We start from the raw sequence: 144,179 nt of genomic DNA on the forward strand, positions 1-144,179 counted from the left end.
TAACGTTATTAAAGAGATATCTCTTTCAATTAGAGAGATATCTCTTTTTCACTTTTGGAGATATCTTTCCAAGTTAAAGAGATATCTCTTAAAGTTAAAAAGATATCTCTTTTAGTTTATCTTAAAAGATATATCTTAAAGTGAATGAGATATATCTCCCAAAAGTGTATAAAAGAGATATCTCTCAAGCAAAAGAGATATCTTTTTATTGCAAAGAGATGTCTCTCTTCATTATTTTTATTTAAATTCCATTTAAAATGACTTCTCCTTTACTGGAAGTAAACTTTGTATTGACGGAAGTACATTAAAGTATTTTTGATTTTCGACATATTCCTGATATTCTACAATATACAATTATGGACTGTTTAGAAGGGAGACATCACCAATTATCAGGTCTATGTAGGGTTGTCGCCCGAGGGTGACAACCAGGCGCGGATCCAGGATTTGAAGTTAGAGGGGGCACCAAAAGTAGGCGAGGGGTCTGGGGGCCACCTTGAGGCCCCCAGTGAGTCCAGGGCAAAGCCCTGGTGGGGGCCCAGGGGGCGAAGCCCCCGGAAGCTCCTGGATTCTAGAGATTTTGTAGGGTAAAATGAGGTCTACCAAGTAAACATATTTACATTTTCTAGACGGAACTGTGATTTACGTTAATTTTGACAATTTTAGGGGGAGGGGCGCGCGCCGGGTGGCCCCCCCCCCTTAAATCCGCCACTGACAACCCTACACAGAACTGATAATTGGTGATGTCTCCCTTCTAAACAGTCCATAATAGTTTTATTATCCTGAAGAATATACAATTATCAATTAGGTAGAGTAGAAAATAGTAATCAAACCTCTTGTTTTCTTCTATTCTGTTCCGATCCCATACTTTCAAAATATGTCAAGAGACAACTTTGACGTCATCGTTATTGGAATTTATTGTTTAAACCCCTTTCACACCAGGCCTGCGTCCTCACGGCGACTGCACGGCGTCCTCAAAAATGCAAAACGCCAAGGTGATCACAGTAGAGTCTCCTACAGCGCCGTGAAAACGCGGTGAGATATCCACTGAACGCCGTAGGGTCGCGTAGGGTCTCCTAGAACGCCAGAGGACGGCGATCACTTTGGGCATGCACAAAGTACAAGCCGTGTGATCGCGGTCTGATAAGAACGCAGTAGAAACGTAGTATGATTGCCGTAGCAGCGCGGTGAGATCTCCAACAACGTAGTGGGAGCTCCGTACGAACGCCGTGAAGACGCACATGATCGCGGCACGAACGCAGTGATAGAAGACTGCGCTTCCACGGAGACCTCACGGAGATGTCGCGGAGTCCTTGGAGATGTCACTGCGTTTCTATCGCGTTTTTACGGCGCTTCTAATGAGATTTATCGTCTTGTGATTTTTTCGACAGCGATTACACGGCGACAGCATGGAGTTGTCACTGCTATCGTTGCGCTCCCGTGGCGTTTCTACAGCGTCCGTTGGCGATCACAATGCGCTTTCACGGCGTTGTTAGAGCGTTGTTAGCCAGCTCAAAAAACAAGAGCAATGGGATCATAATTCCAACGTATTTGATTCACTAGAAGCATTTAAGTAAAACATGGAAGAGGAAATTACACCAGAACTTGTTCTGTTGTTTCACTTAAATTTTGTAGAAAACTTTTTAGTTTGTTTTGTTTACGTTCATAATAAAATCAAAGAAAATTTAACAACATATCTGAACCGATAAAATTGAGAAAAAGGAGTTTAATCATAAAAGTACATTGTGTTGTGAGGTGTGTTGTATTTGTATTGTTTCATCATGTATATTATTAGTAACATTAAGTTTCTTGAACATTCCAGAGTGGTCAACATGTTCGGTCATTTTTTCTAGAACATTCTTTAACTTTGTGTATGTCCAGAACTTTCCAATAATATCATGTACTTACAACTTCTAGAGTTTTCTAGATTTATAGTACTGTATAAATACCATGTCAATTCGATGCATATACAATAATTTGTCGTATAAGTAACATTGATGTACAGGTGTATAAAGAGACTGGGATATAATTACACTGGACATTGTGTGCAGCAACGGACACTCTGATGTATGTATTTTTAGATTCTTGCTAAGTTTGTACTTTATGATTTGTATATATTAATGTTAATAAATTATTGTTAAGTTTAAATTGTGTGATTGATCTTTGCTGGCATTTAGGGTTATTCTGACCCATAACAGAATTGGGGGCTCGTCCGGGATCAAGAATTTCTTGCACTTTTGCAGTTTATTGTCAGAATTTTGTTAATTGAATCGTTAAATTAAATTATAAGCCAGCAGAAATCAACATGGTGTTTTCGGTCACAGACTTTCTTAATTCACCAAGTGTTCAGGATTTTGATACGTTAAAAAAGGATGACTTGATCGCATTAGGTTTGCATCTTGGGTTAGATGTTAAATCCTCTCAGAAAAAGCAAGATATTAAAATAAAGGTTGCAAACAAATTAGTAGAAGAAAACATCTTTGAAAAATACGAACTTCCAGAATATACAGTTAAATCAGAGTTAGGCTCTTATAAAATGGCAGAATATCAGTTTCAAGTAGAGTTGGAGAAAATGCGATTTGAAAGAGAAAAATTAGAAAGAGAAGATCGAGAAAGGGAAAGAGAAGAGCAAGAAAGAGAAAGAGAAGAACGAGAGCGTGAACGAAAATTTGAATTAGACAAATTAGAAAGACAAGAGCGAGAAAGAGAGCGTGAAATGAACTTTGAATTAGAGAAATTAAAATTACAGCACCAACCAGAACCGTCAATTATCAAAACTGAATTTGACGCAGCAAAAAATATCAGATTAGTTCCAAAATTTCAAGAAAAATCTGTAGACAAATATTTCCCCCAATTCGAAAAGGTCGCAGAGAATCTTAAATGGCCACGGAATGTTTGGTCAACGATGTTACAAAGTGTACTGGTTGGAAAAGCGGCTGAGGTATACTCTGCATTAGGGGTAGTTGAGAGTTCAGACTATGAGAAGGTCAAAGCAGCAATATTGAAAGCATATGAATTAGTACCTGAAGCGAATAGACAAAAGTTCAGAAAGTATAGAAAGTTTGATAATCAAACATTTGTTGAATTTTCACGAGAGAAAGAAGATTTATTCGATCACTGGTTTAGATCTAAGAAACTTGATAAAACTTTTGCTAATTTGCGCCAAGTCATCCTGGTAGAAGAGTTTAAGGAATGTGTTCCTCAAGATTTGAAAACACATCTAGAAGATAAGAATGTGAAAACTCTTGAAGAGGCAGCAGTCATATCTGATACTTATGCTCTGTCTCATAAAAAGAATTTCGTTTCAAGATCTCAGTCTAGCAATAATTCTACAAATTCAGACACATATAAAAAGAGTGGTTCAGGGTCTCAGTCTTCCACAATTTCCCAGTCTCCATCCCAAGGTGGTTTTAAGTCCGGTTCAGGACGTTTTGAAGGATCATCTGGAATAGGGTCGCTTCCTACGTGTAGTTATTGTAAGAAAAAAGGTCATCTGATCAGTGAATGCTTTAAACTTAAGAGAAAAAATGATTTTGATAAAACTCAACCACACGCTAGTGCAGCAGTTAGAGGTGATAGAGAAGCCTTAGTTTCGATTTGTTCTGACACTCCTGATGTCCAGGGTTCACAGTCCAGTTCTATTGATTCTATGGAGGATTATAAGCCCTTTATGTCTCAGGGATTTGTTTCACTCGGTGACTCTAGCGAAATTAAACCTGTCCAGATTTTGAGAGATACTGGTGCTGCACAGACGTTATTGTTAGAGGGCGTGCTTCCTTTGTCTGAGCAGACTTCTACTGGTGGGTCAGTTTTATTACAGGGTGTGGAATTAGGCGTCATTGATGTTCCCCTGCATAGAATTTGTTTGAAGTCAGATTTAGTTACTGGACCTGTTATCGTAGGTGTTCGACCTACTCTTCCCGTTCCAGGCATTTCTTTGTTGTTAGGCAACGATTTAGCTGGTGGGAAGGTTGTACCTGATCCTATAGTTTGTGAGAAAATCACTTCCAATGTCATGTGCGATGATGAAGATGATGACATTTATCCAGCCTGTGCTGTTACTAGAGCGATGGCCAGAAGACGAGAAATGGAGGCAGACCATACTCAAGCCTTTGACGAGACGAACTCCTCTATTGAATTTGATTTGAATGACACTTTCCTATCTGACCTTGATGGCACTCAAACAAGTATGGAACCACACAATATCAAGAAGCCGGTGACGAATGAACTTTTATCAAAATTTAGTGGTGATGAAGATGAATCAAAGCTACCAGAAAGCCAAGACAAGGATATCCTAAGCCGAGAGTAGTTACTTTCAGAACAACATAAAGACCCAGATATCATCCAACTTAGTAAGAGGGCACTTCCACCAGAAGAGGCCACTAAAGTTGGAGAATGTTTCTATATGAAAGATGGCATCCTTATGCGAAAATGGCGACCACCTGACGCTTCTCCAGATGAAGTGTGGCATGTTGTTCACCAGATAGTGGTCCCAGCTGCTTATCGTCGAGATGTCATGAGTTTAGCTCACGATACACCTATGGCTGGTCATTTAGGTATCAATAAGACTTATAATAGGATTTTGAGTCATTTTTATTGGCCTAAGCTAAAAAAGGATGCTTCGAAGTTTTGCAAGTCATGTCATGTTTGTCAGATGGTAGGTAAACCGAATCAGAAGATACCATCCGCCCCTCTCCAACCAATTCCAGCTTTAGAAGAACCGTTTAGTCGAGTGTTGGTGGATTGTGTAGGACCTTTGCCTAGGACTAGATCTGGGAACCAGTATTTACTTACCATTATGTGTACATCCACTCGATTTCCTGAAGCCATACCTCTTAGGAATATAAAGACAAAGAGCATAGTTAAGGCCCTAACCAAGTTTTTCAGTTTTGTAGGAGCACCTAAGGCAATTCAGTCGGATCAAGGCTCAAATTTTATGCCGGGGTTGTTCCAGCAAGTCATGCATGAGTTGCGTATAAGGCAATATAGATCAACTGCTTATCATCCTGAGTCCCAGGGGGCGCTAGAACGTTTTCATCAAACCTAAAAACAATGCTGAAGACCTATTGTTACCAGTATGAGAAAGACTGGGATGAAGGGGTTCATTTTGTGCTATTTGCTGCACGAGAAGCAGTCCAGGAGTCTCTTGGGTTCAGTCCTTTTGAATTGGTGTTTGGTCATACAGTTAGAGGACCTTTGAAATTGTTGAAGGAAAAGTGGCTGACTGAGACTAGTGATCTTAATCTTTTAGATTATGTGTCTGATTTCAAAGAAAAACTTTACAATGCTTGTAAATTAGCACAAGAAAATTTGAAGAGTTCTCAGATGAAAATGAAAATGTGGTACGACAAAGATGCCAGAAATAGGGTGTTTAAGCCAGGTGATAAAGTTCTTGTATTTTTACCTATTCCTGGTCATCCTTTACAGGCCAAATTTTATGGCCCTTATGAAATTGAAAGCAAGATTAGTGATGTAAACTATGTAGTTAAGACACCAGGTCAACGTAAAGAAAAACGGGTTTGTCACATTAACATGTTGAAAGAGTATTTTGAAAGGTGTGACCGAAATTCTGTAAAACCAGTTTCCACTTTAGCCACTGCTAAGACTGTTCAAAATTGTATTGAAAGTGATACGAGTGTAGAAATGAATGAGAAAAATAGTAATCAGAGTGTCCTCTCGAAAAACTCAGAAATTTTGGCTGATTTTGATGCCAAACTTGGACATTTGAACATTCACCAAAAAGAACAAGTTAAAAACTTGATGAATGAGTATCATCAAATCTTTTCGGATGTTCCAAAGAAAACTAATGCAGCTTGTCATGATGTCATAGTTGGCGACGTTCTGCCTATCAAACAACATCCCTACCGTCTCAATCCAATAAAATTGCAGTACCTAAGAAGGGAAGTGCAGTACATGTTGGACAATGACATTGTTGAACCTAGTAAAAGTGATTGGAGCTCACCGTGTATTCTTGTACCAAAACAGGACGGTTCCTACCCATTATGTACGGACTTTAGAAAGGTGAATTCTGTTACCAAAACTGATTCATATCCAATACCTAGAATCGATGACTGTATTGACAACATTGGAAACGCGAAATTTGTCATTAAATTTGACCTGTTGAAAGGCTACTGGCAAGTGCCGTTAACAGAAAGAGCAAAAGAAATATCTGCTTTTGCTACACCAGATGGACTTTACCAGTATAAAGTAATGCCTTTTGGCATGAAAAATGCACCGGCTACATTCCAAAGGATGATTCACTCCCTTCTCCAAGACCTCGCGAGGGATGCGAGGCTTACATTGATGATGTCGTCATATACAGCGACACATGGGACGAACATTTCCGAATCATGCGTGCTTTATTTGACATTTTAGCTAAAGCAAACTTAATTGTGAACCTTGAGAAGAGCGAATTTTGTCATGCTTATGTAGAGTATTTAGGCCATAAAGTAGGTCAAGGTTATGTTACACCCATTATGGCTAAAGTGGAAGCTATTGCAAAGTTCCCGATTCCTACAAACAAGAAAGAGTTAATGAGGTTTTTGGGCATGGCTGGATTTTACAGAAAATTTTGTCCAATTTTTTCATCAGTAGTTAGTCCACTTACAAATCTTGTACAAAAGAGGGTTAACTTTGAATGGACAAAGGACTGTGAAAAATCCTTTCATAAAATCAAATCTGTCCTTATGAGCAATCCAGTTCTGTCGACTCCAGATTTTTCTAAGCAATTTAAGTTAACTGTTGATGCTAGTGATGTTGGAATCGGGGCAGCTTTGTTTCAAGAACATAGTGATAAGGTAGATAGAGTTGTTTCTTATTTTTCAAAGAAACTTACAAAATGTCAACAAAAGTATTCCACCATTGAAAAGGAATGCCTTGCTTTGTTGTTAGCCTTACAGCATTTTGATGTTTATCTAAATGTTACATTGCATCCAATTCTTGTATATACTGATCACAACCCCCTGATATTTTTGCATAAATTGTCAAACAAATCAAAGACTGACTAGATGGAGTTTGTTGTTACAAGAATACAACATAACAATTAAGCACGTCAAAGGCAAAGACAATGTTATTGCAGACGCCTTGTCCAGAGTATCATGAACAAATAAGATTTGTATTAATATACATATATTTTACTTTAACAATATAAGTTTTCATTGACATTCAAACTTTTTAAGGGGGGAGGTGTTGTGAGGTGTGTTGTATTTGTATTGTTTCATCATGTATATTATTAGTAACATTAAGTTTCTTGAACATTCCAGAGTGGTCAACATGTTCGGTCATTTTTTCTAGAACATTCTTGAACTTTGTGTATGTCCAGAACTTTCCAGTAATATCATGTACTTACAACTTCTAGAATTTTCTAGATTTATAGTACTGTATAAATACCATGTCAATTCGATGCATAAACAATAATTTGTCGTATAAGTGACATTGATGTACAGGTGTATAAAGAGACTGGGATATAATTACACTGGACATTGTGTGCAGCAACGGACACTCTGATGTATGTATTTTTAGATTCTAGCTAGGTTTGTACTTTATGATTTGTATATATTAATGTTAATAAATTATTGTTAAGTTTAAATTCTGTGATTGGTCTTTGCTGGCATTTAGGGTTATTCTGACCCATAACAATTGTATTAATAATTTAGTACTAAATTATTTAGATAGAACATTTTTAATTAATATTAAGAATTTTTCTTGGCATGATAAGAAATCTTTTCATCGTGTAACTTGAATCTTTAAACAAAAATGTTTTACATTCCTTCTGAATATATATCAATGAGTATAGAACGCATTGTGAACGTATTGTGAACGCAGCCAGCGCAGTGAGAACGCCGTGAACACGAGGTGAAAACTCCTAACGCGCCGTGAAAACTCCCCGGAAGCGCAGTCAATCACCGAGAGATCTCCGTGGGAACGCAGTAGAACGCCGTGAGATCGCCGTAGGATCGCGACCGTCGCCGTAGGAACGCCGTGACATCTTCACATTGTGAAAATTTTACAGAAATTTGTACAATTTCCCTGCGATTCCACGGCGATTTTAAAAATTTAACAACGCCGTAATGACTCCGTGTGAACGCAGTTCGGTGTGACAGGGCCTTTACCGATCCCGGATATTTAGCAATTGCAATTTTAAATAGGAGTTATCTCGCTTAAACCACTGTAGTTTCACTTAAAGGGCGACAACACAGTTGTAACCCGCATGCTCGCTTACGCTTTTTCACTGTCATCTGAAGGGAGATAACAGTTGTCTCCCTGTGCGTGAGGGAGACATCACGAGTTGTCTCCCTGCACGTGACCTGCTCTAAACCAATCAGATTGACTGTATAATTCTGAAGGATAATATTATAGCGTTACTAAACATGATAAGTAATTTAGTGTTGTCTAGATTTCATATTTGTAACAGTGGATTATTTCATAATCTGAGAAAATTCGGTCCATTGCATTTGAGATTATATAAATATTGTACAATTATTGCTGTGTTTTGAGGTCAATACAATGATTTAGCCATCTGAGGAGTACAATATTCACCGAGCCCGGAGGGCGAGGTGAATATTGTACTTCGAAGATGGCTAAATCATTGTATTGACTGAAAAAAAACAGCAATAATTGTTTTATTATATGATTCACTAATAAAAATGATAAAACCCATTACTTGTTTGCATTTAATTAAGTCCCATCCAAATACAATTTAGAGAAGCAGAATTAAAATGATAATCAACCTTACAGGTCTTATTTACTACAGTATTTATTTTTTTAAAAGTTTTTTTTATCAATTTTAGTTGCCATGAAAAAAATTATGTCAGTCTTTTTTCTAGGATAGATTTTTAAAGGAAGGATTGTTATCAGGGAAAACTGACGGCCAAAAAAGTAAAAATTGTTGTTCAGTTAAAGTGTTGGAGGGGTGTCTCTGCATCCCCTCTTACCACCCCCACCCGAAAATATATATTCGCTTATGTTTTGTTCACATGAAAAAAAGTCATAGTAGTTTAAATGGCTTTCCAAAACAATTTGTATCAATTTGGAATTTCCCGATCTATTTTTAGATCAATGTAGAGGAAATAAATCCTTGTATTGACCTGGAACGTCACGTGCAGGTCAATACAACGTAGTATTTCTCTAACATAGTTGGATCTCAGCCAATCAGAGAGGTGGAGATTATTCAATCATATAATAAACTAGCTTATTTTCGTTTTCCTTAATATTAAACTTTTAGCAGCTGATCAACGAAGGTGCGATTATTATTTGTTGTTTCAAACAAGGGATTTGTAGTATTTTTGTCTACATAACATCGTACATATTTATTTTTCTGGGTATTGCATGCTCAGTCTTTTTTTATAACAGCGAAACTATTCCAGAGACTTTAATTACTCCCTGTTTTGCTTTCGTTTTAAAGTGGATAATTTATTATTTCATTTCAAGTATCACTGGAAAAGAGATATCTCTTTAGCTCAGAAAGATATCCCTTTTTGAAAATCTAAAGAGATATCTCTCTAACTGAGAAAGGTATCTCTTTTAACCTTGTTAAAGAGATATCTCTCTAACTTTAAGAGATATCTCTCGCGTTTAAAGAGATATCTCTATAACTTGTAAAGATATCTCTCTAGTAGATGAGATATTTTTTCATTAAAAAAATCTCTTTTGTTTAAAGAGATATCTCTCTTGTTTAAAGAGATATCTCTCTAATGTATAAAGATATCTCTATTAGTCAAAGAGATATCCCTATAAACTAAAGAGATATCTCTCAATGCTAGAGAGATCTCTTATTGAAAGAAAATTTTTATTTTACGAATAAATAGTAAAAGGGCTTGCCCTAAAATTATTCGTCGGTCGTAAACTTTTGAACATTTTTAGCTTATAAACTAAAGAAATATCTCTCAATGCTAGAGAGATCTCTTATTGAAAGAACATTTTTATTTACGAATAAATAGTAAAAGGGCTTGCCCTAAAATTATTCGTCGGTCGTAAACTTTTGAACATTTTTAGCTTCTTCTCTAGAACAACTGAACCAGTTTCAACCAAATTTGGTATACAGCATTGGTTCTGCATCTATGGTTAAAGGAAACAAAAATTGTGAATTTCATAGTCCCTGCCTCCTTAGGGCCTGAGAAGTGGGGCTTAAACCACTAAAATTAATGCAATCTTTAAAAATCTTCTTCACTCCTGGACATTAATTATAAGCAGTCAAAATGTTAGCATGATTGCAATAAGCAGTGATTCCTCTACCAGAAATGTGAAAATCATGGCCCCAGGGTCAGGGGTAATAATGCTAGGGTAGGACTAAAGTGAAAATGCATTAATTATTTCTAAAAAAAAAATCACCTCCTCTGCTCCTGGGTATTGAACAAACTAACTAAGTACGTAGTTATGATGACCAAGAGTGCCTCTTTGAAAATTGTGAATTTCATGGGTCAGGGACTCAGCGGTGTGTGATAAGCGAATAAAATTTGTACTTACATGTGCTTATGATGAGGAAGGATACCTCTTCCAAAATTGTGACTTGCAATGAATTTCGTGGCTTTTGGTTTAAAAGTTAAAAGATGAACCAAATTCAATTGTTGGAAATTGTTACGTGATACTCAGGTGACCTATAAGGCCCGTGGGCCTCTTGTTTTTTTTTTTAAAGTCTCAATTTTATTGTCTTTGTTGAATAAATCCCAAACTAATCACCATTTGTCCGTCGGCCGTCCGTTAGTCTGTACATTTTTTTTCAACTTCTTAAGAATTTCTGGGCAAAATCAATAGACACATTATATTGCTCCCTTGGCTTGATCAATTCACAAGGAGAATTAAGAACATGAAAGGTGAAAGGTATGAATTTTTTAAAAGAAGCATTGAAAGTCAACGACTACCCGGGTAACCCCAACCCCCGCCACTCAATTTTTTTTTTACATTTGAAAAAGAATTAAGGTTTTTTTGTTTTGTCTTTTTTTTTTTTTTTTTTGGTTGTCAAGAAATTTCTGGGGTGATTTTATTTTCGATTAGGGTTGAGCCCCCCCCCTTTCGGAAAAAAATAATCCTGGATCCGCGCCTGCAACCTTATTTAGCATAGTGTTTCGGGAAACCCGTGTTTCGAGGGCAGGATCCGTAGAACACTTGTCATTTTATAAATAGAACTACTCTTTTTAACGTCTTCCTAACCCTCCCTGGTTTTCGGCCCATAATTCTTGCCTCAACGCGCCCTAAAACTTCTAGATCCCCCACTGACAGGCAACAGTCTCGTTATTAATATATTGATCTAGCTCGGTCATTCAAATTTTGTTTTCATAACACTACGACTCTGTATTCATTTTATTATTTTTATCTGTGAAGAGGGGGGGGGGGGTTATATTGACAAAGCCCTTGCGTGGTTGGGCGCGCCAAACTCAACCTTGTGAAACATTACAGTCACATGCACGAAAATGTAAACACGTGCAGACAGCGCCGTCAAACCTCGAGTGTTTCCGGGGAAATGTTGGACCTTTAACCTCACTAAATCGTTTTTGTGTCCTTTACCGACTTCCGAAATGAGTGCATGTTCGGGAATATCCGACGATCTGCGGAATCAGCCGAGGTAAACACGACTGCCATCCACCCGATCCACCCGTGTATGCTTAAATGTAAACACCGACAAGCCGATTTTATAAAACTCGAACGTTGATCAGTGTTGTTCGATCTTTTGACAGGAGGCACGATTCCGTGTTTGAGGTATGACTATATCATATTGGTTGTTATGTAAGCTTTGATCAATCATTACATGTAAGCTTCATGTATTTTATTCAAAATTGAAAGTGCGATGTGACTGATGCAACCAGGATTAGGCCTCTATTAAAATTGTCTGTAGACTGACTTATCCTTCATTTGAATGGTCATATGTTGTCGAATGACGATAAACTATCAGTCGAAGTTTGTTTATATATTTAAGAAAACTGCATGTATGGGGCCTAAATAAATTTTGATACAGTATAATGTGAGACTGAATTATAGGCCTAATGATTTTCCCATTTTTAAACACTGTTAAACCTTATGAAACTGGCATGGAATGTATACTTATTTAAATATATAAACTTTATAGGTCTGATTCCCTACATATTAATGATTTATGGCTTCTTTTAATTTTACTACCAACATAAATGTGCGAGTAATATATCAATAATGTTTAACTAATTAGAATAATCTAACTGTGTCTCGGTACAGGCCCTCACCACAGTTAGAATACGTCCCATATACTTGTAATGTAGCAAATCGGAGCGGATCCGCTCCGAAACGATTCCGTAGGACAATATCATTTTAACGATAGAACATTCTATCTAATGTTTAACATACAGGCTAGTAAGAAGCAATCTCAGGTTTGGGTGGTAGGGGCACTCAGCCGTTTACATTTTCAGTTGAGGGTACTTTGAACTAAAAAAAATTCCTGGACAAGCAAAAAAGGTCATTTACTGGGTATACATTGTAATTATTACTGATCAAGGGAGCACAAGTGCACATGGTAGCTTTGTTTTCCTAAGTGGTGTATATATTGGCAAAATTATGGGGGAGGGGGGGGGTCTCATGCTTCTGGTTGCTACGGCCATGAATTATTGGTATTTCAGATTCACATACCAAATTTAATTTTGTTAAAAATGAAGGTCATTATCAAGCTCAGGGACAATAAAATTTCAAATGAGCTCATGCACTTTGATCTTGATCTCACTTTAATTTACTAATCATGCTAATAGATTGCATAAGGGGAGGTAAGTCTGAGATTAAAAGTGACCTCAAGTCTTATGCTATGGCTCTGACTTTGAGCCATATGAGCTCATTTTTGCGTCTAATAAGTGATTTCCTTCATAACATCTTTAACATGCCAAAGTTACAGTGAGATCAAACTTTTATTGTAAAGTCTAATCAATGCATAATGCTTTGCCCCCTTTTGGCTTCTAAGTTATAAATACAAGACTTAGCTTTCTTCAGGACCAATACTGGGTTCTTGCTGTGGCACCTCAGACCCCATGCCATGCTCTGCAAACTCTTTACTTTCATTTTGCGTGTGGATCTGTTTATTTTCAAACTCGGTTTACTTGTCACTGTTTTTCCAGGTGTAAATGACACAGATCTAACAGAACAGGTCATGTCTACGAAAAAGGTAAATGGAGTGCACACAGTGGACTTCACCACTCAGTCCTCCATCATGGAGACGAGGGGATCGGTTATCAGTGGTCACAATGTGGTGTACTCTGTGGACGTGAGGAAGGGACCCTGCTGCTGTGGGCAGGTCACACAGAAACAAATCCTTAAGGGAGTAGAGTAAGTCATCCTCTAATCAGGTCACATTATCAGGTCACACAGAAACAGATCCTTAAGGAAGTGGAGTAAGTCATCCTCTAATCAGGTCACATAATCAGGTCACACAGAAACAAATCCTTAAGGGAGTAGAGTAAGTCATCCTCTAATCAGGTCACATAATTAGGTCACACAGAAACACATCCTTAAGGGAGTGGAGTAAGTCTTCCTCTAATCAGGTCACACAGAAACAGATCCTTAAGGGAGTGGAGTAAGTCTTCCTCTAATCACACAGAAACAGATCCTTAATGAAGTGGAGTAAGTCTTCCTCTAATCAGGTTCACATAATTAGCTCACACAGAAACAGATCCCAAAGGGAGTGGAGTAAGTCTTCCTCTAATTAGGTCACACAGGAACAGATCCTTAAGGGAGTGGAATAAGTCTTCCTCTAATCACACAGAAACAGATCCTTAAGGGAGTGGAGTAAGTCTTCCTCTAATCACACAGAAACAGATCCTTAATGGAGTGGAGTAAGTCTTCCTCCAATTAGGTCAAACAGAAACAGAGCCTTAAGGGAGTGGAGTAAGTCTTTCTCTAATCACACAGAAACAGATCCTTAATGGAGTAGAGTAAGACTTCCTCTAATCACACAGAAACAGATCCGTAATTGAGTGGAGTAAGACTTTTTCTAATCACACAGAAACAGATTCTTAAGGGAGTGGAGTAAGTCTTCCTCTAATCACACAGAAACAGATCCTTAATGGAGTGGAGTAAGTCTTCCTCCAATTAGGTCAAACAGAAACAGAGCCTTAAGGGAGTAGAATAAGACTTCCTCTAATCACACAGAAACAGATCCTTAATGGAGTGGAATAAGTCTTCCTCTAATCACACAGAAACAGATCCTTAAGGGAGTGGAGTAAGTCTTTCTCTAATCACACAGAAACAGATCCGTAATGGAGTGGAGTAAGTCTTCCTCTAATCACACAGAAACAGATCCTTAAGGGAGTGGAGTTAGTCTTCCTCTAATCACACAGAAACAGAGCCTTAAGGGAGTGGAGTAAGTCTTCCTCTAAGCAGGTCACATAATTAGGTCACACAGAAACACATCCTTAAGGGAATGGAGTAAGTCTTCCTCTAATCAGGTCACACAGAAACACATCCTTAAGGGAGGGGAGTAAGTCTTCCTCTAATTAGGTCACTTTGAAACAGTCTGATTCTTAGAGTTAGGGGTTATTAAGAAGATAATGTGTAAGAATTATTAACAAAATAGATAATTAACCAGCTCACCAGGCTAACCTAGCTGCTCTGTATGAAAAACTAGCATAATTATTTAAGGATAGACTCTAATTCTTGGCCAAATTATTTGATATAATCTGGTTTGGGTCAGTTTACGCTTTGTAATCTGCAAAGCGGATTATAAAAAAGCGTAAACTGACCCAGACCAGGTTATCATCGAATAATTTGGCCAAGAATTAGAATCATTCCTTATAATTTAATTTTAAAATAATTAAACAACTGTGGATGTAAAATTGTGCTGCTTTTTAGCTCACCTGAGCCGAAGGCTCAAGTGAGCTTTTCTGATCAAAATTTGTCCGTCGTCTGTCGTTGGCGTTGTCGTTGTCGTTGTCGTAAACTTTTCACATTTTCATCTTCTTCTCAAGAACCACTGGGCCAATTTCAACCAAACTTGGCACAAAGTATCCTTGGGTGAAGGGGATTCAAATTGTTCAAATGAAGGGCCACGCCCTCTTCCAAGGGGAGATAATCATGAATTAGTGAAAAATTAATAGCATTTAAAAAAAATCTTCTTCTGAAGAACCACTGGGCCAGGAAAGATGAAACTCATGTGGAATTATCCTCAGGTAGTGTAGATTCAAATTTGTTCAAATCATGACCCCCCGGGTTAGGGTGGGGCCAAAATGGCCGACCAAAGTTTTACAAAGGAATATATAGGAAAAATCTTTAAAAATCTTCTTAAGAACCACTGGGCCAGGAAAGATGAAACTCATGTGGAATCATCCTCAGGTAGTGTAGATTCAAGTTTGTTCAAATCATGACCCCTGGGGCTAGGGTGGGGCCAAAATGGCCGACCCAAGTTTTACATAGGAATATATAGGAAAAATCATTAAAAATCTTCTTCTCAAGAACCATTGGAATTGGAAATTCATCAAACTTATATGGAATCATCCTCAGGTTGTGTAGATTCATATTTGTTCACATCATGACCCCAGGGGCTAGGGTGGGGCCAAAATGGCCGACCAAAGTTACATAGAAATGCATAGAACAAATCTTTTAAAATCTTCTTCTTCTTCTTAAGAACCACTGGGCCAGGAAAGATAAGACTCATGTGGAATCATCCTCAGGTAGTGTGGATTCAAGTTTGTTCAAATCATGACCCCCGGGGCTAGGGTGGGGCCAAAATGGCCAACCAAAGTTTTACATAGATATATATAGGAAAAATCTTTTAAAAATCTTCTTCTTAAGAATCATTGAGAAAGGAAATATGAAACTTAAATGAAATTATCCTCAGGTAGTGTAGATTCAAGTTTGTTCAAATCATGACCCCCGGGGCTATGGTGGGGCCAAAATGGCTGACCAAAGTTTTACATAGGAATATATAGAAAAAATCTTTAAAAATCTTCTTCTCAAGAACCAATATGCCAGGAAAGATGAAACTCATGTGGAATCATCCTCAGGTATTGTAGATTCAAGTTTGTTTAAATCATGACCCCCGGGGCTAGGATAGAGCCAAAATGGCTGACCAAAGTTTTACATAGGAATATATAGGAAAAACTTTAAAAATCTTCTTCTCAAGAACCTTTGGGCCAGGAAAGACGAAATTTATGTGGAATCATCCTCAGTTAGTGAAAATTCAAGCTTGTTCAAATTATGACCTCTGGGGCTAGTTTTGGGCCCAAAATGGCTGACCAAAGTTGTACATAAGGATATATAGGGAAACCTTTTAAAATCTTCTTTTCAAGTACTTCAAAGCCATGATTAGTGATATTTTTCTATTTATATGGAATCATCTTCAGGTAGTGTAGATTGTACATTGTTCAAATCATGACACCCAGGAGGGTTAAAATTCAAGCCCCCCCCCCCCCCCCCCCAGTAAACTTTCAGTTTTGATCTAATATGTGCTTTTTCCTAGTCCTAGTAGATGTGCTCAGGTGAGCGATGTGGCCCTTGGGCCTCTTGTTATGAGTTCAAATTTGCCGCTCAATAATACAACCACAAAATTAAATTAATTTAAACTTTTGCTATAATCTCAGTTCAAGATGGCCTCCTTGGTCTTTCAGATTACGAAAATTTGAATTCCTATATTTAAGCAAATTAAATGTAAATTTTCTTAGACATTTTTGCTTGAAATAAATTCTTTTATTGCAAAAATAAATTTTTACTGATAAATTTTTATTCAAAATGTAACATTTAGTAGCTAAAGTATAGCTGTCTGTAAAATGTTTTACTGCTAGGTTGGTCACCAAAATCTGATATGCATCAAAGCACTTAATGCTTCCTGCAATAATTAGATTAGAAAATTATTGGATGAGCTATTGCTCTCTTTTTTCATTTCTTCATTTATCCCCATTTTATGCATACATCCAATTAGAAGAATGATTACAAACAGTGAAACTGCAACAAAAATTCTGGATATATTAAAACTTTTTAAGATAATAACTGTTCATTGAGCATTGGTGAAACATATTAACTTGTATTTTATTACTGCTGTTGTACATTGTAGTTGTATATTCAAACCTGGAATGAATGCCATATTGGGTCCAACAGGAAGTGGAAAGTCCTCGTAAGTATATATACAAACCTTGGTATACTTAAAGTACATGTATTGGGTTTTATTAATGTATACATGAGCTTTGGTTTAATTATAGTACATGTATTGGGTTTTAATTATGAATGTATACATGAACTTTTCTCCAGTCACTAGGTACAGGAATATCTAACATGTCCAAAATTTTAAATTAATTGGAAATTATGCAGAGATGCTTTTATCTAGTTCCTATATCAAATGAATAAGAGATTGGGAAGTGAATCAGAATTCAATTAAAAAAAGTAAAATTGTGTAAAGATTAATGTCTCCCCAAGTCAAAGTGGAAGGCAGTTCTTTAGCAGTTTTTTAACCTTAACAGTTCAGTGCTTTAGCAGTTCTTAGACAGTTTACTAGCCTTCTCCTCTGTTGGTGGCAGAAGGTTTTTGTCATACTGATCATTAGGCAGTTTTCTTAGCAGTCCACAATTTAAGCAGTACTTAGCCAGTTCATTAGCAGTAACTTAGCAGTTGCTTAGCAGTTTCCTTAGCAGTATCTTAGCAGTCAATAGGAAGGTTAAGGAGAACTGCTTAAAAACTGCTTAATAACTGCTAAAGGTGTTTTCTTTTGTTTGCTCTACTTATATGGAAATGACTCTGAGTGACCTACATATAAATTTGAAAATTGATTAACTGCTTAAAAACCGGTAAAAAGAATGCTGTAAGTACTATTCTTGTTCTACTTATAAGAAGATAACACCACCCATATACATGATATATGAATACAAAAATGCATTTAATTTATGCTATTGAAAAATATCATCACATATGGGAATTTAACTTAGTATTGAGATTTAGATCAGGTATGAATTGTAAATAAGTCCTTTCATTAAGTCCATTTTCTTGCATAAACGAGTGGCAACTTTAGAGCTTGGTTAATTAATACAGTGGACTAATCTACAGATCCCTCTATCAGTAGCTTAAATTTATCTTCAAATATTTTGAATTTATATTAAGCATGTTAAGTACTAATAATTAAAATACAAACTAGATTATACAGTTTATAGTTTAACAGTTATCCAAATGAGAGTGGGGTTGACTATTATATATATCACAAGCCCACACACTTACCATATTTTCTGAAGCATAATACTTTACTGCCAACAAATCTTTTAAAAATTTTCCTATATCACTCAATTCCATTGTTGCTTAATGCATGTATGATCAGATTTTTATAATAATGATTTCCCATCTCATGGAATTTAATTCAGATACACTTGTCACTAAATATTATGTTCACATCCAATCCAATGTGGTGATCACAGATAATTGTATTTTCCAAAGCATATATATTTTACTTCTTCACTGTATGGGTATAAATATATGTAATATTCCAGACCATCACAAACATCTTCACAATTTGTAATTTTGAACTGATGTGGAAAAGGCGCACAAATCTTGACTGGCTTTCCTCATTGGATACAACCCTTTAGTTTCAAGCAATCAAGGGGGACACAGCAGGTTGTTAATGTAACTAGAGGACTGGATTTGCAAGTCGATGGGATAAAGATTAGAAGCTCATATGCTCATGCTTTTTATAATATGAAGCCTCAATTTATTATAAACTATTGTATCATTTCTAGTAAGATTTTTAGTATATTTTTTTTCTTTCTAATTTTATTTTCTGTCTAAGAAACTCCTGCCTGGCCCCCAATTATTTGTGACGTTATCATCAGGAAGCATTAACAGTAACACATGGGCAGTAATGAAGGCTAGTGAAAGTTAGGACCACCAAGAGTGAAAAAGTGTTGAATTACTTCTTATAAGAAGTCGAAATGAATTAGTTGCACTTTTAGCAGTTTTGAGAAACTGCTTGTTTGACTGCTTAAGTTTGTTCAATACTGAACTGCTTACACAAATTCTTAGCAGTTTTTTAACCAGTCTGTAAGCAGTTTCAAGGAATGCTAAGACTAAGACTGTTAAGAACTGCCTAAAAACTGCCAAAAAATTGCCAGACTGCCTAATAACTGTTTATAAACTGCTAAAATAAGCAGTTCACTTTGACTTGGGTCATCTTTCAATCTGCACAATAATTAAATCTATTAAAACTGTAATTGAAGGAACATTTTTAAATAAATAAGAAAATGAGCAATGTATAAGTAGTGGCAGAAACATACTAGTTAAATATTCTCTTATGATCTAACATCAAGGTGAGAGAATCATGATTTTTTTCCTACAGACTTCTGGATGTGTTGGCCGGTAGGAAAGACCCCAGCGGACTCCAAGGAGAGATTCTGTTTGATGGAGTTCCTCCCCCTGAAAATTTTAAATGCATGGTTGGATATGTTGTACAAGTGAGTTTTTTAATTATTCATTATTGGTTTTTTTCCTCCTAAGTCATGTTATTGCATAAAATGATATATTCAAGGGCTCTTTATAAAATGTTGGGGGATATCTTTTATACAATTTCAAACAATTATAATAGTGAAAAATACTGCATCAGAATTCAATGATAATGGATAATGTTTTGTTTTTCTGCCGTAAAATAGGATGATGTTGTCATGGGAACATTAACAGTCCGGGAAAATTTCCAATTCTCGGCAGCCCTTCGTTTGCCATCAAACTTGACAAAGGCAGATAGGGATGAGCGAGTGAATACAGTAATACAAGAACTGGGCCTCTCCCACTGTGCGGACACAAAGGTGAGTTTCTGCTATATATAATTTTTGAATGACTATTAATTAAAATACTTTGAAGTAACCTCTTCATTCACCAGTAATTTTTTTGCTAAAATAGCAGGGTTGTCCCTAGGACAAGGGTGGGTGGAATTTCTCGGTCTATAATTACCAAGTGCAGGTTATTTTGGTATTTCCCCTCAACCTTATGTTAAGGTACAAACCCGGGCCTAACCCCTTCTATGTTTTTTAATCCTCCTTCTATTTCAGTTCTTAGGGACAACTCTGATTTCTATAATGATAATAAATGTGAATATGATGTATTCAAATTTGATGCTGACAATATATTAAATGTCGACAGGTAGGAAATGAGTTTATACGTGGAGTGTCAGGAGGAGAAAGGAAGAGGACCAACATTGGAATGGAGCTAATTATCTCCCCTCCTGTCCTGTTCCTTGACGAACCAACCACTGGGTTAGACGCCAACACTGCCAATTCTGTCATGTTGTTATTGAGAAGGTAAAATCACAGCCAATTCTGTCATGTTGTTATTGAGAAGGTAAAATCACAGCCAATTTTGTTATGTTGTTATTGAGAAGGTAAAAACATGGCTGATTCCATCATTAAAAGTAAATTTAATTGTCTGGAATATCCATTCTTGAACCTAAATGTTGTCTAGTTTGTCTCGTTTCTTTCCAATCTATGATGCCCAGGTTAGACAGGTTTTTCAAAAGTTACAAAGTTTATATTTTGATAAGCTGTCAAAATCTGACACAGGCATCCATCCTCAGAGCTACTCCCTCATAAAACTTTTCTTTTCAACATATTGAGTATTCCAAATTCTTGCCTATTTAAAGCAATGTTAACCTTTGGATTCTTTCAGTAGATTTAATTGTTTTTTGTCAAAGTAGAGGAGTTTTTTAGGAGAAAAAGTAGGATTTAAAAGAGGTAATAATGACAGCTTATGTACATATTTTATTACGATTTTCAGGTTGGCCTTGAAGGGTTGGACTATTATATTCTCTATACACCAGCCCCGCTACTCTATATACATATTGTTTTGTTTTACAGGTTGGCGAAGGGTCAGACTATTACAGTAAATCTGGAAATTTTTGCTGTACATAAATTTTTAGCAAATTTGTGAGTTCATTGCATTCGCAAAAATATTTTTCTTAAAAATAAATTACCAATAAGAAAATGTAAACAAAACAGTGGTCATACGCAAAAGTTTGAAACGTAAAAATTAATCAACATCATTTTGACCCGAATTCGCAATATAAAATCGACGTAAAAATTTCCAGATTTACGGTATATTTTCTATACACCGGCCCCGTTACTCTATCTACATATTGTTTTGTTTTACAGGTTGGCGAAGGGTTAGACTACTATATTCTCAATACACCAGCCCCGCTACTATATATACATATTGTTTTGTTTTACAGGTTGGCATTGAAGGGTCGGACTATTATCTTCTCTATACACCAGGTCTGCTACTCTATCTACATGTTGTTTTTGTTTTACAGGTTGGCATTGAAGGGTCGGACTATTATCTTCTCTATACACCAGCCCTGTTACTCTATCTACATGTTGTTTTTGTTATACAGGTTGGCATTGAAGGGTCGGACCATTATCTTCTCTATACACCAGCCCCGTTACACTATCTACATGATGTTTTTGTTTTACAGGTTGGCATTGAAGGGTCGGACCATTATCTTCTCTATACACCAGCCCCGTTACACTATCTACATGTTGTTTTTGTTTTACAGGTTGGCATTGAAGGGTAGGACCATTATCTTCTCTATACACCAGCCCTGTTACTCTATCTACATGTTGTTTTTGTTATACAGGTTGGCATTGAAGGGTCGGACCATTATCTTCTCTATACACCAGCCCCGTTACACTATCTACATGATGTTTTTGTTTTACAGGTTGGCATTGAAGGGTCGGACCATTATCTTCTCTATACACCAGCCCCGTTACACTATCTACATGTTGTTTTTGTTTTACAGGTTGGCATTGAAGGGTCGGACCATTATCTTCTCTATACACCAGCCCTGTTACTCTATCTACATGTTGTTTTTGTTATACAGGTTGGCATTGAAGGGTAGAACCATTATCTTCTCTATACACCAGCCCTGTTACTCTATCTACATGTTGTTTTTGTTATACAGGTTGGCATTGAAGGGTAGAACCATTATCTTCTCTATACACCAGCCCTGTTACTCTATCTACATGTTGTTTTTGTTATACAGGTTGGCATTGAAGGGTCGGACCATTATCTTCTCTATACACCAGCCCCGTTACACTATCTACATGTTGTTTTTGTTTTACAGGTTGGCATTGAAGGGTCGGACCATTATCTTCTCTATACACCAGCCCTGTTACTCTATCTACATGTTGTTTTTGTTATACAGGTTGGCATTGAAGGGTAGAACCATTATCTTCTCTATACACCAGCCCTGTTACTCTATCTACATGTTGTTTTTGTTATACAGGTTGGCATTGAAGGGTAGGACCATTATCTTCTCTATACACCAGCCCCGCTACTCTATATACAGACTTTTTGACACCCTTATGATGCTATCCCTGGGAGAGGTTGTGTATCACGGCCCGACGAAGGACTCCCTGGACTACTTCCACTCTATAGGTGAGACAGTCTACAGAAGTGTAGGGTTAGGGTTAGAACCCTAATTTGATAAACTGTGCTCTTGTTTGATTATATAGAACAATAGCCACAATTCTTGAAAATTTTGTCTTGCTAATAAAGGGACAATGACTATCTCGTGAAAATACCGTATAAGCAGAATTTTTAGCGAGGATTTAATTTTGTCATTATTAAACGAGGGTGCTGAGATCGCTTAAATGGATTGCATATTACATGTATATGAAATAGCTTCTTTAGTGAGCATTTTAACATCGCTAACATTACATCTCGCTAAAAATAAAATACCAGTTTTTAAGGACAAAGCGTTGACTTTGCGTCTCGCTGAAATTTCCACTTATACGGTAAGGTATCACAAAAATTAAGTGATTTACAGTATACTGATTGCTGAGATTTAAATAAAAAAATTAATAAATACTGTTGTTTAACTCTTTACAACTTACAGAATTGCTATGCAACATACATTGAATCCTCGCGTCATAGAAATATTACTTTACCATTTCCCCGCAAGCACTTTATAGCGGGGTACAAATTTCTCTTAAGTTTAGCGTAAATAATATTGTGAAATAATATTTTAATTAGAAAATAACTTTTCTTATTTTATGAGGATCAAGCAAGTATGAAATAGTTGGAATTTGGCTATAAATTGAAGATTAAATGAACTTTTTAAAGTGCGTGAAAATGCGTGATTGCGGGGAAACGGTAAATGCGTGATTTTGCGTTAGAAATAGGAAATGGTATATGCGTTAAAATGCGTGACTGCGGGGAAGGGTGTTAACTATGTTAATAACATATACCAATCGTGTCTTTATTCAGGTTACACAATACAGGAACATAATAACCCACCGGATTTCTTCCTTGATGTTATCAGTGGAGACTTCAATGTGGATGTGGACACCTTAGATCCAGAGAAAACTTCCACAGGTATAACCGGCCTCATCACAAAGACAGAAAATAATGGGATGGATCAACCTTTATATTTAATCCTCGCAATTAATGGAATTCATTCATTAATGATTCATTATCAAACATGTATTCTAACTAAGCATATTTACCCTGATTGAAGTGATGCACTTAATCAAGCTACACTTTGTCAAAGTAACAGGGGTTGTCAGATTTTTTTTAATTAACTCTTGATATTTCAATGATTGATTAATAATTTCAGGAAAGAAATTAGGTAACTCATTTTGTGTCCCTGGTTAACACTGAATTTTAAACCCATTTCACTCACAATTCCCACTGAAAGGCCCCCCTTCCATGTCCAACACCATCAACTGTGTTTGTTTTTCATTCATTAAACATATTAAATGGATATGGGTCATTTTGTTGTAATAAATTGTTAAGGCATGAACTCATTGTTTACATTGACTGTGCTCCCCTGCTCTGTTTGTCTTTCCTCACCTTATTATCCCTTGTTCGTCAGTTTTCATTTGTATTTATATGGCAACTAATCACTGATGATACTTTTGTTTATTTTTAGCTCCACTGGTCAAAGACTAGAGGAGCTTATGTGATAGTAAGGTGTCCATTGTCTGTTCATCTGTCTGTCTGTAAAAAAATTTTTAGAATCTACTCCAGTTTTGGTCTGATTTTAATATTACTTGGCATGTAAGTAGACTACACAAAGATACATTATAAATTTTACTTATTGATTCTGATTTCAGTGAACAATGCTGCCATGGTTATTATATATAGAAATTTCTTTCAAAAAGCTACACCTCCTACATTTTTGGTCTGATTTCAATAAATCTTACCAAGAAAATGACTAAAGCAATTAATACAATTAAACTCCACTATTCTTTTGTTAACTTTTTAGCTCACCTGAGCCGAAGGCTCAAGTGAGCTTTTCTGATCACATTTTGTCCGGCGTCCGTCTGTCTGTCAGTCTGTCCGTCTGTCTGTCTGTCTGTAAACTTTTCACATTTTCGACTTCTTCTCAAGAACCGCTGGGCCAATTTCAACCAAACTTGCCACAAAGTATCCTTGGATGAAGGGGATTCAAGTTTGTTCAAATGAAGGGCCACGCCCTCATTCAAGGGGAGATAATTGGGAATTAATGAAAATTTAGTGGCATATTTTAAAAATCTTCTTCTCAAGAACCAGTGTCTGTGCCAGGAAAGATGAAACTTATGGGGAAACATCCTCAGGTAGTGTAGATTCAAGTTTGTTCAAATCATGACCCCCGGGGGTAGGGCGGGGCCAAAATGGCCGACCAAAGTTTTACATAGAAATATATAGGAAAATTCTTTAAAAATCTTCTTCTCAAGAATGACAAAGCCATAATTCATCATATTTATATGGAAGCATGTTCAGGTAGTGTAGATTCAAGTTTGTTCAAATCATGACCCCCGGGGGTAGGGCGGGGCCAAAATGGCCGACCAAAGTTTTACATAGAAATATATAGGAAAATTCTTTAAAAATCTTCTTCTCAAGAATGACAAAGCCATAATTCATCATATTTATATGGAAGCATGTTCAGGTAGTGTACATTTAAGTTTGTTCAAATCATGACCCCCCGGGGGTAGGGCGGGGCCAAAATGGCCGACCAAAGTTTTACATAGAAATATATAGGAAAATTCTTTGAAAATCTTGTTCTCAAGAATGACAAAGCCATAATTCATCATATTTATATGGAAGCATGCTCAGGTAGTGTAGATTCAAGTTTGTTCAAATCATGACCCCCGGGGGTAGGGCGGGGCCAAAATGGCCGACCAAAGTTTTACATAGAAATATATAGGAAAATTCTTTGAAAATCTTCTTCTCAAGAATGACAAAGCCATAATTCATCATATTTATATGGAAGCATGCTCAGGTAGTGTAGATTCAAGTTTGTTCAAATCATGACCCCCGGGGGTAGGGCGGGGCCAAAATGGCCGACCAAAGTTTTACATAGAAATATATAGGAAAATTCTTTAAAAATCTTCTTCTCAAGAATGACAAAGCCATAATTCATCATATTTATATGGAAGCATTTTCAGGTAGTGTTGATTCAAGTTTGTTCAAATCATGACCCCCGGGGGCAGGGCGGGGCCAAAATGGCCGACCAAAGTTCTACATAGAAATATATAGGAAAATTCTTTAAACATCTTCTTCTCAAGAATTACAAAGCCATAATTCATCATATTTATATGGAAGCATGCTCAAGTAGTGTAGATTCAAATTTGTTCAAATCATGACCCCCAGGGGTAGGGCGGGGCCAAAATGGCCGACCAAAGTTTTTAAAGATATATATAGGAAAATTCTTTAAAAACCATTTTCTAAAAAATAGCAAATCCATGATTGGTCATGGGACTACTTTTGGATTTAAATTTTACAATAAAAAGCCATTTTCTACTTTTTCCTACCCTTAGTGCTCAGGTGAGCGATGTTGCCCATGGGCCTCTTGTTTATGACTGCAATAACACCTTCAACATTTGTAAATTAACCTTTACAATGCATGTATGTGAAAACAATATCACTCTTATACTAACTTTTAAGTGAATGCAATAACACTCCACCATTCTTATGTTAATTTTTATATAATTATGCAAAAACACTCTACAATTTTATGCTAACTTTTATGTGAATGCAGTAACACTCAACCATTCTTATGTTAGCCTTCACATGAATGTATTATTATTTCATCATAACTATTCTTATTTCCAGTGTCATGTGAATGCAATACCACTTTACCATTCGTATGTTAACCTTTATATGAATGTAATATTACTTTACCATTCTTATGTTAACCTCTATATGAATGCAATACCACTTAACCATTATTATGTTAACACTTTATATGAATGCAAAACCATTTTACCATTCTCATGTTAACCTTTATATGAATGCAATACCACTTAACCACTCTTATTTTAACCTTAATATGAATGCAATACCACTTAACCACTCTTATGTTAATCTTTATATGAATGCAATACCACTTAACCATTCTTATGTTAACCTTTATATGAATGCCCATTTTACCATTTTCATATTAACCTTTATATGAATACAGTACCACTTTACCATTCTTATGTTAACCTTGATATGAATGCAATACCACTTTACCATTCTTATGTTAACCTTTGTATGAATACAATACCACTTTACCATTCTTATGTTAACCTTTTTATAACTGCAATACCACTTTACCATTTTCATATTAACCTTTATATGAATACAATACCACTTTACCATTCTTATGTTAACCTTTATATGAATGCAATACCACTTTACCATTCTTATGTTAACCTTTACATGCATGCAATACCACTTTACCATTCTTATGTTAACCTTTATTTGAATACAATACCACTTTACCATTCTTATGTTAACCTTTATATGAATACAATACCACTTTACCAATCTTATGTTACAGATGAGGAGGATGTTCATGGTGCTCTTGTACAGAAATTCAGACAATCAAATGTCAACGCAAAGTAAGTTTTCAACAAATTTTAAGCACTACAGTATTGGTTCACTGCCTCTAAATCAATAGAAATTTTATAAGAATGTTCAGTTTTTGATAATGCATGTTATGTAATTAAGGTTCATGTTGTGTATTGCAGAGTTCAAAGTGAGGTGAAGGCTATCTTTGATGAATATCAGTCCAAATTAACAAAGAAAGAGTTGGTATCACTGCCACCTGTAGAATACAACACATCATTCTTTACACAGGTAAGCTTAAGATTACCTCTTACTCCAGCTTAAAAGTGGGGTGGTAAAACGTGTCAAAATATACACAAAATCTCTCACTCTAACTAATAAGTGTCATGATTTACACATATAAGAACTGACTCAGAGGTGGTATTTTTATAGTGCAACACCTTTTCATTTGATAGGCAAATTGTTGCACCTAGAAAGGAATTTTTTTTAAACTACAGACTTAGATAATAAAACTTGAGATGATAAAGGACTATATGAGTATCAGACAAACACTTAAGAGGCTGATAAATCTCTGACAAATCTTTTTTATTTAGAAAAAGAGAAATAGGGAGTTTGATAGCTTTCTAAAATATGAACTTGACAATCTCTGAATTATTTTGCTAAATCAAAAGGACATTCAGCATTATAAAATAAATATTTAGGTTGGTAACAGTTGAAATTGACACCCCAAAGAAAACCATTGTCAATGGATGCTCACTTGTCAGTTGACATAGGTTTTCTCTGGAATAACAATTTCAACTGTTACTCTTCTTAAGGTACATTGATACTCTGATAAGAGAGATAACTCTTAATGACACAAATGTCTAATATTCCTTTATAAATTAGACAAGTTTAAGTGCCTTTGAATTTGTCAAATTTTGCCCCGTAAGCCATGCTATAATTGTTTGTATTTTATTCAGCATATACATTTGCTTTGGAAAATCATAAAAGTTAAAGAAAAATTTCATATGAGTGAGCAGAGGGTTTATAAACCTTAACAGTGACCATTTACATAAGCAAGAAGTATTATACTGCAACCACCTGCAATGTGCATCTTTTCTTTTACATTAAACTTCCCTTAGGCATGATTATCAGTTAATACTTTAGCCATGATTATTAGAAAGAATCATCAACTTAGCTTAGTTACGGGTATGATTATTAGGAAGAATCATCAACTTAGCTTAGTTACGGGTATGATTATTAGGAAGGGGATCATAGAATTCTTTGATTATACATATTATCCAGTACCTTAGTTCCATGATTCCAATCACAGAAACAAACCATTTACAAACCATTCTCTTTCAGCTTTTGATCTGCTCAGGGAGAACCGTTAAGAATATAGCCAGGAATCCCCAGACCTCCATCATGCAGGTAACTATGGCAATGGAATCATTCTTATTCTTGGGGATCAATGTATTGTCGGTGGGCAAGCAATAATTTATCTGTTCATGGGTAACATTCAAACATTCCTCTCCCCCTCTAAGAATTGATCTTATATATCCAAATTTTTTTTTGCAGTACACACAAAAATAGATTAAAAATCCCTAGCTCTTTAATACAACTGGTTATATTATTTTGGACCCTTGTTCCTAACTACATTAGGGCAAAAGCAAATGTAAATTATAAGAAATTAGAAAGATGATTGACTTTATGACTATATATATATTCCTTTCATTGAATAATTATTAAGTATTTTTTTTATCTTTGTAGCTGTTTGTGATCCTAATTTTTGCTGCCATAGTTGGAGGGATCTACTGGCAAATAGAAAATGACTGTAAAGCAGGGATTCAGAACAGGTATGTTTGTATAGCTCAGGTAAACCTGGTAACCAGAACAGGTGTGTTTGTATAGCTCAGGTATACCTGGTAACCAGAACAGGTATGTTTGTATAGCTCAGGTTAACCTGGTAACCAGAACAGGTGTGTATATATTGCAAGTAGGCTTAATCTAGTACATGTACAACAAAACATGACCCCTTGGAGTAGGTTGGAGCCACAATAGGTATTGCAAGGGGGGAAAGCCTGGTGAAGAACAGGGTCAAAACTCTTCAGGTGAGTGTTGTGGTCCATGGCCCTCTTGTTTTTGTGTTTTAAAATACTAACAACAAGGGCACTGTAGGGCGGGACATCCCCTCAAAAACAGCATATCTATAAATCAAGGTAGCAGTTGATGCAAATTACACTCGCAAGGAAAAACTAACCCACTACCAATACATTCAAGCATATTTTGTATCTCCCGAAATCCATTTTGAGCTGATGATTAGTTCAATTTGTAACTTCAAGCTTAAATGAAAGTTAAATGTTTTTCTGTTGCAGGGCATGTATATTTACCAGCATGTTCCAACATTTACAAATAATTTAATTTTATTTGTTATTTGATTGGTTAAACGGTTTTATCCATTTTGTATAACATAACTTGCCTTCGTCACAATGAGTTACGTCAAAAACGTATTACTCCGCTTGACATTAACTATATGAAAATATGCGATATTAAAAGCCTTTTTCCGAAGGATTAAATGGAAATATTTCTCATTGTCTACATTGAAATTAAATTATAAGGAATGAAGATTTCAACTTATGTTATACGATATAACATAACTTGGGGCGTATGGGCAGGCGGCCAAAAGGGCAAAAATTACCATTATGAGAAATACAAACAATTATTTAAAAATTTCAATGACCATAAAAACTTAACAAACGATATAAAATGCACAGTCAACAGACTTTTTCGCAGGACAAATATATTAAAGCAAAACCAACGACAACGAACGTAACAAACATATATGAATGCAAAACCAACGATCATCTATAGAACAAGCGTATATAAAAACACAACAAGCGAAAAAACTTAACAAAAGTGCAAGCTGTAATTCATCATATTTATCCCCACAGCCGGCTCCGATGGTCCCGGATTTTTTTTTTGTCGGACTGCACAGAAACTCTTCACACTTCTCAGGCACGTTTTCTTTTTAAATGTATATATACGTAAAAACTTAAAAATTTGCGTATTTTTAAAAAATCAGCAGTATCACCTGCCAAAAGCGGTAAATGAAGTACTCCTTTATAAATATGAAAACCAAAAAAGACATCAATACAGAGAGACATAAGGTGTCGTAGATATTAAATGTGCATGGACACAGATTTGAAGTTAATATTTTCTGTATAATATTACGACTTATATATTTTAATAGCATTTTACACAAAAATAAATTAAAAATCTTATTTCATCTAAAAGTTATTGAAACTTCAAATTTTTGGATGGATTTGATTGACACATCCTTGCACTCTCACAAATTTTACTTTTATATACTTCGGAAAAGTGGCAATTTTGTTTCAATAACTTTAAGATGAAATAAAATTAACTTCAAATCTGTTTCCACGTATGTTTAAAGATATTAAGAATATTGATATTGAGAAGATATTTCTTCTCAAAAAGATGGAATTAGTATTTTAGAAGAAATTAGTGGTGTTAATAAAAATTTGAACATTTGTGTGTATAAAAATTCATAACATCAAAATGATTTGATTTCAAAAATGATTTTTACCAAAATTTTCATAAAAATAGTTTTAATCTAACATTGTACTTATGGTAAAACCATGCAAAATGAAAGTACTGCATTGTTATGCATTGACGTAGTATCGTTTTGAAAGGAGGGGGGCAACCAGAGAAAAAATTTCAATCCAGCTGAAAAAAAAAAAGATTTTAAAACTTGACAATCAAAAACAAAAGGAAACTAAAATGATACAGCCCAAACTCGAAAATTCTATTTCGTGTGTGTGAGTGAGGGTGTGTGTGTGTGGGGGTGGGGGTGGGGGGGGGGGGGGGGTGTTAGGTTCAATTTCTTTCAGTACCAATTTTTTCCTGATATACATGTGCTACATAACCCTTTTTTGACCTTACTCTTAAATTTGGGAAATGTTGCTGTGTGCCTGAGATGTCACTGTAATTAAAACTTATCATAATAGATTCTTGTAATATTTAAAGAATTGGGAAAAACCAATTTATGTAACAATAACGAAAAAAAAATGACGAAACGGCCTTCAGGAGAATATTTTTTTTTTCATTTTATGTCAATTCTTTTCTTTCATTTGAAATTTTTAAGATGAATTAACCCCCCCCCCCCCCCCATGTAAAAAAAAAGGAAAAAATTAAAGGGGGATTTCTGGTTTACCACGTCCATGTTGTAGAGCCTGGGAACATAAACGTGATGTGGCAAAGAGTTCTATACAAAAAAAAATTGTGGGGAATTTTTGTGCATACAAATTATCTAGCATGTAAATGAGGGTTTTCATTTATTAAAAAAAAATTACCTCAGTTTGTTGTTTTTACGCGATTCTACGAAAACAATGGTATCCTTTTTTCAGTGTTTTTCGCATTTATTGCTGAGTACTAGATTTATCGCTTTTTGGCAGATGATACTGCTGATTCAGTAATAAATACGCAAATCTGTTAAAGTTTTTACATATCATTGAATTCATTTAAAAAGAAAATGTGCCTGAGAAGTGTGAAGAGTTTGACCTGTGCAGTTCGACAAAAAAGAAATTGCCAAAAAAAAAAAAAAAAAAAAAAATCTGTTTGCTGTTGCCATGGCCGATTGTCGGGAAGTTTGGATTTACAGCGTGCACGTTTGTTAAGTTTTTTTCGTTTGTCGTGTTTTTATGTACGCTTGTGCAAAGATGATCGTTGGTTTTGCATTCATATATGTTTGTTACGTTCGTTGTCGTTGGTTTTGCTTTATTATATATTTGTTCTGTGAAAAATCTGTTTAATGTGCATTTTATATCGTTTGTTAAGTTTTTATGGTCATTGAAATTAAAATAATTGTTTGTTTTCTCATTCATGGTAATTTTTGCCCTTTAGGGTGCCCATACGGGCAGTTCAATTTTTTATAAACCGCTTCGTGGTTTATAACAGTGTGACCTAAGGGCGGATTCAGGGGGGTTTTAATTAATGCAACTGCAAACAATCAAACAATGAATTTTTTTTTATACAAGTGTCATTTTATCATTTTGTTGCATTGATAAGACTCTAATATACACGAATCCATTGTTCTGTACAACTGTGAAATATACTTCAGGCACGTAACAGGAAATCACTTTCCACTTGAACGCACACAATACACAGGTAATCAACAGAGAGAGGGGTAATCGGTGAATCTAGTGAAGTCACAAGATCATCGTGCAGTACAATGTAGTGAAGTATCAACAACAGAAAACTGCATAGTTACGGTGCTGCTCAGTAATATTCCTTTGCTGATAAAATGCATGTTTTTTTTATTAACTATAATTTGAATAAACTATTATATAGGGTTTTTTATTTACCGTTTTAAAAATTAAATTAATACATTTTTTTTACATCATATTGACAGTATACTCAAGTAAATTGAAAAGCACTAATTAGGAATTCTGAAAAGAATCCAATGTTTGATTTTTTGAAAGTGTTTAAAATTGCACATCAGTTGCATCTTAGAAGTCAGCTTGACTAAATTAATTGAAAATGCATTTAAAAGACAACTTGAAGTCAACTGCTTGTATTCCTAAAATTGTCAGATGTAACAATTTTTTAAAGCAAAGTCTAAAGTCTTGTGCTAAAGTTAAATTACATGTAATTTGAAACATTTTATTTATCTAAATTCTTAAATATTTGTGATGATTGGTCCTTAAAAAAGATACAAAAAGTACAAGAAATGCTGGAAAATGCACCATTTTAGAACTATTTAAAACAATTTTTTTGGGGGGGGGGGACCCCCCAAATTCATTCTTTTAAACAAGGTCTAAAGTCTTGTGTTAAAGTTAAATCAAACTGAAACATTTTATTTTTCTGGATTCTTAAAACTTTCTGATGATTGGTCTTTAAAAAAGCTACAAAAAATACAAAAGAATGCTGGAAAATGCACCATTTAGAACCATTTAAAACAATTTTTTTGGGGAGGAGCCCCCCACTCCATTTTTTTAAACAAGGTCTAAAGTCTTGTGTTAAAGTTAAATCAAATTGAAACATTTTATTTTTCTGGATTCTTAAAAATTTGTGATGATTGGTCTTTAAAAAAGCTACAAAAAGTACAAAAGAATGCTGGAAAATGCACCATTTAGAACCATTTAAAACAATTTTTTTCGGGGGGAGCCCCCCACTCCATTTTTTTAAACAAGGTCTAAAGTCTTGTGTTAAAGTTAAATCAAATTGAAACATTTTTTTTTCTGGATTCTTAAAAATTTGTGATGATTGGCCACAAAAAAGCTACAAAAATTACAAAAGAATGCCAAAAATGCTACATATAAAAGAACCATTCAAAACAAAATTTTGTCTGAAGGTGACACCCCCTAAAAATGCCCTCCCCCTTCGGCCCTTTGGGCCTCAAAACCCCCCCACATGGACTTCTGGATCCGCCACTGCAGTGCCCCAAGTTATGTTATATCGTATAACATAAGTTGAAATAAGCTTCATTCCTTAAGTAATTGAATATTTTTTTAAAATTTTTAATTATATTTTTTTTTCTTTGCAGAGTTGGTGCTTTCTTTTTCATTGTGATGAACCAAGTGTTTGGAAATCTATCTGCAGTAGAATTATTTATCAAGGAGAGGGCTATATTTATGTAAGAAATATAATTATGTTAAAACAATACAGATAAAGCAAACACTTTGCATTTAGATATACATTTGTTGGTAAAACTTAATATCAACTATTTTTTGATCCAGTGAATACTTCAGTCATGTAAATGAACACTTTAGACCAGCAGTTATAATTAGATTTTCTCGTTGACCAGGCATGAGAACGTGAGTGGATTTTACCGTGTGTCGGCTTACTTCTTCTCCAAGATATTCTGTGATGTCATTCCTATGAGGTTGTTCCCTGTTGTCATTTTTTCTGCTGTTACATATTTTATGATTGGTGAGTTTTTTTGGCTGTTAAATACCTCATGATTGATGAGTAATTTTAATTTCAAACATTTTTATATATTCATGATTGGTAAGACTGATATTTTTCCTTGTGATTAGCTTTCATACCCTATACAGAAAAAAATCTCTTCATACTAAACCAATGAAAACAATACTGAATGAATGAAATTTGAGACATATTTTATCTTACACCAATCTTGACCTTCAGGTTTCACAGCAGAAGTGGACAAGTTCTTCATCTACACCCTCAGTCTGTTTGCTGTTGCAATGGCAGCCTCTGGTTTGGCTTTCTTCTTCAGCGCCCTGGTTAAGATTTTCGCCATTGCCAACTTGTGTATTGCCTTATGCTATGTTTTTATGATGGTAAGTGTATAAATAAACATTATCTTGTGCTGTGATTCTTTTTGCAGCCACAGTAGATGATGAAAGATAAAAATCTTTTTAAGAACAGCATGATTTTGATTTGTCAGATCAAAAATTAGGCAAACATCTTCAGCTAAAATTGAAGAATGTTCAATTCATAGCACAAGTAGATGGGTAGGGTAACGGGGTCAATTTTCTGATAAACAGGACATAAATGACTAAACAGTGTGACCTAATTAATGCAACTGCAAACAATCAAACAATGAATGTGTAAATATGGATTGGATTTTCAGGTGTTCAGCGGTCTTCTGATCAACATATCCTCTATTGCGGAATGGCTGAGGTGGATCAAATGGCTTAGCATCTTCAGATATGGTCTCAATGTAAGAACATTTGTCGTTTTAGCTTTACTTAAGTAAAGTCAAGGTAGTGTAGACAGAAGAAAAAGACTCCCAGCATCTGTCTGTTTAGCTGATACAGTACCCGCATCGTTATTCTTGACAAATCTATCATGTCCTGTCGTGCGTGTATCCTATCGTATCGTGCGTGTATCCTATCGTATATCGTGCGTGTATTGTATCGTGTATCCTGTAAAGAATAACGATGCAGGTACTGTAAGAATTTATAGCCTACCGCACCTTGGTGGGGTCATTTGACTTCAGAATCTCAGTTACAAATCTCAGGAGAAAGTCTGACCAAGGATTGCAAGTCCTACCTGAATCTTGCATTGATAATGCATCACGTATGCACATCCAGATTAGATTCAGATGCTTGGTTTGACCCATCAAATGAACAAACAATCAGGGAAAAGATTGGGTATTGCTTCCCAAGAACCTTCTGATGCTGTGCAATATTATGATGGAACAGATCTTTAGGAGGTTGTCATTCCAAAGTGATAAAAAGCCCTATGCTCACCATACTTGCTTTAGATGCTGCATCTGACATACATGTAGATAACTAAGTTAAAGTTTTTGAAGAGTTAATTAACGTCTTTGAAGTACACTCTTGCATGCATTTTGGATCTAAGGAACTCTCTGTAAAATCATTCCTTTGGTTTGAAACTTTACTTTCCTTAAATTCATGTATGTCTAGGTGAGCTCTGTAATCTTTGAAAATATTTTTTATTAGGCTTCTCTTAGTTTTCATTTGATTTTCAATAACTCTTGGCATACTAGAAGAGCACATCGAGACAAATGTTAGATGGTGTTTTCATTAATGCAATAAATACACAATATTTATGTGTTAACCTCTTGTTTTGAAGGCTCTGAACATCAATGAGTTAAAAGACAAACACTTTGACAATAGCACAGTGTGGTAAGTACATAGTGGAAAATAATCATATTTGACTTTGCAATGATATTATAAACTTGAAATAAATACAGTGATGTACATGTTGTTTCAGTGGGAACGAGTATCTCAGTGAGCAGGGGATCGAGTACGAGACAGACTTTGATCTCTGGCAGAACATCATGGCTATGTTAGTGTTTTCTGCCTTCTTTTTAATCCTAACTTACGTAAGACTGGCCACAATGAACAAGTTAAAATAATTCCCACAGAAGACCAAACAATCAGGCTACGTATAAAAGACCCAAAAATGGACCAAATGTCTGAAGGTGCATTTAAAAATGTGACTGTCAAAGATTATAATGCGTGATTAAGAGTCCCTGGTGAGAATGTAAAATATCTTTGATGTGCCAATTCATTTTTTATCAAGCTCATTTTTCTCTTTAAAGTGTTATTTTATCATAAGATATGAGGAGCCATAGATCCAAACGGATATCTGTAGGAACAGATTATGTTTAGATTAATTTTATGAATAATGAAGATTTTAGTTTAGAAGTTATAGTTTGAGGTTTTCAGACAATCAGACTGGGTCATTCAATATACATATGCAAATACATATCAAGAAATATGGCTAATTTTAAAGTTTCAAAGCATTTGAGAAAAATCTGTGCTCATATTAAATCGGAATTTTTGAAGATCCAATGAAAATCCAAAACTTTATGCCAGAAAATGCATTACAATCCTTTGTACACATGTGTCATTGTAGAGTTCTAGGAGGTAAGACAATTTTTAAGCTTTACATCAAATTAGCTTTAGATATAGAATGTAACTTTTTAGTTGGAGAGTATTTTACCATAGCTTTATAGTCACTTAGTATTGTAGCATTATACCAGATATACCAGATATATGTAACATTGGTTGAGCAGCTGAACTTGTGATAAATAATCCGGTTTTGTGATTTGCATTTTTCTTCAACATTTTACTTGCCATAGAGAGGGAAATTTTAATGAATATACAGAAAATATTGTATGGACCAAATATGTATCTATGAAATAATTTAACTGTTAGATGTGCTAATTGAGGTTTAACCCCTTTCATGACATATACGCATTTCTATGCATCTGACTGGAAAATCGGGTATAGTTTGAACAAACATTCATAACATCATTAAAACTGCAAATATCAGAATAATTCTTGCACTGTTGGAAAAAGAAAAGTATTACGATAAACTATTATACAGAAATTTTTTTTATTGGTTGTACCAGTTTTTTGCTAGCTTCAGTTAAACTTTGGGCACTATTTAAGCGATTTTGCCATTATCAAAATCAATGCGAGGATAACACTTAATATGTAAAAATGTTAAATTCTGATGATTACCTCCCAACCCCACCCCATCCTGCCAAAATACTTAAAATTGGTTTTTAAACAAATGTACAACATGCCCATAATTTTCAACACAACAATAGAATATTTTAATATATATTTAACTAAGCAAAAGAACTTGAATAAAACTCATTCTTGAATAAATGGAAATTCCAGTATGATTATGGTGTATTTCGTTGCCATGCCAACTGAAATGATATTTTTATAATCATTTTCAAAAACTACACAATACCTGCATTCAGATTATACATATATTGGTATATACAAAAATTACAAGAAATACCTGAAAAAATGCATTGAAATCTAAACTTAAAATCTTTGCCATGGAAGGGGTTAAGGTAGTACACAAGTTACTTTGCATTTAATAACAGACCATAAACACATAATAATATGTAGGCTCTGGAATGACCAATGTCTAGGATTCTCTAATTATTTGTATAGGATGGCAAAAGCATGTCACAGGCTTTAAATTTCCTCACAAAGATCATAACATATTGCCATTACAGTGATGTGATTCTTTTTTCCAGTGAAGTTATGAGAATTGGTTAAAACATATTTCATGAGTGTTTTATACTACCTTAAATGCATGTTCTGGTTAAAACTTTGCTCCCTAATGACTTTAATTTTGACATATTGAGGAAGTGTACTAAGTATGTTATAAAGCATTTTATCATTAATACGTTACAAGTCATGATGAAACATGTTGTGTGCATATTGTTGTACATGTAAAGTAACTGTACCTTGCCAGTTATTTGTATTGTTATTCTTTATTTTTTATTAATAAATGATATTTAATAAGCTGGAAAATCTTTTACAAAATCTTCATATTTTGAAAGTGGAGAGAATGACAGTCACATAGCCTAGAAAAAAAATTGATTATCTTGTCAAGTACAAAGCTTACATGTTGTCGGACACACTAGTACTAGTAATAGTACTAGTACTGAATGTGAGGTGTTTGGAACACTGAAAGTGAAGCCTCAGAGTTTACTGATCTTACCTGAGTTGTCATTCTTTCTGGTAAAATTCAGGGATCTTCAGATTATTTGATTATTCCAGCAGATTTGTTAAGGTTTTTATGCATATATAACTTTGTACTTAACAAATTGATATTTTAGAAGAAGATCCGTTTGCCCTGTCAATAATTTTTAATTTCTATTAATGGTTATCCATCTTGTACCAATTGCTCCCTTTCTAAGGAAGAAATTCTTCAAAATCATGTGGCAGTTTTGAAAATTTTAATATCCCTATCAACCAAAATGAATTTGATTATATTTTTTATATCGGATTCTAAAACTCCGTAAAACCTTTTTGTCTTTACTCATCACTAAAATATTAATAGTAGTGAAGGACAATACATTCAAGAAGTAGTGTAAATTAGATGTGGATACTTAAACACTCAAAGGACTTGAGGACTGATTATATAAATTTTACCAAAATTAACAGGAAAAATGTTATTAAAAAAATTGAAATTTTCAAGTTTATATAAAAACCATTCCCTACTAAATATTAAAGTCCAACTTTTTGATACAGACCACTTGAATATGCTTTTTCAATAAAAATTGAATTTGTTAATTAAGTCACTTTGTCATTGGTCATTTGCAAAATTATTTTTTTTTAAATATTCTTATTGTATACACAAGTACTCTGAAGTTGACAGAAAGATGTTTGTGTATCTATATGAAACTTTTCACATTTTCATCTTCTTCTCCTGAATTACTGGGCTAATTTCAACCAAACTTGCCAAAGAGTATCCTTGGGTGAAAGGTATTCAAGTTTGTACAAATGAAGGGCCACAGCCTCTTCCAAGGGGAGATAATTATGAATTTGTGAAAAAATCTTTTAAAAGTCTATTCAAGAACCACTAGGCTAGGAAAAATGAAACTAACGTGGAAGCATCCTCAGGTAGGGCAGATTCAATTTTGTTCCAATCATGACGCCCGGAGGTAGGGCGGGGCCACAATAGCTGATCAAATTTTTACATCTATAAGGGATTGTAAACGTATTACTAATATTATTCATACTAAATTAGCACAGCTTTGTGTTTGAACCAAGACTTATTTAAACGTAATATTCTGATAATCAGAATTTGTACTGTTGAAGCCAGACAGGAAGAGCATTTGGTTTATTTTTTGTAAAAAATCCTCATATTTCATCGTGATATTTTTGACTATTTTTTGCATGTATAAATTTCTCTGAACTAGCTATTTTACTTACTGGATGGCGATCCTTTTACCGCCCTATCAATAATTTGTAAATGACATCTTGTAGCCATTGAACCGGCTAGATATATTAAAGACCTATATTTTTTGTAGTATAATATATCATTTTGAAATAAAACACCTATTCAATGTCATGACTATGTGAATATTTTGATGCTACATGAGAAGAACTCATTGTGCTAACTTGTTTCTTATCCTTTTGCTTGTCAATAAAATATGTTCAAAACAAAACAAGTTGCCTCTGCCGTTGGCTTTGAGCAGATAGAACACATTAAGCCATTCCTAGTACCTTGGGAGGGATATTCTGTTATATTGATTGATTAGATAATAAATAACTGTATACTATAGGTTCAAACTGGTCCATGGTGTGAAGTCAATCATGGGAACCCCCTCACTCTACCATCATTCGTATGTCAGCTGTCTATTTTCAGGCATTATATAAATATAGAACCGCGTGATCTCTCGTTGCAGATTTGTCTCTGTTTTGAAATTCTGACCATTTCGGGGTCCTAGCAATTATATCATATGCACAGGTATTTATTGAAACATAAACATGATGAATTACTTTCTTTATAGATTAAAACATTATTTCTATTCTTTTTCTCTTCCTTTTTATTATAATTTTGGTGATATATGTTAATTGAAACTGATTACAGTATTGTAAAAGAGATCAGTGTTAGAAAGTAAAAAACAATTAAATGTTAGTTAAAGTTGAGGCTTACAAAGCAAAATATTCTTATATGAAATGTGACGATAACGAACAGTCTCCAGGCTAAAAAGTCCATTAACATTACAAAATAGGAGCAAACACGGACCTCCAAAATATCAGAGGTGGGATCAGGGGGAGTGAGCATCCCCTGTCGACCGGTCACACCTGCCGTATAAATAAATGTTGATGTTCAAAAGGAGTTTATATATGTTTAAATGGCACACGACTTTCAACGGAACCGAAAAGAATCTATAGTTGTACAAACTCTTGTTTTTTACATACCCTTTTTTTCAGTCATTTGTAGAATAATTATTGAATCATACTCACTTGGAACCAAAAATGTTTTGTTCCCCGAGTCTTGGATCAATAAGAAATTAAGCTTGAGTCCATGTTTTTCTCTCCTCCTCTAGCTTGACATCGGCTTCTGCTTATTGGCAACTCGTGTTCCAGATACCTAAACAAGGAAATTAACTGTAAAATGATGTTCTTAGGATGTATTAGTTAACGTTCCGACCTCTATTGCCCGCTGTAGACAGAGAATAAGGCATATATCATTTATGATTCTTCATAGGACCTGGTCCTTATGCAGATGTTTTCAGGTATCCGCCTGTTTGCCTTGGTCAATTTATTTTTATTGTTTGTAGATTTTTTAACGAATCACTCTTCAGTTCCTTTACCTTATCGGAAATATCCCCCCCCCCCCCCCCCTCCCCCTACAACAAGAAACAAATAAAGATGTATTAACAAATAATGACCAAAAAAATCGCAAAAAGTAAAATAAAAAAAAAAAGTCGGTGACTCGTTTTCTCTAAAAAAACGGAAGATGGTGACAAGGATTCGATTCACCACAAACATCATAAGGACGGGGTTTCCGGATTCCTTTATTCTAAGATTACAATTCTTTTTGTACAGCATTTAATACAAATAATCAAATCAATGGAAAAAGATGAAAAGCTACACCCTCTCGCGATCAGAGAATCATTTATCAAATTATCCGCTGAAGCAGTGGCGTCAAGCCGGACCATTTTGTATTTTTCTGATACCATATAATTCTCCCTCTTCGCTTTAATCACTTCTAATGACTGGAAATTGTTTGAAGAGGGACGATTTAGTCGCAATTTCCGCGCGATGCACGCGATACTATTGTTTCAGAATTCCGTTGATGTGAAGAAGAGCTTGCAACTGTCAGCTATCAGTTTCAATTAATGTTAAAACAGAAATAGGAAGTGTTAAATATTGGAATGATTCATGTGTCAAAAATATGTTTATGTTGGCTTCAAATGTCGACCATGCCTCCTGGAAAAAAATGACAACATTAAATACAGGTATGTGGAGATAACGAACAGTATTGGAGGTCAAAAGTTCATTTAACATTTAAAAATAGGAGCAGAGCAAACACATCTACCTCCAAAACATTAGAGGTGGGATCAGGTGCCACAAAGGAGTGAGCATTCCCTACCGACCGATCACGCCCGCTGTGTGCTCCTTGTCATAATCGGAAATAATGTAAAAATGTACGTGGACACCTCAGTGTATAAATAATGGGCTATCAATGAGTGTGAAAAAAAGTCAAACAGCATTGGATTCCGAATCTTCATAGGAATCATTACAAACAAAGATACATAGCGGGTTCCAGTAAATGTTCAACCAAGCCTCTTTCTTTACTCCTCACAAAGATAGTGAAGTAGTGACGGAGAAACTTCTAGAGTTCTGTGCAAAAATATATTCAAGAAGTGGTGTAAATCAGATCTGGATACTTAAAAATTCCAAGGAACTTTTGGACAATTTGAAATTACAAGATTTTACCTAAATTAACAGCTTAAAAATTTACGACTTTTCAACTTTATACACAACTATTCCCCTTGATAAATTAAACTCCATGCTTTTTGATATCATTGACAGTTGCTTTTTTCAATAAAAATGGAACTCGTAAATTAACTTACTTTGTCATTGGTCATTTGCAAAAATTTTTTTGTTAAAACATTCTGATTGTACACACAAGTACTCTGAAGTTGACATCAAAAAGATGTTTGAGTTTCTGATTGACAATATTTATGTGGTTTTTAGAGACCAGGTATTCCAACAATCTATTGGAATATCCATGGGTATTGGGTACCAATTACGCTCCGTTATTAGCAGACCTAGTTTTCTATTCATATGAGGCAGAATTTGTCCAGAATCTTATGCATGAAAAAACAAAGTACTTAATGTGACCTTCAACTCGACATTTAGATATATCGTCGACGTATTGTCAATTACCGATGGCAATTTCCATTCCTATGTCGATTCGATATATCCTGGTGAGCTTGAGATAAAAGATACCACAGAGTCTGACACATCTGTTTCATATTTGAATATTTTACTTGAAAAAGACGTTAATGGTAATCTAACAACCAAGCTATAATTATGATAAACGTGATGACTTCAATTTTCTATCGTCAATTTCCCTTACTTATGCTATAATATATCTTCATCACCTGCATACAGAATTTATTTATCTCAGTTGATTCGATACACAAAAGCACGCTCTACGTTTGAACAATTTCTAAAACGAGGTAAATTATTGACAAACAAGTTTATGAAACAAGAATATTTCACAGTCTCGTTTAAAGTCATCATTTCGTAAGTTCTATGGTCGATACAATGACCTTGTCAGCAGAATTAATACAGTTTATCATTGAGTCATATGTTGACTGACGTTTTTCATACTGATTGTTAGTCCATTATTTATATACTAAATTGACGATGGATTTTCCGTTATTTTCCGATCATGACAAGGAGCACACGGCGGGTGTGACCGGTCGGCAAGGGATGGTCACTCTTCCATGGCACCTGATCCCACCTCCAATGTTTTGGAGGTTCGTGTTTGCTCTACTCCCATTTAGAATAGTTTTATGGACTTTTGATCTTGAATACTGTTCGTTATCTCTATATGTTTTATGTAACAATATTTTGAAATAAAATCTGCTTTATTTGAATATAAAAATCGAGACACATTTACTACCAATCCAAATTTACATAGATTTTGTAAGGCAGAAACCCGACCAACTTTAAAACAAACATTCTGAGAGTATTGCATAAGCAATACATGTCTTCCTTCTGGGATCCCCTTTTCTCTTTAGGATACAAACTTGTTTGGAACATTAATTTATTGCATCACAAACCCGATCGTACTCCCAATTATAAAAAAAAATAATAAAAATGCCATAATTCCGTCAACGGAACGGAAACGAAATTCAAACTTGATCTGTAACTCATCAAAATACACTTACATACAAAAATCAGCTCAATATCCGCAAGCGTGAAGAAAAAAGTGCGAAAACCGAGTTGGACAGACTGACAGACAGAGGGACAGCTAGACGGACGGACAGACTCAGAGGAAACCTCCGGTTTCACCAGTAGGGGACTAATAACAACTTTGGAGGACAATCAGAATGTTCTTTGACAAATTAATTTTCCATATAAATAGGGGTAAATAGGGAAATTTATCTTTATTTATGACAAAACTAAATAAAATATACATCTATAGATAGATCTATACCAAAAAAAAAAGAAGAAAGAAAAAGAAACAACGGTAACATGGATAAGGCCATCCTTAAAAAAAATGTTTGTTTGGAATGGCTGCCTGGAGGGGTTTAGACACAAGACTTAGGGAGGAATTTTTTTTTTCAAAATTTGAGGATAAATTTTTAATTGTTGATAAAAATCTCAATAAGCAGCAGAAACACATTTTCTGACTTTTTGATAAAAGTATCTACTATCAACAAAGATTCCTGATTTTGCACAGAACTGACATAAGTGTTTTATGTGGTCCATGTGATAACAGGCCAAGTATTGATTTAATAGAAAAATTTCTTCTTACTTTTGCTCAATATAATTTTTTTCAGGATGGGGCATTTTAATGAGTCGGGAGCCAATACCAAACAAACACTAATTTTATTTCGGCCTAAATATCATTACTAGAATCTTTGAATTAGTTCTAAACTTCGGTTTATCTTCGGTTGATCTTCTAGTATCACCAAAATCTTCATTAACTAAATGTTGTGAGTGAAATGAAGCTGGCATGACCTTTTGATTTGGCTCATCTCCAAGAAAATTACAACGTGTTTTATCAGGATTTGGAGGCTATGAGAGCCACTGTGGGATTTGTTTAAAAAAAAAACGAAACACTTTTGTAATGCATTCCTATTATTTTGTAAAGACTCCATATTTATCCAATTAAGACGCCTCTGTATGAATGAAAAATTCTTGAATGAGACATAAAAAAAATACACAATCAATCAATTATTTATATTTATCATACTGGGTCTCTCATACCGTAGCATCACTACAGACGGAACGAAAATTGACTACCGAATAGCGACAAAAGGGTACATCGCACTTGTGGAAATCTTGACGGTTTCCTTGGCGGGTGTAAAATTTGGCAATAATTTTGGCGTAATTTATTTTAAGGGACACAGAGGTTCAGATCTTTGCAGATAACCACTAAAATAAGTACTGACTATTTTATCGATTAATATTTTAGCGGACAAACATCAACACGCAAAAATAAACTTAAATTAGCACCCCGCAAAAATAGCCCGCTTTACGGTATCCATTCGACATACTCCTGTACGATATCTAGAGAAGAACCAGGAAGGAATAGTTAGAGTGGTCAGGGTTTACCCGTCCCAAGAGGCTCCAATAATTCTTGGTTTTCACATGACGGACGGTGACAGCTAGAATGGGATATATGACATTTACTCACATTTTTAATCTCAGAAGACCCCAGCATTAGTATTAAGTGTTATTTATGACCATGAATTATAAATAGGTTGAAATAACAATTGGCAGAGATGAGTGCATTTTTGAAATGTTCATCCCAGCATGGCATTCCCTTGATTTGATATACTTAGTTAACTTGCCAGTGATCTAACACTGTTTCTCAGTTATTCTGATTTAGATGGCGCGGAATCAATTTTTAATGATGAGTTTTACGTCTACACTTAGCTTTTTATAAGCTTAGTCATATAGGGTGTCGATATGAGTTGTTTGCAAAAATAAATAAATAAATAAGAATAAAAAGAAAATTGAATGAAAAAGACAAAAAGAACACATAATCCTTGACACTTATGTGGTAGTAAAAGGGCTAAAAGAATGAAGGAGTATTTTATGACTGAACTAAGGTAATGCAATTCAATCTTTTACATAATCTTTTGAGTGTTATGCCATACCCCTTAGGCTTGTGACCATTTACTGCATTCATTCTTCTTGACACGAAACAAACAAGAAAGATTTTATTAATTTATTAATTAAGATTTATATGTGAATTCAAATAACGCCTATGCTATTTTGTGATCATAATTATGTGATTATGTTTAACTAGTTTTAAAAGGACCATACATGGCAGCACTTTTTGGCTGATAATAGCCAGTAAATGAATATATAGTTTGAAATATTCATAAACCCTAATGTCTTACATGTCAAGTACGAACAGTTTTCAAACCAAGGCTGACTACTGACAGATAAGTTGATATTCAAAAACCCTAATATCGAATGCCTTACCTGTCAAGTACGAACAGTTTTCAAACCAAGACAGGCTACTGACAGATAAGTTGATATTCAAAAACCCTAATATCGAATGCCTTACCTGTCAAGTACGAACAGTTTTCAAACCAAGGCAGGCTATTGACAGATAAGTTGACGTTACAGGGATATCAACCGATTTCGTCCACAGTCAGCATTTTGTATACTTTATTTTGTTATAATGACCTTATTAGCAAATATAACCTATCATTTGGCCTACTTTGGCTGACTTGTTTCATACAAATTGTTAGTTCTTTGTTTTATACGGAATTTGACCACGGAATGAGCCCCATGCAAGGACACTATATTTGAAATAGAATTTACGAAACGCTGACTTTGAACGAGGTTGTTTGAATCACTGCTGCATCAACTTAACTGTAACAATTGTTCCACAAATCTATGAGCAATCAAAATATATTTTTGCCCCGCTAAAAAACGCTATACAACTTGTTTTTTTCAACCGTTCCTGGTAGTTTAAACTATTGTATAAAATTTTACAGCCAGTTCTTTTTAATTCAGCTTTTTATTACCATGATTACATTAAACACTTTTCAGAAAATGAAATGTACAGTTTTACAATGGTAAAAGCTTGATTTAGAATATTTGAATATAAAAAAAATTACATAAAATCATTTTTTTTTTACCGAAAGTTCGGAAAAATGCAATGAAATTCGTGATAAATATTAAGCAAATGGCGTTGTTTGCCACTGTTAACAATTAAAAAAAAATGCTGACATATAATTGATTGAATCAAAGAAAAAAAGATCATGACCATTTACAACAAGATGATAGTTTGATATTGAGCATAAATCAGCAGTTGTCAAAATCATGCCTATCTTCAACACAACCTTTTTTGAAAATATCACAGAGAAAATAATTATAGGAAAAGACATTGAAATGTAATAATAAATATCATAACAACATGTAATCGACATATTTTCATAAAATTATTGTTGGATTGTTTGTTGCAAAAACGTCATCAGTGATGTCATTATCCACTACGTCACCTAAACCCGGGATAATCTTCACGAGATCCTCGCGTTTTGAGTTTCGTTGTAGATAAAGCGACACAAGGATAACTGCTGTCGTCATGATGAAAAGAAAAGACGTCCCGGCAAAGAAGAATGACCAGCCATACTCGTAACCAAACTTCTTGGTGTCGTCGTCTGCCTCCGACGGCTTTGGGCGATGTCCAACCTCATCGTTTATGGCGGATATATAGAGGATAATTCCGACGGCCAGCATCAGTCCTACATATAAAATACATGGTTACTGTCTTGAAATATAAGCGATATTTGGGCGAGGGTAAGAAAACGTGATAGAGGGCGAGGCTTGCCGAGCCCTCTTACGTTTTCGACCCGAGCCCAAATATCGCTTATATTTCAAGAGAGTTATCATGTATTTGGTTTATCCTGCAACATATTTTTCACATTTGACCGTCCAAAACTAGCTATTTTCGACGGATTTAGGCACATCTCTGCAGTTGAAACCATGACGCCATGGCGTAAACATTGCAATATACGTGACGTCACCATGCTTTTAGAACGTCGGAATACATGCACGAGGCTTTACTAGGGCAGTCAAAATTGCCAAAAAAGGTTGATATATATATAATTTATTTTTAAAACAGTGTGTTAAAATTGCTATAATATAATTGATATATACGTTGTGGTTTACTTAACCATATAAATGTACTGCTGACCTGATAAGATGTGAATTCCGGACGATATAAGGGTTTTGACGTCATGGTTGATGTTTCCTATAACACTCAGAATTGTGGCGATCACAAGCAGAATCAGAGAAACAATGGGGAACACCGTAGACACTCTGTTAGCACCTACAAAAATGGTCGAAAAAATTACAATCAATTCAAATTATTATCGAAGGGAACACCTTAGACTTTCTCTGTGTTATAATCCATACAGTGAACATACAAAGGTCATAAGAGAATTCATCTAAAGTTTTGAGATTGGGAACCTATTGTTCTTCCCGTCAGCACTGGAAAACAAAACATTATTGCAACCAACACAAGCTCACTGAGTGGAAACAGCATCAGCACCTTGTTGTCTCAAGAGCAACAACAACATTAATTTATCTAGAGCAATCCTCAACACTGCTATCAACTAAAACAAAGAACAAGATGACTAGCTTTTCAGTCATTTGCTCTCCTTGTCACCTGTATACGAGGTTTATATCTCGTAGTTGCCCTAACGAAAAATAATATACCGTGGTTTCAGCAATTTTTGTTGGCATCAATTTTCGTGGATTTTGTAAAACAGACGTTTTCGAGGACACGTAACTTCGTGGACAATATTATTGCCCATACAAATGAACATCATATTTCTTAATTCAATGAACATTTGTATTCGTGGATCTGCTCAATAATGAAATCGTCGAAAATTGGTGCTCAACGAAGGTTGATGAAACCACAGTATTACTATAGTGTACTATAGTTAAGAAATAAATGACAAGTTTATAAACTTCAATGGGAATTGAAGTGGGTCGGTCACGTGATCAAATCCTGTGAAAGCCGAAGGCCTTCTCAGAAGATTTGATCACGTACCGACCCACTTCAATTCCCATTGAAGTTTACAAACTTGTTATTTATTACTTATATATACATTTGAGACAGACAATTGAATATTTTCGAATTAAATTATTGCACTAACCGTCCGTCGTAGATTTTGGAAAATGACGCAAGGTGTAAATCGGCTTGAATGGCGGTTACGCTTCGAATTCACCAGGCTAAGGATTTTATTTCTAAGGGAATATTTTGTGAAAGGCTAATTCTGATCGGTAATAGTGAACAGATTGTTGTCTGGGAATATTTTTATTCGTAAAAACTGATAATCAATGCTGAAAAGACACAAGAAATACGTCGGATTCGAAGATCGATGATAAAAAGTTGGAGGAATTTCGGTCGCCAGAGAGGGATGGATGGATCCGATGGATGGAAACACTTGACACCGTGCCAGTTAATTTGTAATCAATTGGATTTGATCAAAAACATTCAATCTACGATTTCAATGAATAAAGGCATATTTATGATGAAAACACGGAGACACTGGCGACAGCTTATTGTTACGACAACTCCGAAGTGTTTGTCAGCTGTTTGTGGCGTGATTGCAATGCTTTGATATTTTCCAACAGATTTACACATTTATCGTGAGTAGAATTTAATGAAAATATTATAATAGTTTTTCATGGAATTTTAACTAAAGGTCTACCCAAAAAATTAGGATAAACGTTAGAGACTGTACAGCTGACAAAAGTGTCATAAAAGTTGTAAACAAACGCTAGTTTTCATGTGTATATTCTCTATGTACGCAGGTTAAATCGATAGCCAAAAATGTATGAAGTACTCGTTTACATTGTAAATAATATAATAATTATATTACATGCTTATTCTGTTCATACCTATACATGAAAAGCAAGTAGGCCTAGAGCAAGTCATTTTGTACCGGTAGATATTATTGCGCCGTGTGATTCAGCCATGTATTGACCTCTGACCTCCGACAAACTTCATACAGAATTGAAGATATTATGTATCTCTCTGTATGTTTATATAGTGGAAAGATACCACAAATGTATATATTTCGAATTAAACGTAAAGTTACTGCGAATTAGCTTCGCTTAGCATTCACACGGAGAATTTAATGGGAATTAGTTAATTCAGATTAATTCACTGTGCGTTAAATTACTCCGGACCGTGGCTTGAGACGATGCATTACTCCGTGTGAACGCTAAGCAAAGCTAATTCGAATTAAATTCTGACGCATGAGTAATGGCAAACTTGAGTCAAATGCCACTTGTCGGTGGTCAGCTATAGGTACTTGTGCTATTTTTGAGTGAAAAACTAAAGAAAATTTGTTTATCATTAAAACATGTATACAGACACTTTGTCATCATGTCAAATGGATCTGTTTCTGCATAAGGTGACGTGATTTGCAAATGACGTCATAATAGCTGTGCTGATGCCGGGCTGCAGATGTGAAATTTTGATTCGCATTAGTTTACTTCGCATTAATTTACTGCGAATTAAACTCGTCGTGTGAACAGGGCACTAGATATGCTTTGATACGAGGGACGTTCAATAAATAATGTCATCAGGGCTGGGAAAGAAGCAAAAGACGCTTTTCAATGATTTAGTCTTCATGAATTTGCTTATTTGTCTCTTTTGATTAAAACAGATGTCCGTAAATTTTTTATCTAATTTCTGATTGTATTTAGAACTCATTTTTGGGTATGACCCTTAGTATACTGGAACATGGCAGATCCAATGATTTCCTGGACTTGTTTCTTCTTTCTGAGAGGTGGTTTTTCAAGTTTGGAAATAGAAACAAGTCAAAAGGTCAAAGATCTTGCGAATATTGTTAATGTGAAAAAATATTAACTTTCTTTTTATCCCGAAAACCCCTTTACTCTTCAGGGGTGCGGGTTTGGACGCTGTCATGAAGAAATTTAATGTAGTTGATTCCTGATTCTAGGTCCTTCCTCTAATAAACCTTTCGATTTTTTTTTTGCAAAAAAATTGCTTTCTAGACTCCTCCAGAAATTAAACTGTCTCCCCGAATACGAAATTGAACAACAGTACCACTAATATTTAAGAAAATTGCATATTAATCTGTCCTTGGTCTCTTGCATACCTTTGCTCTTGTCGGACCATTGCTGTTTTTATCAAGTACATCTTATGGTAAATTTTGTATTGAGTGTTTTAAGCAATAGATTCATGTTCCATTATCTGTTTGAATATGAAACAAACGTGGATAACTACAATTATTGATATTTTAAAATAATTGTTAAGACATTCCTACACGCTGTCGTTTTCACTCATTTTTCAAAATAAAGAGTGATCTTTGAGTACCAAGCTTTTTTACCGTCAAACGCTTCTTAGAAATATTGTAAACTACTCCCGATATGATGTCTATTAAATTTGCTATGTGTCTCAAAGTCAGTCATACATCATCAGATATTATTTGTTGAAATTGAGCAAATAGTACATAAGTTTTAGTCATTTTTTGTCATTGAAATCCGCTTGCTTATTTGTCTATAAAACAGGCAATGGTTGATGTAAATGTCATGTATTTCAGTGAAAATTTCTGTGAGATTTACAGCAGCTTTAATGAAACTTTTATTTTCACTCTAGTTTACTGATTCTTTACCATTCATTCATAATGCAGTGTCTCGAATAGCCATTGTTTCCCAGCTTCTCACGATGAAACTATGTGATGAAAAGTGGTCAAATAAACTGTTATCAATTCATTAAAGATTCAATTATGAGAGAAAGTCTAGCTTAATGTCATATGATTTCTATGTTGTAAGTAATCGAGCTTATGACATTATTTATTGAACATCCCTCGTATACTGTCTTCTACGTTAAACTTTTCTATTTAATTACAAAAATTCATAGAATAAATTACCGCAACCAAACACTAAGGTTTAAACCATAGATGTAGGTTTTTTTTATATAGACAGGGAATAGCTGTCTTCTCTTCAGCAGGGTCGGTAAAATGTATGGATGTGACCTTAACATCAGCATTAATGGTCGCACTAAGCTAATTAGGAAAAAGTTATTCCTATTTTAATGCAATTTATCTTGGTGTTCTTCTCCTCGTTTTTTTTTTTTTTTTTTTTTTTTTTTTTTTTTTGTGTGTGATATATGAAATACTTAGTACGTAATCTAGCATCATGTTTTGCTTTGTTCTGTTATGCTGCTATGCTTAAAAGCTTTATATCTCTTTAATGATCGTTTAACTGTCTTATGGACAGATGACACAAATTTTTATCAAAAATCCTGACAACATAAACTTAGACATGTTTACACAATTACATGTAAAAAAAAGTGTCTATATTTATATGTTATATAATCTAGTAGAATAAACTTTTGAATGCCAGGAAAAGCACGGATCAGTGTATCTCTTGGACATTCATTGTATTTTTCTATCATCATTGTTGTATTTTTCTCTGATAAGGTTGTGTTTTTCTCTGACATTTGTCGAATTTTCTCTGATCTCCTTCACCATTGCTGTATTTTTTCTGACACTCGTTGTATTTTTCTTTGACCAATTATGTGTTGTATTTACTCGGACATTTCGTAGTATATTTTCTTTGACCATTGTTGTATATTCCCTTGACTATTGTTTTATTTGTCTTTGAAAATTGTTGTATTTTTCACTGACCTCTGTTGTATTTTTCTTTAAATATTAATTTTCGCAGCATACAAATTACCTCACAACAACCTACGCATGTATATTTTGAAGAATATAAGGTTTATATGATGTTTCTATATAGACTGAATCCTTCATAGAAGGAATTTGAAGTATTTTACTTCGTTTTAACTATGAATTACTTCTTAGGCGTCAGAATCCTCTGTTCTAAACTAGACTCTGGAATTTCGATCTCTTGAAGCGCGCAAAGAACAAGGTTCACTTATGGCCTCTTTGGCCCTGTGATTTTTTGAAAAACTGAAACTGCTTAATTTTAGTTAAGGTCAAGATCTAGTAAATGACTTTAGAATAACTGTTAAGTGCTAAATCTATTATGACGTCATAATCACTTTCAACTTTCTTTTTCCCGTACTTTACGGTATTATGTAGAAAATGCATGGAATTATATCACATAGATTTAACATTATAGTAAAGTAGCTCTAGACTAAGAACATACAAATAACCGTTTTCTGAAAAACTGTAGGCAATCTGGATACCTTTTCTTTGTCTGATATTGGAAAAACTCCCATTTCCATTACTGTTTTTCTTAATTTTTCATTGAAAATGACAGTTTAAAATATGGTTTTTCATCTTGTTTTTCTACAAATTATGCCCCGAAACACCTATTTTGACCAAGGTAATGTTATAAAGCATCATTAAAGGAATTAATTTCTTAAATTTGAAAAATCTGTAGGCACCTTCCATTTACTAGATCTTGACCTTAAGAATGCATTAAAAATTATTTAGACCTTTGGCAATTGCATATATATCATAAATGATGTAAATTTCCGGCTAGTCAATGCATTATGACGTCACGAAATTATCCTTATTTTCTGGAAAAAAGTCTACAATAACAGCCAATTTTTAAAGCTATTTTTAAAAAGCTATTTTTCAATATTTAATAATATAAGTGCAACCTCTGATCTAAAATAAGCAAATAGTGAATGATAGAACTGTTTCTGAGGATTACAAGACATGTTTTATTGTTTAGATCAGAGGGTGCTCTTATATTATTTTCTTCTCTGAAAGTACTCAAATATACCTGTTTACATTAAAATTCAAGAACATTGCAATTCCATAAAGCCTCTGTTCCAAGACTTGGAGTTTAAGAAGAAAAGTAATTAAAGTACTAAATCTCAATTGATTTATGTTTAAAATGGAACATAAAGTGTTAGTCAATAAATTGGTATGTTTACAAGGCCGTTTTATGCATAAAGTGAACCGAGGCAGTTATCGTTTGGCAGACATTCTTTCTCTTTATTATGTATTTTAGACATGTTCTACACTTTGCTCAAGGGTATAATAAGAACCGCCCTTCAATTTATTTATCCCTTGTGGACCTCTATTTTCAGAGTATAAATGTGTGAGCCTGCAGTGTTATAATAGAAACCTCAGACTAATTTTCACAGACAAGTCTATCTTTAGTTTCGTCTTAATTATGTTAAATCCTATAGGGAAAACTGACCTATTTTACAAATTTACATCCAGACACAAAGTATTCAAATTAATCTATTTTCTGTTAGAATGCAAACGATAATTCTATTATACAAACAAGTCAGAGTGTTCGAATAACGGAGAGTTCTGAAGGCAAATGTCAAACATTGGTCATGTAGATCGTCCCTATTATACTTAGCTTCTAGCTTATCACTCAGAGGCAGTAAATCTATAGTGACACACTATAATTCATAAACATAAACTTGCTAAAATGTAAAGAAAAAACACGGTTAATTTTTACTTAGTTTCAATCAGCCTTTGAGAAATTATAAATCATAACCTATTTCACTGCATAAATCATAACCTATTATCTGGCACTAAGTATAGTATGATCAAATGACACATTATTCTTACTGAAAAGCCAGAATGTTTTTCCAATTGGAAATGTACCAAGAACTGCACGTTAAACTTCTTTTTATTTGATAAAGTCAAAACCAAGCGATTAAACAGGTGTTAAACCGTTGGGATCGTATAGACCGACATAGACCACGTGTTGTTTTCTGTGTTTTAGATGTACGTCTACATATCTGTCAATCAATATATTCTAGAAGAGCACATCCTAGACCAACTGTTTCACTTTTTTTTTCTGAAGGCTTATTTCATATATTTGAGACTACACAATTATATATTTTCAAATGAAAGCGTCAAGTCTAAGTTGCTAAATGATTGCAAAAGAAATTGTAATTTTATATATACATGTTAAACAGCAAAATGCATTTCTGATACATATTGAGAAACTGAGGCCTTGTGTGAAGGCGTCGTTGGCACGATAAAGAGTCCTCACTGCTCAATGGCCCAGAGTGCCGAGTAAAGGTCTAAATATAGACCTTCACTGGAGGGTGTTTGGTGGCGTCCTTATATGAGTTAAAATTCTAGAATGGGACGAAAACAACATACAATCAATAAACACCATTCTTTGTTCAAACACAGCATTTTATTCATTGTACGATCGTGATAATGTTGTCAGCAAATATAACCTAGCATTGAGTTCTTGGTTGGCTGAAATGTTTCATACCAAGGAACAAGGGAAGGCGTTTGTTTTGATGCTGAATTCTAACACGAAATATATAGGGTTCACAGTGGAAGTGGCTGGTCAACAGTGGATAATTACTCTTCCTAGGCCCCTTATTCTTCCTCTGGAAAGTACAGGGGTTCGTGTTTTATGCTCTGTTTATTGTTTTTATTGATTATAGATTTTGTAGATCAACCATTGTACGTTATCTTCTCTATATCACACACACACACACACACACACACACACACACACACACACACACACACACACACACACAGAGAGAGAGAGAGAGAGAGAGAGAGAGAGAGAGAGAGAGAGAGAGAGAGAGAGAGAGAGAGAGAGAGAGAGACGCAAATATTAAACCTAGTGTAGATTCTCAAACCCTGACCTGAACGTAAGTAAAAGTTAGACTTACGCATTATAGCTGTTGATGTAAGTCTCTCCTCCAATCTTTCTTCGTTCAGATTTATACCCATAGTGACGCAATCGTCATCTGTAATATATACAATATACCTATATAGTGACGCAACCAACCTCTGCAATACATGTATACATACAATTTACCCACGGTGTCAAAACATTTCTTGCAATATAACAATTTACCCATAGTGACAAAATCATTTGCTTATACAAAATATGCACATTATGATATAATTATCATCTATGATATACCCTGAGTATGATATCATCATCTGCATTAATCATAATCATGATGTCACAATTATCATAATTACCTTCGTAATATACCTATTGCGATACAATCATCATTTTTAAAATTCTACCGTTGTTATATTGACCTTATTAGCAAAGATAACCTATCACTGGGTCATGTTTTGGTGTACCATCCTGTACACCATGATGTTAATATAGCATTTGAATTTAACTAACCTTCCCACTTCTTCTGCAGTTCTGTTTCTATTTCAATGCAACAGTGCACATTTAGGCGACATTTAATAAGATAATTCTGCAAATGTAAACTACGAAAGTTCTATTTTTTTTTAAGACAGAACTTCAAAAGCAAACGTTTTAGTACTTTCAGCACAGATATGTTATAAACTCTTTCTTGTGAAGTAAAAGTAAACATTTTATACTGAAACATTTTATACTGGACATAAAAAATTCAGTTTTAACTTTCTTATTGCTATTATGAAAGGTAAATATAGGGCTGACAAAGACCAAGATTTAAAAGATTGTTTAAGAAGAAAGAAGGAATAATGCATAACACATTACTAGTTACAAACAATCGAATTGTTTTCCTGATCGATTATCGGAAAAATCAGACTCACAAAAATGATAAATAATCGATTAATTCGCTAACAGTTGAATTAAAGATAAAACTGTAAAAAAAAAAGTGATCATTTCGAAAATGCTTGTTTTGGTGCATTTTGTATTAATGGATTCTTTCATTAAATTATTACTTACCGATGGGTAAGACATGAAAATGAAGACATTAACACTTTGTCTGAATGAATGAAATGTATCAGATGTATGTTAAAATCGTGTATTATAAGATTAAGGGGCCATATGAAAACCATCTATCCTTCTGTATCCAGTAATCCAGAAGTTAACAAAAAGAATTTGATAGAAAATGATCAGTACGTAATGGTCCCTGCTGACAAAGCAGGTAACAATATTGTCTGCATTTATGAGGCTCATTATATAAAAAGTATTTTAGAGGAACTTGGATTTAATTCTTTGAGTGGTAATCCAACTAATACTCATAGTTCCCTTTCTTAGGAAGAAATACTTCAAAAAGCATATGTCAGTTTTGGATATTTTAACATTCAAAACAACCAAAGAGAATTTGAATTACCGTATCTATAATGGATTCTGAAACTTTATTAGAAATTAGCAGGTTCCAATAAATGTTTAACCAAATCCGGATATTTTTTTTATATCATTGACAGCTGCTTTTTTAATAAAAATGAGACTTCCAAATTAACTTACCTTGTTATGGTCATTTGCAAAATTATTTTGTTAAAAGCATTCTGTTGCACACACACGTGCTCTGAAGTTGATATCAAAAACATACTTGAATTTCTGATTGACAATATCTATGTGGTTTTTGGAGACCAGGTCTTCCAACTATCTAATGAAATTCCCATGGGTACCAATTGCGCTCCGTTATGGGCAAACCTAGTTTTGTATTCATGTGACGCAGAATTAGTCCAAAATATTATAGGTGAGAAGAAGAAAACACTTGCTTGCCTTCACCTCGACATTCAGATATATTAACGACGTATTGTCAATTAACAATAGTTATTTTCATTCTTACGACGATTTGATATATCCCAATGAACTTGAGATAAAATTTACACCCGAGTCTGACATTTCTGTTTAATATTAGATATCGTACTTAAAAAAGACATTAATGGTAATATAACAAGCAACAATGGCACTGAAAGTTTTGCATTTTCAGACATAGATAAAATAGAACTATTAAACAAATATTTCACATCAATTACAGATGACAGTAATCACGAGCTCCCAAATATAGTGTCAAGATGTACAGATAATTTTCCACACATTGAAATACAAGAGCAAGAAATCATTGATATAATTTCTATTATTCCTGTCAATAATGCCGTAGGTCCTGATTGCATCAGTCATAAAATGTTAAAATCTTGCAAAGAAACTATCTCAAAACCTTTGTGTATACTATTCAACAAATCCCTAACACTAAAAACATTTCCAGACTGCTGGAAACTAGCACATGTTCTTCCACTTTTTAAGAAAAATGACCCTTCCATCACCTCAAACTATAGACCAGTTTCTTTGCTGAGTTGTATAAGCAAAATTTTTAAAGAATAATTTTTAAGCATGTTTACAATTTCTTGTATTCACATAATATATTTTATAAATACCAGGCAGGTTTTTTACCAGGTCATTCCACAGTATTAATATCAACTCTTAGAAACATACCATTCTATAGTAAAAAGTGTTGATGAAGACAAATTCTGTTGTATGGTGTTTTGTGATTTATCAAAGGCATTTGATAGGGTCTGGCATAAAGGCTTAATTTACAAATTAAAATTGTATGGAATAAATGATGATATGCTAGATTGGTTTGATAGTTATTTAAGCGAAAGAACCCAACAAGTCATGTATAGAAATCATTTTTCCTCTGTAGGACAAGTAAAAGCTGGAGTTCCTCAGGGCTCAGTACTTGGTCCCCTATTATTTTTATTGTATGTAAATGATGTGGCTGAAAATATGATATCTGTTTGCAGACTATTTGCTGATGATAATTCTTTACAACAATGTTCAGATAATATTAATCATATTGAACAAAATCTTAACCATGATCTCAGAATACTAGATGAATGGTCAAAGAAATGGTTATTGAAATTTAATCCACAGAAAACCAAAGCAGTATTTTTTAATTTGAAAAATGTACAGAATTTTCCTAAATTATTTTTTGACAATTGCCAATCGGAATATTTTACAGAACACTAACATCTTGGGATACTTCTGTCGTCTAACTTAGGATGGTCTGATCATATTGATACCATTATAAAGAAAGCATACAAAAAACTGGGGCTTCTTAAAAAATTAAAATTTACGGTGTCAAGAGATATTCTATCCCAGATGTATATATCTTTTATTAGACCACAACTTGAATATTCTGTTGAAGTTTGGTCTGGATGCACAAAAACAGACATTGAGAATCTTGAAAAAGTACAATTATTTGCTGCAAGAATAGTTACTGGGCTTACAATTATTGCTTCAAGAAATTCATTATATTTGGAAACAGGCTGGGAACCACTGGAATATAGAAGAAATAGGGCAAAACTAATAACAATGTATAAAATGCACAATAATTTAGTCCCTATTTACTTGAAAAACTTAGTACCTGATACAAGAGGCAATATTTCAGGATACACTACCCGGAATTCTTTAAATTATTCTTTGCCAAAATACAGATTAGAACTCTACAATAAATCATTTATTCCCGATACTGTTAGAAAGTGGAATTCCCTTAGTCTAAAAACAAGGGAGGCAACTTCTATTAAAATTTTCAAAAACTATCTGCAAAATAGTAATGTAAAACCTCAGAAATATTTTTCTTATGGAAAAAGGTTTTTGAACATAATTCATACAAGATTAAGACACAATTGTATTTTAAAGTCTGATTTATATCGCTGTAACCTAATAACCAGTCCTAATTGTTCTTGTGGACTACTAGAAGATGCATATCATCTGTTTTTTGTTTGTAAATATTATGTAAAAGCAAGAAATTCCTTAATGAATAAGCTATTGTCATTAAATTATTTACATATTATAGATGTACATTTAATGCTATGGGCCGATGATTCTCTAACTTTTGAACAAAATGTTGAACTTTTCAAGACTATTCAAACTTTCTTAAATGAATGTGGTCGTTTTTCAAAATAACTTCTTTTTTTTTCTCACCATCTCAAATTATATTTGTATATTTAAAGTATTTATTCCTTTCTATTGCTACAATATATACAATGTATGTAGTAGACCATATGTATATATATTTGTTTTACTTTGGCAATTTCACAAAATGTTATATTAGGAGAGGACTATCTAAGTTACTGAACTTGTGTCCGATCTTTTTGACTTTGTCAATAAAATATGTTCAATTCAATTCACAAGCTTTATGATAAACGTGATGCCTTCACACTTTTCCATCGTAAACTTCCCTTACTAATGCAGTAATATACTTTCACCATCTGTATACGAGGATCATATCTCTCAGTTAATTCGATACGTAAGAGCATGCTCTACGTATGTATAATGTATAAAACGAGTTAAATTATTGACAAACAAGTTGCCAACAGGAATATCAGATGTCTCGTTTAAAGTCATCATTTTCTATGTTCTATGGTCGATACAATGACCTTGTCAATAAATACAATTTATCTCTGAGTCAAACGCTTACTGACGTTTTTCATACTTATTTTAGACAATTATTTACACACTGAATTGTCGAGAGATTTATCTCGTTCTTTCCCGATCATGACAAGGAGAACGCGACAGCTATGACCGGTCAGCAGGAGATTCTCACTCCTCCATGGCACCGGATCCCACCTCTGATGTTTTGGAGGTCCGTGTTTGCTCTGCTCCTATTTTGTAATGTTTAATGGACTTTTGAGCTTGAATACTGATAGTTAAAATGTTTCAAAACAGCATTAATTTACATGCATAGAAGAATAATGGGGGAAATCATTTGGAAAAAATTCATAAATCTAATATTTCATTGATCAATTATCAAAATTATTTATTTATTTATAAGCATGAGTAATTTTTCTGAAATAATCGATTTAATTGATCAATTGGTACATTCACTCTATACCCCTGAAACGTGACTGTTTTATTCGAACGTTGATAATTTTTCTCTGTACATTTATGCATACCTTTTTTCCGTACACGATAATGAATAATTTCTCATGTGACTGTTCTGGGATAATGTTCATCATGTTCGATAATCAAAGCGGAAAAACACCTGAAGTAAATGAAGTCTTGCTGTGTATTTTTCAACCTACAGACTACGAGGTTAAAGCGTGTTGAGACAATGCAGTGTTACAACGCACTTTGAAAAATTACGCACTTTGAAAAATTTTTTCAAAGTGCGTTAAAATTTGGGACCAAGCTAACGCACTTTGAAAAAAATTTTTTTTTTCCAAAGTGCGTTAATATGGACCATATTAACGCACTTTGAAAAAAAAAGTAAAGATTGATCAATATTCCTTCAAATAATCGGTATGATAAACTGATTCTGGTTTGATAACTTTTTTATGATAAAGTCACACCTGAGATATTGACGTTTTAAATATTTAAGGTTTTGATAAAATAAAAGGGAAAATTTTTGTCATACCAGTTGTAATTATATTGCAAGCATAAACACCAGACTGGGCGAAGGGCCAGGGGACGAGGTTAAAGATATATACATGTATAAGCATTGAAAATGCAATGCTGTTATGACGTTTGTTACCGACACCTATGTATTGGAAAGAAATAGCATAGTTTTACGGGAGTAAATCAATTCATTTTTGAGGTTAGGGTTAGGCTTAGTTGAAAGATAAATAAGTAAAATAACAAATAAAATCTTTCCATGAATAAATATGATTTTTTTTTCATTAAAAATATTGATTACATTTCACATCAAACGTCAGAGTTCTTTTTTTTTCATTCAAACTTTTGAAATCTACAATTAATTAAAATCCCATAATAGGGGCGTTGGAAATATAAATTCATTTGAAATAATCACTAATTTACTTTAAACAAAAAGGAGCAAACTTCACATTTTCAAAATGTTTTTCAACTGTGTAGTAAGGATGAAAAACAAAGACCATTTAGAAGAATCAATATGTTTTACATTATTAACCCAATAAACAAAGTACTTCAGGAATAACTTTCTTGTCTAATTTTATTTGGTTTGTCAAAAGCAAGAAATCCAACAAACACCATTAGGGTGATAACTAGTCAATCTTTATCGATCTCATGTCTCTGCGTCAGCTGACAATTGGGAGTAGGGTTCAGTTTTCAGAAGAACCGCTATAAATAACAAAGGGTCAGAAACATTTACTTTTTCCTAATAATAAATATAAGAGAAAAATCGAAAAACATTCTATTAAAATAGGATGAAGGTATTTTGAATAAAGATAGAAATCCAAATCAGTAATATTTCAAGATATTATCTTTTAAAAAAGCTTAAAACTAGTAAAATACATTGAGTTTTAAACAATGTTAGACGAACATATTTTACTTTGAATAAAACAAATCTCACTCAATAGGGGGGTATTTTTTTCATAACAAGCAGAATTATTGATGTCGAACATAGAAGACGAAAATAAAGGCTACATAATCCATCTGGCCATATTGACCGGAAGCTGGAGGTTAAAATAGATTTTTCTGTTGGAAAGGCTGTTCGATAATTACATGTGTACGTATAATTACAATCCAGATATTAATTTCTAAATTTTATATTTTCTGAATACATACGGTCCTCCTTTCTCTATCTGGGATTGTTTTTATTGTTGAAGATAGATACTTCTTTCCTTTTATCATTAAATATTTGTATTGAAAATAACTGTTTTATACATGCATTATATATATTATATATGTTAGGATATTTAAAAAGATGTGTCATATATTCATATTTCGTATGAAGCTTCATGCAAAAGAATTAAGGCATTTTAAATCGTACAGGCACAGGGGCAACAAAATAAGAACACATAATTTAAATTATAACTAGTTTATGATAGTACACAGGAATTTAAGTTAAAAGAAATTGATAGATGTATCTACCCATCTTTGTGGGTGAAGATCCCTTTCCATATTCAAAAATAATTTACCAACGGGATTGAATATACCGTGCCAGTTTTTGAATACACCTCACAGATTTACCAGAATGTTGATCGAAAGTTTCTATCAAACCACTGACCTGCATCTGGGTACACAGTACAGAAGCGAAACAGTCCGGACCGAACATACACTGGGAGTTTGATGGTCATGTTTTCAATGACGCCGTCCATTTCTTCTTCTGTAAACAACCAGGAATCAGTCGCCACAGACAATGATAGGGTGCCAATAGAAATAGCACCCAGCACAAACGAACTCAGAGTCAGAGCTTTAGCCCCACAATACATCGTCTTGTTATTTGTATAACATTTACACATACAAATATTTAGAGCACATATTGCTGGTTTTGTCTCCTGATAAGGAAATTATTCTTCACAGTGATCCACCAGTATCACTTTATTACTGTATCGTTATGCATTTCCTTGAGGCACACTTTATTTTCCTTTGTTTCTGCATTCATTCACTTATTACTGAAAGAGCTGCCTCGCTGAAAATTGGATCCCTTGGCATCTATTGATATAAAAGTTACAACGCCGTGCTTAATCAGAATAATGGAGCAATACAATCCACTGTAGACTTATATGGGAATTTGTTTAGAGATGATGATGGGGGGAACCAATGCTGAGATGTGATTACTATATCTCGCCGGAAAATTGATCTTTACCGGGCATTTGTTTGGCTGCTTCACAATGAAGCCTACTTGTCCTGGACATGTATATAACAAAATCCATTCAGTCCTCTATTTTTTAATACAGGGATGTTTAGCGAGTTACTTATTATTTATTTCATTCAAATGTCCCACCTCTATTAAGTAATACATAATGGTCTTCTTAATTTTTTCAATCAGGTATACCTTTTTTAATAGAATACATGTCAATGAAGAAATAAAAAGAGAAATGAATCGTAAAAGCCACTTGTAGAAAACCTCTGAATGAATATGTTATTATACCATGAACGGCAGCAACGATAACTTATTTTCTGTCTTTCACACAGGTAGCTTGCATATGTTATTCAATTTAAACTTTGTTGAAAATGCATTTTAATATGTTCCTTGTTTAATATGAAAAATATATAACTTAACCTTTAGAAATATTAATGAAACAGGTAGAGATAACGAACAGTGTTCAAGATCAAAAGTCCATAAAAGCTATACAAAATAGGAGCAGAGTTAATACTGACCTCCAAAACATCAGAAGTGGGATCAGGTGTCATAGACACTCCTGTGTCATAGAGGAGTGAGCATTCGCTGCTGACCGGTTACAACTGCCATGTGCTCCTTGTCATGATCGGGAAATAAAAAAAATTCGTCGTCAATTAATGTATAATTTATCGAATAACAATTAAACAATGAATTTAATTGTTATCAAAGTTATACTGCTTAACCTGGGCAATTCAAGTTATGCTTTATAAAACCATAAAGCGCTTTGCGGTTTATAAGCAAGCGTAAACTGTTCCAACCCAGGTTATAACAATATAACTTGAGACGCTATATAATTTATGTCTTTTAATTTAATTAACCATAAAATTAAGTCAGTTGTCCAATTCTTCTTCAAGATAGCCTTCAAATTGATCATACTTAAAAAGTCAATTGAATTGATATGTTTTATGTAAGTCAAAGTGACGTAGATAACACAATTTATATGTTTATTCTATCAGATGATGCATTACAACCAAAATTATTTATATACCTGTATACTTTGATGAGATAGATATTCCCCACTATAACGAATTAAAATTTTGAAACTTGGATACATAGTTACAAATTTTGCCCCCCCCCCCCCCCCGGCGAAAATAAGCATACTTTACATCCCTTGTTATAAAAACCTATATAGGAGATGAAGAAAACAAATGCAGTGGCCACTAACCTTCAACAATTAGATTTTTATTTACGACGCATCAGAATAGTTATTTCAATAGTTATATTCATTAGCCTATCGACATGATATAGAGAACTTGAATGAATAATACCACAAAGCCTGGCACATATGTTACATATTTGAAAAGGACTTTAATAGTAGCACAACAGCAAAATTTTATATAAACATGGAGGATTCAAATTTTTTACTTTAATTTTGGTAGCAATTTTGGTAGCAATATACTCTGATCACAGTTGATATGCAAGAAGATTCTCTACGGAAAAGCATTTTTAAAACTATGCAAGCTATTGACATCAAAGCCAATGAAACAAAAATGACAACATTTTTCATTTGAAATCATCATTTTGCAAATTCCATAGTCAATATAATAACCTTGTCCGTAAATGAAATCTATCATTTAGTCTGGTCGACGTTTATCATACTAACTTCAATAGACTCTTAAACCTTTATTTATACACATTGAATTGTCGACGGATTTTTCCGTTTTTCCGGTCATGAAAAGGAGCACAAGGAGGATGTGAGTGATCGACAGGGGATGCTCATTCCTCCATAGCACCGAATCCCTCCCCTTATGTTTTAGAGGGATCTGTATTTTACCTCTCCTCTCAAACTGTATAGTTTCCATGGACCTTTGACTTTGGACTCTGTTCGTTATCTCCACATTTCATATCATTTTAAAGCATCGTAGCCCGTGGCCTCTGTAGCAAAATTTTGAACCAACGGTAGATTTAACATTTCATAAGTTTTTTTTGTCTTGATATTTATACATTACTATTTGAATGTATTTTTTCGTTGCATTTTAAAGACAGATATAAGACAGATATAAAGAGAGATAGATAGGTGTATGTGTCTTATTTGCTTTTAGCAAATGTCTGAGTTTTCAAAGTTTTCAAAGAAAGATAACTCTAAATATCTGAAAATTTTATAAGCTCTCATACAGATATATCATCACGTTCCAAATAATGTTAATGTTATATATAATTTATTGGAGTAGTACTTCAATATACAATTTAGCATTAAAAATGGCATTTTGATTCACTCTAAATATCTGAAAATCTTATAAGCTCTCATATAGATAAGCTGAAGTAAAATATCATCATGACGTTCCAAATAATGTTAATGTTATATATAATTTATTGGAGAAGTACCTCAATATACAATTTAGCATTAAAAATGGCGTTTTGATTCACTCTAAATATCTGAAAATCTTATAAGCTCTCATATATACTTTTTGATACTTTGATTAACCATGAAGCATGACTATAACAATAAAATTGGGTTGTAAAATCTCTTTGGTTTTTGTAAGATGTCTTATAAACTTAGATCTAATGTGGCACAAAAATATCTCTCGCTATATCAACGACATACTACAAGAGTAACCGTTAAACATTTGTTTGCATTCTCTAGACGGACTTGCTAAAATGGGCCATCTGACATCAATTTTTTAAGCTGAGAAAACGATTATGTTTTTCTCCTGAAATTTCTAATCCCATCAACAGGTATGATGATTTTTATTAAATTCCCACCTACCTACCGACCCTATTTTTTTACCCTGAGTCGGGAGAGGGCAAACAAACATTATTTTAGAGATGACCCAATACAGGTCTACAGAAAATTAAAAGATTACGATATATGGAGATCACGTGTAGTATTTAAGCTCATAAGTCCATTCAAACAGTACACATACTAACCGTCAGAGTGATTAATCTCATCATATTTTAACAAAAAAAAAATGGATTAAGCACAGAAACCGTGAGATACCGGGAATGAAATCAGGTAGTTAGAAGGTCAAACATTCCCTGGAGGCAGTACATCCGTCATGAGTTTTGATCTGGGAAACTGAGTAATTCAATTATCAAAATAAGAATAAAATCAAAAACTGTTTAATAATAGAGGTACCAAGAGCAGCCCATCATAAACGTACTTATTATTTTTGTATTCATATCAAACAGAATTTGTCCAAAATCTTATACATGAAAAGAAAACACTTGTTGTGGCTTTCAACTCGACATTCAGACACTCGACGACTTATTGTAAATTTACAACGGTTATTGCCATTCTTATGTCGATACGATATATTCCGGCGAGCTTGAGATAAAAGGTATTACAGAGTCTGACACATCTGTTTCATATTTGGATATATTACTCGAAAAAGACGTTAATGATAATCTAACAACCAAGCTCTATAATTAACGTGATGTTTTTTTTTTTTACTTTTCTATCGTTAACTTCCATTTTACTTATGGAGCAATATACCTTTAGGACCAGCATACGGGGTTTATATTACTCAAATGAATCGATACACATGAGCATGCTCTACGCATGTACGATTTCTAAATCGAGGAAATAATTGACAACCAAGTTGATGAAACAAGAATATCAGCAGTCCCGTTTAAAGTGATCATTTCGTGAGTTCTATGGTCGATGCAATAACCTTGTCAGCAAATACATGTACAATTTTCATTATGTAAAATGCTGACGCTAATTTCTCGCTAATTTTAAGCCAGGTCGGCAGGGAATGCTCACTCCTCCGCATGGCACCTTATCCCACCTCTGATATTTTGTAGGTCTGTGTTTGCTCTCTCCTATTTTGTATTTTTGTATGGACTTTTGAGCTTGAATACTAAAATCATTGAATCGAGTCTGTTAATATGCTTGTTTCAACAATTTGTCTGTCAATGGTAAACCACGATCAAAAGGTTTAAAGTTCATATATAAATCTGTTCATCAAAAAGGCATTTTTAAATAAATATGTTTTCATGAAATTGCTCACCCTTTTTGTGTTAAAATTTCATATTCAGCAATTCAGCATTTAAATCGAATTCCTTTTAAAATAAGCCTTTAAATTTTTAGGCACGCTTTAATTACTTTAAACCTTCGTCAAGTTCAGCTAAAGGTCAGACACAGTGCATTACAATAATCTTAGAACACTTAGCATCATTTCATCAGATTTTCTCTCTATATAACCTCGTATTATAAAGATTGATGATGAAGTTTATCTATTTTTCTTAAATAATTTTTTTTATCCGACCGCGAATAGTTAATTTTCCATATGTCAGATGGATCAATAAATGATTTTGCTTCTTTCAATCCAAAGTAAGTTTGATGTGATGTTTTGCGAAGCTTAAATTTAGTTTCAAAGCAGTCCGTAAATATGAACAAAATGTTTGTTGAAAAAATAAAGTCCAATTTCGACAGGTTTGATGCGACAAAAGCAATCCTGCGGCAAGTTTCACATCTTTGTTGATGGGGTGGGAACCTGGGTCAGTCAAGGTCTCGTCGTGATCCGTTTTTCATGAACTCTTTATTTATCTAAACATTAGTTTTAGGCATGATATCTTAATGAACATACAACACCCACGATTTTACTTTGCCATTCCAAATTTACAATATGTAGTGATCATATCATTGGACTCGGATCGGGCTCTGTTGGGTCATCTCGATTTTTTTTTTAAATTGGTACATCGCCGACTTAGATATAATAACAAACTTAAAAGTAGTTAATACATCGACCACTTAAACCACGAAATATCGGGCCCTGCTGTACCGGCTACAGATTTAAACATCTATAAGATAAGAACTTATTAGACATGAACCCAGAAAGGTTGTTACGGTTAATTTAATCAGTCCATATACATATTCTCATTAGTATGTTTTCATACACCATAGCAACATTAAGCTAATGGTTTACATGAAGTGTGAGAGATCATGGGGTCAAATTCATATAGACGATCTTTATATTATAGGGATAAAAATTATAATGCATTCCCATTTCTGTAAACTGTGAAATATAGTTATGAAAATATGAAAAAAGTTCTAAGGCGAAGTGGGAGTTGAGAATTGATTTCTTTGTAGAAATGATAATTGTAAATTAATTAGATGGTTGTTTTGCCGATGAGTTTATTACACAGTTAAAAAGGAAATATTTTGGATGTAAAATGAAAAAAAGTACAAAAAATTATAGGAAAATATTAATGTTGACCTTTACAGTCAATGTATAAGTAAAAAATAAGAATTTTCTTTTTAAAAGTCATAAATATGTAAATTATTTTATAGATCAAGTATGGATCAAATATTTTATGCAAATGCCAATAAGTCAGTATTTTTAATGCTTGGATTCTTTTGAATTAACTTTTTCCTCAAATTTTTTTTTGGCACAATATTCACAAAATGACTCATTTTCTGTGAGCAAATAACTTGAAATCTCTGAAATTTGGGAAATTTTGCAATGCAATGCAAACGATACTTATACGCATAATTATATGTTTACATAAGTTTCCACATAAACCTGAAAAGGTTCTATTTAAGGCGTAATAGGAATAGCAAATTTTACAGTTTATTTAAAGAAACAATGCATATCACGACAAGTAAACAGAGGAACGAGCAATCAAAAATATTTAAAATACATGTATATAGGAAAAAAATAAATGATATATACACACCTACTGAACAGGTACTTACGGATATTTTAACGCGCATGCTTCGTTGAAATACTTAACAGAGGCTAAACAATAATATATTCATAAATTACATAGGTGGGAAAAATACTGAGTCTTAATATAGTTGAATAAATTTAAACACAGAATATGTCCAAAAGATTATGTTTGCATTTGCTTTTACAAACTTAACGAAAAGATTAATTCCTTAAATAATAATGCTATAATGATCAATGTATACTATTTCTTGATTTTCTATTCGAGAAAAAAAAATCATATTTGAAAGTTTCAAAATTTGAAATTTTGACATTTGTAAGAAATCAAGAGTTGATTTTAAAACGTAGATGTGTCCAATGTTGATATGATCATCCGTAGCGTAATTTATAAAGTCATATGATTTTTGTCGGACTGATGCGAATCACTCAATCCTTCACTATATTTAAAACAATACTACAAGTATTATAGAACTGTTGGAGAATTTTACATTACATTAGAAGGAAAAGTATACCATTTTAAAAAGAATAGGCATGACGTTTATAAAATTAGAATTTCAACTAACAGTAAGAACCAAGAAAAATCTCTCATCCATAAACACCTTTTACCTATCAACCCATCCATAAAAATATCACGTGATTTCAGATTCTTTAAAAGTGACCGCCAAATTTCAGACCTACAAAACAGAGCCAGGTTTCAGACCTTACAATAGACAGGATGGGAAAGTTTGTATTAGGTCTGTGTGTTTTCCTTGTCTTCCTTCTTGTCGAGCAGTCTGCCGGTTATAGATGGTCAAAATCACGACAGTCTCTAGGACAAAATAAGCTGTCTAATCGGCGGGCATTCTCCTCCCAACATGTAAGTATCCTACTAATTTATACTTTGAACGCCGTCAATCACAGAGGAATCAGTTAAAGAGTTTAAATTTATATCTATGAATTACCCTTATCATTGGTTATCACTAATGAAAAGTATAAATTGCATGGAAAATAAATTTCCACCCGAGCCTAAATCCGTTATAAGCAGACCAGATCTTTAAGCCGTTATTAGCATACTTGGTCTTAAATCCATTATTATCGGACCGCTCTTAAATCCATTATTAACAGACCCGGTCTTAAATCTATTATCAGCAGACCAGGTCTTAAATCCATTATTAACAGACCCGGTCTTAAATCCATTATTAACAGACCCGGTCTTAAATCCATTATTATCAGACATGGTCTTAAATCCATTATTAACAGACCTGGTCTTAAATGAATAATTAAGAGACTGCTCATAAATCCGTTATTTTACAGACTGCTCCCAAATCCATTATTAACAGCTCTTAAATCCAACATTAACAGACCCGGTCTTAAATCCATTATTAACAGACCCGGTCTTAAATCCATTATTAACAGACGCGGTCTAAGGTCCATTATTAACAGACCGCTTTTAAATCTATTATCAGCAGACCCGGTCTTAAATCCATTATTAACAGACCCTGAATTTGGAATTTTTATAATGCTGAAGGAAATAAAATACATGTATTATACATATAAAGATTTGATTGCTTATTCTTTACAGTAGAAGATTTTTTTTATGGAATATTTATCACACATCATAAATTTTTCATTTCACATGCTGAATACTATCATTTAGTAAAAAAAAAAGTATTTAAAAAAAAAAAAAAAAAAAGACAAGTCTTAAATCCATTATTGGCAGATGCAGAACTAAAGTCACATACATGTATATATTCATGTTTTCATCTATTTCAAAATTTTACACAATCCATGGTGTTTGATTTATTTAGCCTTTATTAAACAGTGCTAATAGATGTAATAAGAACATAAAGTCTGTTTTATACGCAATAAATCCATGTAATTATAAATACTAATAAAACAAACGGGGCGGGGCACTTTGAGAGGGGCTGAGTAGGGAGTTTTGGTATAAAATTACACCCATTATTAGAAATATCGCCCGGAAATGATAGTGTTACACACAGACAGAATGTATAAAATCCTTGAATTACCTTTTTCAAAACAGAGGCCACAGGGAGGTTTTAAAATTTCATTGTTAACAGACACAGTATTAAATCCATTATCAACAGACACAGTCTTAAATCCATTATTGGCAGACCTGGTCTTAAATCTGTTATTAGCAGACCCGGTCTTAAATCCGTTATGGCAGACCTGGTCTTACACCCATTATTAGCAGACCTGGTCGTAAATCCGTTTTTGCAGACCTTGACTTAAACTCATTATTGGAAGACCCGGTCTTACACCTATTATTAGCAGACCAGGGCTGGGTTTCACAAAACTATCGTAAGATTTGTCCTAAGCTAGATCCTACGATCATCTTAAGATCTGACTTATGACAATCATAAGATTTGTCACTGCTGTTTCACAAAACTATCTTACGTATAAGAAATCTTAAGACAAATCTTAAGACGAATTTCTTCTGAAATTTCACAGGGATTTTTTGTTAAATATATGTATGCAGAAGTTTAGATGCCTTTCCTTAATTTTGCAGATAAACCCTAGGAAAAAAGACATAAACATTTTATTGCATAAACTTTAATGTAATCAGGGTGTGTTTTCGTAAATGGCCAAAAAATTAAATTTGAATTAATTTCATCATAAAAAAATAATTGAATATAAATGCATTAAATTTACTCAAAAAATAGTATAATGACAAAAAACGATGTTTTTTTAATTAGCATCAACCTTTGCAATTAATGAATGATTGTGTGTGTTATGTTTTCATAAAATTCATATGCAACAAAATATCAATGCTAACAGATGAAAAGAAAGAAAAAAAAAATTTCTAATCAAAATTTTATAATTTCAATACTATTAAAAAAGAAGGAAGAAAGCATGTACATACAGCATCAAATGTTACAGCATATTTTCATACACAAATACCCCAAGGATAAAAACAATTATTTGATTTTATCTAATTTTGTACAACTGAATAAAATGTTTACTTTCTAATTTCTAAAAAAAAAATCACCATATAGTGTAACAAAATAAAGTAAAACGACTAAAAATGAAGTGTAGTTATATATAGGTATTTTCTTCACTTTCATGGACTTATCTGATCCCTAGAAATGCATATACTTCGTGTTTCTGTTTACTAAAAAGACATTAATGTACCCTATCAATAAATAAACTACAAATAAACAACATTTGTATATATCGAACACAGGAATTTTACTTAAATTAGCAATTCTTGGTCATAGTTATTGTGATATTCTTGCTTAATGAACAATTTTGAATAAAGTTATATATGGACGTATTTTACATAAATGTACATACATTCTAGCGATTTCAGTTCAAGCAAACAAAAAATGCATTGAAATGAATATAAACATTTTAAGTAGTTTTAGGTTTTCTATCGTTTATTTATTGAACAAATTATTTTTTGCGGGGGGGGGGGGGATCGTTAAAGGCATATATAGTCCAAAGGATTGTTCTATCACTAAAACCGTTTATCTTTAAATATCCTTAGGTTTTTAGCCAAAATATATACTGTCACCAGTTACACTTTAGAAAGACATGTTAAGATTTTGATAGATCTTAAGATTATCATAAGATATGACAGTTTTGTGAAACCTAAGCTAAGATAATTTTTGGTCTTAAGACAGATCTTAGTCATAGACAGCTTTGTGAAACTGGCCCCTGTTGTATAGAGAGGGAAACTATAGGCTTAAGCCTTGTTTTAAATAAATATTGTTTAAAGTATGTCGTCAGCATTCCTCGGTTTTACATTGTGAACTTGCGCAAAATCTTATGTGTGAAAGACAAAAACACTCGCTGTGTCCTTCAACTCGACATTTAGAATATATGACTTCATAACGGAGATAAAGGATTATGACACATCTCTTCATAGTTGAAAAATTCAATAACAACAATATATGATAAATGTTATGACTTTAAAATTTATGCTTACTTATCAATATACCTTCATCTCTAGTTGATTCAAACAATTTCTAAAACGAGGTAAATTATTGACAAGTTGATGAAACGAGATTAATGTCAACATTCTCGTTTAAAGTCATCATTTTATAGATCTATGGTCGATACTATTACCTTGTCAGCAAATACAATTTATCAATGAGTCAAATGCTGACTGAAGTTTTTCATATTAATTGTCAGTCCATTATTTATACACTGAATTGACGACGGATTTTTCCGTTATTCCCCGATCATGACAAGGAGCACACGGCGGGTGTGACCGGTCGGCAGGGGATGCTCACTCCTCAATAGCACCTGATCCCACCTGCGGTATTTTGAAGGTCCATGTTTTCCCTGATCCTATTTAATAGTGTTTTATAGACTTTTGATCTTGGATACTGTTCGTTTTGAACACATGTTTCGTTGTTTCAAATCTTGATAAAATGTCTAGATCTTTTATTTCTTTTTTTCAGGATTTCTATAAACGAAAACGTGGGCCAAAAGGGCCACCCCCAACGACAGACGAATCCGGCAGTGTAAGTATATCAATAACCTCTGGTTTTCTTAATATTTGTATACACTTGTATTGAAAAAAAATAATCGCTATAAAAATATATTATACATGCAATATGTTGAATTTTATTCCAAACACTCTGAAACATTACAAATAACAACTTTTAAAGAGTACAACACATTTAGAACCCAATCTACAAGGTATTCCAATAAGCACACTTATATACTACAAATGAAAACACTTAAAATGATAGCATGTAAATGAATATTTGCTTTTAAAAGAAAGCAATATGATTCGGAATCTCTTTGATTAAGGTACACTTGTATACCGATTGATAGAAAACAACAGAGTCTCTAAGACTATTAGTCTGTTTTATATATGTTCAATTTTTCAAGTTCGGAGATTCCTCATCAAGGCCACCACCACGTGGATCAAGACCACCACCATCGACCACAGAAGCCACAGTGGTAAATATGTTAACATTTATTTGGTCTCTAAAAGTATGATTTATTTCAAAATGTAGTCGTTCTTACTTTTTTTAAAGATAATTTTCAGTACAGTCCATTTCCCTTTTTTCTTAGATTTTTAAATGATAAATATTTTAACAATATTTGGTTCACTAAAAGTGTGATGTATTTCAAAAATTTCCTTAGCCTACATAATTGTATTGTTCCCGTTCTATATGTTTATAAAGTCTATTTTATTTTTATTTTTAGGAAAAGCGAGGACGCAGATCAAAGCCGCCACCAACTGACGAATCTCGTGGTGTAAATATAAAAATAATTTCTCATTTCCTTATTACTTATACATGTTGTATAAACTGTAAATTTATTGACAATAAGTAACCATGATGAAAATATAATACATATATAAAGGATCAATTCTTTAAACGTTCAAATAGCATGATGAATTACTGCTTTTTACAGAATACATGTTTCTACTGCATCTCAAAAATTAAAATGGAACACTTTCCTACCACTATACGGGAAAAAAATCTGTTTAATTGAATTGTTTCAGCCTCTTCAAATGATTCATACATGTTCATTTTTTTTTCAAGTTCGGAGACTCCTCATCAAGGCCACCACCACGAGGATCAAGACCACCACCATCGACCACAGAAGCCACAGTGGTAAATATGTTAACATTTATTTGGTTCTCTATAATATTTCAACATGTACTTTTTGTTGTTTTTACCCTATCTATTCCTGTAAGATAAAAAAGGAAGAAGGCAAAAAAAGGAAGAAGGCAATAAAACAAACAGATCTCTTTCATAACTTTTAAAACTATTTTCTTAACCTAAGTAAATGTTTATCTAAGGTTAATTGTGTTTATAATTCTATTTTATTTTCATTTTTAGGAAAAGCGAGGACGCAGATCAAAGCCGCCACCAACTGACGAATCTCGTGGTGTAAATATAAAAATAATTTCTCATTTCCTTATTACTTATACATGTTGTATAAACTCTACATTTATTGACAATGCGTATCCATGATGAACATTTTAAACATGTATATGGGTAAAATTTAAAAATGTTCAAATAACATGATGAATTACTGCTTTTTTACAGAGTATAATATGTTTTTAACTCATCTCTTCAAAAAGGCACACTTTTCTACAACTTGATAGAAAGAAAGATTCTGTTAAATTGAAATGTTTCAGCCTCTTCAAATGATTCATACATGTTCATTTTTTTCAAGTTTGGAGACTCCTCATCAAGGCCACCACCACGAGGATCAAGACCACCACCATCCACCACAGAAGCCACAATGGTAAATATGTTAACATTTATTTGGTTCTCTTAAAGTGTGATATAGTTCAAAATATTTACATTGGCTGTGTTTTTCTACTAAGCCAACTGTGAAACTGACTTAAATACCATTTTCTTGCATTAACGTGAAACCACAATAAGGCTGCAGCGACGTTTGTAAACAAATAACGATATAGGGCAGTGAGAAATGCAAATACTGAGTATATTTTAGTGCTTCCAAAAATGAATAATGTAAATATAAAGAATGTTTTTAAGTTTAGTGTGAATTATTGTTGTGTAAATCACACAGACTTGCAAGTAGGCATATTTTTTATGAAGCGCTACACCCTTTTTGATATATGCCTATATAATATATGACAAGTAGGTGTAATTTAATAACCAGTAACTCGCACAAAATTTAAAAACATTCCTGAAAAGTAGCCTTTGGTGATTTACTCAATCTATTCATGTAAGATAGAAAGAAGGAAGACAATAAAACAAATACATATCCTTAATATCTTTTAAAACTAGTTCCTTAGCCTAAGTAAATGTTTTGTTCACAATGAGTTTGTTTATTATTTCTATTTCATTTTCATTTTTAGGAAAAGCGAGGACGCAGATCAAAGCCGCCACCAACTGACGAATCTCGTGGTGTAAATATATAAATAATCTCTCGTTTTCTTAATACTTATACATGTTATATTAACTTTAAATTTATTGACAATAAGTTTCGATGAAGAAAGTATTATGCATCTTTCATCGGTAAATTTTTAAAATGTTCAAATTACATGAAGACTTACTGCTCTTTAAAGAATACAATCGCATCTCTTCAAAAAGGCACACTTTTCTACTTGCTAGATAGAAAAGGTAGATTCTGTTTAATTGAATTGTTTCAGCCTCTTTAAATGATTCATACATGTTCAATTTTTCAAAGTTCGGAGACTCCTCATCAAGGCCACCACCACGAGGATCAAGACCACCGCCATCCACCACAGACGCCACAATGGTAAATATGTTTACAATCACTTGGTCCTCTGAAATAGTTCAAAATGTACCCTTTGTTGTTTCCTACCCTAGTGTTTCTGCTTGAAAGGAAGACAGTTAAGCAAACATATACCTTTAATATCTATTAAAAGTATTTCCTTAGCTTGCTTAAGGTAGGATTCTTCTCTGGTTTCTGACTAGATGGAATATTCAAAATACATTTGTCGATATGTCTTACATATTTAGATGTAAGAGATTTAAAAGACCATATTTTTCTTTCCTCAGCACAATTATACAACTTTAAATAGAAATGGTAAACTGTGTTTGAAAACTAGCAGGGACTATGTATTTGGCGGAATGGTGGTGTATGAAAATATCTTCTTTTCTGCCTCTCAAAATTATTATAGAACATTGAATTTAGTAATATTTTTTACGCAATCAAAGACTAGACGAAATTTTCAAATGTAAGTTAAATTAATAATAAGGGACTAAAGTTTCAAAATATATCAAATAAATAAGATTTTTCACACATACTAAATCTATGTTTGCTCTTAAATGCTTCAAATCTAAGTACAGATTTGAGCCAAACATCAATAAAAAGTGTTATTTCTCTCTTAGTAAACGATCAACACTTTTTGTTTTTGTATCATTTTGTACCTTTATGTGACAACTTTACGAGATAAGAAAATTAGAAAAAGTTAAATATAGGAAGCATATAAAAATAACTAATAAATCCTAAAATTTTAAGAAAAGCAGAGGAAATTCGGATTAGCAAATATCCATTTCATTTAAATCATCCATGTCAATTTGGAAATATCATCTTATAGGTCATATATGGTAGTATCTGTTTGTGCAAAAAGAAAATATTCAATCTTTTGAATTACAAGCAGGGATTGCATGATTGGAAACACTAATTTTTTTTATTTTTAATGTCCAGGAAAAGGGTAATGATCTTGACCTGACCTTGCCTCTAATATTAAACGTCAAATTCAATCTCACTGATACCATAACTTAGTGATATTGTCCTCTTGATTCTGTGAAAATTTCATTAATTTTTAAATACAAGAAATGTGAAAAGAATCCTACCTTAAGTAAATTTTTTGTTTCCCGTTATGTTTATAAATTCTATTTCATTTTCATTTTTAGGAAAAACGAGGACGCAGATCAAAGCCACCACCAACTGACGAATCTCGTGGTGTAAATATAAAAATAATTTCTCATTTCCTTAATACTTATACATGTTAATTATATAAACTTATAATTTATTGACAATAAGTATCGATGAGGAAAATAGTATACATTTATCAGAGGTAAATCTTTAAAATGTTCATAGGCCTATAACATGATGTATTCCTGCTTTTTAAAGATTACAACATGTTTTACACATCTCTTCAAAAAGGCAAACTTTTCTACCGTTAGATAGAAAAAAAGAAAATTCTGTTAAGTTGAAATGTTTCAGCCTCTTCAAATGATTCATACATGTTCATTTTTTTCCAAGTTTGGAGACTCCTCATCAAGGCCACCTCCACGAGGATCAAGACCACCACCATCGACCACAGACGCCCCAATGGTAAATATGTTAACAATATTAAATATTTCAATATGTACCCTTTGTTGTTTCCTACTCTTTCTACTGCTATTATATATAGCAAAGAAGGTAAAAAAATATACAAATTTCTTTATTTTTTGGGAAAAAAACATATTACTTGGGACTTATATTTTTTGTTCCACATAATGTTTATAAATTCTTTTTTATTGCCATTTTAGGGTTTTTATAAGCGAGGACGGGATGGATCAAGGCCAAAACCGACTGACGAATCTGGGGATGTAAGTATATACTTTATTAGTAATTAACTTCTAGGTTTTCTTAATACTTACATTAACTTTAAATTTATTGACAAAAAGTATCGATGATGAAAATATATATGATTTATTATAAATTATAAATTTTGTTTTAAAATACACATAAAAATGAGATCATATTAAATGAATTACTGTATCTTGTTTGAATGATAAAACATGATTTATTACTGTACCATTTCCAAAACGATAAAATCATATTAAACTAGAATGAAAATTGTCTGTATTAATTGATCCATTCTTATCAGTTTTGTTTTTTTCTTTCAAGTCTGGAGACTCGTCAAGGCGGCCACCACCATCAACCACAGAGGCATCAAAGGTAAATATACTTTTATATAGAGGTAAAGGTAAATACAAATGTTAAGGGTGTAAGATATCGAACTGAGACTATCCCCCTATTTGATTTCTGAAATATTTGGAGATAAGGAACAGAATTCAGGTTCAAAGATCAATTGAAAAATACAAATATGGAGCGGAGCAAACACGGACCTAAAAAACATCAGAGGTGGGATCAGGTGTCATGGAGAAGTGAGCATCCCCAACGTCAGGTCACATCACCCTTTGCACCTTGGTCATGATCGGGAAAATCCGTCGACAATTCATTATGTAAACAATTGGCTAAAAAGTAGTATGAAAAAATGTCAGTTAGCATTTGACTTAAGGGGTACCGACCCTCTGATAAGAGAGATAACTTTCCAAGTACAAAATATGAATACTTCTCATAGTTTTCTTTATCAGAGTTCCCCAAGGGAGCCATTTGATGAAATTAACATATGATGGAAACATTACTTTCTATTTCTTTTGCCAACTTCATCCAAATTGTTTTATTATTTATATTAAACAAAAAAAAATACATCTAATTTCAAAAGCCTTATAAATCGAAATACAGTAGTTGTAACTTTTTAAGGACTATTAAAAATGGTTAAATGTTTTAAGTACCAAATAGAGAATTTTTATTAGTATTACATTTTTAAAAGAAAAATATATTTAGAAGAAAGATGACTCCTCCACATTGATGTGTTTTTTCTTACAACTATATACAACATTGTGCCATTCTGACTTAGGAAGCAAAGCTTTATTACCGGCATGTTATCTAATGATTTTAATACATATCTCATACTATTTTTCATCTGAAGCTGCTACTATAGCTGTTGATGAAATCAATGTTGAGAAGTTTACAAAAACAATAAAGAGCAGAGGGTTATACGTCCTTAAGGATAAATTGTATTTGCTGACAAAGTCATTGAATCGACCATAGAACAAAAGAAATAAGGACTAAAAATATTCTTGTTTCATCATCCTGTTCGTCAATAACTCACCTCTTTTAGAAATTGTTCATACGTAGGACATGCTCTTCCATATTGAATCTAACAAAGGTCAATATCCGTTTTTTTTAAATCATCAGGTTATTTACTTTACATTTTTAATTTTTTTAAAATTATTTATCTTTTTTTAGGGAGGGGGGTACAAAAATCTAATACTCAGTTATATAATGCGTAGTTTAACAACGCATTAGAAGTACATTGTAACAGCTTAGCAATTGTTTAATAATGTGACCACAGAGTGTACGAAAGGATGACTTTAAATAAGGTGTTTGACATCTCTGTTACATCAACTTATGTGTGTGTAGCCTGCCTTGATCTTGGTTTATATTTGGTTCGTACTCAGAGCAAGTTCTTAATTATTTTTAATTGAAGGATAGAAACACCATGGGCAGGTGATATCAAAATTTGTCAACATAGAGGAGGAAAAGTTCACCTGCAATAAAATAGATTTTTGCATTTGCCTACCGACCAAAACATTTTTTAAAATAGATTGTATCACGTTTTTTCTGCTTTTGAAACTGGTTTCATCCTAAATGCTTTCTTAAAAAAATATTTTTCTATAATAACAGTTAAAAAAGAGTTTTTCTCTGTTTAAAAAGAAATAAATTATTTTACAAATATTTATATAGTTATTTCTACTGGTATAATATGATCATTTAATAAGTGATAATATATTCTTTTTTAGCGTAATATCAAACAAGAAGAGGAAGGTGGGTGTGATTTATACACGTGTATTCTTTTTTATTTATAAAACCTGTATTATACCAAGGACTTTTTTCACGGAGTGGCGATATCATTAATTGCATTGAATGATCTAATAATCTTTGACCCCTGCTTCAATTTTGATTGTTATATTCAGCCTTCAAACATTTAAATTTACATCTATTTATCCGTTAAGTATAGTTATTTTTTTTAGATAAAGTAACCACATCATAAAAATGAAAATGAAGAAAATATTTTGGGAAAAACTCTTACAATAATATAACCCCCCCCCCATTTTTTTTTCTTGGGGGGGGGGGGACTGTTCATTTGACAGAGGTCATTCATACTTTATTTCTTAATTATTGAAACTTCTAAATAAACAAGTCTGAAGACTAATGCAATCAGTGTTTGTATTCAGCTTTTTGAACCCTTTATTTCAGACCTCAGTATTCTCAGACGTGTTTTGGAGGAGTACGTGGATGAACGAGACAACTAGATTGAATTTCAGCTGCGGTTTCATCGGAAATACAACGAGATCATGTTAATTTATCATTAATAGGTCTCCTTTTTTCTATTGTGAACAAATCGTAATCTATTTTCAAAGTTACATTTTTTTCTATTGACTTTTTTCTGTAGAATAAACACTTGAATCGAAATGATTGGGGTTTTTTTCTCTATGGAGAGATGTACGTTTCAGTAAGAAGACTGTTTATAAGAGGGAAGAGATATATATCAGTTTGATAACATTTTGACATGTAAAATAAAAAGTGAAAACAAAATGAAAGAAAAAAATCGAAATTTAAAAAATAGATAGAATGCAAATATTAACAAGAGGCCCACGGGCCTTATAGGTCTCCTGAGTATCATGTAACAACTTTCGCACAATTGAATTCGGTTCATGTTTTAAACCAGTGGCCATGAAATTCACAATTTTGAAAGAGTCACCATTGCTTATCATAATTATACACTTAGCTTACTTACTCTAGTTACTTAATACCCAGAGGTAGATCAGAGTACATGTAACAAAGAAAAAATGCTCTTCCAACTTATAACCAGTTGTGCACCCAACCCCAAAGGAACCACTGACCCTGAGGCCACTTATTTCAAAATTTTCGAAATTTTATCATTAATTTTATTTCATCATAAATGGTTGATTAATACTCAAGAGCAGATTTCAAAGCATTAATTTATTTTCAGACTATGTACATGTAACACCCCCCTACCCCTGACCCAGGGGGCATGGAATTCACCATTTGATAGAATCACCTTTTTTCATCATTAGATATATATACTTAGATCATTGGCATAATACCCAGGTGCAAACGAAAAGATTTTCAAAGAATTAAAGTATTTTCACTATAGAATCAAAAGACTCCACTTACGCAAAATGGGTAAACCCCTGGCACAGCTAGGGGCCATGAAATTTACAAATCAGGTTGAGGCACTCTTGCTCATTATAACTATGTACTTAGTTAGTTTATTTAATACCCAGGAGCAGAGAGGAAGATTTTCAAAGAAATAATGCATTTTCACTATATAATCTATATAGCCCCGCCCTAACACCAGAACCCCTGACCCTGGGGCCATAAAATTCATAATTTTGGTAGAGTCACTCTTGCTCATCATAACTATGTACTTAGTTAGTTTATTTAATACCCAGGAGCAGAGAGGAAGATTTTCAAAGAAATAATGCATTTTCACTATATAATCTATATAGCCCCGCCCTAGCACCAGAACCCCTGACCCTGGGGCCATAAAATTCACAATTTTGGTAGAGCCACTCTTGCTCATCATAACTATGTACTTAGTTTATTTAATACCCAGGAGCAGAGAGGAAGATTGTCAAAGAAATAATACATTTTCACTATATAATCTATATAGCCCCGCCCTAACACCAGAACCCCTGACCCTGGGGCCATAAAATTCACAATTTTGGTAGAGCCACTCTTGCTCATCGTAACTATGTACTTAGTTAGTTTATTTAATACCCAGGAGCAGAGAGGAAGATTTTCAAAGAAATAATGCATTTTCACTATATAATCTATATAGCCCCGCCCTAAAACCCTGGGGCCATAAAATTCACAATTTTGGTAGAGCCACTCTTGCTCATCATAACTATGTACTTAGTTAGTTTAATACCCAGGAGCAGAGAAGAAGATTTTCAAAGAAATAATGCATTTTCACTATATAATCTATATAAACTTAACACCAGAACCCCTGACCCTGGGGCCATAAAATTCACAATTTTGGTAGAGGACTTAATGCTCATTACCTTCATACCAACAGTTTGACTGCTTGATGTCCAGAAGTAGAGAAGAAGATTTTTAAAGATTTCATTATTTTTTGTGGTTTTGGCCCCACCCCTCAGGCCCCAGGGGGGCGGGGACCATAAAATTCACAATTTATGTTTTCCTTCACCCATAAATCCTGTATACCAAATTTGGTTGGAATTGGTTCAGTGGTTTCCGAGAAGAAGCTGAAAATGTTCAAATGTTAACACACGACGCACGACACACAACACACAACACACGACGCACGACGACCGACGAAAACTGATAGCAATAAGTCACCTGAGTGACTCAGGTGACCTAAAAAGGAGGAAACGTCAATATACCGGGGGAATAAGCCTGAATATCAACATTAAGATATATCCTTTTATCAATTAAAAGTAGTTATTTTCATTCATATGTCGACTCGATATATTCCAGTAAACTTTAAATAAAAAATAATCACACATCTTTTTTTTTATATTTGGGTGTTTTACTGACTATATATGAAGTAGGCCGATTAACAACTAAACTGTATGACAAACGAGATAGCTTCAGTATTTCTATCGTGAACTTAACTTATTTAAGATGAATGTTGTAATATTTCACTTCTGTTTATGGTGCTTATGTCTCTGAACGATATCGCTACTCAAAAGTTTGCCATGAATACGATCATTTATTACACCGAGGCATTCTTATCAATTTTAAGTTGATGCTGAAGGGATTTTAACAACCCGATTTTAATTGGGCAATTTGTTAATTCTATGATAATTATTACGTATATATAATAACCTTGTTAGCAAATATAAAATATATTTGAGTCCTGGTTTTGCTAGCTTGTTTCAATAAATGTATGGAGAAAACGAACAGTATTATAGCTCAAAAGTCAATTCAAACAATACGAATCAGGAGCAGAGTATATACGGACCTTTATAACATCAGGTATGGGATCAGGTGCCATGGAGGAGTGAGCATCTCCTGCCGACTTCATCCACCGTGTGCTTCTTGTATTGCAGACAATGTACATTGGAATTGTATCGACAATACAACTTCATGATAATGATTAAAGCGACTATGGATATTCTTATCGTTTTAGAAATTGTACATTGGTAGAACATGCTATTGCGTATTGAATCAACTGAGAGATATAAACGCCGTGTGCAGTTGAATAGGGTATTGCTGCATAAGCAAGGAAAATTGACGATTGATGAGTTGAAGTCATTCCTTTTTTCATCAACCTTTGTTTTTATGTTATCATTAACGTATTTTTTATTCAAATATTCACATGAATGAAAATAACCATTGTTATTTAACAATCGTCAATCCTCAACTTCCCTTACTTAGGCCGCAATATACCTTCATCACCTGCATACGGAGTTTATATATCTCAGTTGATTCGATACGCAAGAGCATGCTCTTTGTATGAACAATTTCCAAAATAAGGTAAATTATTGACAAACAAGTTGATCAAACAAGAATATCAGTAGTCTCGTTTAAAGTCATCATTTCGTTAGTTCTATGGTCGATAGAATGACCTTGTCAACAACTTAAATACAATTTATCATTGAGACAAATGCTGTCTGAACAAAACAGAACGAGTAAAAAACGAAATGTTCTAAATATCGTTTGGGGAACATAAAGGGACAATGAAATGTAAAGTCACAAAAATGCACAAAAGTCCATTTCACAATTGTTGGAAGAGCCCTTTGACATTCAGTGTAAAAATAAATAGTCCTTTAATTTGTATGAAAAAAGTCAAACAGTTTGAGTTAACGAAAGAATGTTTTTGAAAACTATGTCATTGTATCATCCATAGAATTTTCAATTTGTTGACCTTAAAGGATATTTCATAAATTTTAGCTTCCTTTTTTGTTCCTTGCCTCTCTTTTTAAAAGTTAAAAAATCTTCGAAAATCAATATACTAGCGATTGTTTTTCTTAGTCCATTGCATTTCATGATATACGGAGATAACGAACAGTATTCAAGTTCAAAGGTTCGGGATATGAGTTTACGCGGACCTCTTTCACATCAGAGGCACCACTTAAATTTACTGTTGATTTTGTGCAATCACATGACGCTGTGATCCAACTTTCCATATCATCACACAGGCCCCTCTCTGAAAATGATGACGTAGTTCACAAATATATTACCTTTTCTTCCGCATCAACAAGGTACTAAATAAAATTGCTTTGTTTAATGGATAAATGTATTATAATTGATCCAAAATATCTTCTCCTAATATATTTTGCTATTTGTAAAGTGTTATATAATAAACTGAATGTTATAACATTATCTAAGATCCGAAGAGCCCTTGACGTGCGCTGACAATCTGGTAGAACGACGCAAGTCAACCAGATGCGATGCGGTTCTTCAGATCCAGAAAACGTTATAATGATATATATTTCAAGAGAGGTTTTTTTTTTTGGTCACCATTTACGCCTTCTTTTTAGTCAAAATCAAATATGAAACAAGTATGTCATAATCTCTGGGTTTTTCTACAGGTTTTCAAAATCAAAGGGATTTATCGAATCAACGAAGGAATGAAAATGATTATTGTTTATTTATTTTAATATACATGATATTGTCTCGTCTTTATATCTAAATGTTAAGGCCTCCACAAGAGACTTTTCAATAGAAGAAATTTGTCTGTTATTGTTATCAGTGGGAACAAGCAATATGCCCAATACATCAGACATTACATAGGAACAATAATTACAATCTGGGATTTTCATGTAAGGCCATACCAATAAAAACTAGTATTTAAACAACACTAACTTAAAATCCCCGCGCCATGGGTTTTTTCTGTTCCATTTCCGGTCTATTTATCGCACTTTTTTATTCTCAATTGAAAAAAAAATAACGTCAAATTTTGCTGTGCTAAAAATTTTATCTACATCATAATTTTTATTTAAGATTACTTTGTTCCAAATGTACAAGAAATTAAATTGGTGTAGTTTAAAACTAGAACTTACCTGGGTTTTCACTACTGCCACAGCATTGTAAGAACTGTAATATTGGCTTTCGTTTTCTACCAATGATGTTAATCAAACTACTCCTTCTTTGCCTTACCGATGTTGTTGGAGTCCTGTGAAAGTCAGCAACTTCCGTATGATTGGCGGTAAAATTGACCCGAAAACATCCATACCTGAGGCTGTAGAGGTATTTTAAAAGTATTTTTGAACTGAAATCATTCTGTATAAAATAGCAATGCCAAAATGAAAATCTGGTAATTTTTTAACTATCACTGATATGATGCAAACAACATCCTTTCAACAATAACATCATTTAAATATTACACCTGTTTGGTCAGTATCGTGGTACCACGTTCAGAAATGACATCATAAAGAAGAAGGTCATGTTTCGACACGTGCCTCAACCGGACGGGACAGTCAAGGATGAGATAGAATATGTCGATTATAATGCGGTAACAAATTTAATCTTGTGTAATTTAAATATTATTTTAAAACTACACATTAATAATCTTAGTTCAATAAATGCATCTTTGATTTTATGGATTTCAGATGAAATGGTACGTTATCAGTGATGGCAACTGCACAGAACATGATATCAAATTTCCCATGCCTGATCCGTGTGTCCCACGTGAGTAATATTCTGACGAGGTCCCGGCATCTGTCTGAGGAAAGGTTGGACATGACATGCATGTGTGCGATCCTAATCTATGTAAGACTAATTTGTCCATTCTGCTTCAAATATTTTTAAATGTGAAAATAACTATAAAAAAATACGTCCTCAAAATAACCAGGAAAATCAGGTCAAGAAAAGAGATTTACTATGCATGTCTTACTAAAGTGGTATCCGTTATTCATAATTACTTTTAGATAAACGTCCCAGTAAAACTATTTTTTAATTAACTTACTTGAATATGGCAAATATTTTTTATTAATACATTTTTTGCATGAAGCCAATGCTACTTACACTGGGGATTCCGTGCTGGGAGAGGAAGGGCATGCGCAGGTCCGTCTACATCATTATAATCTGGATTGGATGGACTTCCGGGGCTACAATATCAGAATTGCTACGGATTCGCGCACCTGTGACGTCATAATGGAGACAGATTATGGAGACGTAGATGGGGGTACAAGTCATTTTAGTTTGTCCTGGCGCTTTTCTTTGTAAATCTTCAATTTTAGTGTAATTTATATTAAATTTTAATGTTTTTAATGGAGATATATTATTCCCCATTACAGCAAAAGCACTGTACACGTACTTTTTCTCTGATCACGTGTCACACATAGAAGACTACCGTGTCTTTGAGCTACCTGCTCCATGTCGCCATTTTATGCCGGTAAGTCATTCTGAGGAGATCATAAAAGCTTTCAATTAATTTTTCATGAATGAATAAAGGAAATTCGTTTATAAATTTGAATGAACAAATGTTTACTTGCATGAAAACATAAAATCAAATAAATTATCTTAAGACTTTGTAAGCAGTGATATCTATTGACGACGCGTTATAAAATTGCAGCACAATATTTCACTTTATCTTTACAATATCCATTGTTTTAACTTTTTTTCATTATGTTTACAATTATTGCAGAAGCATAACTAGTTGCCAAAGGTGACAGAGGACATTTAGTGTGATACATGTGTATGTGACATAAAATAAGCATCCGTGAACATGGAATTTGTTATTTCTCTATCTAAACCTTAGAAAATTGATTTTTGTTGAATTCCAAAAAGTAAAAGTTTCACTTTTTGTTATTTCTCTTGTCTAAAAATCATGTTTCAGAATCTCCATTTAAATATAATAGATATAAATGTTGAGCATTGATAAAGATGGGACTAATAATTGGCATTTTTGTTTTAAAAACATTTCGGAAACAATGCTTATTTGAATGCTACAATAACCTTTTTCAAAATTATTTTAATCATCTAGGTGAAAATGGTTTTTTTCCACCTCCACTCTAAGGAAAAAGAGTTTGATATTCAGCATAACAAAAGTATGGTCATGTAACTAAACAATAAAAAAAACAATCGGATTGCTTTAAAAATTGAACAAGAAATCAAATTTGGGCTTAACAGCCTCTTTTCCAATCGATGTTTCATACTATGCATAATGTTTATGTGAACCATTTAAATGCCCTCCTTGAAAGTCAAACAAACGTCAACATGTTCAATGACAAAAAAGTCAGAATGTTTATATTAATTAAGCATGATTAAGGGTGAAAACTCAGATATTCCTATGAGGTTCCATGTAAAACGTTATCGGCACCATATCCAAATATCAACAGCAAATGCTGCCCAAGATGTCAAAGAAAGGTACGTTTTAACTATTGCAATCATCCCGGTATATCCAAAATGGCAGCCATAACCAGGAGAACGATACCTAGGCAGATACAAATGACGCAACAATCACTTCCAGAAGTAGGTTTAGTTGATGCTCGTCTTTTCCTGAAACAAAAAATAATTTTCTGTTATCTATGAATATATGCACTTTATTGTATATTAAACATAAGCTATATTTTTTTTCACATACAGTTGGTCAGTTTTTCCTAGGGTTTTCCAAATGATATATACTGCTTGGTGTGTCTACTTTAAAATTAATCATATGGAGATAACGAACAGTATTCAAGATCAAGAGTCCATAAAAGAATACAAAATTGAGGAAAGAAATATTGGAGGAGGGATCAGGTGCCATGGAGGAGAGAGCATCCCCTGCCGATCGGTCATACCCGCTGTGTGCTCTTTGTCATGATCAAGAAATAACGGAAAAAATCCGTCGTCAATTCAGTGTACAAATAATGGACTAACAATGAGTATGAAAAACGTCAGTCAGCATTTGGCTCAATGATAAACTGTATTTGCTGACAAGGTCATTGTATCGACCATAGAATATATGAAATGATGACTTTAAACCAGACTACTGATATTCCTGTTTCATCAACTTGTTTGTCAGTAATCTACCTCGTTTTAGAAATTGTTCATACGTAAAGAATGTTTTTCCGTATCAAAGACTGTATATAGGACTTTTTTGATCTCATGATTTATTTGTATAAAATTAATCAACTGAGATATATAGACTCCGAATGCAGGTGATGAAGGTATATTGCTGTATAATTAAGGGAAGTTGACGGTGGAAAAGTTAAAATCGTCACGTTTATCATAGAGCTTGGTTGTTAGTTTACCATTAATGTCTTTTTCAAGTAAAATATCCAAATATGAATCGGACTCTGTTGTATCTTTTAACTCAAGCTCACCAGTGTATATCGTATCGACATAAGAATGCAAATCACCATGATAAATTATCATGGTGATTTGCATTCTTATGTCGATACGATAATTAAATTGACAATACGAATGAGGTAAATAGATATGAATGAAAATTTATTTTATATATATCAAATATATTTTTGAATCATCAAATGTTTTGATAAGTCTTTAAAACTGCAGCCATGTTATTATGAACTGTGGGTGTGACGTAAAAATGGAAGTTACACTGAATCGAGGAATGACCATATCCCCACATCCCGTTTCTGAATATACACGTGATCATGTAATCATGCCAAAAAAGAAGAAAGTCTTGTTTAACCTTGTGGTGATTAGTGGCGGTAAATCGCCGACAACAGTAATTCTCCCACTTCCCTTGTGTGTACAGATCATTTACATTCCGTAAGACAGCTCCAATCTATATTTAAATGAAATCGGTCGATCTCAAAGTTCAGGGAAACTGCATTGGGGGATCTGTAACCTAATTTGTTTATGTTCTCTTAGGATTTTCTGTAATTTAGATCCTTCGTTCTCGAGAGTGGTCAAATATGAAGATTTGTGGGAACTTATATCAAACTTTATATAATGCTCTATAAATCTGTCATCTGCATACTGATGAGTCGATCTGTTCTTTCAAGGAGATCAAAAATAATTAATAGGCTAAATCGAGTTTTGAGGCAACGATCCAAAGCATGCAGATATAGTGTACTATGTTTGTACAGGGAGGGAAACACTAATGATCATAACACTTGGACATAGTCATTCAATCTTCTTAGCGATTTAAAACCGAAATTTTTCATATATAATGTCAAAGAAATAAAACCAAAAAATTATGCAATATAGATTATTACATGAAAAACTTTATCAAAATAAATTTCCAGTTTCTTTTGGCTAGTATATATATGAAAGCATGGACGTACACACCATGACATTTTATGGTGAAATATAGTGGTCTTTGTGGTTCTGGGTGTTTACAATTTACTTAAATTCAAATACTTTCCTTGAACTATATTTTCTTAACACAATACGGAATTATCAACAATAATTATCATTCATTTAAAAGCAGCTAATCATTAAAGTTTGACAGAAATTAATTTAATAAATCCAATTACAGACTAAAAAAATTAACATAAAATTAGCTGCTCTTCGTTCATTTTTTGCAGAATCTAATATTGTAAGCTTGTTCTTTTGTGCGAGAATCAGTTTTCCCTTCCCCGTCAACAAATCTATATATAGAAATCACGTCATTGTCAATTCTCCTTGTGTGGCTTACCCATTTAATAAGGCATAGTACTGAGGATCAATATATATATATATACACGACACACCGAAATTATAGATATTTATAAGCATTGTACTTCTTTTCTAAATTTTCCTTGGCTTTCAAATACAAAAAAAGATCTCCTAAGCTAGTTCTTCTAAAACAAAACCAGTACAGGCTATTTGGAATTTCTTAAAACATCGAGGACTTCCGAAAGATTAATGGAGGCTTACACTAGGACTTCACTTCCGGCATACAATCTTAATGTGTCATCTCCCGAGGGAGATGACAATAATACGATTTTTTCATATATTTGATTCCAAAAAATTATGCAAAAGATTTCTCTATGAAAAACTTTATCAAAATAAATTTCCATAGCTTTTGACGAGTACACACCAGACATTATATGATATAGTATACATGTAGAAACTTAATGAAAATCGATAGAGATCTTATAAGTATTGTATTTACCCCACCTCTGATGATTTTTCTACGAAATCCTGGCTTACGATTGGTTGAAGACTGTCACGTGAAGGCGGTGGATTACTTATACACGATCAGTTGTAAATCTATACACGGTCAGTTGTAAATCTATACACGGTCGATGTATTAGTCACAAACACAAACGTGACGTCATAATAGGCACAGTATAAGCGTGATGAAGCATTTAGAAGAGAAAACCATTTATAAACTACAGATAAAACGTAAATGTTTCATCGGTGGGGTAAATTCTTTACATAGTCTTTTAGTGACAGGGTATGGGATGATACCTGGTTTCATACCTGACTCGGCTCCGAAACGCCAGGTATGAAATTTACTAACCAGATATCATCCCATACCCTGTCACTAAAAGACTATGTAACTAATAATACCCGTAACATACAAGACCCAGTACCAAAAATATGTTTGACTACAAGAAAAATGTTACATCACAACTCTTGGTGTATTAATTTGTTAATCAATGGAATTTAATTTTATATATTTTTACATAAAAAATCTTTAAGCATTGTGCAGTATTTTTTAAACTATGAAGTTGTTCCAATGATTTTTCTTAATTATGATTCACCCAAAGGATCAAAAGGGAGGACGATATTGGACGTAGAGAAATGAATATTCTTACTTTAATGGTGTAGTTTGTGCCATACTTGCAGTCTTATAAGCAATTGTTGATTTTATTTGCAGAAACCGCTGCGCATTCATGAGAAGGCATCTTTAAAAAGAGAAACTAGATTCTCTCATTAGACAACAATACCTGCAATTTGTCTTAGCCTCTTATCTAATTGTACTTGCCTTCATATTTTACAAAGGGTAAAGGAAGGGCTCTAATTCCAACCCCCTTTCTCTCGCATAATGAAAAGAACTCCTTTCAAAATATGTTTGGGCTTCTGTGACGTGAAAAATGTAAGATACTTTGGCGAACAAGGTTTTTTTTTTTAGTTTAAAAGAATTATTTTTTTAGCCTTAGTGAAATTCTAAATTCTTAATTAAATTCAAAATTTTAAAATCTTATTGCAAATCTATAAGCACTCTCAGTTATACCCCTTGCTGTGTTTTATAAGCTTTCTGACCCTCAGTTTTCCCATATAGTGTACATCACAATTCTTAATCCTTATTGCACGAAAATATCCAACCACCAATATCATTATTGCTCGAAAATATCCAACCACCAATAATATCCCCAAAGATGACATGCTTCTGCGACAAGTACAACATATGCAAGAGGAATACAGAGAACAAGATTTGTAGAACAATGTTAAACCCCCAATTATATATCCTCTGGTTGAAAATCGAAATTCAAACATTTAATTGCACATCTAAAACTATCCCCCCCCCCCCAAAAAAAAAATTAAAGTCCCAGGCTTTTGACATCACTGACAGCTGCTTTTTCAATAACTAGAGGTACTGTGAGCAATGCGCTCACTAATGATACGCCCATATGATTATAATGGAAAAGTTCATGTTTTCCTTTAGGAGACCTGAAATAAGTGTCAGATCAAAAAGTAAAATAGGATGAGCTCAAATGGCATTATGTAATAAAGAATATGTGGAAATATAATTATATTTTATTCAGTGGTATAGGAGGAGTTGCGGATAAGAGATGGGTACCCCAAAGCATAAAAGACGGACATACGAACAAACGGACGGACATCCCGATCACTTTTCAAGCAGGAACTCCAACATTTATTTACCTCGTCATTGATCATTTGCAAAATGATTTTGTTTAAAAACATTCTGAATGTAACACAAATACCATGACATTGATACTTGACAAGTTCTATGTAACAGTTTCGACAATCAATTGGAATTCTTCCCCATTAGTAGACCTATTTTTGTATTCATATGAAGCAAAATTTGTTCAAAATCTTAAACATGAAAAGAAGAAAAACTTTTCTGTTGTCTTTAACTCGAAATTTAGATATATCGACGACGCATTGTCAATTAACAACGCTTATTTCCAATCTTATGTCGATAAATAAGTGTATAATGCTGTTTCATATTTTATGAAACAAAATAATAACTTAACTTTTCACTTGTTAAATTTCCTTACTTATGCAGCGATATACCTTTCACCGTAGAATTCTCACCGTTTGCATACGGGGTTTACGAAACATGAGTGCACACTTTATATGATTCGTATCAAACAAACAATAAAAAGGCAAATCGCACTTTGAAAGCTTTCTAAACGTGAACTTAATTATGAAAACATTTTCTAAAACGAGGTCAATTTTTAACAAACAAGTTATATATAAATACAAAATATCTTAACTTTTCATTTGTTAACTTCCCTCACTTATTCAGCAATATACCTTTATCACCTGCATACGGGGTTTATATCTCACAATTGATTCGATACGCAAACGCATACTCTACTGAACATTTTCTAAAACGAGGTTAATTATTAACAATGACTTTGTCAGCAAATATAATTTGTCATTTAGTCAAATGTTAACTGATGTTTTTCATGCTAATTGTTAGGTCATTGTTATCACATAAAATTGCCTAATGATTTTCCCCTTATTTCCGAATTATGACAAGGGCCATACAGCAGATCCCATTTCTATGTCAGCAATAAAAATATTTTAGAAAAGTCTCTTTATTGTTTTTTTACTCTAAAGTCCTTTATGTATAAAGTTTTTCATTTCTTGACTTTTGTATACGTTTGTTGTTTTGTAAGTTATCTCCGTATAATCATGTTTATTCCGGTTCTTTCAAACGCGTAACTGACGTTTTGAGAATTCTACGGTGAACCGTACGCGCCTAATTTCCACGCATGTGACATTACCGTTGTGTTACCCGTTGTCAAAAAGGGTAATAGAACAGGTTGTTAACTGCGTCTAAACCAATCAGATTTTAGTATTTAACATGAAAGTATAATAAATTAAATTTTCTACTGATTTTCCCCTTATTTCCGAATTATGACAAGGACCATACAGCGGGTGTGACCAGTCGGCAGGGGATGCCAGCAGATCCCATTTCTGATATTTTAGAGGTCTGTTTTGCTTTACTCTAAAGATTGTATTGTTTCATTGACTTTTGTATACTGTAAGTTATCTCCGTATAATCCATCTAGAAAACAATGTCAGTCATATTCCAAAAAATAAATAGAATACATCGAAAAATGTACAAGATCAGGAAAACAAGAAAAAATTCTTTAACCCACGAATACCAAATAGAATTTGAAAAAACATTTTGTGCATCTAAAGGGCACCATCTATGATATTATAAAATATGGTTATCGCAATGAAATATATGGAGATAACGAGCAGTATTCAAGCTCAAAAGTCCATAAAACAATACAAAATAGGAGCAGAACAAACACGGAACTCCAAAACATTAGAGGTGGGATCAGCTGCCATGGAGGAGTGAGCATCCACAGCATACCGGTCACATCCACCGTGTGCTCATTGTTATGATCTGGAAATAACGGAAAAATTCGTTGTTAATTTAGTGTGTACGTGATGGACTAACAATTAGTATGAAAAACGTCAGTCAGCATTTGACTCCATGATAAATTGTATTTGCTGACATAGTCATTGTATCGACCAAAGAACTAACGAAATTATGACTTTAAACGAGTCTGCTGATATTCTTATTTCATCAACTTGTTCGTCAATAATTGGCTCGTTTTAAAAATTGTTCATACGCAGAGCATGCTCTATCGAATCGAATCAACTGAGAGGTATAAATTCCGATTGCAGGTTATGAAGGTATAATGCTGCATACGTAGAGGAAGTTGTCGATGAAAAGTTAATGTCATGACTTCATCAAAGAGCTTGATTACCATTCTCGTCTTTTTTAAGTAAAATATTCAAATATGAAACAGAATTGTTAGACTCTGTGGTATATTTTATCTCAAACTTACCCGGATATATCGTATCGACATAAGAATGGAAATAATAATTGTTAAATGAAAAACGTCATCTGCATATATCAATACCGAGTTGAAATCCACAGTAACTAAGTGTTTTCTTCTTTTCACGTATACGATATTGGAAAAAGTTTGCGTTATATAAATACAAAAATAGGTCTGCTTATAAAGGTGTGCAATTGATACCCATGGTATTTCCAATAGATTGTTGGAAGACCTGGTCTAAAAAACACATTGAAATTTTCAATCAGAAACTCAAGCATCTTGTTGATGTCAACTTCATAGTACTTGCAAGGATTGTAATAATGTAATAAAGGCTCTAGGAAACAGATTTTGAAATTGGGAAGAAAAGCGTTGATTTTGACCCTAACTTGCCCTTAGGTCGAAAATCAATATTCCGAAACCTTATTCTTCGTCTAAAAGACCCTCACAATCATCTCCACATTATGAATAAGCTACTGCAAAAAATGTAGGAGTTCAGTAAGGCAGGATTTTGCAGAAAAAGACCCAATCGGTCCCACGGTGAAAACCAAAATGCAGAAACCTTATTGCACATTCAACTAAAGGACACCATCTATCATAATTATTTCAAAAGATGAGTTGGTTACTCTTAATTGCAAAAAAGAATTATGGAAAAGAAGTTTTTGAAGAAAAACATTTCAAGCGTAGAAATTTCGAAACCTTATAGCACATTCCAAATTATGAATAGCTATCGTGAAATATACAAGATGATTTCAGGGATCAAAATACTGGCGTTTTAAAACCCTTAGGATGATTTAAAAAACAAAACAAAACACGTTCATTGCTCCATCTATTGTATTTAAAAGATGAGTTGGCGACTGATTAAAATAAAGGAATGGTTTTAGGAAGGAGAAAGTGTGACAGATGGACGGTTTAATCAGAATTGCACTCTATACATAACACAATCAGTAACTGAAGAAAAATTATATTTATACCTATAAAGACCTGGGAAATATTTCACACACTGATTTACCTAAAAAGAAAAAAATTACCATACAGATTTATCAATTATAAAATGCTAAGAATAGTGATAAACCAATCAGATAATACTTAAAATACTGATTAACCAATCAAAAACACTGAAAATACTGATAAAGCAATCAGGAAATGCTTAATATATTGATAATTTAATCAAGAGAGGCTTTATCAGTGATTCTGTACGATTCTTATTCCACTAATAGTTATCGAATTATTGCCTCTATCATGGCCTTTGTGCTGAATGAATTAGCCGCTCTATCATTGCCCTTTGTAAAATCCTCCCCATTACCATAAGACTGGTAAGGACACGATACTTGATTGAAATAAAATACAGTCCACTAGAGAAGAATGGAATATTGGTCGGGACCAGACGGGGGTCAATACCAATGATCAAAGCTTCGTCACTAAAAAAAGGGGGGTTATTGAATTGACCTCATCCTCTGTTAAAAAAAGATTTTATCTCATCTACTTCATTTCATAAAAGATAACGGTACATGCACAGAATTTAATGTACAAACTCGGTATTGTAACAGATCTGTGAAAGAACGATTCCTGTATATATACCCGTTTTTTGTACATCCATACAATTTATTTGAGTCTACTCTATTAAAAAAAAGCTTATTATATATTTCCTCATTACGTACAAGAATAATACTTCTGATAAATCGAAACTAGTGTGGACTTTGAATAACCACATAATTTGTATAATTCAGTGTTGATATATTAGTATCTGACAGACGTTTTTCATTCTAATTGTTAGGCCATTAAATCACCCTGAATTACGACAGATTTCTTTCGTTATTTTCAGATCATGACAGGTACCACACGCCGGGTGTGACTGGTCGGCAGGGTATGCTCACTCCTCCATGGAACTTGATCCTAGTCTGATGTTTTGGAGGTCCGTGTTTGCTCTGCTCCTATTTTGTATTGTTTTTATGGACTTTTGAGCTTGAATATTGTTCGTTATCTCCATTGTTTCATCAATTCCATTTTTGTGATTACACTTGAGAAGAAGAATGTGTTATCTTTTTTTATTTACAACTGATTTGAATTTCTCCAAGAGAAGGGTCAAGGGCTTCACACGCATGTCATATCGACGCCGATTTTGCTTTTACCAGGAGGTTCCCTTGTCGAAGGTTTTTTTTTCTTCCTAGCATACCCAAAATTGAACCAGACAGTTTTTCCTTAATTTTATAATCATAATTCTATGTTACATAATAGAACACTTGGATTAATCATTACCATGCATTTCAGGTCATTTTACAATTTTCAAAGAATCAAACATTAATTTTCGAAAATAAAAATGATTTAAAAACAATTTTAAAGATTCTCGTCAGATTTGAAGTAAAGCTCGCTATAATCCAATAACATACATGCTACTCTGTATAAAATTCGTTGCACATTGAAAACTGTAACTACCACGAATCATTAAATATTTTTTTTTGTATTAACCCTAAGGTAATGGTTACAAGTTATTAAGTATTAATTGTGATCCTACCCAAAGAAGTATTTTAAAAACATGCTCCCGGCTAAATATGATGAACTTTCATTATATAACTCATTCCGGGACGTCTCACAGTTACCTTTGAAATTCCTCCAGACCATCAACGGTGGACATTTTAGGTGTGATACTTTCTCGAACTTTTCCAGGGTTACTTGCCCTTGAGTCCCGTCTGGGGCGCGTGGAGGCGGCAGCAGTAGCCGAGGCGACACTCATGACACTGTCAAATGAATTTCTTTGTAAAAATTAATCAGTGCAGTTAACACACGACTTGCTTTTACATAGATATGCTAAAAACGTGAAATTCCATGTAATAACGCAGGACCGATGATAAGTTTAACACACAGCAATCAGCGATGTGAGCGATATTCCATTAGTCTGAGCAACAAACAAAGTGTCTTCAAGTTCGCTCGGCTGTAAAACAACTTTCTTCTCGATACTGGCAATATTTATTGCACCCTTTTCCGTTAATTGTTAAAACATTCTATAAGACGTCCAAAAGCTTGGTAAACTCTCGTAGCTCTGTAGGTACATCGGAATCAATTCAGCCACGTGAGTATAGGGCTGATGGCGGTGCCAGGGCATCACATGGAAATTGATTTCAACTGCAGAAGTTTAAGCGTCCTTTAGATGATATTGTTCTCTTAAGATCTTGCATCATAATGAAGCCCTGCTTTTAGACAAGATGAGGTATGAAGTGTTGAACATTGGTCTTTAAAGATACAACAAAGAATCAACACTCCTTCTAAGGCACTTGCTTCACTAATGATCTTTTGTGTTTCAAATTATGTAAATATTTTATGAATTTAATCGTGATTCAAAGCTCAAAAATTCGACTCGGGAACCAAAATTAATTAACTTTGAATCAGAGAAAAATCGTGTTAAAGAATTGTTTGTTTCCATTGCCTTAAGCTCAAATTTAAAACGGGAAAATAAACCACAACCCGGGACGCCTGACCGATATTAAAATACAATTCCAGTAACACTGTAGATTATCCTATGTACTTCAACAAATCAACTTTACCAAAGTTCAATATAATCATGAACTATAAGGAATACTAAATTGCTTAATAAAGGTCTTCTATCGGGAAGAAGATCCCACATTTACTGTATCTTTGATTACAAATCGCTGTAAACAGAACTGTTTTCATCTAAAAGACGCATTGATTGCAAGTTATGCTTTATAGTCTTTGTAAGAGAGCAAGTTTGTATTAAGGGGAATATAATATAAAAATACACAGCGTTTAGGATCTCCAGCATTCAAGAAACCAGTCATTATTTGGGTGTAAAATAAATACATTAAGCACATTTCTTTACCAAATCATCTCCAATATTATTAAAATAAGCGTCATTCTTCATACATGAAAGCTATTTTAAAGCAGCGAATGAGTTAAATACGAAGATAATTTTCTACCAGTTTCTTCTGTGCACTCACAATGTTACTGACCAACTCTCTACGTCCGGAGAAGCTGACTTCTCATATTTCACGGTTAATGCATGTTAAGATCATGGAATCAAGGCGTGAGATTGCAGAGTGTGATTAGCTATTTAGAACTCTCATCCAAACTAATACAAATAGAACAGAGATGAGATATATACCCCGAGCTAAATGTCTGGAATTCTTAAAGAAAGGGGACTCTAATTGATATCGAAGGTAAAGCAAGCTAACATATATTTTAAAGTGGACATCGTTAGTCGTACACATACTCGCCTGATATTAATTTTGCGTATAAATATTCTTTTAATCTTTTTTTCAAAACTATGTATATATCTTCTTTTCAATAACACAAAGGCACTAGTATTAATTAAATGATAACCATCATCCAATGAGTAACTCTTTAATTAACTAAGGATGACTGATACCTGAAACATATAGAAATAATATTACATTACATAAATGATTAGTTAGGATGCGAGAAGACTCCTCTTCACTTTTAATTGCAGAGAATTGAATTTTGAGAACGAAAAAAAATTGAAATTAGCTCAAGGACCTGAGAAATTGCGTTATGTTTTTAACTTATTGCCTCGCTTCTGGGAGGGGGGAAGAGTAAATGCTTTTCCGTGTAAAATCACTTAGTATTTTCAAACTCATTATTGAAACTGAACCTTGCGTAACTGTGATTAATATTTCACTTCAAGGTTTGTTGACTGGATATTTCAGTTCTTAAGGATCTATAAGTATTGAAAGAACGAAATCAAAATCATTAAAAAAAAAATCGGAAAAACTTTGGGCAAAAGAATTTTTCTAGAGACGTAAAGTCATTAAAGTTCTTATCAATAATGCAGACCAATTGGTAGATTTTCTCTCATTATTTAAATTATCTGATTAAAGCTATCTCTGCGTTTTTGAGCTTCAGAGGTTAATATAAAGACACGGGCACTGTGTACTTTATCCAGTATGTTTAGATTTGGTTAAGTAAACTAACAGAACTTGCTCTCGTATGTAAACAATTTGATATTGGAAATTTTGGGAATCTGTAATATTTTTCTCGTTTACCAACACATAACTTAGAACTTGTTTGGAATAACATATTCTTTCAGTATGTAGCAAAATGAATTCAACCCACGCAGAAAACAATGATCACTGTTTTTGAATTTATTTCCGTCGTTCCCCTTTCAAACAACTTTTAAATACCTACAAGTTTGTTAGCAACTAACATGGAAAAGTGATAAAATAAACACTAAATTATAAAAAACTTTTAGACACTGTTGAACAAAATTATGCAAGAACAAAGATGCATAAAAATGTTTTAAATGATTATTATACCCCCAGCTTGAAAAATTGGAGGGTATATAGTGATCGGGATGCCCGTCCCTCCCTCCTTCCGTCTGTACTTCTGTTCGTCGGTCTGTGTATATGTTAAGCTTTGGGGTACCCATCTCTTATCCGCAACTCCTCATATAATACTGAAGAAAATTTAATGAGACTTTCACAGAATTTTTATTCCATCGTCCTATTGTAACCTCCTATTTTACTTTTTGATCCAACGCATATTTTGGGATTCCCATAGCAAAAAATACCTGGCGATGTGTAGTTCGGTGTAATGAGAAAAATAGGATAGAGGAATCCAGGGTCTATCAATATATTTTTTCTGATAGCTTCATTTCTGCAGCTACGCAAATCATAGACTGTCATTCTTTCTATTATATTGAAGGGTATCCATCTTTTATCCGCAATTCCTCCTATACCACTGAATAAAATTTAATGATACCCCCATAGATTCTTATTAAATAATTCCATTTTGCACCTTCTATTTTACTATTTAATCTGACACTTATTTCGGTCTACCAAAGCAAAAGGGGGTCTTTGCTATTATAATTAAATGGGAGACCGGAGTATCATTTAATGAGTTTAGTGCACACGGTGCCTCTAATATTATGATTTGTATGGATTATTTTACGAAACACATGTGGAAAACATTTACGCGATTTTTGAACTATAAAATGACAATTTTAGAGATTCGAGATTCTCAGGGCAAGAGGAAGAAAACTGTTTGCAGATTTTATCACTTATTATATCACTTTTAATATTTGTAACATGCTATACTACATGGGGTACAGTGATGAAATAAGAACATTAGCTCTCTCTCTCTCTCTCTCTCTCTCTCCCTCTCAGTTCAGTGGCTGTCGTGCAGTGGTCGCCGTAAGAGGTCGCCAGTGGTGCGCTGTGTCTCTATAAATCTAACTTCCCGTCAATCAATGATCACGACGGGCAGATTTGTTTTCTCATCAGTCGGTGACAGCGGATGTTACATTGCTGTCAATGATATCATCGATTTTCATTTACCTTTTACATTAAGGCGAGCTGGAAATTCCACATATTTTCCAGATAGTTTTATATAGTTTATTTGTTTAGGTTAAAAAAAAATCATAAATGATCGAAATGAATGGAAAGTTTATCCATTTAAATTAAATCTCTGTACCTCTAAAATATATATATTAATTTGATCAATAGTTCCATAAAATGTCATAATTTTACATGTTTTTATCTTATTGACACTAAAATATTACAGTGTACTTCCTTTGTATAATGAAAAGAATATATATAGGTTATTTGCAATGTGATAATTACAAGTACTTAAAATCAGATTTAAATTGTTATTCAACATGTTTAGTTTTAAAGTGAAATATATGGAGATAGTGAACATTATTCGAAATTTAAAGTTCGTGAAACAATACAATACAGGAGCAGAGCAAACAAGGGTTGAGTGCTTGTTTGTGAAATGAAATACGAGGAGATAAGGAACAGTAATTAAATTCAAGGACCCTTTTAACATTTCAAAATATATGAAGAGCAAACATGAGCGTTACAAACATCAGAGATGGGATCAGGTGCCATGGAGGAGTGAGCATCCCCTGCCAACCGGTCACTCCCGCCATATGATACATACGATAAATCTCTCGACAATTCAAGGTGTAAATTATTACACTCTACCGAACAAGTAGTACAGTCAGTAATATTATGACCATAATAAATCATGAATCATGTTGAAGGGGATGCTCACTCCTCCATGGCACCTTATCCTACCTCTAATGTATTAGAGGTCCGTGTTTGCTCTGCTCCAAATTTATATTATTTAAAGATCTTCTGAGCTTGAAAATTGCTGGATATCTCCATATACTTCATTTTTTTAATCGCACTTATTAAGGCCATACCGATAAAAATTGAAGGTCGTATTTAAAGAAAACTATACAAATAATATAAAATCCCTGCACCATGGGAATGTATATTGCTCTATTTTTAAAGAACTTGCAAATCAGAAAAAAATATAATTCTCTGCTCAAATTTTTTTCATGCCCCACCTAAAAATGTTGCCTACAATAAAGTAATAATATTATCATTTAATACTTCGTATTTTTTTTAATCGCGAACAAGAAATTAAATTGGTGTTAATAATAATATATATCTTTTTCTTGAGGCTTATTCGAATAGCCAATATAAATTAAAACAAAATGTTTATTTTATGTAACGTTTTAACACAATTTTCTAAAACAAAAATGGCTGCTTGCAAAAAAATTACAGTGCAATTTATTTATTTATTTTTCTTTTTGTTCAACTGAAAAAAGAGACATAAGCGCTAAGAATCTATTTTACGTGTTATATTTTCCTTTCTCGATTTTTATTCAACATATGTGCATAAAAGCTTGCAGATTTAAATTATACACAAATTCAAAAATTTTGATCCATTATCAAAATTATTGCAAATGTTATATTGATTATCGAGCTCAGAAATTCATTAAATATTACAATATAGGAGCAGAGCAAATACGGGCCTCCACAGCATTAGAGGTAGGATGCATTTCTGACGGTCTTTAAACCTGACCTAATGCTTTATTGCGTATCACTGAAATTCAGTTCATAAATCATATATATAACATAAGTGAACGAAGAATATGCCTACCTTTCTTTTGTCTTCTTCTCCCTGCTGTCTGTAAAACTATGAGCTTACCCTATTCGAAGACAGCGCGCGCTCAAACTATTGATAGCATTTCACACCTGTTGCGGATGTCATCCTATACACAAAGCCATGCAATGAACGCTCTTTGATGACGTAAAATTTTTCACACATACAGCGGATCACACCATACACAGCCAACACTGCAGGTGATGGGTTAATTAACGGATTGAACTATATAATTTTAAACCCGAAACTGATGTCTTAACGTTCTACAAGGATCACCATAAAATCATTCAATCATAGGATATTTTATAGCTTATCAAAGTATGATTTAATCATAGAATGGTATATATATAGTTTACCATGGTGTGATTTAATCATAGAATGATATTTAGTTTACCATAGTGGATTTAGTGATAGAATGTTATATAGAGTACAAGAATTATAGAATACAATATAGTTCATAGTATACAGTTAAAGTATATCATTGAGGGACTTAGCAAGATTCCAGTTCCCCAAGACCAGGACTATTTCCCGAGGCGCAGCGATTTCGAGGAAATTGTTCAGATCTAATCACTTAATTTTATATAGGGAAAAATCAGTAGAGGTATAATAATATTATTAAATCATACAATGTATAATATATTCTACCATAGTATGATTCTTTCGTAGAATACTATAGTATAATATATAGTTTACCATGGACTATTCAATTATTATAGAATTTTAAATAATCTACCATAGTATACAGTTATGGAATTGGCACGAGGGAAATAGAAAATTTATGTTTCCCTGGGGGGGGGGGGGTCCCGAGGCGATGATGCTGTCGAGGGAAATAGTTTCCAGGAAAATATAAATTTTATATTTCCCGAATATCCATTCCATAACTGTTTTATTATAACGAAACAATCATAAAAGATTTGCTAATTTACAGACAAAAAAGCTCTAAAAATAATCAAATGCATGTGACTAAAATTTTGTTAGATAGCTAATGAATCAATACGAATAAAATTATCATATTTAAAAAAAAATAAATAATCTCACTGAAAATTCGTAACGCCTAATAATCTCTCTCTCTTCATTTTGCTTGAATCACATTATGATTTTGACATTTCATGCCGCAATATATGATTTGGACATAGATTGTAGATAGTCTACAATAGCTTGATTCTGGTCCATGATGCATGATATGAAACATGATATATGTTTACCTGATCATACTTCAGTTACCGAGTAACAAGTGCATGGCATTACTTGAACATTATTACTGAGAATAGGTGTCCATCATTCATCAGTTTAGGTCATAATTATATTCTATTGTGGAATTACTTTATTTTTTCAATTGTAAGAATGAAATATATACACATATCGAACAGTATTCAAGCTCAAAAGTCTAGTAAACAATAACAAGAGACTCATGGACCTTATAGGTCACCTGCGCATCATGCAACAACTTTCCAGTGATGGATTTGGTTCATGTTTTAAGCAAGATGCTATGACATTCACAATTTTGAAAGAGGCACCATTGCTCCTATTATCTATACACTTAGCAATTGCTAAGTTTAGTTACCTGATACATATAGGCAGGGTAGGGAAACAAATTATCAGTGATATTATTCAATAATCAGTAGTGCCCCTACCACACATAAAACCCTGACCCTTGGTCCACATATTGCACATTTTTTTAAAAAGACACCCTTGCTTATCAAATTATTGTTTGAATAATACTAAGGAGCAAATTTAAAAAAAAATGATTTATTTTCACTATATAAATAGAGCCCCCTCCCAAAGTACCCCTGACCCTGGGGCCTTTAAATTCACAATCCTGGAAGAAGGGTCCTTGCTCATCATAACTATATAGATAGTTCATCTGCTTAATATCCAGGAGCAGAGAGGAAAATTTACAAATATTTCATGTATTTCACTATATAATCATGATGGAGCCCCGCCCTAACACCAGAACCCCCGACCCTGGAGCCATGAAATTCAAAACTTTGGTAGAGGCATTCTTGCTCAGCATAACTATGTACTTAGTTTATATAATACCTAGGAACAGAGAAGATTTTCAAAGAATTAATGTAATTTTACTATATAATCAATAGAGCTCCACCCTAACACACAAGAACCCCCATCCCTGGGGCCATAGAAATAATGCATTTTCACTATATTCTATATAGGCCCTAAATCTTGCCCATCATAAATATTTACTTACATAACTATGCACTTTTCTTTAATACCCAGGAGCAGAGAAGAAGAATTTCAAAGAATTTATACATTTTCACTATATAATCTACATGGCCCCGCCCTAAGCACTAAAACCCCTGACCCTGGGGCCATGAAATTCACAATTTTGGAAGAGACAGCCTTATTCAACATAACTATGCACTTGGTTAGTTTATTTAATGTCCAAGAGCAGAGAAGAAGTATTGCAAAGAATTTATGCATTTTCACTATATAATCTATATAGCCCCGCCCTAGCACTAGAACCCCTGACCCTGGGGTCATGAATTTCACTATTTTGGTAGAGGACTCAATGCTGATTACAATCATGCCAACAGTTTGACTGCTTGATTTCTAGGAGAAAAGAAGGAAATTTTTAAATATTGCAATAATTTTAGTGGTTTTAGCCCCATCCCCAGGCCCCAGGGACACAGGGACCATAAAATTCACAATATTTGTTTCCCTTCACCCATAGATGCTATGTGCCAAAATTGGTGGAAATTGGTTAAGTGGATTCAGAGAAGAAGCTGAAAATGTTCAAATGTTAACGCACGACGCACGATGAACGACGCACGACGACGGACGAAAACAGATAGCAATAGGTCACCTGAGTTTACTCAGGTGACCTAAAAATTGGATCAATGCAAACACGAACATCAGAGGTGGGATCAGGTACTGAGTAACATGGAAGAGTGAGCATCCCCTGCCGACCGGTCAAACCCGCCGTGTGCTCCTTGTCATGACAGAAAATAACAGAAAATCCGTCGTCAATTCAGTGTATAAATAATGGACTAACGATAAGTAGGAAAAACGTCAGTCAGCATTTGACTCAATGATAAATTGTACTTGCAGACAAGGTCATTGTATCTGAAACTGAGATATAAACCCCGAATGCAGGTGATGAAGGTATATTGCTGTATAAGTAAGAAAAGTTGACGATTGAAATGTTAAGCAAGTAAATAAATCACGTTTCTCATAAGGCTTGGTTGTTAGATAACCATTAACGCCTTTTTCAAGTAAAATATCCAAATATGAAACAGGTATATCAGATTCTGCAGTATCTTTTATTTCAAGCTCATCGGGATATATCGTATCGACATAAGAATGGAAATAACTACCGGGTATTGTTAATTGACAATACGTCCTCTATATCTCTCTAATGTCGAGTTGAATGCCACAGCATGTGTTTTCTTCTTTTCACATATATATAATCAAGATATTGGACAAATACGGCTTTAAATAATACTAAATGAGGTTTGCTAATAACGGGGCGCAGTCGGTTCCCATGGGAATTTCAGTAGATTGTTGGAAGACCAGGTCCATCTTTACATTATTAACTTCAGAATACTTGTGTGTTAGTCAGAATTTTTTTAACAAAATAAATTTTCAAATGACCAATGACAAATTTGGTTCCATTTTAGTGAAAATAGCGGCTGTCAATGATATGAAAAAGCCTGGGGTCTGTTTTACAAAAAAACTTACGACTCAAGCAAAAAAAAATTAATTTATAGTTAAATTTGGTAAAAATATTCTGTTTGAAATTGCTAGCATGAAAATATCTTGATTAATTTTTTTTTAAAAAGATTAAATCAGATTTCAAATCGATGTAAAATACATGTAGAAAGTTTGAACAGAATCAATTTTTGGTTTTAGTCGCACAAGTTCTTTCGTAAATCGGGCCCCCGGACTATAGTCCTTTAGCGCACTCTGTTTTGAACAGTCTTTATCATTGTGTGCGGCACAGGGACGAAGCAACGGGGGGGGGGGGGGGGGGGGGCTGGCCCCCCCCACTTTTTTCCCCAACATTACCTTTACTATAGTAAATGTTCATTGAAAGGATGGTTGGCCCCCCCCACTTTTTACCATAGTATAGTGACATCAAGGAACTGTAGGAAAAAAATTGGAAGTGAAAGTAACTTGGCTTTGAAAAAGTTGGCCACTCCCCCCCCCCCCCCCCCCCCCCCCCCCTACGAAATAGGATTTTCAAGTTTGGGCAACTTTAAATTTTATCCTTTTGGGGGGGGGGGCGGGCTTGTCAACTTTTTCAGGTCAGTAAAAAAAATTTTCTCTGGTTGCCCCCCCCCCCACTTTCAAAAACGATGCTACGTGCCTGCGGCAAGCATGCAGACTTTATTGTACGAAGTTACACAAGTATACAAATGGAAGAGGTTGATATTTCAGTCTTATTCAGATCAACAGACATGTATAATCTTTCATACACTTGTTCAGACGTAAAAAGAAGTCATCTATGCTATCATAGTTACCAATAAAGGAATTGTCGGACGTTTCTATCGAATAGCTGTGAGTGAGGTAATAAATTACAGTTAACACAAACTATGAAGGATCCAGTACGAACGTTCTGAGTCTATGCTTCCAGGAAGTGCTAAATTTCCCCTTAAAGAGATTACAGTCCGCTTTATTCCATCAAAGACATAATATTACTGTCTGGTCAATCAAAAAAGTGTCAAAGAAACAAATTATTTTGATTCCGTCTAATGGTCTTGGAAAACAGAGAAACGTATAAAACAGTTTTATCTGAGTCCAAATCATGACACTAATTCTTAGACATAACATAATACATGTACAGTAAAATCCCATTTTTATTAAAATGTATATTTTTCTTTAACAAAAGCTAGACCAGACTTCGTAGATCGCATCCCATACGTACTGTACGTACAGTGTATCACCCTATGAAAAAATATGGAGATAACGAACAGAATTCAATATCAAAAGTCCATAAAACAATACAAAATAGAAGCAGAGCAAACACGGACCTCCGAAACATCAGAGGTGTGATCAGGTGTGATGGAGGAGTGAGCATCCCCTGCCGACCGGTCACACCCGCCGTATGCTTCTTGTCATGATCGGGTAAGAACGGAAAAATCTGTCGTCAATTCAGTTTATAAATAACGGACTAACAAGTAGCATTTGACTTAATCATAAATTGTATTAGCTGACAAGGTCATTGTATCGACCATAGAACTTACGAAATGATGACTTTGAACGAGACTGCTGAAATCCCTGTTTCATCAATTTGTTTGTCAATAATTTACCTTGTTTTAGAAATTGTTCATACATAGAACATGCGTATCGAATCAATTGAGATATGTAAACTCCGTATGCATGTGATGAAGGTATGTTGCTGCATAAGTAAGGGAAGTTGACGATAGAAAAGTTAAAGTCATCACGTTTATCATAGAGATTGGTTGTTAGATTACCATTAATTTCTTTTTCAAGCTAAATATCCAAATATGAAACAGATGTGTCAGACTCTGTGGTGTCTTTAATCTCAAGATCAACAGGATATATCGTATCGACATAAGAATGGAAATTATCATTGTTAATTGACAATAAGTCGTCGACATATCTAAATGTCGCGTTGAAATCCACAGAAAGTGTTTTCTTCTTTTCACGTATAAGATTTTGAACAAATTCTGCTTCATCTGAATACAAAAATAGGTCTGCTAATAACGGGGCGCAATTGGTACCCATCGTATTCTAATAGATTGTTGAAAACCTGGTCTCCAAAAACCACAGATTGTCAATCAGAAAACTCAAGCATCTTTTTGATGTCAACTTCAGGGTACTTGTGTGTACAATCAGAATGTTTTAACAAGTTATTTTTGCAAATGACCAATGACAAGGTAGGTAAATTTACGAGTTCCATTCTAATTGAAAAAGCAGCTGTCAATGATATAAAAAAAAGCCTGGACTTTATCGTGGGGAACGGTTATGTATAAAGTTGAAAAGTCGAAAGTTTTTAAGCTGTTGATTTTGGTGAAATCTTGTGATTTCAAATTATCCAAAAGTTCCTTGGATTTAAAAAAAAAAAAAAAAAGCATCCTTATCTGATTATGTAAGTATTGTACTCTCTGTCATATAAATTAAATTTGAATAGAGACGTAAAAAATATGATGTAATAAATCCTTGTCCTCTAACTGCGTAGAAGCTGACATGATGCCTTTTAAAACCATACACTTTAAACTTTGCAAATTTACATTTTCTAAAGGACCAATGACCCTCTCTCTAAATTTCACCAAAAAAATATAAATTTTCCAACGTTTTGCATTGAATTTTCTTAAAAGCTATGTAGCATAAGAATTAAATTAACAAAGGATAAGGTAAATTATATGGAGATTATTCACAGTACTAGTACTCAAGCTTACATGTAAAATTAATACCAAAAAAAAAAAAAACACACAGACCTCCAAATGTCAAGATGTCAAAAATGTAAAACATTCACATTTACAATAGCTCCAAAACTATGCGAGGTATAAAGTTAAAACTTTTACAGTTTATAAATATATCATTGATTAACAGATAGAAAGTATCACTTGAAAATGACATTTATTGAGAAAAAATATATTTAAAAATCTGCACGAAACGATGACCCTAAACGCGACCGCCGACATTTTTGCCTCCTCAACTTGTTTGTATCGAATCAACAGAGAGATATAAATCCCGTATGCAAGTGTTGAAGGTATGTATACAATATATTACTGAGCTCAGGAAGAGATTATGATTGGTTAAAAATCTGTTTTTAAAATTACATCGGAAAGATATCGTAGTGTTATTATAAAAATTAGACATAAAAAAGTTTTACTTATTCACTGCAATACTTTAACACTGGACTTCAATTTTATCTTTGTTTTGTGTCCAAGATTAGCACATACATGTACCATTTCATGTGGTGATTCGACTTTCCACTTGGTGAGAAGAGTTTTGACGCTGTTTACTGACGTTAAAGGAAGTAAAAAATACAAGTGTGTCATATATGATTATGTTGATAAATTACTGTAGAAGACTATAAACAGTTTACCTGAGCATTTTCTCTAAAAGTGTAAATGAAAATGAGTGCAGTTCTGGGGAGAGGGTACTTCGGAGTTGGATACACTGTGTTATTGTACTATGGGTAAAAAGAACTGCAACAGAAACAAGTGTGTGTATATCACGGTTGGGGTGAGTTTATGCTTTATAAACCACAAGGCATAAACTGTTCCAACCAATATTATATAATATATAATTTAGGGTAGCTTTTAAATTCATTCCTTGTAATTTGATTTTCCATCATTAAGTGTTGACAATATAACAATTTTTCCTTCAAAAATGGCCTAAAATTGACCTTTTTTTAAAGTAACGTCAAGCGGAGTAATATTGATGTAACTCATTGTGATTTCAGCAAGTTATGTTAAATAATACGAACTTAATCTGTTGTCCAATCAAATAATGTGTTACAACAAAATTACACGTATTTTTCAGACCTGGGGTAGATCACCCTAACTTCAGCATGCAATGTACAGAGGAGCCCTCAGATATGGAGACCAAATTAAATGCACAGAATGCCTGAAAATTTTACATACTACACAACAGGAAATTTATAGTCTCAGTATGGATCATAATTGAACTCCTATGTATATGTATGATCAGATTATCTCTAGCCTTGGGCCTGAGACCCTTTTCCAACATGTCACAAATTTTACGATATTCAAAGATTTTTTTGATGGGCACATATTAGAGTAATGAGATTGAACCTAATTCCATTATTAGAACTTTCTATTGACAAAGAGACCATATAGCATTCTTAATTTAATAGTTTGTAAAAATAACATGAGAAATACAAAGAAAAATTTGTTCGTACATTAATATCAGAAACAAGATTGGACGGAATTTTCATTAAATATGAGTCCCAACAATAGTCAGTCTTGTATTTCAAATTACATCATAAATACTGTCAAAATAAACAATGACAACCCATTCTTGTGATCAAGGTCGTAGAAGAGTCTTTTTCATTTAAATGAAAGAAGTGTAACATGTATGCTTATAGTTTTTATACATGTGTAAAGCCATGTGACACAGATCTTGGTGCTGGATTTGTGGTCCATTGTACCCATTCTGTTCTCTTCTCTAGATGTCCTCATCAATTTCCTGCTCCAATTCCTTGGCCTCCTCTTCTTTCTTTTTAAGATCCTGTTGTAGCTGACTAGCCAGGGAAGCCTTGATCACATTCCTCAAAGCATCCTCCTGAAATACAACAATCACATGACTCTGGTCCTCTTGATGTAAATTTTGGTAGAAATTTCTTATTATTGTTAAGAAAATTTGAAACATCAAGTTTATGACACAGCAATAACTGTATCTCAGAAAAAGGGGCTTACTATGAATTTTTGCAATTTAATGTATCTTGAGAGATTATAATAAAATGCAGTCTCTAACTCGGCCTTTTTGATAACACTTTGATTATAATACAGTTGATTACAGACCTGGTTGGCTGGAGGTTCTGGCATACTTCTAAGTTGATACACTGTCAATTCTCCTTTACTGTCTCCAACCAGTATACACTGAAATAAAGACAAGACAAAATAAGCTACACATCAAACTAATCAAACCCCACCCCCAAATCATCAGACAACAAGACAAGGTGATCAGTCACTTACATCAGAGTTCTTGGAGAAGGAGACGGAGGTCTTTTTGGCACCTGATGTTGGGTTGTTGGTGATGATTGGGTCCAACCTACACAAAGAAACAGGGTTTACATGTATTGTTACAAGTATTTAGATACACATCCCTTGATGATAAATCAGACTAGTCAGCTAAGGACTCACGTGCTGATACTGAGGTCCCACACCTCCACTGCGCCCTCGTTCACACACGCAAACACCGTTGAGGATTTAGGTGACCAAACTACGTCGTATACTGATTTCTGACAAATAAAGAATGTAGGTAAAGTATTATCAAACTAAACTAATTTCTAAATGTATGACTGTATTACATGTACATTTATTTAACTGTAGTGGGGGGCTTGTTAGATTACATATGTTATAAAATCAAGAGGATATTTTCTGACAGTTTCCCTGTATACTTACAGTAGAGGAGAAGAAGTTAAGGATTGGCTGAGTTCTCTCCTGGTGCCACAGCCTGATGCTCCAATCAGCACTGCAGCTCATAAAGATATCACTAACAAAGGGAGACCACTCTATCTTATAAACTGGACCCTGTCACATGAAAAGGATACGTTTAATTAAGAGGCGAAAATCTCAATACATTTTTCCAATGAATATAAAGATAAATCCTCACCGTGTGTCCGTAATAAGATTCTAGATACTGTTCATTATATGAACAAGAACATTTGTGGATATGGCCCTCTTCTGTTCCTGCTACATATCTGTAAAACACAAACATATCATGGGTGATTAAACAGTTACACTTTGTCAGAGTAAATGTGTCAATGCAGTGAAAACGTGACTTACATGTTTGGCTCTTTGGGTTGGAATGAAAATGTGACTTACATGTTTGGCTATTTGGGTTGGAATGAAAATGTGACTTACATGTTTGGCTCTTTGGGGTGGAATGAAAATGTGACTTACATGTTTGGCTCTTTGGGGTGGAATGAAAACTTTGGAATGAAAATGTGACTTACATGTTTGGCTCTTTGGGGTGGAATGAAAATGTGACTTACATGTTTGGCTCTTTGGGTTGGAATGAAAATGTGACTTACATGTTTGGCTCTTTGGGGTGGAATGAAAATGTGGTTTACATGTTTGGCTCTTTGGGGTGGAATGAAAATGTGACTTACATGTTTGGCTCTTTGGGGTGGAATGAAAATGTGACTTACATGTTTGGCTCTTTGGGAAGAAATGAAAATGTGACTAACATGTTTGGCTCTTTGGGGTGGAATGAAAATGTGACTAACATGTTTGGCTCTTTGGGGTGGAATGAAAATGTGACTTACATGTTTGGCTCTTTGGGGTGGAATGAAAATGTGACTTACATGTTTGGCTCTTTGGGGTGGAATGAAAATGTGACTTACATGTTTGGCTCTTTGGGGTGGAATGAAAATGTGGTTTACATGTTTGGCTCTTTGGGGTGGAATGAAAATGTGGTTTACATGTTTGGCTCTTTGGGGTGGAATGAAAATGTGACTTACATGTTTGGCTATTTGGGGTGGAATGAAAATGTGACTTACATGTTTGGCTCTTTGGGTTGGAATGAAAATGTGACTTACATGTTTGGCTCTTTGGGTTGGAATGAAAATGTGACTTACATGTTTGGCTCTTTGGGTTGGAATGAAAATGTGGTTTACATGTTTGGCTCTTTGGGGTGGAATGAAAATGTGACTTACATGTTTGGCTCTTTGGGTTGGAATGAAAATGTGACTTACATGTTTGGCTCTTTGGGTTGGAATGAAAATGTGACTTACATGTTTGGCTCTTTGGGTTGGAATGAAAATGTGGTTTACATGTTTGGCTCTTTGGGTTGGAATGAAAATGTGACTTACATGTTTGGCTCTTTGGGGTGGAATGAAAATGTGACTAACATGTTTGGCTCTTTGGGGTGGAATGAAAATGTGACTTACATGTTTGGCTCTTTGGGGTGGAAGTCAAAGCACATTCCTCCCGCATGTCTGGAAATAAAGGCCTCGCCCTTCTTCTCTTTTTTCCCTCCCATTCTTGTGGGCATTCTCTTCAGTTTCATAATGTCTAAAAATAAACAAACATAAATAAGGAAAAAGGAACCTTTTCAAGTGGTTTATTTTTGCTACATCTGGAACCCAAAACAACTGTGATGATGTTACAGCATGGCAAATAAAATGAATTTACAATGCAGTCAAACCTCTTTATTTCAAACTCATTAAGCTAAAAAAAAAAGAAGAGATACCTGGGGGTTCACATTATTTAGAGTAAAAGTGGTTGAGACTTCTGAATCACTTTAACATATCCACTTATAAGGTATTAGAGATACTGCTGTTTACTTGATGAAGAGGAAACTAAAATAAAATGGTTACCATAGCACTCGAATCCCTTCCTGATGGACCACTGAGTGACGCGTCCGTCCGTGGAGATGGAGACCACCACCTCCGATGTCTCCTCTCCTGACCCCCGCTCCTTCTCGATCCACTTAATGTGCCACACCGGGGCTGTGTGTTTACCAGGGGTGTGGCTGAGAAACAACAAATAAAACAAGGAATTACAGCCCTCAGGCACATGACTGATTTAAAGTTCTTAAACCCTTGGCTACCTCACAAAAAACATAGCTGTACTGCTTACGTTTTTCTAAAGAACTGTTTTTTAAAATTAAAAGTAAAAACAATTATAACAAACCTTGCAAAAGTATATAAAAGTATCAATGAATCTTAAGTAACTGCTATGAATCTGAGGATTCGTAAGTTTCCTAAATTATTTCAGAATATGATGCAGTACACTTACAAGTTGTCAATGATTGGTTCATCCTTGTTGCTGGCGACATTGTAAATGGCGACTCCTCCGTCATACATACCAACCTGAAAACAAATACAGATTCATAGTGTTTACATCCTCACATTATTACAAAATAATCAGTTCTACAGTAGATACTATCTATGACTATTGTACATATAACTTACAGCCAGAAGATTGGGGTAGGCTTTGGAAAAATCAATAGCAGTCACCCCCTCCTTACAGGCATACACTCTCTCAGGATACTGTAATCAAATGGAAAAGGTACAAGTGCTGTATAAAATACTGTAGTGGAATGATGGGAGAGTAGATTTATACAGTACAACAGATGCTTATATGTAATGGTTATAAGCCGAAAACTGTCCATTATGTCAGATATTAGACGACCCGAGGCGCGTTAGCGCCGAGGAGAGTCTAATATCTGACATAATGGTCAGTTTGAGGCTTATAACTTACTTAAAACATTTCACCACTGTCGAACACTTCCATTGTTAACTTATTGGACAGTCACAGGTAAGGTCTCGTTCTGCTTGGATGACTACCTGGCACTGTTCATCAAGTAAGGCCAAAGAAAACCAGTTTTGGTTTTCCTTCTGTCTTTATAAATGGTAGGAATCATCGAGAGGTGTTTTATATCGATAAATATGAACATTAACTTTGTTTAGTCTTATTTATCCGCATTGCGACATTTTTTTATATATACTACGCATGCGTAAAAGTCAGTTCTACTAAATTCTTTACAATTTATTCATTTAAAAATGCAACGACCACGGATGACGACGTACATTTTGATTTTGAAAAAAAGACCCTCAGAATCCGGTGTTTTGACGATGCCATTTATCGATTACACCAAGATGCCTCAGTTCAAGTTTTCTACCAAATATACTTATGTTTCAGAATTTGCAAGAAACCGTTTCCGTTAACAGGTAATTTTTGTAAAGCAATAGGATTTGAAGGATTTTACTCCAACCACTGTTTAAGCATTTTCTATGAAATTTCTCTTTTTTCTCGTTTCTCTTTTGTGTGCAGGTTTCCAAATCGGAAAGATTTTACTCCAGCCATTCCGTAAAACAACGACAGACACTCGCTAAAACAACGCTGGAATAGGTGGACAAATGGCCATAAAATACCGAACGAAATTACAGATTCTGTTGGAATTTCATGAACGAAATTTTGTGTTAAATGCGGAAAAAGTGGATATTTAACTAAGCCAAACAGCCCAAGGTTGTGTGCAAGAAAACGCATGCTTTTCATTCATCTTTCGTTTCCCTTGGATTCAATATATATATATTCCACGGATCAATCATTGTGAAATGAATCTAACATACAGCAATTAATGGTGAATTTAGGAAATTTATGATAGGGGTCACGGATGCGTCTACAATAACAAATGTGAGACATTCAATTCACTGTGGATTATTTGGGCCATTTTCAATAGGATTTTTTGTGAAATATTAACATTTAATGCTACTAATTTCCTACATTGTTCATATTAAATTGTTTGATTTTTTATTGTCTTTTAAGTGCTGTTTACTTATTTGCCTCGCCCTTTGTTCTCATTTGAATGTTACCTGTACCTGTCCAATAAGTTGAATCTTACTGGACACCTACAGGTAACTTATTGGATGGGGTGCAGGACAATAAGAATTTTATTGAACCAGGTTTAACAAAAGATGACGTCACAAAAATGTTTTAAGCTCTATTACAATACATATTTATACATACATCAGGATTTTTGAGACACCAGCAGCATATCAAGCCAGACTTCTGATCTGAGAATTCAAATTCTCCATATCCTACAGCAACCAGATCCTTTCAAGGAATTTGAAAGTAATTAGTAAGAACCAAAAAAAAGAAAAACAAATTCAGAGAAATTCCAAGAAAACCATGCAAAGTATTCAGGATCAAATGTCCATCTATCTTGGTATATGAAATGAATATAAACTATAATATTATATGATTCTTAAAGTATAAATAAATGTACACTACACATTCTTTTTCCCTACTCACTGAATTCTTGCTTCAGAAATCTTTATTTATACTTACTGGGTTAAGCTTGTTCCAAGACATACAGCTGATGTTGCGCCCATTGGTCAGTTTACAGGAGTAGGACCAGAGTCGGTCAAAGTTTGGCCCCATGTCACTGACCATGCTGACCTGTTTGTCTCCTAGCTCCGTGCTTTCTCGGTCCATGTCTATAAAGAGAAGCAGACCATTTATTGTCCGTCATTAATGTTTCAAGAATCAGTTCAGTTCTGTTGTTTTCAGTGAATTACCTGGTATGATAGTAAAGTTCCTGTACAGGGCCTGTTTGGGTTGATATGTGTTCAGATTAACCACCCGCTCCATAATAAATAAATCTCTCTGGAAATTTTCTGACTGTAACACAACAAATATTGTTAGTTAACAGCCTTATTCAATCATTGTTTGAAAAATTCTTCAGAAATATGTTGTTTGTAATTGTTATGTGCAAAATATAATATTGAGAGTAAATTAAATGACGACCTTGAATATTTTTTCCTCCTCCACGGCTGATAGATCTGTGGGGATGGAGGACACTCCCGTCTCTTTGCTGGCAAATACGCTCTCTGATCCTGCCACCGAGGAGGCCATGGTCGCGCGACTCTCTGGAAGAAAAAAAATGGAAAGATTCAGAACAAGTTCTATATAGACAGAAAAAATAATATCAGAGGGAAAGCAGGTTAGATAATTAAGTTAAAAAATTCATGATAAGTAATGATTACAATTTATAGCTAGCTTCAAATATTTCATTTTGAGTGCTAAACCAATCTTCGCAACAAATACCAAGGATTTCATTTTGATCAAGCCTTTTTGGATCAAAACATCAAGTGCAATAATCATGATTTTTCATTTTTCATTTCATGCTGAATTTTGTTTACAATAGGCATTTATTACATGTGGTATATGAGACACTGCAGAACTTTTACCTTTCCACTTTTCTAATTTTTTTATATAAAATTTTCATTCATCTTATTTATTATACTTAACAGTATAAAGACATAATTATCTTTACTTTTTGATCTAGTGACTTATATTGTGGAATTCCAACGCAGTTGATTTTTACATACAAAAAATTTCTGTCATGGTTAAAACATTGAATTATCTTTTAGACATTATTTTTCAAACATTTCCCCATACCGATTTAAAGAAAAAAAAAAGGACAACGGCAATTATGATTAAAGATTTTAAATACATGTACATGTATGAATATATTTAAATACAGATGGATTTTTTTTTTAACTTTTAATATTTTTTTAATGTCTTCATGATAAAACCACTAGATCCAAAGTAAAAATATGATGGCCTTGAACAATATCAATCAATCATTTACTGTAATAATATTTCACAGTATTTATGAAGGGACATATTGAAATACATTTACTTTATTAAGGACAGATGATTCAAATTCTTTTTCAAAAATCATGATAATAACAACTAAAGTCATGTTTATATAAGTGAAATGAATAAGTTAAACTGCATATATCTATATTGAGTTTTTTTATTCAAAATTTCACAATAATGTCCTATTTTAAGTGACATAAATTATACAGACAAAATGATAATGCAGATCAAGAGGTGGAACTTTGAACATGATAGAAAGTTTACAATTTCTATAGATTTTGTTTGGTTCATCTGTCCTTAAAGAAAGTGAAGAAAGCAAAGTGTTTTGATACATAAGCACACTAAGGGGAAGATAACTGTGATAAACATGCTGGTGAGGAGAGTATAGTACATGTCGAGTTGTTTGATCTGTTACAAAAATGTACTACACAGAAAATTAATTATACGAAACAGTTTTCTTTTTTTATGAATAGCCTGGAGAAAACTTCTTTTAATTAAAAAATAAATAACAAGTTTAAATTTCTAAAGATTTTATTTGGTTCATCTGTCCTTAAAGAAAGTGAAGAAAGCACAGTGTTTAAAACATAGTGAACACACATTGTTGTTTATTACTTATATTTACATTTGAGACAAATACATGCATTTTGAGTTAAATTGCATTTATTACATGAACAAAATATCACCTCGCTCTGTGTTTCGGTCGCGCTATGACCTCTGACCTCGAAATAACATTCATACAGAATTGAACAAATTTTCTCTTCAATAGGTTCATTTAAGAAAGATATTTGCAAATGTAAATATATAAAGAATAGAAAAAGATTTTTCCTTTTTGGTCATAGTTTATAATTTTTTCTACGTTGTACATTTCCTTTCTATTCACTGAGGTTTTTTTATTTAACAATAAGGTAGGAGTATGTTGGTTGTGAGAGAGTGCAGATAAATCACGACATCCAGAGACACCAGTAACCAGCCCTTACCTGTGGGGGGACGCTCAGACACAAGAGGCTTTACAGAGTCTTTATAAGAAATATTAGTTTACGAGAATAAATTAAATACAAAACAGGATTATTACATGTATATAAAACAAAGGTTTTAACATTAAAGAGTGCGTCAATTGACCCTGAAATTTTTTACTAAATTTTGCACAAGATCATTTTTTTTTCTTGGTTGAAGTTTGATAAAATTTCATGTAAATTTCTTAATGGAAAGGAAGAGAGAAGCATGTAGTCTATCTGAGTCAATACAAGGGTTTCTTGCCAAGTCAATAACAGAAATAACCGATAACAATAACAAACCAATAACAAAATATAACCACGTACAACAGTACCATTAACCATTTTTAGAATAACCTAACAAAATAGCAGTACTAATTACTTAAAGAAGAACAAATTAAATCCTTGAAAGCTAAACTTTTACAAGGAAGATGTCCAATAATTGCAATTTTTTGGCTAACAATTAAAGGAAATAGACAAGTTTTGTCACAGGAAACACATTTAAGAGAAAACTTTCAACCAATATACAGTATAATTTGTCCAAACCGGCTACCGCCGGTTCCATGAAATTTGGCCGGTTTAGACAGAATCCGGAGTGCAGGAAAAATGCAGGAAAATATTAATTTCGAAAATGTTCGTTGTTTATTTACAAGTACATCATACACATATTATGAATAAAATTAAATGATGAAATCAATCACTATTTTGGAGTCTAGAAATTATAAAATAGTCTCACATAACTTACTGTATTTTCTTATTTGTTCACGAAGTTTGAAAGTCGGGTGAAATGTTCCCTCAATCAAAATATACAGGCACGCATAATATAGGCCTACTATGTATCAAGCGGACCGGGTTTCGCTTGTCAAAGACCTCATTCAATGTACCGGGGTATTAAAAGTAATGCACAGTTATTTACGATGTGCTAATTATTAAATTGAACTTTTAATTTTTATGTAAAAAATTACGTCTCCCCCCACAGTGTTACGGCGCCATTTTGAAATGCGTTCGATTTTCGATCCCGATTCATATTTTGATTTGTAAATCGCGTACATATATTTTTGTGTTTATGTTATAATGTGGTTCAAGGAGTTAAAACAAAGTTAATTTTTTTTAAATTGTAATTTAATCATATAATATATTTTTCAAGTGGGTTGTGTCTCCGTAGCATTTCACAGAGTTCGTCTCATGGCATTAATCATATGCCAATGTAAACACGGATCATCACATTCCCCATGAAAGGTGTTAATTGCTTTGAAGTAACTCAGGTGTGGCCGGATTAGGGGGAATAATTACCGTTAATTATGAGCAGTTGGGACCAGTATGGCCGTTCGGAATACAGAATAGACAGTATCCGGACTACACAGAATTTTTTTTAATGAATTTGTTAGAGAAGTGCATGGGACTAAAATTTACAGACGGAATGGACAAAAGTCCGGAGTACTCAGAGTCCGGATTAGACAAATTTTACTGTATACACTTTTGAAAAACTTTAGTTACCATCAGAGCTACTTTTTGGTTTTTTACATTCTTATAAAAAATATTTCCAGAAAGATAATCAGCTATCAACCAAACTCAGACCATCCGTCCTTATACCACTGCATTCCATATTGACAGACTCCAAAAACCAGAGCTCAATAAGCTAAAAAAGCAACAATTATCTCCTGAAGGAACAAAATCTCATAGAGACTAAACACAGTGAAAATTTTATAGTTCCATGTTGAAAATTACTCTGATGATATTTGTAATTTACCAATTTTCCTTATTGTTCAACTTTCTCAAGCTTTAATATATATTTAGTACATTATTCTCATACCTAACCATTATGCTAAATATTAGTTCCACTACTTACAGTATGCTTCATCACCTAAACACTACCACTGTACTAACTACAGTACTACCAACTTCTCAACTACTTACTACTGAGTCTACTACTGATGAACTGCTACAGTACTACTAATTACTGGAGTCTACGACTATGAAGAACTACAACAGTAGTACTATAACTAATCTACTATATGTACTAATTACTGAGTCTATGATTGACAGACTACATGTTTCTCTCACCTATCCTGACGGAGTGAGCACTACCTTCACGGAGCAGCCCTGTGGGTTCCCCGACATCTGATTTGGAGGCTGGTTTACCCTCCTCCGTCTCCTTAGGACTGCTCGGTCGACTGATTGTACCTTCTTCTTCCTCCTCTTTCTCTTTTGCTAAATAAATTACCAGATATCATCCTGTACAATAATTGTCTTAACAACTTAGATCTCACTGCCTGATTTTATGACCTGAATTGTTTTAGAATATGGCTACCCTATCAGCTATACCTACCTCGGATTTCTTGGTCTCTCTGTTCAAATGTGTCGTACATGTCCCAAGTTGTTGCCATGACACCTGTGTCCTACAATCAGTTTATTATCAACTTAAATAAAGGAAGAAAGAATTTTTCTAAAATTCCTCTACTTCCGTCCATTCCATCAGAAAATACATGTACTGATTGTTTTATTTCCTACTACAAACAGTTAAATTTAATGTGTAAAATTCCCTTGTAATTTTTTTCAGAACAATGTTTTCTACATGAAAGCAAAGGCAAAGAGGATAACATATTTTGGTCAGTGTAATTACCAGAGTTGTGACTTACTACACATGTAATCTTTGTTGTTTGGACTGTTTTGTACTTGGCTGGTTCATTAAATGTGTTCATCCCTCTCTCGGCATACCTGTCATTCCCCACTCTCGTCTTCTTTAACTACAATCAGAAGAGAATTGTTCTGATTTTCATCAATCAGATTTGAATTCTTTTCCCTACTTTTACTTCTCTTTATATTTAAAGTTTTCATGACAACAATAGTTGAAAATTTACACTTCTTAAAATTTTTTTAATCACTTTCAGTCACATATATCTGACATCTTGTATTCTTTTGTCTCACCTCTAGGTATTCTTCGTTCCTCTTTTTAACCCCTGCTGCCTCCTCAGACTCTGTAGACACTGAGGTCCCAGGCATGTCCAGTAGCCAGATAGTCTCTGTCTCTGTCAGCGTCAGGTCAACAATCTTCTCCAAGTCGGCATCCGTCAATGTCTCCTTCACTTCCTCTCTCTTGTGACGAATATCTGTCAAACACAAACTTTCATAATCACATAATATTATAATAAACATATTCCAATCCACAATTTGGAAATGCACACCAAGTATTCGGAAGCACTTAACCATTTCTGAATTCATTTATTTCAGTTTCATTTTTATCAAGTTGAAAATTAAATGACATTTTTTCGTAAATGGAAGAAAAATAAACTCCAAAATATATCATTCACATGGTCTTGAAGGCAGATAAACATGTAATAGAATGACAATCTTTGGCTGTTGTGATTACCTGCCCATGCTGAGGACATATCTTGGGAGGGCTCTGTAATATCCTCCCCCATCATAGAATCGGAAGTTGTTCCTTGAGATGCACTGAACACAGACCTGGGGGAAAGTCAGATAAAGATAAATTAATGACAAGAAACTTCTTATACAGTAATTGTATTAGATGCTTCTCTGAGAGGTACAATAGAACTACCTGGTAAAGGGTCCACCTCCAAATGTACTTGCTGTGACATTTCCTGTGTTGTAAATGGAGGCTTGCGACATGAGATCTGTGGGCTGAAGGGAGAGAATTATACAAGTAGAAAATCATCTAATGACAAATGTTCATGCTATAATAACTTCTGAACTGATAATTATTGAAAAGTTAGTCTACTAAAAAAATTAGCAATATAAGTATATAAACTTACTGTTCCAGCTGAGCTGTCGGCTAGAATGTTACTCTGGTTCTTTTTCACAGCTGATGGATCGGAATGTAACAGGGGAAGAGGAGTTACATCATTACCGGCTTCATCTAAAACCTAGAATAACAAAGTACAACAAACATAACCAGAGAAAGTTCCTTGATTTCTAGAAATTTACCAGCTTTATCATACAACAAGAAGTAATACAAATAATGATCAACAAGTAATCACCTGAACAGGTGGTTTGGTAACTGCCTTGTCACTCTGAGCCACACTTCTTTTACTGGCTGATGACAGGATATTTGTCCGTGATCGGACACTGGCGTACATGGTACCACCCCCTCCATATTTGCTCTTATTTACTGAGGCCCCAACATTTCCCTTCCGTGATGTGGTGCTGGCTGCAACTTGGCTTGTACTGAAAAGTTGAATGTCTTGTAAAAACAACTGGTTCACAGTTTGTGTGAAAATAACTTTTTTTCTAAAAACAAATTTTATAGCTGTGAGCTTATAGCAAGTGGCACTGTGTGCTCTAATGACAACTCCTGGGTGAAGAGAAAATAAATACTTTACACATTGATCCAAATGAATTTTTTCCACAATTACCTCTACACCCACAATCCTTAGTAATTATTGAATCTTGCTGCAAGCTTCATTTTTGCACAAGATTAGTTCAAAGAAAAAAAAATAATCTCACTTTAAATGCACTCTTCAGAATTTATATAACATATACAAACAATCATGTGACGTCAGAGTCTAGGAGTAGCAAATGCAACATGCAGTTTGACGACACCAAACTTAATTAAAACTGAATAGTGAATAAGGTATCTGCTCTCGCCTTAGCGATCGCACCGTCAACAAATGCATGAGGTAAAAACGGTACAAAAGCAGACCTGCACATAAAACTTGCTTTTGACTTGTCTGTTTGCACTTGTATGGCAACTTAAAATTGATTTTTCTGAATGTTGTTTTTGTTTGGTTCCTTGTTTTATTTGAAGAACAGACACATATAATTAAATAATAATTATGCTTCTGAAATGAAGTAGTTAAGTTTTCTTAAAACGATCTTTGTTTATTATTTGCTGCAATTAATGAAAACATCTGAGAACAAGAGGCCCAGGGGCCACAGCGCTCACCTGAGCACGTCGAGCTTGAATATACTACCCCCCCCCCCCCCTCCAGGCGGTCATCATTTGAACAAACTAAAATCTGCACTACCTGAAGATGATTCCATATAAATATCACTAATCATAGCTTTGAAATACTTGAAAAGAAGATTTTAAAAGGTTTCCCTGTATATCCTTATGTAAAACTTTGGTCGGCCATTTTGGCCCCACCTTAGACCCGGGGGTCATGATTTGAACAAACTTGAATCTGCACTACCTGAGGATGATTCCACATGAGTTTCATTTTTCCTGGCCCAGTGGTTCTGGAGAAGAAGATTTTTAAAGATTTTTCTAATATATTCCTATGTAAAACTTGGGTCGGCCATTTTGGCCCCACCCTAGCCCCGGAGGTCATGATTTGAACAAACTTGAATCTGCACTACCTGAGGATGATTCCATATGAGTTTCATCTTTCCTGGCCCAGTTGTTCTGGAGAAGAAGATTTTTAAAGATTTTTCCTATATATTCCTATGTACAACTTGGGTCGGCCATTTTGGCCCCAAACCTTGCCCCGGGGGTCACAATTTGAACAAACATGAATCTGCACTACCTGAGGATGATTCCACATGAGTTTCATCTTTCCTGGCCCAGTTGTTCTGGAGAAGAAGATTTTTAAAGATTTTTCTAATATATTCCAATGTAAAACTTGGGTCGGCCATTTTGGCCCCACCCTAGCCCCGGGGGTCATGATCTGAACAAACTTGAATCTACACTACCTGAGGATGATTTCCCATGAGTTTCATCTTTCCTGGCCCAGTGGTTCTGGAGAAGAAGATTTTTAAAGATTTTTCCTATGTATTCCTATGTAAAACTTGGGTCGGCCATTTTGGCCCCGCCCTTGCCCCGGGGGTCATGATTTGAACAAACTTGAATCTGCACTACCTGAGGATGATTCCATATGAGTTTCATCTTTCCTGGCCCAGCGGTTCTGGAGAAGAAGATTTTTTAAAAATGCCATTAATTTTTAACAAATTCATGATTATCTCCCCTTGGAAAAGGGTGTTACCCTTCATTTGAACAAACTTGAATCCCCTTCACCCAAGGATGCTTTGTGCCAAGTTTGGTTGAAATTGGCCCAGTGGTTCTTGAGAAGAAGATGAAAATGTGAAAAGTTTACAACGACGACGACGACGACAACGACGACAACGACGACAACAACGACAGACAACGGACAAATTGTGATCAGAAAAGCTCACTTGAGCCTTTGGCTCAGGTGAGCTAAAAATAATTCACCATAAGAGAAAATTCGAAATAACTTTAAACAACTACAAACTTTGCAAAACACATTAGGTTTAACAGCTTTTGCAGAAAATAAAAATAGTACATCGTTCTTTTCATTTACCCTGGGTTCAGGTATTGACTTTTGCGGGACTTTGACGTTGACATGTCTCACAAGGTTTTGAGTTTCAAAAAGTTTCGCACACTTGCTAAATAATCGCCATATTATAATGCTTTTCAGTTGCCAAGAGTAACTTACGATCGTTTGATAGCAGAGTTTTGATTGGTAGAGCGGCAATACCCTACAAAATGGTTTATGCATTAGTTTCAATAAATGTGTTATTATCAAGTATTAAATTGAATAAAAAATCGAAATTTGGTCATTCAATATTTGAGAAAAAGTTCTTAAATGAAGTGTCAATACTTTATTCTTTAAAAATATGTACAAAAGTGGTCTTGGACAATAAAATCAATTAGCCAATAAACGTTTCGCATACAAAGAATTTTGACATCCGGTTTGATTCTAGCCTCGATTTCATTCAAAATTAGCGTATCCCATAATTTTTGATAAAGATGGCGGAGGTATCTATTGGAATATTGTTAATATCTGTATGGATTCCCCTTAAATGGCCACTTATTAGTCCATTCTAATGTTCGATGCATATGTATTTAAAAACATCTAATATTCATCTTTTTATTCTGTAAATTTTGTCGGATATTTTTCAGTTTTTGATGGGAAAATTGAAGATTTAACTGGCGCGAAATTGGATTTTTGTTTAGAGTGCGGCGGTCATTCGGTTCATATAGGGTTTCCCCCATGTTTATGTTGTCGTTGAGATGTGATTAAAATTATTTTTAATTTCTTTTCAGGCTGGTACAAGTGAGTCCAGCAGCCCAGGTAAGCATTTTCGTACAATAGTGAAATTTTTCATTCTATGTCTAATGATCTATGAATATATGACCCCCTTCCTTTCCTTAGTATGACTGTTGAGAACTATTCCATGTTTTATGTTTTAATGTAAAATCTTTATAAGGATAGAGAAAACTACAAATTTTGGTTATTTCACACATTTTGTCCTTTTTTGCTGTTATATCAAGAAGATTCGACAGATTTCCACACCAAAAAAAAAAAAAACTAAGAAAATCACAGGCACTTGTTTCAGATATTATACTATGTCATGCATTTCTGAAACAAGTGCCTGTTACATTGTAGATAGAATGTTCTTTCGTTAAAGTGATAAATGCCCTACGGACCTGTGTAATGATAGAATTCATTGTGTGTATTAGCAATGTAGTAAAATGAACATTGGCAATAATTCGTACTCAATGTATTAACTACAAACAGTCGAGAGAGTTCCAAACGTAAACATGTTCCAAACGTAAACATGGCATTTAAATTTGAAGTGAGAAAAATGTTGAAAAAATTTGTTGAATTTTCGTCTTTATTTGGATTATATTTTAGGTTTAAATGCATACACAACCTCAAAAAGGTTTGTTATAATTAATTTGGAAGTTATTTTCAGTGAAATCATTTTGTATTCCTCAAGATCGTTTCAGAGCAATTCTGCAATTTTTTGCGACATTGCAAGTATATGGGAGGTATTCTAATTGTGGTGAGGGCTTGTCCTGAGACACAGTTAGATTATTCTAACTAGCTACAGTGCACTCTACTTATTTTACCACAGGGTACCCAATGAAATTTCAGAAACCAAACTTAAAATTTAGGCCCTCATGAGACCTAGAAAAAAAATATGTTTGTTTCCGCTTTCCCAACCGACCCTAATTTATAGTGCCGACCCTAAATATTTTTTTAATGCTTTTGTCCCATGATGCAGTGCTCCAAGTTGCGACTAAAATGGTCGCATTTGCGACCAAACAATTGATTTTGTAAAATTGTTCATTTGTGACTAAAAATGAAAACACACTCGCATTTTAAGTCACAGAAAATTTGGGCTTGAAAACGTCAATTTTTAAGTCATTAATTTCATTTGTAAAGATTCTCTATCAAGAAAATGTTTGAAGACATATACTTAGATACACTTTATAAAGCATCGCATTGACTTAGATCATGTAATGTTATGGCAGCATGCCGTACAGAGTTTGATAGAACCAAAAACGTGTATAAATAATGTTCCTGATAGAATGGCATCCAAACTTCTTAAACTTTCTAAGATCCGACCTGGTTATTGAAGCATTTGGTCAATTCCTTGCATATCACAATGAATCACGCTAATAAAGAGTGTTTTGGCGGCATTTATAATGACTGTGTAATGGGTTAGGTACGTAGTAGTAAGTAAACATGACAAACAGCAGGCAAAGTCCTGTTTGACACACTCAAAGTCTTGTATTTTGTGATAAAATTTTATTTCTGTAATCAAATTACTTGTGTTCTTCTGTACAACCATAAGGGTACATGTATTCAATAAAAATATTTCATTCAACCTAGCAATTTTTTATAGTCACAGTAATAAGTAATCTTTGATATAGTAAAGACATAATACATATCCTTATTTAGATTATCAAGTTTTATTCACAAAATGTATTTTTTTTATGGCATATTGAAATATTCAAAAATGTTAATTGAAATTTCTTTTATACAAAGTGGAAAAAAAAATTTTTGGCCATTTTTAAAGCAAGTGTGACTATATAAAACTGTGATGTGCAAGATTTCAACCAGGGAATTTATTTTACTTTTTTTTATAAAGAGAGAAGTTTGGGTACCTTTTATTATAAGTTAAGTCACACCTTGCATTGAAAACATGTATCTTTTTCATTAATGTTACTTTATAATTAGTTAAAATAATAAAATTTTTTTAAAAAAAAAAAAAGCCTACTTGTACCTACCCTATAATTTAATTACGTTGAAAGATAAACAAACATATTTTTTTCCTTTGTACCATAAAATAAAAGTCTATGGATAAGTTTTGTGAAAAAGTATGACATGTTGGTCCTAAGTGACTTGAACATGACAAAGCTCTTTGCTCTTGGATGGATAATATATGTAGGACAATTTTATTTTTTGTGCGATGTCGGCGACATTTATTTTATAATCGATTAGTAGCATCTGATGAGCTTCTAACGACCAAACCGATTATGGTTTGACACACCAAAGTCTGGTGGTGTGGAAAACAACATTTATGACGTCATAGTACTGCTGTACTTAACTTTGATGCTGCACCCGCCACCATGCCAAGGGTCAATTGTTTTAATTAAATAAAAAATATCATAAATACAAAGACTAAAGCTCATCTTTTGGATAGAGGTGCGAGACTAACACTTGTCAGTCAAAAATATGTAACAACTATAACCTAAATATCTTGGGTGGGTGCAGGACTAACCCAAATCAGTCCAATAGTGTGCGAAGATTAACCCTAAAATCTCTTGGGTGGGCAGGAAGAAACACATTATCAGTCTAATAGTGTCCAAAGACTAATCTTTATCAGTTGAATGGTGTGCAAGGACTATCCTTAATAGCCCTGATGGGCGAAAACAAGAAGCAAAATCAGTAAAATTGCATGCAAGGCGAAGACTGAATCAATGGAATTTGAATGCAGGAAAACCTCATGATGTCAGCCTATTGTGACATCATAAATATTGATTGTGTCTCCACAGCATCAGACCTTGGCGTATCAGACCATCACACTTTAGCGGAAACGAGCCATCGGACTTTGGTGTCGGTACCAACAGCAAGTCATCAGAGTCATCAATGGCGCAGACCATTGGACTTTGCCATCACCATCACACTTTAGAGTCTTTCATTTAAACAAATATTTTGTAGCTCTGTTTACAGAAGTGTCAAATTACTATGTGTGCTTCTTAGGTCAGAAAAATATTAATTAGGTCAAAGGTGTATGATGTAAAACATAAAGGATTTTCATTTTCTTTTTGTGCAGACACAGATCGAGACTTTGATCCTTCCGCTGACATGTTAGTCCATGAATACGACGATGAACAGACACTGGAGGAGGAAGAAGCACTCAGTGGGGAGAGCTGTTGTGATGAACTCGGAGATTTAGAAAAGGTAAGTCTCGTCAAAGATCTAGTCTCATATCAATAGAATTGTTTTCATTGGTATTTCTGTGGAAGGAAGATAGAAAACTAAATCTAAAATTGCCCTAGGAGTAGAGGATATGCACTATCTTTCATTATTAACAGAACAAAAATGCAGTAGCAGATATATATGAAAGCTTATTTTATTAAATTATAAACTGAATTGAAAAATCAAATTACTTTGTATGTTTTGTTAAAACAGGAGGGGGAGATGCCTTTGGAGGACCTGCTGGCAATGTATGGCTATGGAGGGGGGCCCAGACCAGTGGTGGCCGAGGAGAGACAGGACACTCGCTCCAGCAGTGAGGAGGAGATCCTCAGTAACCACGATCTCACACTCGACAAAGACGAGATCGCTCGAGACATTCTGAAGACGAGCGACGACGATGATGACAAAGAGACCACAGCACATGAACTCCTCAGTAGTGTGTCCTCCTCACAGACAGCCAGACTCCTCAGGTGTAAGTAGAACCCCTTACTGTCCTCTTCTCAGATAGCCAGACTCCTCAGGTGTAAGTAGAATCCCTAGTAAGTCCTCTTTTCATGAATTTACACTTCTCAGATGTACTTCAGTGTAGAATTTCTAATTAATTTCTATGGCAGCTAGGTTTCTCAGTTGAAAGCAGATTCATTCAAGAATTATTAAAGTCCTTTATTCAGACTGTTAGGCTCCTTAGTTTTAAAGAGAACCCCTCAATAGGCATGTCATCTTCAAGCATGGCCAAACATTCTATTTTACATTTGGTGTATATGTATGTGTATTATAATATTTATTTCTTTCCATGACCTGTTGACTTACTTATATTTTCTGTTTATTTGTTGACAGCTAAGAGTCAGGAGGGTAGTGATGAGGACTCTGAATCAGAAGAGGATTTAGATTACCACCCTATAGAACCCATGGATGACTGGAAAAAGGTCAGTTGTATTAACTACAAGGTAGCTTTAACAATTACTGTAAAAAAATCATTTCATCTGGTTGCTATTAGTTTTATATTACTCCTAGTTAATGAAGATGTAAATGAAGATGAGTTTCACACTGAAAAGTATCAGAAAATATATTTATATTCCCTAATTATAGTAGTATATTTTGACATTCTGTTTTTCACAGACAATCCAGGTTGGATCTGACTACCAGGCCACGGTTCCTGACGGACTTTGTAAATACGGCGATGCACCGGGTAAGGCTACTGAAACAAAGATCACATAAAGTGGGCACAACAAAATATAATCCATAGACTTAGCACAACAATATAATAATATGAACTCAGCACAAACAAATATCCCATGAAAATAGAACAACAATATAATCTATAAACATGATAAACTTTGCACAACAGTATAATTCATGAACTTGGCACAATACAGTCAATAATTTTACTTCAAGATGTAGGTTAAAACTCTAAAGGAAGGGGGGTTATCTGAAAATTTGTAATGTAACCTTAGCTTTCTTACAAATAAATCATTATTTGATTTTCTGTAGCATATGAAAATGAAGATCGTTTGTTATGGGATCCCACAAAGATAGAAGACCCGGAAGGTTTGTATTCTTTTCTGGATAATTACTGTAAACTAACTTTTATTCATGTGCGAGAAATTTATGAGAGTTCCACAACCTCCTTTAATTCGTGAATATTAATTGCAGCGAACCGTTCATTTTGCTAAGGATTCATACAGAATGTTTCCTCGGTCGTAGACTGACAAATCATTAATAAAAGATGAGGCGAATGATAGTTGGTTTACAGAAGACAGTCTTCAGAAGACGTAACTTGTAAGTTACACTTGTATAGATAAATATGTACCTATTTCTGTTACAGCTGTGGAGAAATACTTAGAGGAAGTGAAGAACCAGATCATGCAGAATGGGACAGGGGCCAGTGCTCTACCCACTGGGGCTCATGTCAGGGACGACGAACAGGTGAGTGGGTGGGGGGTCAATCCTTCATACTGTTATATTGATTTATATATACAGAATGGGACAGGGGGCCAGTTCTCTACCCATGGGGGCTCACAAATATTTATTCCTGTGCACCATTTATTTTTCTTTATTTTGGAAAAAAATGCTTTCTCAGTCGCAAAAATTAGTTGTGGATTGATTTCAAACTGACAAATCACAAATAAAAGATGATTCGAGTAATAGTTGGTTATTATATACAGAATGTGACACAGTAAAAAGAAAAAGAATATTCAGAAAAGATGTGGGAAAAACCTTAATATTGTTCTTGTTACATTACTTCTGTTCTTTTGTAGGCTTTGTATATGTTACTTCAGTGTGGACATAACATAGAGGAAGCTCTGAGGAGGAGGAAAATGCAGGCCGTCCCACCCACAGGTAAATTTATATCACAACCCAAGTTCTGTCAGACAAATCTGCTGAATCTTATGGAGTTATATCATGTATATATATTCTGAACTAAGAAAGTAAAATAATCTCCTTGTGTTGTAGATCCTATGAGCCTTTGGTCCGAGGAAGAATGTCGTAATTTTGAGAACGGACTCCGAACATATGGAAAAGATTTCTACCTCATTCAGCAAAACAAGGTTGGTTAGTAATGGGAATATCTGCTGGTTTTACAGATCAGTAGCAGAAGTCCCATATTTTTCTTGTGTTTTTCTTTAGGAAATGTTCAGTGAAAGGCTCATGTAGTAATATATGAAGAAATTAAAAATTTGGTTGTGAAAAGCACATGAACCCCTCAATTCCCCTTACAAAATAGGATTTTTGGGTTTGGAGATTTATTTCCCTTCCTTTGTCAAAATAGGCAGTCCAAAATTTTCCCCAGTCTGATGATGCTCCCACTTTTTAAAACGATACTACATCCCTGTATCAAGTTAAGCTTTTAACTTTTTAGAACGGTGATTGCAGATGGGATGTTTAGAACATCTACTAGTATAACATTAACAGATGATACTGTTTTAATAAGAATTACTACATGATATTCATTCTTTGCTTTGAAGGTGAAGACCAGATCAGTAGGAGAACTAGTACAGTTTTATTATCTGTGGAAGAAAACAGAGAGACATGATGTGTTTGCCAACAAAAACAGGATAGAGAAAAGAAAATATGTTTTACATCCAGGAATAACGTAAGATCTTAGTTTAAGTGATTAAATTTATGTATCAGATGCATTGGAAATCAGATTTGCTTTAAATGATAGGAGTAAAAATTTTAATTTAGAAAGGTTGCTGAAGTTTTTTACAATAAAAATATTCTTGTATATATTATTGATTTAAATAGTTGATGTCAGTAATTATGGAGTATTTAAGCTTGGTGTTTTATTTTAGAGATTACATGGAGCGGTTCCTGGATGACCAGGAGAGTCCAGTACCAGCCCCCACAAGAGAGCGTTCAGCCAGCCCTGTCCACTCTCTCATCTATGGTGACCCCAAACGTAATCATCTCAGGCCCCACTTAGACGGAGAGGGGGCAAGACACCACATAGACGGAGAGGGGGCATCTTCTGTACGTATCGAGCCCCGGGAGCTGGACGTATCGGGGGCGTCCCCGACTGTTGTTACGGTCAGTCCAGAAAAGCGTAAACAGACTGCTACAAGTTCTTCATCAGTGGCTGTGAACGGCTTACATGACGCAGAGGAACCTGTTCAGAAGAAACTGAAAACTAACGGTGAAAGTTCTCATTATGAACTCCAGGAGTCTTACTCAGACGGGAGCGGTCGCTGTGATTCATCCTCTCTGTCGTCAAGTATTGTGTCTAGTACATGTGACTCGGGCTCATCTAATAGTGCTGTTACCTGTTTATCTAATGAGGACATCTCTTCTTCGAAACATTTACCCTCCGAGTCTGTAGCCTCATAAAATGTAGCTCACAGTTCATGTAGAGGGTCATTTCTTCATAAGAAATGACAATGTCATCTTAGTTAGGAAGCATATATTAACATAAATTTCATCACTTTTTTTTTTTTAAGAAAAAAGCCATCTGTAAAATTTGCAATATTGTTAACAGAGATGTATATGTTGACTTTATCTTGTGTTTAGAACACAGCGGGCCAGTGGTAGATTTTGTATAAAGATCTCAGCAATAATAATCCTATTTACCATCTAGAGTTTATTTATTCCATTTATATGTTCAAAGTTTCTTTTCATAATTCACTAAAAAAATATTCACACAATTTTAAAGAAATATTCCAAAGACATTTTTTGAGTGAAAGTATAAAATGTCTTTTTATTATTAAACTGTACTTAGCAAAAGCAAAAGGAAAGTGAACTTTGGCTAAAAATGAAGATTTGACAATATATCAATACATATAAATGTGCACTGAACAAAAATATTTACCCGGTAATGTTGGACAGTTTAAGATAATTCCCAGAATTGACTTGTTAGTGAATAGTTTGTATACTTGTTTCTGAACATGGAAAGCTTTATAAATTATACTTTCATTTTGTACATCATTTTATTTGGTAGTGATAAGCATTAATGTGATAATGTTGAAAACAGATCTATTTGTACATAGTCCCAATACTTGTAAATAGAAGTTTTAAGTTCTTTAGAGTAAATGTGCTATTTACTGTTTTATCTTAGTTTATGAAATTTTTACAGATTGTGGACATAAAGATTCAATCAAATAGAAATGATGAGGTTTACTTAAATATTCAGATAGAGGTTTGAGTTGGGATATTCATTAACTTTCTTACTTTATAATGTTGTGTTTGATGGAGGGTGTATGTTAAGTTTGCATGAATTGTGTTTTTTTCCTTTCGTTTTGTAAGTAACATTTTGTAAACATTTATTCATCACCATCTCATTGTGCAGCCATTTGTCCTGTTAAGAAATTTTCGTTCTACGTACGTTTAAGGAACTACATTTAACTGCAGGGAAGATAAAACATACCGGTACCAGTACTATAAGTGTTCCCATTGTTGGGGATAAACTGCCTGTCCACAGCATTGTATATATACCATCATCATCACATTATCAGCATTTATCTAATGCTCATTCCCAAAGTTTCGTATCTATGCTTTGTTTGTTAGTAACAATTAAGTGGTTTTTTTTTTTTAAAATTAACAAAACAAATGATAAGGGGGAAGGGAAGGTAAAATTAAGATTATTTTGGCAATCCTGAAAATCATATTGTTATGCATCAATTCATATTGTTCATAGTTCATTGATAACTATTATTTATTTCATGTAAATATGCATAGAATAAATTCAATTCTATGTGAATAAATTTTTTACCAAATATTGCTAAAAGGTTTTCTTGTCATTAAAGTTTGTTAGATATGACCCAGCACAAACTCTTTAAACAAGGCAGAGATAATTTTGATTTAAAGCTGTTGATTCCTTCAAGAACCGTATATAGTCACCTATAAGCTTATATTTCAGATGGACTGACCTCATATAATACCATTATGTTCTAATTCGTTTCACTCAAACGAACATAAATTATTTACAATCAAAACAAGAGCACTTGTCTATATAGGAATGTAAGCACTTGCTTGCCAGTATTTATTAGAGGAATACATTTACAAAACACAAGTCTTCAGTGGTACCGATTCTCTACCTTCCTTCTACAATATATCAAAAATATAATTAATCACACATCACAGTACAAAATGCATTTTAACACAATGCTTTTATATGTCCTCACTTCACTGATTAAAAACGTAATATAATGCATGTATGAACACAATTATGCTTCCCTCGCCGCCCAGGAAAAACCATAGATAAAAAACAACATCGTTTTATGTTGAAAAAACTATGGAAACCTGTAAGTCAGCAGCAGTTGCGAGGGAAACAAAATAAATGGCGGACTCATTCTCACAAACTTATGTAAGTGTCGTATATTATAATGTACAATTAATCAACTAGTTTAAGTAAAACCTATGCAAAATAAATGTAAGTTAGAACTATCTGTAAACACATTTTGACTATATGTAGCTAATTTTACATAAAATTATCTAGAGCGACTAAGCAAATTGTTTCCCATCTTTGACAATTAATCTGTTGTGTACAAAACTTTTAATTTTCTTGTAATGAAAACAATTACTTTCTTTATTAAACAAGAGGCCCATGGGCCTTATAGGTCACCTGAGCATCATGCAGCAACTTTCAAATCAGGCGCGGATCCAGAAATTTTTTCCAGGGGGGGTCCACCCCAGTCAAAAAAAAATCCAATACCAGAAATTTCTTGACAAGCAAAAAACAAAAAAAACCTAAACTCGCCCAAACGTCAAAAACCTATTTCGGGGGGGGGGGGGGGGGGGGGGGGGGGGGGTAGTGGTGACTTCAATTGCCTCAAATCTTTCACTTTTCATACCCATTTCACACATATTCGCGTTTACCAAGGGGGGTCAGCGTTTTCCAGTGGGGGTCCATGGTAACTTTTTTTCTTGTTTTAGTATATATATTTTTTTACCTGGTATATTCCAGGGGGGTCCTGACCCCCTGGACCCCCCTCTAGATCCGCGCATGCAAATGATTGAATTTGGTTCATGTTTTAAGCTAGATCCTATGACATTCACAATTTTGAAAGAGGCACCATTGCTAATCATAACTATACACTTAGCAATTGTTTAGTTTGTTTAATTAATACCCATAAGCAGGATAGGGGAACAAAAAAGCATGTCAACTAATCAGTAATATTCAGCAATAATCAGGAGTGCCCTTATCACACATGAACCCCTTACCCTAGGTCTACACATTGCACTTTTTTTGAAAAGGCACACTTGCTTATTAAAAATGTTCAATTAATACCAAGGAGCAGATTTCAAACAATTCATTTTCAGTATATAGAAGTAGAGCCCCCCCCTTTGGTATCCCTGACCCAGGGGCCTTGAAATTCACAATTCTTGGAAGAAGAGCCCTTGCACATCATAACTATATAAGGAGTTCATCTGCTTATTACCCAGGAGTAGAGAAAAAGATTTTCATAGATGTAATGTATTATCACCATATAATCATGATAGAGCCACACCCTAACACTATAATCCCTGACCATGGGGCCATAAAGTTCACAATTTTGGTAGAAGCATGCTTACTCATCATAACTATATCCTTAGTTAGTTTATTTAATACCTAGGAGTAGAGAAAAGACTTTTCAAAGAATGAATGCATTTTCACTATATAATCAATAGAGCCCCACCCTAACACCAGAACCCCTGACCCTGGGGCCATAAAATTCACAATTTTGGTAGAGGCACTCTTGCTCATCATAACTATGCACTTAGTTAGTTTATTTAATACCTAAGAGCAGAGAAGAAGATTTTCAAAGATTTAATGCATTTTCACTATATAATCAATAGAGCCCCACCCTAACACCAGAACCCCTGACCCTGGGGCCATAAAATTTACAATTTTGGTAGAGGCACTCTTGCTCATCATAACTATGCACTTAGTTAGTTTATTTAATACCTAAGAGCAGAGAAGAAGATTTTCAAAGATTTAATGCATTTTCACTATATAATCAATAGAGCCCCACCCTAACACCAGAACCCCTGACCCTGGGGCCATAAAATTCACAATTTTGGTAGAGGCACTCTTGCTCATCATAACTATGCACTTAGTTAGTTTATTTAATACCTAAGAGCAGAGAAGAAGATTTTCAAAGATTTAATGCATTTTCACTATATAATCAATAGAACCCCGCCGTAACACCAGAACCCCGGGCCCTGGGGCCATAAAATTCACAATTTTGGTAGAGGAACTCTTGCTCATCATAACTATGTATGTACTTAAGTTATTTAGTACCCAGGAGCAGAGAAGAAGATTTTCAAAGAAATAATGCATTTTCACTATGTAATCAATAGAGCCCCACCCTAACACCAGAACCCCTGACCCTGGGGCCATAAAATTTACAATTTTGGTAGAGGCACTCTTGCTCATCATAACTATGTACTTAATTAGTTTATTTGATACTCAGGAACAGAGAAGAAGATTTTCAAAGAAATAATGCATTTTCACTATATAATCAATAGAGCCCCGCCCTAACATCAGAACCCCTGACCCTGGGGCCATGAATTTCACAATTTTGGTAGAGGACTCAATGCTGATTACAATCATACCAACAGTTTGACTGCTTGATGTCTAGGAGTAAAGAAGAAGATTTTTAAAGATTGCACTAATTTTAGTGGTTTTTGCCCCACCCCCAGGCCCCAGGGGGGCAGGGACCATGAAATTCACAGTTTTTGTTCCCCTTTACCCATAGATGCTGTATACCAAATTTGGTTGAAATTGGTTCGGTGGTTTCAGAGAAGAAGCTGAAAATGTTCAAATGTTAACGCACGACGGACGACGACGGACGAAAACGGATAGCAATAGGTCACCTGAGCTTACTCAGGTGACCTAACAAAATACAAGTAAAAGGGTGAATGGTGTGAATGTCGCAAAGCAAAACCTTCGAATGAGTTAAAAGCGTGATTAAAGTGAATACCTGTTCACCTGCTCTACAGGTATCAACCTTTAAATACTGACCAATAGCTACTGTCGCTTTTATTAGCACATAATAAACAAAAGCACGTGTTCCTAGTACATATGATAAATTAATTTCTTTTTATAGCTCGCATATAAGTTGGACACAGAGTTTTGGACCAGAGATTAACTCATAAAAAACGACTTATAGGCGAGTATATATGGTAAATGCACTGACATGAAATATTGAGAAAACATTATTCAAGCTCAGAGTTCATTTAAAAAATTCAAATTGGGAGCAAATACAGACCTTTTATATGATTAGAACTGGGATCAGGTGCCATGGTCATGATGGAGTAGTGAGCATCCCCTACTGATTAATCACATCTGTTGTGTACTCCTTGACATATGATTGGGAAAATTACGGGAAATTTTATAGACTTTAAAGTGGGAAAATAATGGCCTAACAATGAGCATGAAAAATGTTAGACGGCATTTACCTTAATGATAGGTTGAATTTGCCGACAAAGTTATTGAGTCAACCATATGGCCATTATGGGGTTTATGTCTCTCAGTTGTTTCCATACGAAAGAGCATGATCTAGGTAGAATAATTTCTAAAACAAGCTAATTACAAACAAGCTGCTGAAACAAGGATATCGATAGTCAAGTTTAAAGTTGTCATTTTGCAAGTTCTGTTGCCGATACAATGATCTTGTGTGCAAGTATATCTTCCATTAATAAGTTGAATATTGACTGATATTTTTATTTCAAACGTTTTATAATACTTAAGATTTTACAGACTTGTCCAAGCATTTTTTTCGTTTGCTTGATCATGACGAGGAAAACACGACAAGTGTGAATAGGTTAAAGATGTTGATTACTCTTTCGTGACACCTATTTCCACCTCTGGTGGTTTATGTCCTCTTTAGGTTGATACCCTCGGCATCCCTGGTTCGGGTTTCTGGTGCTTTCTTCTTTTTATGTACATCTATGTCCTACATTGATCAAATATGCATGGAAGATGCTTCTAGTGTGTTTCTTTGTGCCAGATAAGAATTTAGATGTTGCAATTACAGCAGAGAAATGACGAAATTCAGGTGTTTCTGGAGCAGCTTAACGTTTTTGGGACAGGTTAAGGTTTTTGGTACAGGTCTCATTTCCAAGAAAATGAATGTCTTATGTTGACCAAACTGAAATGGATGCTGGATCTGAGCTACATTTTCCGGATGAGTGAACAGGTAAATAGTTTACGTCCTGGTCTCATTTCCAAATAACTGTTAGACCAATGGTGACCAAACTTGCATGGATGATACACCTAAGAACACTACCAGACTTGCGTTAGATGCTGGATCTGAACTTCATTTTCCGGACGAGTGAACAGGTTAAAGTTTTTGGAGCAGGTTCGTTCTGAATTCGAAGTAGGTATAAGTCATATCAAACTTGCATTGATGATACATCTAAGGATGCATTCCTAGTGGTATTGCTTCGGAAGCTGGATCCGACATACATTTTTCAGAAAATGGACCAAGTCAAAGGTCGAAATACCGAACAAAAATAAGGCCTATATTAACCAAACTTGAATGGATGCTGCATCAAGAGATGATCACTCCCAGACTTGCTTTGGATGCTGGATTTGAATTACTTTTTTTTAATGGGCAACTAGTTTGAAATTTTTAAAATAGTCTATTCCCAAGTTACTGCAATCTGTGCTATTTGCAAGTATTATTCAATTTTATTATATGATTGAATAATTTCCATCTCTCTGATTGGTTGAGATCCAACTATGTTAGAAATACTACGTTGTATTGACCTGCACGTGACGTTCCAGGTCAATACAAGGATTTATTTCCTCTACATTGATCTAAAAATAGAATGGGAAATTCTAAATTGATACAAACTGTTTTGGAAAACTATTTAAACGACTTTGATTTTTTTGTTCATGTGAACAAAACATAAGCGAATATATATTTAAGGGTGAGAGGGTGGTAAGAGGGGATGCAGGGACCCCCCTCCAACACTTTTACTGAAATTTTTTTTTGTTACTTTTTGGCAGTCGATTTTCCCTGATAATACTCCTTCCTTTCAAAATCTTTCCTATAAAAAAGACTGACCTTTTATATTTTTTACATGGCAACTAAAATTGATGAAAAAAAAAAACATTTCAAATTGATACGACTGGTAAGGTTTATTCACATTTTAATTCTGCTTCTCTCTTGTATTTGGCTAGGACTTAATTAATATTTTATTGTTATGTTTATTCTGTTACAATGTGTTAAATATTGTTGAAATTTCTTGTTAAAATATTCAATTAAATCAAAAAACAGACTTTTTGGAGTTTGCTATCATTTAATCATATTGCTATCATGTAATCATATAATAAAGCAGTTGCTATAATTTAATCATTGTATTGGCCGAAAAAACAGCAATAATTGTTTTATTATATGATTCACTGATAAAATGATACCGCTAATTACTTGTTTGAATTTAATTAAGTTCTAGCCAAATACAAGAGAGAAGCAGAATTAAAATGTGAATAAACCTTACCAGTCGTATCAATTTTTTTTTTCATCAATTTTAGTTGCCATATAAAAAATATAAAAGATCAGTCTTTTTTATAGGAAAGATTTTGAAAGGAAGGAGTACTATCAGGGAAAATCGACTGCCAAAAAGTAAAAAAAAATGTTTTCAGTAAAAGTGTTGGAGGGGGTCCCTGCATCCCCTCTTACCACCCTCTCACCCTTAAATATATATTCGCTTATGTTTTGTTCACATGAAAAAAAAAATCAAAGTCGTTTAAATAGTTTTCCAAAACAATTTGTATCAATTTAGAATTTCCCATTCTATTTTTAGATCAATGTAGAGGAAATAAATGTCACGTGCAGGTCAACACAACGTAGTATTTTTCTAACATAGTTGGATCTCAACCAATCAGAGAGATGGAAATTATTCAATCATATAATAAAATTCATTATTCATAAAAGTCAAACAGTTCGACTGCTGGACCGACTGTCGGTCCAGGGACTGTCAAAAAAGACTGTTGCTCGCAGACGTCAAATGGCGCTAAACCAAGTTATATTTAAAATATTTTCATTCGACAGAACAGTTGTTGAATGGGGTAGAGAGAAACAGTCGATCTGTTGAACCGGAGTGCAGACTGTAACAGTTGCCCGCGGCCTACGGCCTTGGGCAACAATTACCCCCCCCCCCCCACCCCATTTAACAACTGTTACAGTGAAGAAGACATCAAACATGAGCGCCTGAAAATTCTACGGACAGGATTGGGGGGAAAAAGAGGAATAAGGCTACCCACATGAGTAAGCATTTCTTGTTGACCGTCACCCCCACCCTTTTGAGTCAGAAGAAGCGCCCTGCCGCAAAATTAAAGGCAGAGATTTTTTACCGGGTGGTAAATTCCAGGTGATGGAGGGGCTTATTTTGTACAGGTGTGAATGCCTTGGGGGCTAGCAGTCTACCTGTGGTCATCTGTCTCCTAATCCCTATACACAGGAAGTGATTTAATACACAGTGAAATACCCCAGGTGTCAAACTTTACCTGTGTTTGTGATTCAGAGACAATTTTAAATTAGAAGTGAAAGGTTGTAAGGAAAGTCTAAATAATCTAATAGTATATTGACTTATTTTTGAATATTTGAAAACACCACTACTCATTTAAAGAAAAATTATAATATCATAATATAAATTCAAATATTAAAACAAAGATTATTTTAGATGCCAGTAACAACCAAATTAGAATTAATTCATTTATCCCCAGGAAAGGGTACGATCTGTTATAAAAAAGTCGAGTTAACTACATTTCATTAAAAATCTTTTTTAGGTTTATTCATGTTATATTGTGTTCTTAAGGCTTTGTCACAATAAGATTGCTTGTAAATAAAATTCTTCTGAATGAAATCTGAATAACAATGGAAAATATAAACAACCCATGATTAGAAACATTTATGAATATTTTCCAAATTTAATCACTTCACACAGTGCTGCTCTAATCTTAATCAATAACAATTTCACTTTAGCATTACTACGGAAGCCTGTTGAGGCCAGTTCAGAGAAAGAAATATTTTTTTATTGCGTTTAAACGCAATAATTATCGCGTTTCATCGCAAAACTTTGCGTTTTAAATCGCAATAATCATTGCGTTTAAACGCAATAAAAATATTTCTTTCTCTGAACTGGCCTCAACAGGCTTCCGTACATTACCGTTTATCATATTAAAATTAAAATCAAAATTTCATTGGAAATTTTTTAAAAAATATTTTTTGAAAAATGTATATTATATTATAATCCTTTTCAATACTAAAGGTATCTTTAATTTATATATCATCAAGCAAAAATTTTTCATAGTAATGCAGTTTCTCTATACCATGTTCGGTTAACATCAAAGGATCAAAAGTTAATTTGAAGGTCCCCACAAGTCCCTTACAAGGTGTACAGGGTATACACAAGGACCAGTAAGTAAATGTCAATCAAGTTCCAGCATCCAATGATGAACCTTCATGCACTTGATTGACAGTGCTACTCAGACTATGTGTTTTTGAAGGCGGTGCTAAAAATCTCTGTCTTTAGGCCACACCAATTTAATTTCTTGTTCGTCGGACATTTGATGAAAAAAGTACGAGCGGGCTAGCGGTTAAATAATGATATTATTACTTTATTGTAGGCAATATTTTTAGGCGGGGCATGAAAACAATTTGAGCAGAGAATTATATTTTTTCTGATTTGCAGAGTAAGTAGATTAAAAGTACGATAAATAGAGCGGAAATGGAACAGAAAATAGCACAGAATTCCCATGGTGCGGGAATTTTAAATTAATATTATTTATTTAGTTTTCTTTAAATACGAGCGCGAGGGTCCGACGAACAAAATTTTTTTTTGGTATGGCCTTAAGCACAACAACAATTATTCAAATACATGTATAACCTGCAATGGTGAAAATATCTCCAAGTTCTGCAAGGACATGTACTGTGTATAATCAACTTATAAACAGGCTACTGACTAATAACTAGATGTTATGAGGGTTATCATCAAATTTTGTTTAAGTCAGCATTTTGAAAATTTGTTTTTCGTCGAAACAACACAATTATTTTCAAATATACAATATGTACAAGTTCTTCTAGGTCTGTTGACTGTCATCTTATGTTCTTCATAATGTTAACAAGGCTCGTTCCTTGTTTATGTTTACATATAGAAAATATCATATGTATAACAAAATGATATTCAGCAAATCACTAGAAATTGTCTAATTGTATTTCGAAATAACTTTTTGTAATTGACGAACATATATCAGTATCTTGAGTCTTGACATATGTTAACAAAAACATGAAACGGACCATATTTACATAAGAAAGGTTTTTAGCTCTAAATCTGTCTTGTATCTTAACAACTGAAGTTCAAAATTTTGATGATCAGTAGAAATACGTGTACCTAAAAATTGTTGTATACACTATATTTGTAAAAATGGAAAATTTAATTGAAAATTTTTAGCTGAAACTGTGTCTAATGTCCCTTTAATGATTTTTAGAGGCCCGTGATTGATTTGCTCTTGGTTTGTATTGATAATATTTTGATTGCTTGCTGTTCAATATCTTATATTTAGGTAGGAGGAAAAAACACTACTAATAATTAATACAGTGTAATTTTCTTATGGGTCCGTGTTTATGTCCTCTTAACATATTTTTACTGTTTATAGATTTTACTTAATTCGATTGGATCATTGAAGTCAACTAATGTATTTCCCTTCTCTTAAAAATTGTATTTTGTAGGATATGGACTTTTTAGCAAAGTATTGTGAACAAGTTGAACTTTTCTGAACTATACAGTAATATATTTAGACAGACAGTATTTAGGAAAGTAATCTAAAACTTTAAGTTAATTTTTTTCTCACTTCTAAGTGACTATAAGCCCTAATAATATTGTGCAAACGTGCATAGATGAAACACATAGGGATACATATTACCAGGCTTGCTTCAGATCTGACCTACATTTCCTGGATGAGTGAACAGGTTAAAGTTTTTGGAGTAGGTATAAGTCATATATTGTGCAAACTTTCATTGATGAGGATGCATTGCTAATGGACTTGCTTCGAAAGCTGAATCCGACATAGATTTTCCAGATGTACAAAGTTAAAGTTTTTACCAAGAAACTATAAGGCCTATATTAACCAAACTTGCATGGATACTGCATTAAGGGCTGGTCACTCTCATACTTACTTTAGATGTTGGATTTGAATTACATTTAAAAAATGATGCCCTGGCATATAAAACTAAATAGGCAGTGATTCCTCAAATATTTTATTTTATAACGTAATTATAAAAAAACAGAACTTTTCTTTTTTGAACACTAATTGATAATCTAACATAGATGTAGCACAGGTGCTCGTGGACAGGATTATCATTAACACCCCCCCCCCCCCACACACACACACCTCCTCCCCTCAAACTTTCAATATTAAAAAAAATCTGATTTTTTTCTTCTTTTCTAATCTCTGACAACTGAATCTACATGTTTCTATTTGAAGATTTGATATATTTATGTGATTTTCAAATAGAAACATATTGATTAAGTTGTCAGAGATTAGAAAAAAGAAGATTTTTTTTAATATTGAAAGTTTGAGGGGAGGGGGAGGGGTTGGGGTTTAAGGATAATCCTGTCCACAAGCACCTGTGAGATGTAGACCATGATTAATGTAATATTTTCTAGATATAAAAAAAGTTCACAGTTCCTTTCAATTGCTTACGACTCCCCACTGAGTATCTCAAGTGGCACATGTATTCTTTAGGTACATCATACTTTTGTTTTATCTCGGCTCAGTGTATGCAAGGTTAACTGTGAAGATCAAAAATCAGATCAAGAGCACCATTAAAAATTTTTGTCCTATCTCGAGGGCTCGTATGTGTGTTTTAACTTGAGATATAACTCGATTTATTCTTACAAATCAGAAAAAAAATGTAGGGAAATAGTGACATGTTTCAAAAGCGACTTTGCAACAGTTTAGATTCCATGGTAGTCCAATATGTCGTTTTACTTAGTTTATTTAGATTAAAGTAGTAGGAAAGCAAATTATGCATTGGAACAATATTGGCAAAAATAGAAATACACTCCCTTCATTATGTTCATAATAAAATTATAACATAAAAAGGTGAAAAACATTTAACTTATACATTGTGAAATTTGCAAGACCACTACAGAAGATCGAATTTAAATTATTTAGGGAAAAAAACCTTCTAATATAAAGTCATATTTGTTTTTATCGAGACTTTCTTCCACTCATATGGAAACACCGCCACTTGCCGGAGGCGGGCGGCAAATTAATACTTATGATCGGCACTACCATTGGGCAGTGAGGGGTCTTTTTTGTACCAACACCTATGGTGAAATGGGACCTCGGTTTCTACTGTCTCATCCGATTCTTTAATTGTCTCCACTGAGTGAAATATTGTTGATTTTTTTCTGCAGACTGCTACATTACTTAGCAAATATCAGTATTTAAAGTAAAAGATGAAATAGGTGTCTCCAATTTCTGGAGATCTTTATCATTTTATCTCTCTAAGAGGTTTATAGAAACTAAAGCAAACAAAGTACAGGACAAGACAAGACTTTTGTCCTGTTAAGGACTGGTTGATGCAGAGAAAAAATGAATTATTATATTAATAAGATGGAGACTTGGATACTTGTCGTCGTTTTCTTCCTTGGGAGTGTTTCTCGGGTAAATATAAGATGCTATTAGTATAAAAATGGATGTAAATATATAACTGTCGATATCATATATAAAATTGTAAAAAAATCAGAATATCATTCGAGTTGCATATTGATAACCATATTGTTAATGTATATTATTTATGCTTTGAATCCACTTTAAATATTCATGTTGCTTTCAATGTCCTCTAATTTTGTGCCTAGAAGATGGATGTCCAGATGTAATGCAAAAAAAAAAAAAAAAAAATATGCATGAAAATGTTTTGTCATCGAAACTTATTCATATTTTATTGTTCACTGGGATAGAGATGAATGAATACTTACTACCCATTATAAATATCGTTTGTGTTCATTTTTATATATAGAAAAGAGTTGTTGTAGATATGGCTAAAACACATTAATTTGAGAATATTCATAACATTGCAATGTAAAACAATTGAAGTATGTACGACCAGCTCTAATTCAAAATGTTTAAAAACTCTAGGGTTTTTTTTCATATTGCAATCAATCTCAATTTTTTTAATTTTATTTTAGCATGTCGCTGTCGCTGTTAATAATGATTTTTATTGCTTAAATATCTAGAAATATTAAAATAGAAATATCTTAAAGTTCTAATTAATTAAAACGTTTTATTTTCAAGTCCACTAATGCATATCATGTTTTCTTATATCATTGCCATTAATGTCACCATGTACTGGCAGATTACAGGAAACTATGACGTGTCAGTAAAGTTACTGGAGTACAACAGGAACAAGGACTGTAGTTGTGACCCTAATATTTTATACTGGAACTGCTCCGAGTGTGACGTTTATTTCCAAGTTTGTCTGCTACCTTTATTACCGACACAAAGGTTAATCTCTCTTTCTCTCTCTCTCTCTCTCTCTCTCTCTCTCTCTCTCTCTTTAATTTTAAAAACAAATGTCTGATTTCACGATCTTCTTACATCATGATGGACAGACTTGTAAAATAATATTGGCAAAATCTTTGTGGTTGAATTTCTTTTGTGTTATAATTTTTTTTGAATCAAAAAATAGATAAATAAAAAGAGATTCTACAGCCTGAAACAAAATATCAGAGTTTCGATAAAATTGATTCAAGGAAAAATTTCTCTATCTATTGTGTAAAACACTAAGTGAATCTATTTCTCGGTGTATTTTCTTCAGACAGGTTTGCTATGGAAATGATAAAAACCAGCGAGTTGATGATACACATCACTTTTTATTTGCAAATACTCTGAGAGACGCTGATTGCTATACTTGGAGGGACATCAGGGGACAAGTAAATATACAATGAAACAAAATTACAAATGATACAGTCAAATGTATAATAACTTTTATAGGATGAAGTATGTTATTCCTTTTTCCTTTTTTTTTCGTTACCAGCCCTCATTTGAAATATCAGTCCATGCTTTCGATTACGATTCTGTCGGTGGCAATGATAATCTTGGCGTGACAAAGTACGTGTACACAGGAAATACAACTGAAGGACTGAACGTCACCACAAC

At 33.9% G+C, this 144,179-nt stretch overlaps 6 protein-coding genes across 9 annotated transcripts; 4 read left to right on the forward strand and 2 right to left on the reverse strand.

Moving 5' to 3' along the window:
* Positions 1–11,603: 11,603 nt before the first annotated feature.
* Positions 11,604–35,920, forward strand: LOC134247823 (broad substrate specificity ATP-binding cassette transporter ABCG2-like). 2 transcript variants are annotated; one of them, XM_062730220.1, is made up of 19 exons: positions 11,604–11,691; positions 13,065–13,272; positions 16,991–17,050; positions 19,250–19,364; positions 19,560–19,712; positions 20,047–20,204; positions 21,128–21,170; positions 22,224–22,332; positions 23,164–23,271; positions 26,705–26,765; positions 26,895–27,003; positions 28,057–28,122; positions 28,462–28,547; positions 33,254–33,343; positions 33,515–33,639; positions 33,856–34,010; positions 34,304–34,393; positions 35,272–35,324; positions 35,413–35,920. In XM_062730220.1, the coding sequence occupies exons 2-19, from the start codon at positions 13,097–13,099 to the stop codon at positions 35,555–35,557; spliced, it is 1,902 nt and encodes a 633-aa protein (XP_062586204.1). In that variant the 5' UTR covers positions 11,604–11,691; positions 13,065–13,096; the 3' UTR covers positions 35,558–35,920. The 2 variants fall into 2 exon arrangements, with proteins under 2 accessions (XP_062586204.1, XP_062586203.1); XM_062730219.1 differs by lacking the exon at positions 21,128–21,170 and having other exon boundaries at positions 22,181–22,332.
* Positions 35,921–45,686: 9,766 nt separating this feature from the next.
* Positions 45,687–61,854, reverse strand: LOC134247816 (voltage-dependent calcium channel gamma-5 subunit-like). The gene is made up of 4 exons (XM_062730211.1): positions 61,300–61,854; positions 54,301–54,378; positions 46,873–47,007; positions 45,687–46,420 (listed from the first exon to the last, which is right to left on the reverse strand). Exons 1-4 carry the CDS (start codon positions 61,532–61,534, stop codon positions 46,110–46,112), a joined length of 759 nt encoding a protein of 252 aa, XP_062586195.1. The 5' UTR covers positions 61,535–61,854; the 3' UTR covers positions 45,687–46,109.
* Positions 61,855–68,241: 6,387 nt separating this feature from the next.
* LOC134247843 (basic proline-rich protein-like) lies at positions 68,242–79,152 on the forward strand. The gene is made up of 15 exons (XM_062730248.1): positions 68,242–68,382; positions 71,930–71,992; positions 72,366–72,437; positions 72,687–72,737; positions 73,028–73,099; positions 73,328–73,378; positions 73,668–73,739; positions 74,320–74,370; positions 74,652–74,723; positions 75,848–75,898; positions 76,200–76,271; positions 76,469–76,528; positions 76,830–76,880; positions 78,572–78,596; positions 79,029–79,152. Exons 1-15 carry the CDS (start codon positions 68,242–68,244, stop codon positions 79,082–79,084), a joined length of 960 nt encoding a protein of 319 aa, XP_062586232.1. The 3' UTR covers positions 79,085–79,152.
* Positions 79,153–83,888: 4,736 nt separating this feature from the next.
* LOC134247831 (uncharacterized) lies at positions 83,889–85,665 on the forward strand. Its single transcript, XM_062730237.1, has 6 exons — positions 83,889–84,014; positions 84,166–84,279; positions 84,377–84,455; positions 84,778–84,951; positions 85,064–85,161; positions 85,414–85,665. The coding sequence occupies exons 1-6, from the start codon at positions 83,964–83,966 to the stop codon at positions 85,423–85,425; spliced, it is 528 nt and encodes a 175-aa protein (XP_062586221.1). The 5' UTR covers positions 83,889–83,963; the 3' UTR covers positions 85,426–85,665.
* A 22,740-nt stretch (positions 85,666–108,405) lies between these two features.
* Positions 108,406–122,798, reverse strand: LOC134247817 (dynein axonemal intermediate chain 4-like). Of its 3 annotated transcripts, XM_062730212.1 has the most exons (24): positions 122,675–122,798; positions 120,398–120,584; positions 120,173–120,283; positions 119,959–120,041; positions 119,770–119,864; positions 119,328–119,509; positions 119,039–119,146; positions 118,729–118,798; positions 118,488–118,610; positions 116,385–116,423; positions 114,550–114,671; positions 114,321–114,423; positions 114,091–114,239; positions 113,770–113,856; positions 112,212–112,289; positions 112,036–112,109; positions 111,615–111,769; positions 111,186–111,309; positions 109,907–109,994; positions 109,696–109,824; positions 109,435–109,532; positions 109,267–109,342; positions 109,093–109,170; positions 108,406–108,853 (listed from the first exon to the last, which is right to left on the reverse strand). In XM_062730212.1, exons 1-24 carry the CDS (start codon positions 122,716–122,718, stop codon positions 108,737–108,739), a joined length of 2,520 nt encoding a protein of 839 aa, XP_062586196.1. In that variant the 5' UTR covers positions 122,719–122,798; the 3' UTR covers positions 108,406–108,736. The 3 variants fall into 3 exon arrangements, with proteins under 3 accessions (XP_062586196.1, XP_062586198.1, XP_062586197.1); XM_062730214.1 differs by lacking the exon at positions 116,385–116,423; XM_062730213.1 differs by lacking the exon at positions 116,385–116,423 and having other exon boundaries at positions 118,464–118,610.
* Positions 122,799–123,078: 280 nt separating this feature from the next.
* LOC134247818 (mesoderm induction early response protein 1-like) lies at positions 123,079–130,516 on the forward strand. The gene is made up of 12 exons (XM_062730215.1): positions 123,079–123,132; positions 123,421–123,448; positions 126,444–126,571; positions 126,803–127,061; positions 127,427–127,515; positions 127,709–127,778; positions 128,081–128,137; positions 128,415–128,515; positions 128,848–128,929; positions 129,044–129,138; positions 129,556–129,683; positions 129,883–130,516. The coding sequence occupies exons 1-12, from the start codon at positions 123,124–123,126 to the stop codon at positions 130,412–130,414; spliced, it is 1,578 nt and encodes a 525-aa protein (XP_062586199.1). The 5' UTR covers positions 123,079–123,123; the 3' UTR covers positions 130,415–130,516.
* Positions 130,517–144,179: the final 13,663 nt, after the last annotated feature.

This window comes from Saccostrea cucullata, unplaced genomic scaffold (genome assembly GCF_032062105.1).
Source record: "Saccostrea cucullata isolate Sc308-1 unplaced genomic scaffold, CSIRO_AGI_Scuc_v1 ctg295, whole genome shotgun sequence".
NCBI classification, from domain to species: domain Eukaryota; kingdom Metazoa; phylum Mollusca; class Bivalvia; order Ostreida; family Ostreidae; genus Saccostrea; species Saccostrea cuccullata.

Coding starts and splice junctions, on each gene's coding strand:
- LOC134247823 (XM_062730220.1), top strand. CDS start 13,097: ATGTCTACGAAAAAGGTAAATGGAGTGCACACAGTGGACTTCACCACT. Junction 22,333..23,163: donor GGACTACTTCCACTCTATAG/GTGAGACAGTCT, acceptor GTCTTTATTCAG/GTTACACAATACAGGAACAT. Junction 27,004..28,056: donor ACACATCATTCTTTACACAG/GTAAGCTTAAGA, acceptor ATTCTCTTTCAG/CTTTTGATCTGCTCAGGGAG.
- LOC134247816 (XM_062730211.1), bottom strand. CDS start 61,534: ATGTGTAAATGTTATACAAATAACAAGACGATGTATTGTGGGGCTAAA. Junction 54,379..61,299: donor TACTGTGTACCCAGATGCAG/GTCAGTGGTTTG, acceptor TATATATTACAG/ATGACGATTGCGTCACTATG. Junction 46,421..46,872: donor CGGAATTCACATCTTATCAG/GTCAGCAGTACA, acceptor TTTTATATGTAG/GACTGATGCTGGCCGTCGGA.
- LOC134247843 (XM_062730248.1), top strand. CDS start 68,242: ATGGGAAAGTTTGTATTAGGTCTGTGTGTTTTCCTTGTCTTCCTTCTT. Junction 74,724..75,847: donor CCACCACAGACGCCACAATG/GTAAATATGTTT, acceptor TTTCATTTTTAG/GAAAAACGAGGACGCAGATC. Junction 76,272..76,468: donor CGACCACAGACGCCCCAATG/GTAAATATGTTA, acceptor TTGCCATTTTAG/GGTTTTTATAAGCGAGGACG.
- LOC134247831 (XM_062730237.1), top strand. CDS start 83,964: ATGATTGGCGGTAAAATTGACCCGAAAACATCCATACCTGAGGCTGTA. Junction 84,015..84,165: donor CCATACCTGAGGCTGTAGAG/GTATTTTAAAAG, acceptor CTGTTTGGTCAG/TATCGTGGTACCACGTTCAG. Junction 84,280..84,376: donor AATATGTCGATTATAATGCG/GTAACAAATTTA, acceptor TATGGATTTCAG/ATGAAATGGTACGTTATCAG.
- LOC134247817 (XM_062730212.1), bottom strand. CDS start 122,718: ATGTCAACGTCAAAGTCCCGCAAAAGTCAATACCTGAACCCAGG. Junction 119,510..119,769: donor TATGTCCTCAGCATGGGCAG/GTAATCACAACA, acceptor TGTGTTTGACAG/ATATTCGTCACAAGAGAGAG. Junction 109,533..109,695: donor TTAACTTCTTCTCCTCTACT/GTAAGTATACAG, acceptor TTTATTTGTCAG/AAATCAGTATACGACGTAGT.
- LOC134247818 (XM_062730215.1), top strand. Junction 127,062..127,426: donor GACAGCCAGACTCCTCAGGT/GTAAGTAGAACC, acceptor ATTTGTTGACAG/CTAAGAGTCAGGAGGGTAGT. Junction 128,516..128,847: donor ATGTCAGGGACGACGAACAG/GTGAGTGGGTGG, acceptor GTTCTTTTGTAG/GCTTTGTATATGTTACTTCA.